This window comes from Oncorhynchus mykiss, chromosome 27 (assembly GCF_057628025.1).
Source record: "Oncorhynchus mykiss isolate SJ-2025 chromosome 27, ASM5762802v1, whole genome shotgun sequence".
NCBI classification, from domain to species: domain Eukaryota; kingdom Metazoa; phylum Chordata; class Actinopteri; order Salmoniformes; family Salmonidae; genus Oncorhynchus; species Oncorhynchus mykiss.
The window spans coordinates 6,481,121-6,624,725 of NC_143048.1; the positions used below are offsets into that span (position 1 = coordinate 6,481,121).

The 143,605-nt window shown below is 45.2% G+C and overlaps 4 protein-coding genes across 14 annotated transcripts; all 4 read right to left on the reverse strand.

Moving 5' to 3' along the window:
- Positions 1-8,902: 8,902 nt before the first annotated feature.
- Positions 8,903-13,278, reverse strand: c1qtnf5 (C1q and TNF related 5). Of its 5 annotated transcripts, none has more exons than XM_021587349.3 (4): positions 12,501-12,846; positions 11,740-11,926; positions 10,220-10,458; positions 8,903-10,064 (listed from the first exon to the last, which is right to left on the reverse strand). In XM_021587349.3, exons 3-4 carry the CDS (start codon positions 10,446-10,448, stop codon positions 9,529-9,531), a joined length of 765 nt encoding a protein of 254 aa, XP_021443024.1. In that variant the 5' UTR covers positions 10,449-10,458; positions 11,740-11,926; positions 12,501-12,846; the 3' UTR covers positions 8,903-9,528. The 5 variants fall into 5 exon arrangements, with proteins under 5 accessions (XP_021443024.1, XP_021443025.1, XP_021443021.1 ...); XM_021587350.3 differs by having other exon boundaries at positions 10,220-10,455; positions 12,501-12,761; XM_021587346.3 differs by lacking the exon at positions 11,740-11,926 and having other exon boundaries at positions 10,220-10,455; positions 12,501-13,278.
- A 4,637-nt stretch (positions 13,279-17,915) lies between these two features.
- Positions 17,916-72,410, reverse strand: kmt2a (lysine (K)-specific methyltransferase 2A). Of its 7 annotated transcripts, none has more exons than XM_021587356.3 (34): positions 71,350-72,410; positions 60,063-60,135; positions 54,887-58,251; positions 53,880-54,057; positions 53,400-53,634; positions 53,206-53,270; positions 52,558-53,121; positions 52,255-52,334; positions 50,099-50,338; positions 49,170-49,316; positions 48,359-48,454; positions 48,009-48,129; positions 46,747-46,860; positions 46,221-46,405; positions 44,382-44,555; positions 43,922-44,032; positions 42,198-42,271; positions 34,988-35,190; positions 34,715-34,815; positions 34,483-34,620; positions 31,837-31,995; positions 31,414-31,531; positions 30,865-30,943; positions 30,614-30,774; positions 30,216-30,383; positions 25,508-30,104; positions 25,307-25,375; positions 25,052-25,218; positions 24,776-24,850; positions 24,454-24,628; positions 23,643-23,747; positions 23,336-23,419; positions 23,010-23,139; positions 17,916-22,671 (listed from the first exon to the last, which is right to left on the reverse strand). In XM_021587356.3, the coding sequence occupies exons 1-34, from the start codon at positions 71,593-71,595 to the stop codon at positions 22,396-22,398; spliced, it is 12,873 nt and encodes a 4,290-aa protein (XP_021443031.3). In that variant the 5' UTR covers positions 71,596-72,410; the 3' UTR covers positions 17,916-22,395. The 7 variants fall into 7 exon arrangements, with proteins under 7 accessions (XP_021443031.3, XP_090080415.1, XP_021443028.3 ...); XM_090224289.1 differs by having other exon boundaries at positions 34,988-35,187; positions 48,359-48,457; XM_021587353.3 differs by having other exon boundaries at positions 48,359-48,457.
- A 3,090-nt stretch (positions 72,411-75,500) lies between these two features.
- LOC110507388 (ubiquitin conjugation factor E4 A) lies at positions 75,501-98,580 on the reverse strand. The gene is made up of 20 exons (XM_021587357.3): positions 98,446-98,580; positions 96,348-96,519; positions 95,856-96,026; positions 94,890-95,002; positions 94,412-94,564; positions 93,422-93,581; positions 92,663-92,865; positions 92,263-92,454; positions 85,627-85,960; positions 85,356-85,482; positions 84,515-84,822; positions 83,103-83,235; positions 81,111-81,301; positions 80,894-80,994; positions 80,629-80,742; positions 79,826-80,000; positions 78,351-78,531; positions 77,910-78,057; positions 77,658-77,815; positions 75,501-77,425 (listed from the first exon to the last, which is right to left on the reverse strand). Exons 2-20 carry the CDS (start codon positions 96,475-96,477, stop codon positions 77,290-77,292), a joined length of 3,228 nt encoding a protein of 1,075 aa, XP_021443032.3. The 5' UTR covers positions 96,478-96,519; positions 98,446-98,580; the 3' UTR covers positions 75,501-77,289.
- Positions 98,581-104,351: 5,771 nt separating this feature from the next.
- On the reverse strand, positions 104,352-121,220 carry nherf4a (NHERF family PDZ scaffold protein 4a). Its single transcript, XM_036964873.2, has 11 exons — positions 120,999-121,220; positions 119,671-119,853; positions 119,454-119,515; positions 119,065-119,276; positions 114,500-114,704; positions 107,252-107,388; positions 106,889-107,096; positions 106,367-106,563; positions 105,876-106,094; positions 105,367-105,591; positions 104,352-105,269 (listed from the first exon to the last, which is right to left on the reverse strand). The coding sequence occupies exons 2-11, from the start codon at positions 119,682-119,684 to the stop codon at positions 105,237-105,239; spliced, it is 1,512 nt and encodes a 503-aa protein (XP_036820768.2). The 5' UTR covers positions 119,685-119,853; positions 120,999-121,220; the 3' UTR covers positions 104,352-105,236.
- Between the last annotated feature and the right edge of the window lie 22,385 nt (positions 121,221-143,605).

Here is a 143,605-nt window from a genome sequence, read left to right on the forward strand (position 1 = left end):
TGTATAATAGATTCCGGTCCTCTTGACCAATGAATCCCCAAATAAGTGTTTGACATTACATGCACCAGACATTGGTAATGTCTTGAGTCAAACTCCGAAATGATAGGGCAATGTTTCCGACATACATTTTGAACTTGGATTAGTTAAAAATTCCTATTTCTTATCATTGCTATGCCACCATTGCCAAGATTTATATTTTGATCCACCACTCAAGTTCACTAAAACTGCTAGATTGTCTTGAAAACCAAGTAGGATGGGGATGTTGAAGACTCCATATAAATGTAGCCATTATGCTAACCCTGGTGATAGTATCTCTGAATGTGAGAAAGTAGCCATCCCCTGCACCAGACTTCCCCATCTGTGAGGAGAAGGAACCAGTGAAGAGCAGCAGCTGGGGGTGATGGGTGTAGGAAGGGGTCAGGAAAGGGGGCTCTACTGGACATCGGGGACCACTTCCTCCAGGAACTAGTTATTCACTAGAGTTTTGTGGTTTATAACTTCTGGGACTTAATTCCCAAAGTCTTTTCTAAATATATCCCATCTGTGACATGTAAAGTGTTGGTTCCATGTTTCATGAGCTGAAATAAAGATCCCAGAAAAATAAGCACAAAAATCGTATTTAAAAAAAAATGTGTATGCGCACATTTGTTTACATCCCTGTTAGTGAGCATTCCCCCTTTGCCAAGATAATCCATCCGCCTAAATGGTGTGACATATCAAGAAGGTGATTAAACAGCATGATCATTATACACGTGCACCTTGTGCTTTTCACCTTAATTTAACCAATAAGGCCAGTTGAAAACAAGCTCTCATTTACAACTGCGACCTGGCCAAGATAAAGCAAAGCAGTATGGCAAAACCAATAACACAGTTACACTTAAACAAATGTACAGTCAATAACACAAAATAAAATAAAAATAGAAAAATCTATCTACAGTGTGAGCAAATGTAGAAGAGTAGGGAGGTAGGCAATATAGAGGTGGAAATAATTACACATTAGCATTAATACTGGAGTGATAAATGTGCAGATGATGATGTGGAAGTAGAGATGTGTAAAGGAGAGGGAGGGTAAGTAATACTATGGGGATGAGGTAGTCGGGTGTGCTATTTACAGATTGGCTGTGTACAGGTGCAGTGATCGGTAAGCTGCTCTGACAGCTGATGCTTAAAGTTAGAGAGAGATATGACTCCAGCTTCAGAGATTTTTGCAATTCGTTCCAGTCATTGGCAGCAGAGAACTGGAAGGAAAGGCGGCCAAAGCAAGTGTTGGCTTTGGGGGTGACCAGTGAAATATACCAGCTGGAGCGCGTGCTACGGGTGGGTGTTGCTATTGTGACCAGTGAGCTGAGATAAGGCGGGGATTTACCTAGCAAAGACTTATAGATGACCTGGAGCCAATGTAGTGAGGGCCAGCCAACGAGAGCGTACAGGTCGCAGTGGTGGGTAGTATATGGGGCTTTGGTGGTAAAAACGGATGGCACTGTGATAGACTACATCCAGTTTGCTGAGTAGAGTGTTGGATGCTATTTTGTAAATGAAATCGCCGAAGTCAAGGATCGATAGGATAGTCAGTTTGATTGGCAGCATGAGTGAAAGAGGCTTTGTTGCGAAATAGGAAGCCGATTATAGATTTAATTTTGTATTTGAGATGCTTGATGTGAGTCTGGAAGGAGAGTTTACAGTCTAACCAAACACCTAGGTATTTGTAGTTGCCCACATATTCTAAGTCAGAACCATCCAGAGTAGTGATGCTAGTCGGGCGGGAGGGTGCGGGCAGCGATCAGTTGAAGAGCATGCACTTAGTTTTACTAGCATTAAAAACAGTTGGAGGCCACGGAAGGAATGTTGTCTGGCATTGAAGCTTGTTTGGAGGTTTCTTAGCACAGTGTCCAAAGAAGGGCCAGATGTATACAGAATGATGTCGTCTGCGTAGAGGTGGATCAGAGAATCACCAGCAGCAAGAGCGACATCATTGATGTATACAGAGAAAAGAGTTGGCACGAGAATAAAACCCTGTGGCACCCCCATAGAGACTGCCAGAGGTCCGGACAACAGGCCCTCCGATTTGACACACTGAACTCTCTCTGAGAAGTAGTTGGTGAACCAGGCAAGGCAATCATTTGAGAAGACAAGGCCATTGAGTCTGCCGATAAGAATGCGGTGATTGACAGTCGAAAGCCTTGGCCAGGTCGATGAAGACGGCTGCACAGTACTGTCTTTTATTGGCGGTTATGATATTGTTTAGGACCTTGAGCTTGGCTGAAGTGCACCCATGACCAGCTCAGAAACCAGACTGCCTAGTGGAGAAGGTACGGTGGGATCCGAAATGGTTGGTGATCTGTTTATTAACTTGGCTTTCGAAGATTTTAGGCAGGGCAGGATGGACATACAGTGGGGAGAACAAGTATTTGATACACTGCCGATTTAGCAGGTTTTCCTACTTACAAAGCATGTAGAGGTGTGTAATTTTTATCATAGGTACACTTCAACTGTGAGAGATGGAATCTAAAACAAAAATCAAGAAAATCACATTGTATGATTTTAAAGTAATTAATTTGCATTTTATTGCATGACATAAGTATTTGATACATCAGAAAATCTGAACTTAATATTTGGTAGAGAACCTTTGTTTGCAATTACAGAAATCATACATTTCCTGTAGTTCTTGACCAGGTTTGCACACACTGCAGCAGGGATTTTGGCCCACTCCTACATACAGAACTTCTCCAGATCCTTCAGGTTTCGGGGCTGTCGCTGGGCAATACGGACTTTCAGCTCCCTCCAAAGATTTTCTATTGGGTTCAGGTCTGGAGACTGGCTAGGCCACTCCAAGACCTTGAGATGCTTCTTACGGAGCCACTCCTTAGTTGCCCTGGCTGTGTGTTTCGGGTCGTTGTCATGCTGGAAGACCCAATGCTCTTACTGAGGGAAGGAGGTTGTTGGCCAAGATCTCGCGATACATGGCCCCATCCATCCTCCCCTCAATACGGTGCAGTCGTCCTGTCCCCTTTGTAGAAAAGCATCCCCAAAGAATGATGTTTCCACCTCCATGCTTCACTGTTGGGATGGTGTTCTTGGGGTTGTATTCATCCTTCTTCTTCCTCCAAACACGGTGAGTGGAGTTTAGACCAAAAAGCTCTATTTTTGTCTCATCAGACCACATGACCTTCTCCCATTCCTCCTCTGGATCATCCAGATGGTCATTGGCAAACTTCAGACGGGCCTGGACATGTACTGGCTTGAGCAGGGGGACCTTGCGTGCGCTGCAGGATTTTAATCCATGACGGCGTAGTGTGTTACTAATGGTTTTCTTTGAGACTGTGGTCCCAGCTCTCTTCAGGTCGTTGACCAGGTCCTGCCGTGTAGTTCTGGGCTGATCCCTCACTTTCCTCATGATCATTGATGCCCCACGAGGGCCATGTATCGCAAGATCTTGCATGGAGCCCCAGACCGAGGGTGATTGACCGTCATCTTGAACTTCTTCCATTTTCTAATAATTGCGCCAACAGTTGTTGCCTTCTCACCAAGCTGCTTGCCTATTGTCCTGTAGCCCAAATGTAGCCCAAATACTTGTTCTCCCCACTGTACATAACATTCTATTAGTTGCAAGAATTTTGTATAGTAATTTAAATGGAAAAATTTGAAGTTTTGAATCCGGCGTTGTTTTGCGTATCAATTCATAAACCATGTGCCATGGAATGGGTACATCGAAAATCTCTTCCCAACTATAGCTTAATTTATATGGCACAGCTGTCAGTTTTTTGGTCCTTAAATGAAATTGGTATATGTTTTTATTCATCACACTTTTCTTTAACCATTTATGTTCTTTAATACAGGGCCGACATACAATTTCCTTCATTTTTTGCCCTTCTACTTGCCTCTTCCATTTTTGTGGTAATGCTGCAATTAATTGGTTGTAATTTTGGGTAGAGCAGACATTTCCATATGTCTGTGTTAGCTGCATGTGTGACATAACTCCACCAGTCCTATTTATGACATCATTCACAAGAAATATACATTTTTTTTAAATTTCTTCGAAAAATACCATTTTTTTATCAATTAGTATATTTGAATTTAACCACAATATTTGTTGTATAATTTGTTCTGTCTTTTCAGGTGGATTAAACTGAAATTGCAACCAACTTTCTAAGTATTGTTTAAAAAATAAAGATATTTTGGAGATTATTTCCTTTTCAAACAACCGAAAGTGGGCCGGTGTAATCTGAATAAAGGGAAAAAGGCCCTTCCTGAATATAGGATGAGACATTCGTACCAATTTACTAGAGAACCAGTTTGGATTTAAGTATAACTTCTGTATGACTGAAGCCTTTAGTGATAGATCTAATGCTTTAATATTTAATCATTTCTGCCCTCCGAATTCATATTCGTTATATAAATAGGCCCTTTTAATTTTATCTGGCTTGTCGTTCCAAATAAAATGGAATATTTTATGTTCATATCATTTCAAAAGCAGGTCACCGAGTGTAGGAAAAACCATAAGCAAATAGGTAAACTGGGATATGACTAAAGAGTTAATCAGGGTGATTTTTCCACAAATAGACAGGTATTTTCCTTTCCATGGTAGCAAGATCTTAATTATTTTTGCTTTCTATAAAAATCTATTGGAGTGAGATCATTTCTTTCTTTTGGAATTTGTATGTTAAGTTTCAGAGAGTTGGTTCTTTTTTTTTTTTATAATCCACCATGACTTTGAGAGAGGATCTGGGGCTCCTGTTCCTTGGAGCTTGAGAGGCCGTGTACATCCTAGACCTATTGGACATCTGGAAAAAGGCTGTGGTAAGAAACGTAGTCTAATAAAGCTCAGGTAACTGCCAAAATGAAGGAGTGGTCTCCTCCAGGATGACAGTGCCCCAATCCACAGGGCACGAGCGGTCACTGAATGGTTTGATGAGCATGAAAAGGATGTTAGCCATATGCTATGGCCGTCTATGTCATCAGATTCCAACCCAATTGAGAACTTACGGGAGATTCTGGAGCGGCGCCTGAGATAGAGTTTTCCACCACCATCAACAAAACACCAAATGATGGTGTCGCATCCCTCCAATAGAGTTCCAGACATTTGTTGAATTTATGCCAAGGCGTATTGAAGCTGTTCTGGCGGCTCGTGCAGTCCCAACGCCCTATTAAGACTCTTTATGTTGGTGTTTCTTTTATTTTTGGCAGTTACCTGTGCGTGGTATTTTCTGCTCTCCAGAGCGCTCCTGTAGATGTGAAGCTCTCTGTTGTTGCAGGTCTACTGGCAGGTCTCAGAGCAGCAGTAAAAGGAATGCAAGACCAAGGGGGGAAAAATCAGAAGCAAGTGGATTCTATGATGCAGCATCTCTCAATATACTGATAGATGTTTTAGAAACAAACCACATAATTATACAAACCTTATCCTATTCCAGTTGGAATGCTGAGACTGTATCAAGACCCTTAAGACTCTGGACAATTTGGATGTTTGTTTGCGGGACCCACGCCTACAATATCACATACAGTGCCTTGCGAAAGTATTCGGCCCCCTTGAACTTTGCGACCTTTTGCCACATTTCAGGCTTCAAACATAAAGATATAAAACTGTATTTTTTTGTGAAGAATCAACAACAAGTGGGACACAATCATGAAGTGGAACGACATTTATTGGATATTTCAAACTTTTTTAACAAATCAAAAACTGAAAAATTGGGCGTGCAAAATTATTCAGCCCCCTTAAGTTAATACTTTGTAGCGCCACCTTTTGCTGCGATTACAGCTGTAAGTCACTTGGGGTATGTCTCTATCAGTTTTGCACATCGAGAGACTGAAATTTTTTCCCATTCCTCCTTGCAAAACAGCTCGAGCTCAGTGAGGTTGGATGGAGAGCATTTGTGAACAGCAGTTTTCAGTTCTTTCCACAGATTCTCGATTGGATTCAGGTCTGGACTGTGACTTGGCCATTCTAACACCTGGATATGTTTATTTTTGAACCATTCCATTGTAGATTTTGCTTTATGTTTTGGATCATTGTCTTGTTGGAAGACAAATCTCCGTCCCAGTCTCAGGTCTTTTGCAGACTCCATCGGGTTTTCTTCCAGAATGGTCCTGTATTTGGCTCCATCCATCTTCCCATCAATTTTAACCATCTTCCCTGTCCCTGCTGAAGAAAAGCAGGCCCAAACCATGATGCTGCCACCACCATGTTTGTCCTTGAGAAAACTGAACTGTATCTTATTTCAGAACCCTCCTTGGTACACTTGGACGTTGTCCCCGAGAGCATTAACAGCCTTAGCGGGGATGACAATGAAGTCTGTTATTTAGTGAAGAGGCCATGGAGTTTGACCTGCCAAACCAGCTCAAGGTTTCTCGAGTGGCACAGGTCTGCAAGGTACAGTTGTATAATATGCTCTAATGTCATCATCTGATATAAATGTGTTGGCTCCACTGACACCACGCATGTGTCCCTACAGAGGAAGTGGACATCCTACCTGAAGGCTCGGTGCCCTTGGAACTTTTAGCCTGCCAGCTAACATTCTAGACATCTTCCTCCTCAATGACCAGGACTGGAAGAAGAGCGTGTTTTATGCAGATTTTTACGCCTCAGACGTGAGTTCTGCTATACCTTTAATGGTACATACTAGTAGAAGTGCTATACTGTCAATTCTGTAAAACAAAATATCATCAAAGATGAGCACATTACGAGATAGATTTGAATGTGTGTGGAATAATCAATGATGTTTTGATGATTGTAGGACCACGTTGGACCAGTGTTCAGTGTTGATGACATCGGCCAAGCATTTTGGGGAGGGTAGGTTTTTGACTCCAGTGACAATCTGTAGAAGGCACCATCACTTCACCAAAGGAAACATACTAATTATACTGTTTCTTGACAGAGGGATATGCATAGATACTGTCAGCAAAGAGCAAAGGCACATCTGAGAACAAGAGTTGTCAATCCTAATGTATCCTTCGTCAATCCGAATCCTAATGTAGTTATCATCAATGGGATGGCGCTATTTGGCAATGACATACAATGTCCAGAGTTCAGTGACAGACTAAGTGACACAGAATTTTAAGGAGGGCGCACACAATTGTATATTTAAATAGTTCAATCTCATGGAATAGTTCCCTTCTCATTCCCGTTTCTGAGTGCAGCACGTGACCTGTCCTAAGTGTTCATCTTACTCACACCGGAGACAGGCGTTCACAGTTGGCTCGGGGCCTCGTTCTAAAAGGAAGTGTAGGCCTATCTCTGCTTCAGTTCCTCTTACCGTTATGCAGCACACACATTCCATAGTTCCTGAGCCAATGGGAACTATTTAAAAAGCTCTCTCAATGCCCATGCCCCCACACAGTAGGGCCATGGACTGCTTCAAACTCCAAGATCCCCCTTCACTTTGTGATGGATTCGAAGTAGAATAGGAATCTAGGAAAGGATGCATTGCATAAACATTTGTCCATGAATAAGGCGACGAGAGGAGAGTTTATGGGCTGGAGCCGGGCTGGATGAGGAAAATGGAAGTGGGCCATAAGTTCATGTCTTTGTAAATGTAATTTAAACATTTAGCTACTGTTGTTATAACCAGCAAGGCACTTCAACCCCTAAAGACTGTTATCTTACATATTCTACCAAGATAAATTGGCTCACAAATAACTTGTGAATTCTTATATTTGAGGCACTTGGTAACAGATGTTCCCTCCAGTTCCCTCCATGTTGCCTCCAGTAACCAATGGGCACAAATCGTTTTGAATGAGGCACTGCTGTGCTGTGGTGATACAACTCTGCCATCATGTGGACAAAGGGACTCTCCTTCTCACCATAGGATCAATGAGAAAGTTACTCTTACCATTCTATATCAGTAACCCCAGGCAGGCAATAGATTCAGCTTCATAAAGGTTTTTAAGACACAAGATCTGAATGTGTTGTGATACAGTATTTTTGTATTTTTTTTAATCTTTTTCTTTGACTTTCCTCCTCTTAGACACTCACCCATGCTTGCTATGTCAATGAATGACATCACTGTCTCATTCATCACTGTTTGGCATTCTTGCTGTCAGAGGGAGAGGGGGAGAGATTTACAGGGCCTGAACTAATGGAAAAGAGTGACGTGAATAGTGAGAGGAAGATTGTTTAACTCTCCGTTCCCTCATTTCTTCAGGGCAAAAACTATTGAAGTGTATTTTGGGAACATCCTTTTGCCCAAGAGTTTGAGGCAAATGGGGGAAAATATGAGTTCATTGTCTCAAAGTGAGAATATTTAACAGTTAGAGAAGCATTCCACTGGTTTTGGAAGCGCAAGGTAAAGAGTGTCTGCCTGTAGCTAAGAGTCTGTCAATGTACTTTGAAGTTTAGATCCCCAATGGTGAAACAGCCACCTCCATGTGCAATATTACAACAACAAAGAAGTCACTGAAATCAAAGCACACTGTTTTTCCCCCTCAGACATCATAGCACGCACAATAGAAGAGCACAATATATGACGCAATTTTTTTCATCATGCTGCGCGACTTCTCCTCACCTTGAAAACAATAACAATGCTGGTGGGGCGGCTGTGGCACTAGTTCCACCTACTGTGAGTTCTGCTTTAATAAGAGAGGAGCCCATGTGTTTGGTGATGCCATTAGACTGAAGTAAACAGGGGCCTCGGTGGAAAATAAATCCACGCTGATAGTCTCTTTTCACTTTTTTGGGGGGTCTTCTTGGATAATAAACATTATAATCTTAGAAGTAATACAGCACCATTATACTGGCAGACAAGCTGTCGGCTTGTCATTGAATCATAATCATTCATATGTAACGTGGAACCAGGCATATTGTCCTTGTTGAGCACATCGTGCCTGATGTCCACTCTCTTGTGGGTCCTTGTTTGTTGTGATGCCATAGATGTACTTACCTGGCCACAGTATTAGGTATTAAAGCCAGTCATGAGAGTTGACATTTTTATTGGTGACATAACTGAGGGCTGCACAGACAGATACGTTAAAAGATTGTGAAAAGCCTATTTTAGGGCTTACGTTTGAATACTTTACAACTCTTTTTTTTTTCTTCCACAAAAAACTGTCTAAGTACCATGACATCAGTCAGTGATGTCACAGTTGGAAGTCCTAAACAGCTCACATACCTGTATGATGCCTTCTTGAATCCTCTTTACCTCTCCACCACTAAACTGAATATATAACCTTCTTATGTTGCTAATTCCTACCAACTGCAGGAGCCAACATGTCTCATTTAAACCCCTGTCCTTGTTTGTAAAGGCAAAAAAACAATGATGCATGTAGATCAAAAACTGTGTATTCACCATCGCACAGCAGCAGTCAAATAGCTAACCCGAAGCACAGCTGAAAGCACGACAGTTCACCTGATTCATCATCACAACTCATCAGTATGGTATGTGCCATAGTCTACTGCTTAATGTGTTTATGCAAAGACCAGAGTTTCCTTCTAAAGAAGCCACGAATCATGTAGAATGGCAGTAAATTTGTTTAAAATGTTGAAATATTTTCTGAGGCAGGACCCCCAGCCCCCATACTAAACTTGGTCCCCCCCAATGTCTATACCCCTTCGCCCTTGGCGAAGACAGCAGAGTTTTTCCAGTCTGAGTACACCAAGAAGCCAGTGAAGGTGCTGTCAGTCTTAGAGCTGGAGTAGAAACCACTGTACTCTCCCAATGCCATCTGTACCCACACCTGGTCGCCCGGGATGAGGTGCAGCAGCGAGCCCCCGGACAAAGACGCTGGCTTGGGCCAGTTCCCATAGAACTGGAAATACGACGCCATCGTGTGACCGTTTTTCATCAGGTCAAACTGCAGGCTGGCCCGGTAGACGGTGGCGTGGACCGCAAAGTAGTAGACGCCGGGCACTTTGCAGGTGAAGCGTCCTGTTTCCATGTCGTAGTCGCCCTGCTCGTTGAGTATTACCTTGTCAAAGTGCACAGCGTCTTCCGCCGCCACGGGCTTGGTGCGGCCCTCGGACAACTTGGCGCTGAAGGCTGATTTGGGAGCAATGGCGCACTCCCCCGACTGCCCCCTGTCTCCTTTATCTCCAGGGTTCCCCTGGTCTCCAGTGAGGCCCCTAAAGCCTGTGTCACCTTTAGGGAGAATAGGGCAAAGACACAGTCCTGTTACTACTGTTCATTCAATAACACTTGAACCAACAGTAAACCAATTGAACCAAGGAAAGACTCATGGATCATTATAGTCCACAGTATGTTGTAGAAAGTATGGTGCCCTGATGTGACTGTACCTGGCTCTCCCCCGACTCCCTTCTCTCCCTTCTCCCCAGGGGCAGAATCACGCCCGTCCCTCCCATCTCTTCCTGGTTGGCCAGCACCTCCGTGCAACCCAGGGGTGCCTGGGATACCTGGGTGTCCCGTACACAGACTGGGCGGTATCTTGTTGTCTTCTAATTGGTTGGAGAAGTTGACCAGTAGAACGGGGAGGAGGAGGAGGGGCCATAGCTGGAGTGATTTCATTTCAATGCTACTATGTAGAGGAGAAACATTCTCTGTCAACATAAAGGAATAGAAAATACATTTTCTACTTGATACTCTTTTCTCTAGAACTGACTTTTCAAGGGGATCCACGTAGTGTTCCATCCGTGAGTTTATAAATAGATATGGAGTTCATTGATTTGTTCTGCAGATGATAGGAAAAGCACCATACCGCAAAGGTTACATAAATGACAAGGAAATCTAGTAACACAAACACTTGAACCCATAAATGCTATGTGCTGAAATGAGTGGAAATATCCTTCAAAGAATGATGATATGAAATGAGAGCAGAAAGAGAACATGTAATATAGTGTAACGTATCATATAGTAGAGATTGAATCAGCTTTTCTTATGGACACATTCATGTGTTGTGAATACAGACTTGGACTCTCACTCAACTGGACACATCTAAGAGGAGGGGTCAGATGACCGGGAGAAAGCATGCAACTGGAGAGAGGGAGTAACCATCTAAAAAAAATAACAGAAGACTCCTCATACCACGGACACAAAGCATTGGGAGTATAGGCCCCCAGTACATTTAATGAGAGCGTATACCTATGGCCGACAGGCATTACACCTTTTTAAAAGGCTATAAGAGCAATCAGATTATGACCATACCCTATATCTGCTTGTAGCTGTTGGCATCAGTAACCTGCACTTCAGGAAACTTGTTTTCTCCGTTTTTAAAACAGCTGTTTCACATTAAATGTTAAAGAGAGCAGCAGTGCCAGAATGGAAGCAATCATTATTTACACAGTTCAAAACAAAAGCTCAGTGTTAATCCCTGCTTTCCTTTGGCGTGAGTTCAGGATCATCTTGTCCGTCCCGTGCGTGCGTGCGTGCGTAAGCCTGAGCGTGTTGAATTGAGGGAGAGTGTCTCCGCCCCCTCCTTTAGCAGTGCTGGGAAAGAGAGGAGCCAGCTGTGAGAGAGTATGTCTCCAGACTAACACTGTTGGCTACCATGGGACTGCAGCACAAGGACAAGCCTCACAAGGCCTGAACATACAGACACTGGGAACGACAGGGCATGTCTCCAGAGAACCTCACAATCAATTTGCCGATAGCAAGAGCGGACCCTGTGGTAGAGAGCTGTGCAACTTGATCACACAACATTATGCTCACATTGAACATTTGAAATCACTGCCACAGCATATACTCATATTCAAACATCCGTTTTAGCCATACCATAGAACAATCGTCGAATAAGGAGTGTGCTCTACTACGTGTAGTGTGCTCTACTATGAGCAAATATTACTTTAAGGCCAGAAAAGACCTTTGATAAAAGATGAAATCCTCAATGCACTGTCTTCCAGGTTATTTTCATCTCACTGCCACCTTCGTGAGTCAGTGGTATATATTTCGGCCTCAGCTGCTGTATTCTTTATGGCAGCATTTAAAGACCCGTGCAGAGCAGAGAGGGCTGGCCTGTGGAGAAACTAGCCAAAAGCTGTGTCAGCATTCTGAGGAAGAACAGACAGACAGGATAAACACTGGATTCTGAGACGCTGCAGACCTCTGTATCCCAATCCCCTATAATGACCACCAACTCCCATTTTGTTTGCGTGGGAGTACGATATGCAAAGTACAGTAATACATTGGTATGTATTGTTGCAACTTTCTGAGCAACTAACCATCCAATAACATACAGGGGATGTTAGCAGTATCACAAAGAATCCCAGTATAAAACGTTTCTGATAAGGATAGCAGCAGTGTTATCACTGGTTCGAAAAAATGTATGCTATTTGAATATGATAGCAAGTGTGACGAATAGGCTACATTATTTGTTACTTCAATAAGACATTTATATTCCAATTATATAGGAATTCATCAACACATTTACAAAACAAAATGAGTTGCCTATGAAACATGCACTCCTCCATTCCTTTACTGACTGTTTGTGTGGCAGCAAAATATTCTCAATGTAAAATAGATGATTTTCCTTATTGTAGATCACGTTGAGCCACCCCTACTCACAGCAGACAGCAAACATATACAACTATTTTCAATCAGGTATTATTTGAAGAAAAAGTTTACCAGTCAACGTCCAAAAGTCCTTAGGAGCAGCCGTCTTTGCCTTGTGCTGAAGTGAAAACAGTCAAAGTTATCTTTGCTGCTTTCAGCCAAAGAGCCTGGGAAAAGAGGAGAACTCTCAGCCTGGGAAGGAAACGGCAATGAAAGCAAATTAGAAAGAGGGAGGGTGGGAGACAGAGAGGAAAATATAGTGAGAGTAGGAGGGAAATATTTGAAGTCTCCCCAGCACAAATAATGAAGAGGAAAATAAGTCTTCAATAAGTCAAACAATAAGATCAGGATCAGAACAAGAGAGATGTTGAGAAATCAGGAAAGCGAGGGAGTGGGGAAAAGGAGGTGCAGCGAGGATAACAAAGGTTGGCAGATTACATACGATTTAAAGATTTGAGACTGGAGGAATTTCTTTCCCAAACATAAACAGTGGGAGAAGATCAAGGGGTTGTGGTCACTGGTCAGGGACATGTATCCACTATACACTGAGTCAAAGTCCTGGAAAACTTGAGCAATGCTGTTAACTGCTGTTACAGCCTACTGTTACAGCCTATATTGTGAACTCCTCAAAAAGCAGTAAGGCCTTCGAATCAGAGGATTCTTAATTATTAGCCTTAACGCCGAGACAGTTGATCAGTTTTGTGAGAGTTAAGAGACAGGGAGAGACTTGAAGTTATGCTATGTTATCTTAGAGTGAAGCAACATTTTTCTTTCTTCCGATTTTCTCCCGAAATTGAAACAATAGAGACTTTGGCTGGAATCCTCTCCTCTTGTCAGTTTTGAGCTGATTGAGGAATGTGAAATAAACATCCCACATCTCACTTAACCATTTGCAGCCATTCTTAAAGAGGATGTGACCTATTTTACTGAACTATCACTCACTTTGATTGCTGTCTCTCCATGCACACCAGCATGTACAGTGGGGAGAACAAGTATTTGAAACACTGCCGATTTTGCAGGTTTTCCTACTTACAAAGCATGTAGAGGTCTGTCATTTTTATCATAGGTACACGGAATCTAAAACAAAAATCCAGAAAATGACATTGTATGATTTTTAAGTAATGAATTTGCATTTTATTGCATGACATAAGTATTTGATCACCTACCAACCAGTAAGAATTCCGGCTCTCACAAACCTGTTAGTTTTTCTTTAAGAATCCCTCCTGTTCTCCACTCATTACCTGTATTAACTGCACCTGTTTGAACTATATAAAAAACTACTGTCCACAAACTCAATCAAACAGACTCCAACCTCTCCACAATGGCCAAGACCAGAGAGTTGTGTAAGGACATCGGGGTTAAAATTGTAGACCTGCACAAGGCTGGGATGGGCTACAGGACAATAAGCAAGCAGCTTGGTGAGAAGGCAACAGTTATTAGAAAATGAAAGTTCAAGATGACGGTCAATCACCCTCGGTCTGGGGCTCCATGCAAGATCTCACCTCGTGGGGCATCAGTGATCATGAGGAAGGTGAGGGATCCGCCCAGAACTACACGGCAGGACCTGGTCTATGACCTGATTATACATTATACATGAAAATCTCTGTCTGTAAACAATTGTTGGAAAAATTACTTTTGTCATGCACAAAGCAGATGTCCTAACCGACTTACAGAAACTATAGTTTAACAAGAAATTTGTGGAGTGGTTAAAAAAATTGTTTTAATGACTCCAACCTAGTGTATGTAAACTTCCGACTTCAACTGTACATGTGATATGAGTAATGTAAGATATGTAAACATTATTAAAGTGGCCTTCTGGATGGTAGCGGTGTGAACAGGCAGTGGCCCGGGTGGTTGATGTTGTTGATTATCTCCCGGTGATGCGTTGTGCAGACCGCACCACCTTCTGGAGAGCCTTGCGTCTGTAAAAGTTTGTCAGGGTTTTGGGTGACAAGCCAAATTTCTTCAGCCTCCTGAGTTTGAAGAGGCGCTGTTGTGCCATCTTCACCACACTGTCTGTGTAGGTGAACCATTTCAGTTTGTCTGTGATGTGTACGCCGAGGAACTTAAAACTTTCCACCTTCTCCACTGCTGTCCCTTCGATGTGGTTAGGGTGGTGCTCCCTCTGCTGTTTTCTGAAGTCCACGATCATCTCCTTTGTTTTGTTGATGTTGAGTGAGATGTTGTTTTCCTGACACCACACTCCGAGTGCCCTCACCTCCTCCCTGTAGGCTGTCTCGTCGTTGTTGGTAATCAAGCCCACTATTGTTGTGTCGTCTGCAAACTTGATGATTAAGTTGGAGGCATGCATGGCCACGCAGACATGGGTGAACAGGGAGTACAGGAGGGGACTGAGCACGCACCCTTTTGGGGCCCCAGTGTTGAGGGTCAGCAAAGTGGAGATGTTGTTTCCTACCTTCACCACCTGGGGGTGGCCCGTCAGAAAGTCCAGGACCCAATTGCCTAGGGCAGGGTCGAGACACAGGGCCTCCAGCTTGATGATGAGCTTGGAGGGTACTATGGTGTTGAATGCGGAGCTGTAGTCAATGAACAGCATTATTACATAGGTATTCCTTTTGTCCAGATGGGATAGGGCAGTGTGCAGTGTGATGGCGATTGCTTCGTCTGTGGACCTGTTGGGGTGGTATGCAAACTGAAGTGGGTCTAGGATGGCCGGTAAGGTGGAGGTGATATGATCCTTGACTAGTCTCTCGAAGCACTTCATGTTGACAGATAGTCACTTAGTTCAGTTCATCTTTTCCTTCTTGGGTACAGGAACAATGGTAGCCACCTTGAAGCATGTGGGCACAACAGACTGGGATATGACTGTAAACACACCAGCCAGCTGGTCTGTGCATGCTTTGAGGACGCAACTAGGGATGCCGTCTGGGTCAGTAGCCTTGCAAGGGTTAACACGTTTAAATGTTTTTCTCACGTCAACCACGGAGAAGGAGGAGGGGGCAGTCCATGTTAGCGGGCCGTGATGGTGGTACTGTATTATCCTCAAAGCGGACAAAGAAGGTGTTTAGTTTGTCTGGAAGCGTGACGTCGGTGTTCGTGACGTGGCTGGATTTATTTTTGTAGTCCGTGTTTTCCTGTAGACCCTGCCGCATACGTCTCGTGCCTGAGCCCTTGAATTGCGAATCCACCTTGTCCCTGTACTTGCAGTCGCTTGATGATTGCCTTGCGGAGGGAATAGCTGCACTGTTTATATTCAGACACATTCCCAGACCTCTTTCCATGGTTTAATGCGGTGGATCGCGCTTTCAGTTTTGCGCGAATGCCACCATCCATCCACAGTTTCTGGTTTTAATAGTCACAGTCGGTACAACATCTCAAATGCACTTCTTTATAAACGCACTCACCGAGTCGGCGAATAGGTCAATGTTGTTCTCTGAGGCTGAGCGGAACATATTCCAGTCCGCGTGTTCAAAACTATCTTAAAGCGTGGCTTCCAATTGGTCGGACTAGCGTTGAATGGTTCTCGTCACTGGTACATTCTGTTTTAGATTCTGCCAATAAGACGGAAGGAGCAAGATGGCGTCGTGGTCGGATTTGCTAAAGGGAGGGCGGGGGAGGGCTTTGTATGCATCACAGAAGTAGTAGTGGTCGAGAGTGTTGCGCATGCGCGTAGCGCAACCAATATGCTGGAAGAATTTAGGTAGACTTGTTCTCAAATTTGCTTTGTTTGAAAATCCCCAGCTACAATAAATGTAGCCGCAGGATGTATGGTTTCCAGTATGCATATAGTCCAGTGAAGTTCCTTGATGGCCGTCCTGTTGTCTGCCTGAGGGGGAAGGCACACAGCTGTGAGTGACGAGAATTCTCTTGGTTGGTAAAATGGCCGGCACTTGATTGTAAGGAATTCTAGATCGGGTGAGCAGAAGGACTTGAGTTTCTGTATGTCTTTCTCTTTCTTGTCCTCACCCTCTCTACTTACATCTTCTCCTCCATATCCAGCTTCACACACTCCACCTCATCATTCCATTTCTCAAATATCTCCACTTTCTCTTTTCTCCCTCTCTTTTGCCTCATCTTCTTCAATCCCTCCAACTTCTTTCTTCACCTCCACCTTTGCCTTCTCTTCCACATCAGTTTTCATTCTGACCATCTCCTTTCATTTTCTTCCATCTCTTATCCAGTCAACCTTTCCACTATTTTATTCCTCTTCAACTTCTCTTTCTCCGACTCCAACTTTTCTCCAGTTTCTCTGTCTATCCAGACCCTTGTCTTTCATAACGACCTCCTCCCGCTTCTTCTCCTCCTTCCTCACCCTCTGTCCTTCTCTGCTACATTTCTCTGCATTGCCTCCTCTTTCCTCTCAACCTCTTCCCTCCTATAATTTCCTCCTTTGTGCTCTCCTATCCCTAATCCAACACCTCTTATTTCGATTTTCTCTCCCACCTGGATTTTCTCCAGCAGTCCATAGAGAATTCAGTCTTTCTTCATCTCTGCATCCACTCTCCTTAACGCTATCTCTCAATTTCTTTCCTCCAGCTCTCTCGTTCCATCTGAGGCGCTGGCTGGAAAAGCAATGAGCATGTGAATAAAGCTTTAAAAGGTAGAGGCACGCTAGTATCAGTGGGGTGATCTGGTTAGCTGATCTGAGGAATCCCAGGTCTGGGAGAAGAATATATAGTGAAATGTGATCTGCTCAATCAGAGGGCTGCTAGCAGGATTATATCTGAGGTGCCACCTGTTGTGTCCTGGAGCACTAAACCCAAAACACTGCCTATTATTTCTAACACACAAACTGCTTCTCAGTTGACCAAAGATGGTTATCTGCTACTACACGTTTGGAACGTTAGTCAACATGGGCCAGCATCCCTGTAGAACGATGGAGTTTGTAATCTATGCCCTGACAGATTGAGGCTCTTCTGAAGGCAAAAGGGGGTGGTGAAACTCAATATTAGGACGGTGTTCTTAATGTTTTGTACAGTGCATTTCAAAGATATTGAAATCAACTTCACGTTCAGTCAATTTAGTAATTTGTAGGGTACTGTCTGTTTTGTTTTGCCTGAATATTTTTCATCATATGTGAAGTGTGCAATGTGTCAAATGAATGCGATTTAGTGCATCAGAGTAAGCATTAGAATAAGCCGCCTCAATATTTGTAGTCATAAGGGGATGTCGCTCTCTAGGTGCCGATCCATCATCAGGATTGTGAAATAATTACAACGTTAGCATTAAGATTTGAATGGAGAAATCTGATCAGAGAGCAGCACTGCCTTTCTTTGGATCCTATCAGTATCTACATGCTCCAAACGACACTTGGCGAACGCTCTTTCTGCGTGGCGTTTTGGAAAACGCATGTTACATCGTCGGCCGTTGTAGGAACAATGCACAGTTAAAAACATTTGTAAGCCTACGTTGCGTCGCTAAAATCGGGGAAATCTAACCCAGCATGTTCTCACTAACACATACCAATATGTGGACTATATTCTAGGTTGACGGAACAAGGTACAGAAACAGAGACAGAGCCTTAAGAAAGAGTAAACGAGACATGTTTATTATTTAAACTATCACTTAAATAAAAAAAGTGCATAGAAAATAAACATGATTAGAAACTTTTCTTTTTACAGTTATGTACAATTGTGTTTCCTAATTATACATTCAACCTTAAGTAATTTGTGGTTCACTATTGTGGTTCAACTTTCCTTCATTTCTGTGACAGATGAGAGAACACTGATGTACAACTAATAGGGAAAAAAATAGTATCATAATCATCATTATTCTCATGGAGTTCAGGAGGAAGTGTTAACAAGACAAAAAGGTATATTCAAGGCGTAAGAAGAGCCGTTTAACCGTTCCCAAGTCCTACCGCCAACTCCCCTTGATGCCACGTCCCTTCTCAGGCTGATAAGTTCTATACACAAGGAACAATTATAAAATTACAAATACAGTTAAGTATTTTTTTTTCAAACTTCTTTCAAGCAGGTTCCCGGCAACTACCTTGACCTGTTAAATTCATGGATGTTCCAATACACAAAATAAATAAATTAAAACGTATCATCATTATCACTTTCTATAAAACAAGACATAAGTACAACCAAAGCTTCCAAAGAGAGGGGGGGGGGGGTGGTAAGGGAGACATGGAAGACTGTAAAATAACATTTTGGTGGGATTAGTTTGTTTTTTTCCTGTTCTCCACAAACTCAACTCAATTATACCACCATCAAGTAAGCAGTCTAAAATCCCTGTTAAGAATTTACAAAGAATTAAAAAAAAAAAAAACATTCACTACAACAATCAAACACAAAAACAAAATGGCTGACTTCAAGAAGTTCACAACCACGTTATACATCTTATCACATAAATACTGTTTCTTTTCGCAAAAAAAAAAAAGAAAAAAAAAAGAAGTGAAAGAAACTGCAATGCTCCTGCCAATGGAACATACACAGGCACAGGAAAACTGGTACTGGACATCAATATACAAAGATGATGTACGTTAGTTATTTTAAACTGATACTGTAACATAAAACCATTATAGAGTACATTGAACATTGCTATTAACCATTACAAACCTGCTGTTTGCTACTGTAACTAAGTTTGTCTGTTCATTCCGTATATTGTATAGATACTGAAGTACATGTTACTATTTCTGTTTCGGTATATGTTTTTATGTATATATAGCATAATTACAAGTGAAGGAAAAAGGGCCACTGGTGTGGCATGGTATTATGAAGTCCAAGAAACAACGGAATCTATCTGCCATTTAAAAACACTTGACTAATGGGTTGTTGTTCACCAAGTACTGAAACGTCACACTTTACTGCTATGGATCTGTAGAGGAGTCAGAGACGGAGCCTTTGGGATTAGTAAAAGGATTACCAAAGCTATCTTTGAAGTCTTAGTTTATTCAGTGTGACCTTTTGACGTTAAACTAGAAAGCCGTCCCTCAATCTTTTTCCCTCTGCAATGAAACAAACAAACTGTCCTGTGAGGTCATCTTCCCCAGTCTTTTTGTGGGTTCTATTTAACTCAAAAACAAAAACGTGGTTGATAGCAGAAATCACCACAATTTAGTTTTTGTATATACATTCATTAAAGCAGAATTCAGCATGACCCTGTGCCTCACCCTAAGGCTAGCCAGGATGGGAGGACAGCGAGAGCTGAACCAAAACTGTATCCCTGAATTAGCTGGCAAAACCCAGGCTGCAAGGAAGTTGAGGAGTGTTCACTGTTGGCCTCCAGAGTGGTCCCTGCACTCTGAACGTCCCTTACACACTTGGGAGAAGGTCGAGTAGAAGTGCACTTTCCTGGGGGCCACAATTCCTAAGGGAGCTTAAACAGCATCTGTGCTTGTGGTTTTTAAAACATAGGAACCCATTGTGTTTACAATGGGTAGAACGTCATTTCCCATGTTAAGTCAGTGCCTGTCACAAGTGCAATGTGTTGGCAAAGTTATGGTTTCACTTCACAGCCTGGGCAGGGTAAGGGTTGGAGAGATTCTGCGACGGCCTTACAAGATATAAAGTCAACAGACTACGAGGAAAAAACTCATTTTACAAACCAAAAACATAACAAAAAAAGTCACTGGCCTGAAGTGGCTCGCTATAGGACAACTGGAGCCAGAGTTGCACAAAGCAGCAATTTGGTGAGCTTCGTTCGAGGAAATATATGCCGGTCATCAACCTATCCACTTTTTGTACCCAATGTCCCCATTCTCACCAAAACCGGGACTACTTCTGTCAATCTACTACTGTTACAAGTCAGAGTTCTCTAAGCAAGGCGTGCTCAGTTACAACAAATGCAAAGCGAAGAGATCAAGTGAGTTGATGAACTCTTAACAGGGGTTGCATTGTGGTCAATGGTAAAGGGTGAGCCTCGTCCAACCTTTCCTAACTTAATCAGCTTCTACGGAGCTTCTAAAAAGCTTTCCACGTGTAGCCTGTCTCATGTAAATGCCACAAACCAAATGCTGGACTTTACGAGGGAGTCGATTAGAAACATAAAACATTGACAGGTATTAATATGAAGGCAACACTACCATGGGGAATCTTGGAGCACTGATGTGGCTATAGGCATTAAACCGGGTTATGTCCTTACAGTTTGCGGATTATCACGGAGCGTGTTTGATCCCAAAAGGGAGATGTTGGAATTTGTAGAGACTTTTTTTTTTTTAAAGCATGAATGAATTGCGCACGGTGAAACGCCCAGGTCTGAATGGCCTGGCTGGAGCCTCCGCGTGACGCGTGGAATTAAGGCTGGAAAAAGGTGATATCAGACAGCTATTCCAAAAGATGAGCACTAACAGACTCCATCAAGGGCATATAATAATGCCATGCTGCTAACATGCAGTCAATGGAAATGTCCTTGATTGACAAATAGAGCTACTGGTGGACTGGGCTCAGCGGGGAGCGACAGCTTCAGTCTTTGGAATCCAAAAAGAAACATTCAGGCTATGAAATTAACAGCAACGAAAAAACAGCTTTGAAAAAAGGCAGCTCAATAAAAATAAAAAAAATGTAGAGACCAAGCATTAGTGTTTGTAAACCTCTATTTCCTACAAAAATGGCAATAAAATAAATAGGATTTCTTAAAAAATATAAATACTATTTATAACATTAAGTGCTATTCACTAGTGAGTGCTTTTTAGTCGTTTGTATAGAAAAATATATATTATTTACATTCTCAAAGCAAGCATGATATTTTTTCTGCCCATAACAAAAAAGAGCCAGAAGAGACAAGACTTCAAAATGACCCGATTTGAAAAAAATAAGAACAAAAAAAACAATTCCTTTGCAACAGTAATTCATGAAATAGGCCATAATTTCAAACGGGCTTAAGGGGAAATCAGATTTAGGGGGATGACGTTTGGTTCTCATCGCTGTAATTCCGGACTCTGTTCTAACCAAATTTCGAATAAGACGACATAACGAGTGCATACCTGCGACACAAATAGATGGCTCAGTCTATCATTTTTCCTATACAAAACCAACAATAACATTTACTACAGCAAAAAAAAAAAAAAGAAATAAAAAAAGTTAGTCCCTCAACTGTCAGTCCACCAGAATCTCCGCCTAGCTTGCTAGTCACGGCCACGACAATCTTATGACCGCCGCACGACTACGTGTCTGACAATGACGCTGTACAAGTACAGTCGCGCTTAACGATAACATACAACTAGAAAATAAATAATCTACAGGCTTCTTTCTTTCCTTCTGTCGTTTCGACCCCAGCTCCCTCTAGTGTTTCTCTTCCTAACACATCTTGCGACTTGTTGCTCTGGACAGGCATAGGAACTATTTACAGTGTCTTTGAATACACAGCGAAGCAGCCCAAGCAAAGCTTTATGTTATTGCGGCTACTCCGAAGGCTGCACAGGATGCACATTCCGACAGGCAGATGTGTATAAACAGATGAGGCCAAGAGAAAAGCGTCCTCTGATCGGTTCTAATACGTCCTCATTCTATTTCTAAAATGCAGAGAAAATTCCCTTCCACAAATTGCACTTTGGTGTGTAAAATGGAACTCTTACAAGGTGGAATTCTTATTTTTGTGTGTGCACATAATCAATGGATTCTATGCTCACACAGAATTGAGATATCATCTCTAGAAAAATAATGTGAGGTGATGTTAAAATTCTGAACAAAAAGGGAATTTAAAAAAAATTAAATATTTTTGAATCATTCAGAGACAGAAAACGTTGAAAATTGCTAATCTTACAGTTACCATTTCCTTTGACTTCTCAGAGTCTGAAAAGTAAACAAAAACAACCAGAGGCACAATAATAATTTCTCTTTCAAAAACATAGCTTGTATCGAACTTAACCCGGTCTGTAACGCGCCTCTTTCTGCACAAGCCGTACAGCAAAAAGAGAGGTCAGTACTGGAAGCATCACTTTGCACTCTAAGACCTGGCATTGCATGGATGGCGCCACGCTAGTCGAGGCGACTGCTTCGGCAGAGTGGGAGAAGGACCGCTAACGCCACTACCATCACACAGCAGCGTGGGGAGGGGGGGGCTAGTTGAGGAATTTGCGGCACTTCTTGGTTCCGCAGTTGCATGGAAGCTTATTGCCCGGCTCCTCGATGGGGAATTTGTAGTCGTAGGTGAGCTCCTCGCCGCGGTAGATCTTACGCGTGGCGAATATGACGATGTGCTTCTGCCCGTCCACGTTGATGACTCGCGAGTAGCAATTGGGCTCGCACGAGTGGTTGATGAAGCGGGCGGCGTTGCCGTGCACGGTGGCGTCCACCACTTCGTAGTCATCAATGCGGAACATGTAACAGCCAACGCCCTGTAGAGGGAGGGACGGGAGGAGAAGAGAGTGAGACGCCTGAGGCTGAGGATTGCATTATAAAATGACTAAAAGATCCTGAATGGTTTAATGATGTTGACACATGAAAACCACATTCAGCAGGGCCCAACATTATAGAACATTCAGACAGAAAATACCGTCATTATGCAGAACGTCCCTCTCGGACAAGCAGAATAAGGACTCGCGCAAGTTCTTTTCATGACATTTCTATCTGCAACGTTCCACAACGTTTGCCCATCGAAAGGGACCCCGTTCAGACTCGAAGCGAATGAGCACAGAGGACTGTGTTCCATTGACGCCTGGTTTCTCTCCCTCACCTTGCCGTCGTAGTACTTCTCCCGCTTGTCGGTGAGGACAGAGCGGATGACGTTGCCCGAGTACTCGATCACCATCTCCCCCACGTCGATGCTCCTCTTGCAGAACAGACCTCGGCCGTGTATGGCTGACCTGTGAGGGGGAGCACACACAGGGGCTAAGTGACAACTGGTTCAACAAAAGGTTTCCCGCTTTTAAACCCCACTCTCTGGAACAAGGACGTAGCTACAGCAAAGCTACGGTAGTAGTTCCTCTTCTTGTTAAAAACCATCCCACTGCATTTGGATTTGTATCAGGCGAAACGTCACGGAGCCAGCGTTTTCCTAACCTGAACACCCCCACCGCCTCCTTGGACGTTCTCTTCAGGTGTCGGAACCTCATGGGCATGGGGAGGTCCATGCTGGTGGCCCGGCTGAAAAACAACAGTAGCACAGTGTGTTACAATGAAGGAAGGATGGTCTACTACCACCGTGAAGCTCCAACCGGTGGATACGGGTATGTGAACAGAACACCAAGACGACAGACTACAAGTCCATTGTATTGATGATACGGAGAATAAAGAAATAGTCCTCCTGATTTTCTGAAGTAAAAATAAACTAAAAACAGGAATTGTGTAACGGGGCGGCGTGACTCACCGAGCAGACTTGAGCTGCACCTCCTCGTCCTCCTCGTGGGGGTTGTACTCGGGAGGCTGGCGGTGCTTGGAGGCCAGGAAGTTGAACATGTCAAACACAGACCTCCTGCGGCAAAGGCAGATGGAGCAGACACACAACTCAATGACTCTCTTAACCCTAGGAAGGACCTCTCCCAAATAGGGACTTGATATTGGTTAATGACAATGCACAGTTATCAGCTCCAAAACATCAGTTAAGAGAGCCTGTGTACAAACGTCTCACTACAGTTTAATTGCTGAAGTAGAATGCATAGATCTGAATTTCTTCAACAATCAAAAGAAAACTAATAGACTCAGGTCCAGCTAAATAAAATAAAACTTTAGAAGTGCTTCCTGAACTAATCAATAATTAGACATGATTCATCAGGGTCAAGGTCTCCGCCACATGGTCTTCACCTGTCCAGTCATGACTCAGTGATGACTAACTTCTTGGTGACAGGGGGGCAGTATTGAGCAGCTTGGATGAATACGGTGCCCAGAGTAAACTGCCTGCTACTCTGTCCCAGATGCTAATATTATTAGTAGTATTGGATAGAAAACACTGAAGTTTCTAAAAAGGTTTGAATGATGTCTGTGAGTATAACAGAACTCATATGGCAGGCAAAAACCTGAGAAAAAAATCCAACCAGGAAGTGGGAAATCTGAGGTTTGTAGTTTTTCAACTCTTTGCCATTCCAATATACAGTGTCTATGGGGTCATATTGCACTTCCTACAGCAAATTCTGTGCATTTGTCTGCATCCTATGTCTTTATGTGTTGGAAGAGAGCTGTACCTCTGGTGGAGCTCAGCGCGGGCCGAGCCATGGGGGTTGATCGGGGGCTTGTCGGCCTCCTCGGGCTTGTGGAAGCGGAAGCGGTAGCTGCGACAGTGCCTGGAACCATACAGCTGCTCCAGCAGGAACACCACGGCATCGTGGAGGACCCCCAGCATCCGCAGACCGTTCACTCCTGAGAGAGAAAGAGAGAGAAAGAATGAGAGAGAGAGAACAAAGGAAGGAGTCGAGGGGTACAGAGGATACAAAGTTTGATGAGTGACCATTTCATTCTTCAAAAGAAATGAACCGGCATAAACAAAATACAAATCTGAAATGGTACCTTCAAAGGAGAGCTCTTTGAGTCTGGCGTTGGAGCGGGCCTCCTGGACTTTATCTGTCAGGGACTTCCAGGCCTCTGTGGGTGAGAGGGAGAAGACACGACAGGTCATTGAAGTACACATGTAGTTTTCTTAATCTGTGCGAGGATTTGGAAATGAGAGATCTTGACTGTTACACATTCACTTCAATAAATGTAGAGCTATTTTCTACCATTGGGCGTCACAACCATGCTGCATGGAAACAAGGAGCAAGAGGATAAGGTCAGGACTTCGGATACCTTCGATACTCTCGCAGCGGATCTGGAAGCCATCATCGCTGCAGATCTCAAAGATGAGTCCCTTCTTGGGCTTGTGGTCCATGCGGCTGCCCTCCTGGTCAGGGGTGGCCACCAGTAGAGAGCCAGCAGTTGTCTCGCCTTTCTCCTCAGGGAACTCACTGGTTTTACTGGTTAGAGCAGGATAAACATTACCCATTGACATATTAATAGTATAGGAAAAAAAATGAAAATGGATGACAAGCTTGCATGACTTACCTTTTGCAGGTGCCCCTGTCTCTGGGCTTGCCTGTGTCCATGGACTCGGGAGAGACTGGCTCTCTAGAGCTGCAGTGGTAGAGGGAATTCAAATATGGATATGTAGCGGATGCCAACCATAGTATCATAACACACTTGTCGTGAAATCAGTATAGTACTAGTTGATTATTTCATGAGTTATCTTTTATGTGAGAATCTTACCCAGGAGTGGAGGGTGCTGCCCGGTCTCCTTTCGTCTCCCGAGGAGGCTCTGTCTGCCAACCCTTGTGCTTCTTCCCGTTGGCCTTGTCGGGACTCTGCCTCGTCCGCTTGGCTTTCTGCTTCCCTTTCCCAGAGCCCGTAAATGCCGTTGCTGCAGCGCTACACCTCAGCTCTTGTTTCTGCTCTGATGAGGACCTGGATATAGGCATGGCGCTTGAGCTTTGAGAGCGGGAACTCTGGGAGAACACCCCAACCGGATGTCCCTTGCCGGAGTCTTGTGAGACCGGGCTGGGTGCCAGAGCCACAGGTTGTCCACTAGCATTTGCCGGGTGTTGCTGCCGCTGGAAAGCGCTGCTTTCCGGGTCCACCTGCTGGCTTAAGGACATGCTGATGGTCTGATGGGAGGGAATCACACAGATGCTGCTGGCGATGGAGGTCTGGGCAGGGCTGCACAGCTGAGACATCAGAGGTGCTCCAGACTGGAGGAGCATCTGTTGCTCCGGAAGGCCCAGGTTGTGCGGGGTGGCTTTGAAGAGGAGGCTGCTGATGGGTCCCGTGATTTCAGCGGAGCTGAGCACCGGGGTGCTGAGAGAGACAGAGCCTGGCGCAATGAGGCCTCCGGGCCCGCTGGGCTGAGCCATGGACACCATGTTCAGCACTGCTGACTGGTTGGGGTTGAGCCCCGAGACAGTGCAGGGCAGCAGGTGGGTGGAGGAGTCGTGGCCCAGGATGCCAGGCTGCCCACTGGGAAGAGGCCTCCTCTGCTGGATGGGCTCAAAGTACATGACTCCTGATTTGGGTCTCTTGATAATGTTGGGGACATTGCGGTGAGAAGTGGTGGCGGCCGTGGTCAGGGTGCCCAGCTCGACCAGTCCGGACTGGGCTATCTGTGGCGAGGACAGGTTGATCAGAGTCATGTTGGGTCTCACCTCAGACGGGGCCAGGGTGGGCTGGCTCCTGGAGCGGGCTAGTTTCTTGGTCTTCCGCGGCTGGAGACGGGAAATGGGTCGCTTCTTGCCGTGTCCAGACACGAGCACGGCCGAGGACGTGGAGATGGAGGCGGCGCTGGACACGATGGTCACGTTGGGGGCCAAGTCGTGCCTCCGTCCGGCCTCGGTCACCAGGATCTGGGGCTCGTGGGAAGGCACCCCGATCAGGAGGCCGGAGGTGGTGCTGGGAATGCCAGGCTGGAAGCCCGTCTGGGTGGTGCCGGTGAAAGTATGGATCTGAGGGTGATGGGACATGGTGCCCAACACTTTACCCCCAGCAGGAAAGATGGGCTGGGAGGTGGTTATCCCGGTGGTGAGCCCTGTGGTTAGAGTCATGGTATCCATCACTCCTGTTGCGCTGACCGATGGGGTGATCTGGATCTTCTGAGTGACACCATTTGGGAGCGTCTGTAGGACGTAGAGGGGCTGCAGATGCTGGTTGACCACTATGAGTTTTTCCGAGCCTTGTTTTAAATGAGAGGTGGTCTGCACAGCCATACTGGCCACCTGGGAGGGTCCGGGGCTGACTGAAGATGGAGCAGAGATGTACTTCTGTCCCTGAAGAGGCGGGGTGGGGGAGCTGGGTAGGACGGGGGTCCCAGAGCTCCTGGTCAGATCCTGGTTATCTGCTTCGACCACCTGGCCCAGGGAGGGACTAGTGATATGCTCAAACTGCTCCGGGGTCATGTGGCCTTCTCTTACCTGAGATTCTCGGCTACCTCCACTTCCTTCCTGCTGGCTCTCAGGGGACACACCGGCCCCTCCTCTCTGCTGCTTGTCCTCGCCTCCTTTCTCTGCGATGGTCTCGTCAGAGGCTGCCAGGGACAGTATGGTGCGTTCTGAGCCCTCTGAGATGAGGCCGCCATGGTTCTGGTTGTTGACCGTGGGGCTGCGAGTGGTCAGGACAGAGAGGTCAGAGGGCAGCTCCAGAGGCAGACCATATGGCTCTTCGACCGAGATGGAAGTGCTCACCCCACTCTCCGCGGGCTCAGCACTGGCCAGCGGCTGAGGGAAGTCCTCGAAGAGGATGTCTTTGCGGCGGTTGACACCCACCCCATAGCCCTCATCCAGGGAGAGGAGCTCGGAGGAGGAGGCCTCAGGCTGCTGCCCGAGGGCCTGCATGGAGGGCGTGTTGAGGACAAACTCCATGATGTCCGACGGCAGGATGTTGCCGCAGTCGTCACTGTTGTTGTTGTCCGAGTCTGACTTGAGCAGATCAGTGCTAAGTGAGAGCTGGGCCTCCAGGGGGTCCTGTCTCTGGGACGACTTCACCCCTCCCAGAGGGAGAGAGCTGTCCTTCTGGCTCTTCCTGCCTTCTCGGCTGTTGTTGCTACTGCTACCGCTGCTCCCACCCCCTCCGCTGCTGTTGTCCACCTCCTTCCCAGAGTCGTGCTCCAGCTTCTCCATGTGCCTCTCTCTGCCCTTCCTCTTTCCTGTGCTCTTGTGAGAAGAGGACGCTGCAGTGGCCGTGGTGGTGGTGTTGGTGGTGCTCGCGCTGGCGTCACTCTCTGAGCTGTCATCAATGCCGTCCAGCTGGCCAATCTGCTGGTGGCCCAGGAGGCTCCGGGTGGGAACTCCATCCACAGCAGCAACAACCCTCTCCTCCTTCTCATCCTTCAGGAAGCGCTGCAGCTGAGAGCCCCTCCCCAGGCACTGGTCAATCCCCTCGATTGAGGGCATCACAGGGCCGGGGTTGATGATGGTGCGGGTGAAGTTGTAATAGTATGGATCCTTGTTGGAACACTGGCTGAATCCCCCTTCCTCTTCTTCTCCGCTGTCCCCTGAGGAGGAGTTACTCCTATCGTCTGCCCCGTCCACTTGGCCTTCGGCCGAGCGCCTGCCGCCCCCGGCCTTCCTCTTCCCAGGCCCGTCCCCACTGCTGCTGTAGAAAGGGATATCCTCCTCTCCATAGGAGCGCACCCCGTAGAAAGGAGTCAGGCCGAAGAACATGTTGGAGCGGGCCCTGGCGCTGCGCCTTGGGTAACGCCGCTTGGCCGAGCCCGAGCAGTCACTGTCGTCCTCGTGGCGTTTGTCCCCGTCTTCCTCCTCCAGCAAGGCGTGGTCATCCCTATCGCTGGTCCCCTCGTCCTCAGTGCAGTGAGCCAGGAGGCGCTTCTCCTCACGGTCCTCGGGGTGCAGTGGCGGGCTGTTCGACACTGAGCAGGCCGACGGGGAGAAGAGCATGGAGCAGGAAGACCTGCGGTGGGGGGGTCCCTCCAGGCCTACTGGACAGATGGAAGTGGTAGTGCAGGAGTCAGAGGAAGTGCTCACGGTGTTAGTCCCGTTCGGGTCGGTCTTCAGCGGCGTCAGGGACGCCTTGACTATAGCCCGCTTTTTGTCTCTAGCAGCCGCGACTTCATTGGCTGTTACTCTTGCTTGAACCTGTGAAGCCCTCATGCTTCTCTCCGAGGCTATCCTGGGCTGCTTGATGGCCTCTAGGCTGGAGCTGTTCTCAGGACTGGAGAATCTCTCCCTGCTCTTTGAAGATCGTCCTCTTCCCTGATTCTCCAGCTTTTCCACCTCCTGCTTGCCAATGGCTTTGGTGTTGTTACTGAGGTTTGCAGCCTTGCTGTTGCAGTTCTGTGAGGTCGGGGTTGGAGCGTTAGTGGTTCCACCAGTCTCTTTAGCATTGTTGTTGTTGAGCGTGGGGTTCTTGTTGGTGTTCTGAGGGGTCTTCTCCCTCTCTTTAGATGTCTCTCGGCTGTCGATTGTTCGGACTTTGGAGTGCTTGTCTTTGGTGGTGGCGGCCGAGTGGCTGGAGGGAACAGCCGGAGTGGCTTGGGAGCTCCGTTTGATGACGTCATCATCGGCCCCCGAAAACCACAGGGGCTTTGTGGCGGCGGCAGGGGCTGGCCCCGACAGATAGTCCTGGGACTGCCTCCCAATGCTTTTGTGGAACAGGGGCTGGGGAGACCCCAATTTCACAGAATCTTTAGAGGCTTGCGCCAAGGTCACGCTTCCCTCCTTAGCGGGGTTGCTACTACTACCACCACCTCTGTCCTTGGACAGGGTCGTGCTGACACAATGGCGGGAGAGGAGCGTGACGCCAGTCGACAGGTCTGGGACCTTCCCGCCCTGCTTCCCCTTCTCCGCCTGGGATTTGCAGTTGCTGGCCCTTTGGTGCCCTGTCAGGACACCTGTACCTGGTGGTGGGGAGGTCTGGCTCGCTCCTGCCATCCCTGGGGCCATTGGGGAAAGTTTGGGGTTCTCTCCCACAGCCTGCTTGCAAGGCACACTTTCTTTCCCACTGTCTGTCTTAATCTCAGAGATGCTGTGGTGGTGTCTGTGTTGACCTCCAGGGCTGGGTGAGCTAGTCTCGCGGCTCTGCGTTCGGACTCCGCCGGCGGGCGGCTTCCCTGTATCCCTTAGACCCAGGTCTCTGGAAGCAGAGGAAGAGGAGAGCACAGGGGGTGGGGTGGAAGAAGAGAGCAGGGCCAATTGGTTCATGGCGGCAGCCACCCCGGCCTGTGGAGGGGAGACTACCTTCTGTCTGGGCTGGGGAGAGAGGGAAGAGGTGCTGTGGCGCCGGGAGCCGATGCTCCTTAGGCTGGAACTCAGAAGTGGGTCCCCTACCGTCACAATCTCATGGGCCGACTGAGAGGATCCGCCTGCAAAACAACATGGACATAAACACATTTTACCATACTGCATGTCTCCACGTGTGAATGGGAGTTTACAATGACAGTTTGAGGTAATTGGGGTAAAGAGTTTGAAGATACCTGGGGATGGAAGTGGTCTGGAGCCAGGGGAGCGCTGGCACGGGGGGTAGCTGGGGTGCCTGTTTCGTGTGTAAACTTTAGGAGGATTGGGGCTGGAGGGCAGCAGGGACAGGCGGTTGGAGGGCTTCAGAGAGTCAAAAGGATCGGGCACCGGAGACAGGGCTTTGTCTGTCAATGAAAAGTTTAATGCAATCAATTCTTCAGAATACTGCATTTTGGAGGAAGAGCTTGCAAGTAAGCATTTCACTGTACAGTTTTCTGCCTGCTGTACCCTGTGCACGTGTCAAATAAACGTATTGAATGCGTTTACACGCCGGCAACAAACTAGACCAAATGCAGTGCCGCATAAATTTGAATAATTAATAATGTAGTGATGCAGCATTCTGGCTCACACACACCTAAAATGGGCATAAAAGGGCTGTGGGAGATGGTGCGGTTCTCCTCTGGAAGAGCACTCTTCAGGTCAGGCTCCACCACAGTGGGACGACACACCAGGATCCTGCAGGTGTAGACACAACGCTTCCGGGCGTCTAGAGTGCTCCAGTACACCCTGGAACACCTGTGTTGACAGAAACCAGCTGACTGATCAGTCTTCTGTTGCACTGACTGCTTCACATAAAAAGACAGGCGCAGCACTGTGTGTACTTACTGGTAGCCGATGGGGAAGAGTTTGCGCTCGCAATCCGAGAGCTCGGTCAGTATTCCAAGGCAATCGATGGTCATGGAGCCTGCGATGGAAAAAAAGAAAAAAAAAGTTAAGAGCCCCTAATCCAAGGAGGCCAGTCAGAAACATGTTTGTTGGGCCAGCTAGTGTCTGAAAACACCACGGACGTCCCCTGGCTGTTTCACTACTTTGGGAAAGCCCTGAACTAGCACTGCTCATTCACCTAATTCAAGGACTTGATGATCAGTCGACCATTTGAAAAATCAGGTGTGCTGCATAGCTCTGGAATAGATCAAATATGATCAGATAACGGCTGGGGGTCCCAGAGAGAGGTTACAGACAGAGTAAGCAGAGCCATATGTAGTGAACGTCGCAAACGGCACCCTATTCTCTATACAAGTACACTACTTTTGACCAGAGCCCTATGATTCCTGGTCAAAAGTAATGCCATAAATAGGAAATAGGGTGCTGTTTGGGACTAGTCCATAGAGATCTCTATATATGGCTATGAAGTGGGATAATAAACATACACACCTATCATCATGTGGATGTTCTCCGGCTGAAGGCCGGTCAGGAATTTCCTCCGCATGCTGATCCCCTCCAGGTCCACTAGGATCCTCCGCGTGACCTCGAAGCCAGACTCAGACACCACCTGGGCAAGGAAGTCATGCATTTCAAACAAAGTACCTACAAGTACACCCTTCTCCTCACCATGACCACAATTTGACCCATGCTGCAGTATGATTTCGATCGATACGGGCTAATTGCATGCATGTTGTTTTTACCTTTTACCGGTCAGCCAGAGCTTAAAAAAATAACAAATAAAACTGACATTGAATCAACATTTGTATCTGTAAAGTGTTGGTATCTTCTAGATGTTTGTTTGTGTGTGATGCTGCAGGTGGGTAAGGGAGGTGGGTGGGGAAGATAAGGAAGGAGTTCAGCTTTGCGTCTCACCTCTCCTTTGATGAGGTCCCGGTGGCGCTGGCAGTAGACCTTCTTGTCCTCCAGGAAGACGCACTGGCGCTGCCGGGCGCACATGAAGTGGTAGTTTCTGGTGCAGGAGGTCAGACAGCAGCCCACTGTTGCGCCGGGACGTTGGCAGTTCTCGCAGCGCTGCCGAAAGGAAAACAAACATCACAGGACACTGCCATTAGACATAGATAATCAACAACAACTCGAGGTCATTTGAGTAATAATAAGTGTTTTTTTTTTTTAAAGACACTTTTGCATATTTAGTATCAAGAGCATGCATAATTGAAGACACAATGTAAATTATGCACAGAACCAAGTAATGCAACATGCGTTTTCAAGTGAAACATGCACTACATGACCAAAGGTATGTGGACACCTGCTTGTTAAACCTCTCATCCCAAAATCATAGGCATTAATATGGATTTGGTCCCCCCGTCGCTGCTATACCAGCCTCCACTCTTCTGGGAAGGTTTTCCACTAAATGTTGGAACATTGCTGCAGGGACTTGCTTCCATTTAGTCACAAGAGTAATAGTGAGGTCAGGCACTGATGTTGGGCGATTAGGCCTGGCTCGCAGCCGGTGTTCCAATTCATCCCAAAAGGTTCTTGATGGGGTTGAGTTCAGGGCTCTGTGGAGCCCAGTCATGTTCTCCCAGACCAATCTCAACAAACTATTTCTGTATGGACCTCGCTTTGTGCACAGGGGCATTGTCATGTTGAAACAGGAAAAGGGCCTTGCCAAAAGTTGGAAGAACAGAATCGTCTACAATATCATTGTATGCTGTAGCGTTAAGATCGCCCTTCACTGGTCCTAAGGGGCCTAACCATGAACCATTCCTCCACCACACCTTACAGTTGGCACTATGCATTTGGAAGGTAGTGTTGTCCTGGCATTCGCCAAACCCAGATTTGTCCGTTGGACTGTCAGATGGTGAAGCACGATTTATCGCTCCAACTGACGAACTGATGAAAGGAGGCATCCTATGACGGTGCCACATTGAAAGTCACTGAGCTCTTCAATAAGGCCATTCTACAGCCAGTGTTTGTCTATGGAGATTGCATGGCTGTACGTTCAATTTTACACACCTGTCAGAAACGCGTGGCTGAAACACCTAAATCCACAAATTTTAAGGGGTGTCCACATACTAAATGAATACACACACACAAAATATGGAATATCCATTTACTAAAAATAAGAGCTTTCGCAAAGTATTCAGACCCCTGGACTTAAATTTACGATAAAGCGTTATTCTAATGTATTAAAAAAAATAAAAAAATAAATCCCCTCAATCTACACACAATACCCCATTATGACAAAGCAAAAATAGGTTGAGAATGAAAAAAATACTTTTGTAAATGTGATATTTCAGTTTAAGACCCTTACTCAGTACTTTGTTGAAGCACCTTTGGCAGCGATTCCAGCCTCGAGTCTTCTTGAGTATGACGCTACAAGCTTGGCACACCTGTACTTGGGGAGTTACTCCCATTCTTCTCTGCAGATCCTCTCAAGCTCTGTCAGGTTGGATGGGGAGCAATGAAGCACAGCTATTTTCAAGTCTTACCAGAGATGTTTGATCGGGTTCAAGTCTGGGCTCCGGCTGGGCCACGAGGACATTCAGAGACTTGTCCAGAAGCTACTCCTGCGTTGTCTTGGCTGTGTGCTTAAGGTCATTGTCGTGTTGGAAGGTGAACCTTTGCCTCAGTCTGAGGTCCTGAGCACCCTGGTGCAGGTTTTCATTAAACATTTTTTAAATGTTTTATTTTATTTAACCTTTAGTAAATAAACTAGGCAAATCAGTTAAGAAAAAAAATATTATTTACAATGACTGCCTACTCCATCCAAACCCGGACGACACTGGGCCAATTGTGTGCTGCCCTATGGGACTCCCAATCACGGTCGGATGTGATACAGCCTGGATTCGAACCAGGTACTATAGTGACGCCTCTTGCACCGAGTTGCAGTTTTTTAGACCGCTGCGCTACTCGGGAGCCCAAAATCATTCAAGGATCTCGACATTGCTCCGTTCATCTTCGCTGTGATCCTGACTAGCAGCCCCTGCTGCTGAAAAACATCCCCACAGCATGATACTGCACCACCACGCTTCACCCTTAGGGATGGTGCCAGGTTTCCTCCAGACGTGACACTTGGCATTCAGGCCAAAGAGCTCAATCTTGGTTTCATCAGACCAGATAATCTTGTTTCTCATGGTCTGAGATTCCTTTAGGTGCTTTTTTGCAAACTCCAAATGGCTTTGCCTTTCACTGAGGACTGGCTTTCGCTGGTTGGGTTGTGTATCGGAGGACGTCTCTCCCGAGCCCGTACGGGAGTTGTAGCGATGAGACAAGATAGCTACTACAACAATTGGATACCATGAAATTGGGGAGAAAAGGGGGTAAAAATTCAACAAAAAAAAAGAAAAAAAAGAAAAAAAAGAAAAAGTTTCTAATAACCCGTTTTTGCTTTGTCATTATGGGGTATTGTGTGTAGATTGCAGAGGACTTTTTGTTGTTTTAATCAATTTTATACTAAGGCCGTAAAGTAAAAGAATGTGGAAAAAGCCCAGGGGTCTGAATATTTTCCAAAAGCACTCATACATACAAATAGGTATTTTGGTTTATTAGTCTTACCAACTGTTTCCCTCGGATCACGGCCATGTGGACGTTTTTCAGAGAGCCATCATCATCCTCGAACACCTCGGCTGACCACAGGGCACAGTTCACATGGGTCCACTCGTTCTGCCCGATGTACAGCAGCCTGCCGCCCTCCTGAAACCAGACACAAGCACAAAGAACACGATCAAGAGCTGTACCACGACAAATCACGACTGCTAAGGTGGTGTTTAGCCCAACTTTGACTTACGTTGGTGTTATCATCTCCGTACTTGAGACACAGCACACACTGGCGGTTGTCACTGACGCCAGGGGGTGGGAGCAGCTCAGGACTGTCTTCACAGGTCAGGTCTGAGAGAGAGACAAGAAAGCAAGCCACAAACACATCATTTCCTGCAACTGAAACAGTATCAAAAAGTGTATCCATTAAATACTTAGTGTAGGTGTGTAACCCAAATGGCACCCTATTCCCTATATAGGGAACGGTGCACTACTTTTGTATAGTTGTGTTGAGCAGACTCACCGTGGAGCATAGGGGGTGTTTGAGGAAGTAGAGGCCGGGTCGGAGGGGGGGAGTAGGGCTCTCCGGGGGTCTTTGGGCAAGGGGCCGGAATGATCTTCTTCCTGAGGGGCTGCCCGGCGCGGGCGATCTCCTCGCGCTCTTGCCACTGGGCATAGTTGTGGTCCAGGGAGGGGGGCAACACAGCGTTGGGGAGGAGGCCACTGCTGCAAGAAAAACAGACAGGTATAGACTCAGACCCGCTTTGAATCGTATATAAACGCATCCTTCCGGCCTTCCACTCTTGAAGGGTCAACATTGAATTAGTGAAAGCCAGTTCACACTGCATTGATTTCACCAATTATTGCATTTTAGATCAGTGAATACAGTACTTCAAGAAAGTACAGCAAGAACATATGAACAGGGTCTAACACAGATTGGCAATGACTCTCAAACACAACCGTTATACCCCAGAGCAGTGCATTTGGTACATTTTCAAGAGCTCAGACAATCCAAAATGTAAATTATAATCTTCTGAACGACTCACTAAAAATTGGGTTTACAACTTGAATTAGCCAAAACACAAAAAAGGCCAAGGTAGCAGATAATGGACCCTAATCAGATATTTATGTAGTTGGTTCTGTTTAGTAACTAATATATACAGTGCCGTGCGAAAGTATTCGGCCACCTTGAACTTAGCGACCTTTTGCCACATATAAGGCTTCGAACATAAAGATATAAAACTGTATTTTTTGTGAAGAATCAACAACAAGTGGGACACAATCATGAAGTGGAACGACATTTATTGGATATTTCAAACTTTTTTAACAAATCGAAAACTGAAAAATTGGGCGTGCAAAATTATTCAGCCCCTTTACTTTCAGTGCAGCAAACTCTCCAGAAGTTCAGTGAGGATCTCTGAATGATCCAATGTTGACCTAAATGACTAATGATGATAAATACAATCCACCTGTGTGTAATCAAGTCTCCGTATAAATGCACATGCACTGTGATAGTCTCAGAGGTCCGTTAAAAGCGCAGAGAGCATCATGAAGAACAAGGAACACACCAGGCAGGTCCGAGATACTGTTGTGAAGAAGTTTAAAGCCGGATTTGGATACAAAAAGATTTCCCAAGCTTTAAACATCCCAAGGAGCACTGTGCAAGCGATAATATTGAAATGGTAGGAGTATCAGACCACTGCAAATCTACCAAGACCTGGCCGTCCCTCTAAACTTTCAGCTCATACAAGGAGAAGACCGATCAGAGATGCAGCCAAGAGGCCCATGATCACTCTGGATGAACTGCAGAGATCTACAGCTGAGGTGGGAGACTCTGTCCATAGGACAACAATCAGTCGTATATTGCACAAATCTGGCCTTTATGGAAGAGTGGCAAGAAGAAAGCCATTTCTTAAAGATATCCATAAAAAGTGTCGTTTAAAGTTTGCCACAAGCCACCTGGGAGACACACCAAACATGTGGAAGAAGGTGCTCTGGTCAGATGAAACCAAAATTGAACTTTTTGGCAACAATGCAAAACATTATGTTTGGCGTAAAAGCAACACAGCTGAACACACCATCCCCACTGTCAAACATGGTGGTGGCAGCATCATGGTTTGGGCCTGCTTTTCTTCAGCAGGGACAGGGAAGATGGTTCAAATTGATGGGAAGATGGATGGAGCCAAATACAGGACCATTCTGGAAGAAAACCTGATGGAGTCTGCAAAAGACCTGAGACTGGGACGGAGATTTGTCTTCCAACAAGACAATGATCCAAAACATAAAGCAAAATCTACAATGGAATGGTTCAAAAATAAACATATCCAGGTGTTAGAATGGCCAAGTCAAAGTCCAGACCTGAATCCAATCGAGAATCTGTGGAAAGAACTGAAAACTGCTGTTCACAAATGCTCTCCATCCAACCTCACTGAGCTCGAGCTGTTTTGCAAGGAGGAATGGGAAAACATTTCAGTCTCTCGATGTGCAAAACTCATAGACATACCCCAAGCGACTTACAGCTGTAATCGCAGCAAAAGGTGGCGCTACAAAGTATTAACTTAGGGGGGCTGAATATTTTTCACGCCCAATTTTTCAGTTTTTGATTTGTTAAAAAAGTTTGAAATATCCAATAAACGTCGTTCCACTTCATGATTGTGTCCCACTTGTTGTCGATTCTTCACAAAAAAATACAGTTTTATATCTTTATGTTTGAAGCCTGAAATGTGGCAAAAGGTCGCAAAGTTCAAGGGGGCCGAATACTTTCGCAAGGCACTGTACATTGCATTCAGAAAGTATTCAGTTGTAGCCTTACTCTAAAACTGATTAAAATGGTTTTCCCCCTTCAATCTACACACAACAACCCATAAAAAAACGTAAATATTACAGAAAAATTCAGGCCCTTCCCTCAGTACTTTGTTGAAGCACCTTTAGTTGCAGCACCTTTAGTTGCGCTCCACACTGCCCTTTCCCACCTGGACAAAAGGAACACCTACGTGAGAATGCTATTTATTGACAACAGCTCAGCGTTCAACACCGTAGTGCCTTCAAAGCTCATCACTAAGCTAAGGACCCTGGGACTAAACACCTTCCTCTGCAACTGGATCCTGGACTTCCTGACGGGCCGCCCCCAGGTGGTAAGGGTAGGCAACAACATCCGCCACGCTAATCCTCAACGTGGGGGCCCCTCCGGGGTTCGTGCTCAGTCCTCCTATACTCCATTAAGCCATGACAGCATGGCCAGGTATGACTCCAACACCATCATTAAGTTTGCCGACGACAAACCAGTGGTAGGCTGATGCCCGAGAACGATGAAACAGCCTATAGGGAAGAGGTCAGAGACCTGGTCTTGTGGTGCCAGGATAGCAACATCTACCTCCAAGTGTTCAAGACAAAGAAGATGATGTGGACTACAGAAGAAGGAGGACCGAGCTCGCCCCCCATTCTCATTGACGGGGCTGTAGTGGAGCTGGTTGAGAGCTTCAAGTTCCTTGGTGTCCACATCAACAACAAACTATCCTGGTACAAACACACCAAGACAGTCGTGAAGAGGACACGACAAAGCCCATTCCCCCTCAGGAGACTGAAAGGATTGGCATGGGTCCTCAGAGCCTCAAAAAGGTTATACAGCTGCACCATCGAGAGCATCCTGGCTGGTTGCATCACCACCTGGTATGGCAACTGCTCGGATTCTGACCGCAAAGCACTAGAGGGTAGTACATACGGCTCAGTACATCACTGGGGCGAAGCTTCCTGCCATCCAGGACCTCTATACCAGGTTGTGTCAGAGGAAGGCCGTAAAAAATGGTCAAAAAGACTCCAGCCACCTTAGTCAAAGACTGTTCTCTCTGCTACTGCACGGCAAGCTGTACCGGAGCGCATAGACTTAACAACTTCTACCCGCAAGCCATAAGACTCCTGAACAGCTACCCAGACTATTTGCATTGTCCCCCCGCCCCCCCATTCCCTCTTTTACCACTGCTGCTACTCTCTGCGTACATATTACTAGAGGTTGACCGATTATGATTTTTCAACGCCGATACCGATTATTGGAAGACCCCCCCCCCCAAAAAAAGCCGATACCGATTAGTCGGACGATTTTTTAAATGTATTTGTGATAATGACAATTACAACAATACTGAATGAACACTTATTTTAATTTAATACTTCAATAAAATCAATTTAGCCTCAAATAAATAATGAAACATGTCCAATTTGGTTTAAATAATGCAAAAACAAAGTGTTGGAGAAGAAAGTAAAAGTGCAATATGTGCCATGTAAGAAAGCTAACATTTAAGTTCGTTGCTCAGAACACGAGAACATATGAAAGCTGGTGGTTCCTTTTAACATGAGTCTTCAATATTCCCAGGTAAGAAGTTTTAGGTTGCAGTTATTATAGGAATTATAGGACTATTTCTCTCTATACCATTTGAATTTCATTAACCTTTGACTATTGGATGTTCTTATAGGCACTTTAGTATTGCCAGTGTAAAAGTATAGCTTCCGTCCCTCTCCTCGCTCCTACCTGGGCTCGAACCAGGAACACATCGACAACAGCCACCCTCGAAGCAGCGTTACCCATGCAGAGCAAGGGAAATAAGTACTCCAAGCCTCAGAGCGATTGTCGTTTGAAACTCTATTAGCCCACACCCCGCTAACTAGCTAGCCATTTCACATCGGTTACACAAGCCTAATCTCGGGAGTTGATAGGCTTGAAGTCAAACAGCTCAATGCTTGATGCACAACGAAGAGCTGTTGGCAAAACGCACGAAAGTGCTGTTTGAATGAATGCTGCCTACCACCGCTCAGTCAGACTGCTCTATCAAATCATAGACTTAATTATAACATAACAACACACAGAAATACGAGCCTTAGGTCATTAATATGGTCAAATCCGAAAACTATCATCTCGAAAAAAAAATGTTTATTCTTTCAGTGAAATACAGAACCGTTCCGAAATTTTTCATCCATTAGTCTAAATATTCCTGTTACATTGCACAACCTTCAATGTTGTCATAATTACGTAAAATTCTGGCAAATTAGTTCGCAATGAGCCAGGCAGCCCAAACTGTTGCATAGACTCTGCGTGCAATGAACACAAGAGAAGTGACACAATTTCACCTGGTTAATATTGCCTGCTAACCTGGATTTATTTGAGCTAAATTTGCAGGTTTAAAAATATATACTTCTGTGTATTGATTTTAAGAAAGGCATTGATGTTCATGGTTAGGTACACATTGGAGCAACGATACGCACTGCATCGATTATATGCAACGCAGGACACGGTTGATATTACTAGTTTATCTAGCAATATCAACCATGTGTAGTTAACTAGTGATTATGATTGATTGATTGTTTTTTTTTTTTTATAAGATAAGTTTAATGCTAGCTAGCAACTTACCTTCGGTTACTGCGTTCACGTAACAGGCAGTCTCCTCGTGGAGTGCAATGAGAGGCAGATGGTTAGAGCGTTGGACTAGTTAACTGTAAGGTTGCAAGATTGAATCCCCCGAGCTGACAAGGTGAAAATCTGTCCTTCTGCCCCTGAACGAGGCAGTTAACCCACCTTTCCTAGGCCGTCATTCAAAATAATGTGTTCTTAACTGACTTGTCGAGTTAAATAAAGATTAAATAAAAAGGTGTAAAACATTTCTAAAAAAACTTGGCCAAATCGGTGTCCAAAAATGCCGATTTCCGATTGTTATGAAAACTTGAAATCGGCCCTAATAATTCCGGTTAAATTGGTCGACCTCTACATATTACCTCAAATTACCTCGACTAACGTGAGCCCCCGCACATTGACTCTGTACCGGTACCCCCTGTATATAACCTCACTACTGTTATTTTACTCAAGTGTTTAATTAAAAAGTATAATTTTTCTTAAAACTGCATTGTTGGTTAAGGGCTTGTACGTAAGCATTTCATTCAAAGGTCTACCTACACCTGTTGTATTCGGGGCATGTGAAATACCATTTGATTAGATTTGATCCCTCCCCTAATTGGAGTAAACTAATGGACAACTACTAAGGCTTCTACATATTATATACATTTTACAGATGCAGTACAGTTTACAATAGTTATGTTTGTTTGTTTTTAGTCCCATCCTTTTTTCAACTGTGCTGTTTCACAAAAAGTTCTGAACCTTTCTATTCTCATAGATTGTTTCTTGAATTTACAAAATGTACAATCTTTGATAAGAGTACTTTCCATCGATTGGCTGACTTTAAAAAAAATTGCCAGCAGGGCTATTTGCAGTTAGTTCCAGGTAAACATTGCAATTCTTCTTCCTGGACCTGCGACCAAGAAGAAGCTGCATACAGGCAGTACCAAAACAAAATACCTAATGATTCTGATCTGGGAAGGCTATATCCCATATATCATTACTGCAATAATTTTGTATAATAATTTAAATTGAAAAATGAAGTTTTGAATCCAGCATTGTGTATCAGTTCATAAACCATATGCCATGGAATCGGTACATCAAAAATCTCTTCAACTCTTTTGCAACCTGTATGGCGCAGCTGTCAATTTTTGGGCCCTTAAATTAAACTAGTATACTTCATTTATCACCAGTTTCTTTAGCCAATTTTGTTCTTTAATGCAGGGCTGACAGACAAGTTCCTTACTTTCTCCCCCCTTCCACTTGCTGGAATTAGTTGGTTGTAATAAGCTAGCTCTTTCACTTACACGGTGAAGCCTTGAATAATGCGCTGGCTGTTTTTAATACTTTATAAGCCACGTTGTTGGTAGGGACAGCATCCACTTTGAAAAGAAATGCTTCGCTGAAGCCCCCCCTTCCATCGGTGTGACCCGCAGATTGACGAGTAGACACCCAATTTGTCCGCCTCATTCTTACAAATGTATCGCACTTTTCCCAAAGTGTTTAATTTGCGTTGCTATAGAGGCACACACTGGCACTTGTTCATTCAAGCTGGCCAAGCTTTGTGTGGTAGGGTGCAGCAACACTTCCTATGCGATTGCTAGCTAGCTCCATACTACTATGCCACAACTTGTTTCTTAAAATTGTTTTTACCCCTGAGTTTATGAAGGGTGAGCATGGCTTTTTAATTCCTCACTGTGCGATGCTGACCGCGAGGCTTTGTCAGGTTGTTTCCGTAGTTAGAGCCGATTTGGAAAAAAACCTCAAACCAAACTTATAGAATAAAAGTAAAAAAAGTATTTAAAAAAAAAATCAAGATGAGTTTTTGATTTGGGAATGTTTTCTTGGGGTGTTCGAAGTTCCTATATGCGTATCTGGCATTGAGAAATAGCTGCTACACGCACTTTAAATATTTAAAAATCAACAAAAATGGGGTTGAAGGCAGGACTAAAACCGGTGCTGCTGAAACCGCAGGGCGACCACAGAGGAGTGTTCAAAGCTCATTATGACAAAAGGGACACGGGCTGGCCCCCTTCACACAATGGAAGTGGGAGCATGCACAATTCATGATCTATGGCAAGAAGAGAGCTAAACATTCAGATGGACTTGGCTCCTCGAGCGGGTCAGTCAGTGTTTACACAGTTACATAGGGGCCTACAACGCATGGGAGTATCAGACAGTACATTGAAAAGTTAAGTTCACTTAGGATATAAGCTGTATATTAAGTCATAATCTACTGTAACAATAATTCAGTGTGTCATTTCAATATGAATCATTAATGCGACAGGCAGCATGTGTACCGATCTATTAGACTCTTGTGTAATCTCATTGATATGTTGCTGTTATAAACACTCACTTGGTGGAGAATTTGTGCGTTTCCCAGAATCTGGACTCCTTGACTTTGAACCAAGGGAATACGCGCTCCATTTGCTGCAACAGAGACGGGGAAAATAGAGGTTAAAGGCCCACTGCAGTCAAAAACCTGAGTTGCATGTTTTCTATACATTTCTCCACTATGAGGTTGTAGTAATACTGTGAAAATTATGAAAATGTCCTTTTAGTGTAAGAGCAGTTTGAAAAGACCAGCTGAAATGTCAGCCTGTTTTGGTGGGATGGAGTTTTGGCCTTCCATGGTGACGTCGCCATGCGGTAAATTAGTTCATAGACCAATAAGCGTTCCAAACCTCTATGCCAATAACAGCTCATTTTCAGTTTCCCTTCCCCACTCAGACCACTGACATTCCTAGCCAAATTCTTGCTTGACAAATTGCCCTTTGCTAAGAGGCTATTTTGGTTTCTTTTTTTTTAACCATTTTAAATTGAAAAACACAGTAAGGAACTTAAATTGTTAAACAGAAATGATTTAATATGGAGATAAAACCATACATTGGGCCCTTTAAAAAAAAAATAAGGTACAGTCTCAGACCTGGGCATTTTTTAAATAGTTTAAGAATATAAACTTAAACTGTGTCAAGAGCTTAGCACCACTGTCTTAACATAACCCAACATGACTCAAATAGAAACAAAAGCAAACAGCTATAGCTTCATCCCAAATGACACCTTACGCCCTACATAGTGCACTACTTTTGAAATCAGGGCGAATACTAGTATACTGAACAAAAATATAAATGCAACATGTAACGTGTTGGTCCCATATTTCATGAGCTGAAATAAAAGATCCCTGAAATATTCCATATGCACAAAAAGCTTATTTCTCTCAAATTTGTTTATATCCCTGTTAATGAGCATCTCATTTTCGAAGATAATCCATCTACCTGACAGGTGTGGCATATCAAGAAGCTGATTAAAGAGCCATTATCGTTTCACAGGTGCACCTTGTGCTGGGGACAATAAAAGGCCATTCTAAAATGAGCAATTGTGTCACACAACGCCACAGATGTCTCATGTTGAGGGAGTGCACAATCGGCATGCCGACTGCCAGAGAATGGAATGTTTCCCTACTGACTCAAACTTCGTTTCGAAAATTTGGCAGTACGTCCGGCCGGCCTCACAACCACAGAGCAGGTGTATGGCGTCATGTGGTCGAGCGGTTTGCTGATGTCAGCGTTGTGAACAGGAGTGCACCATGTTGGCGGTGCGGTTATGGTACGGGCAGGCAAAAGCTACGGACAACGAACACAATTACATTTTATCGATGGCAATTTGAATGCACAGAGATACCGTGGCGATATCCTATGGCCCATTGTCGTGCCACAATCAACAGCCTGATCAACTCTATGTGAAGGAGATGTGTCACACTGCATGAGGCAAATGGTGGTCACACCATATACTGACTGGTTTTCTGATCCAACCCCCTAACTTAAAAATAAAAAAGGTATCGCTGACCAACAGATGCATATCTGTATTCCCAGTTATGTGAAAAGTATAGATTAGGGCCTGATGAATTTATTTCAATTGAATGATTTCCTTGGGAGTTAAATAAAAGGTTAAATAAAAATAAAAATGAACTCAGTAAAATCTTAAATTGTTGCATGTTGCATTTATATATTTCCTCAGCATACTACTGAAGCGGAGGTTGAGCAAGCTCTCTGTAGGCCAATTCCTGTTGGCTCTCCTCACCCGGATAAAGAAGGACTTGACCATGCTATTGGCTTTCCTGTTCTCTGGCTGCCCGCCGTCTGAGTTGATGGCCATCTGGATGATCTTCACTACGTCGTCACTGAACTCAAGCTGAAAGAAAGGAGAAAACACCGCACTGAGTGAGTGACACACTGCCCTCCATATCATCCCTCTCTCTGACAGTGAACTGCGTTTGAACTGAGCAAAGAGAGCTCCCCGGGGGATGAGCATTCATGCCACTACTCAGGTGTCTGTGGATAATGTGGCTCTGCACTCATACAAACATAGCTCCTGTTCTCACACAATGCTGGGTGGATGCGGATGGGATGAAAGGATTGAAATGGACTGAGACAACACAGTCTGCAAATATAAAAACCACTTTTGCGGGGCAGTTGATTGATTGTGTTTTCAAAGTGCCAGGTTGTGAGATCACATGAGTGGGATGTGATTTTAGACTCACCACAGACTTGTAGCGCCCGGTGGCCAACTTCTTCTCCACCGACTCCAGGTCGAGGGGGGAGTCGTTGGGGGGCTTGACCTCGGTCAGGACCGGGGGGTCGGGCCCCTCGGGGGAGCGACGTGTGGGTAAACTCTCCTCCGTCTCGGGGTTCAACTCAGGCGGCTTCATCACAGCCTAAAGAGAGCGAGAGATGGGGTGGGGGGTGGGGGGGGTGGGGGGGACAGTCAAATGACAAAATACATCTGATCTATTTGTCCATTTGCTCTCCTAACACGTCAGACATAGAAAGAAAATATGTACAGTGGCAAGAAAAAAGTATGTGAACCCTTTAGAATGATCTGGATTTCTGCATAAATTGGGTCATCAAATTTAATCTGATCATCATCTAAGTCACAACAATAGTCTGCTTAAATTAAAAACAAACATTTTATATTGATTCTACATCATTTAAACATTCAGTGTAGGTTGGGGAAAGTATGTGAACCCCTTGGGCTAATGACCTCTCCAAAAGCTAATTGGAGTCAGGAGTCCGCTAACCTGGAGTCCAATCATTGAGCCGAGATTGGACATGTTGGTTAGAGCTGCCCTGCCATATAAAAAAATACAAAAAAATAAACATTTGAGTTTGCTAATTAATAAGAAGCATTGCTTGATGTGAACCATGCCACAAACAAAAGAGATCTCAGAAGACCTCTAAGATTAAGAATTGTTGACTTGCATAAAGCTGGAAAGGGTTACAAAATCTCTAAAGATTACTGCAAGAGTACAGCACAAAATGCTCAATGAGATTAAGAAGAATCCTAGAGTGTCAGCTGAAGATTTACAGAAATCTGTGGAACATGCCAACATCTCTGTTAACGAATCTGTTATGTAAAACACTATACAATAATGGTGTTCATGGGAGGAGTGTGTGGAGAAAAAGGCACAGCACACCAACATCAAAACCTCATCCCAACTGTAAACTATGGTGGAGGGTGCATCATGGTTTGGGACTGCTTTGCTGCCTCAGCTTGCCATCATCAACAAAAAATGAATTCCCAAGTTTATCAAGACATTTTGCAGGAGAATGTAAGGCTGTATTCCAATTGAAGCTCAACAGAAGTTGGGTGATGCAACAGGACAATGACCCAAAACACAGAAGTAAATCAAACACAGAATAAAATACGACTTCTGGAGTGGCCCAGTCAGAGTCCTGACCTCAACCCGATTGAGATGCTGTGGCATGACCTCAAGAGAGAGGTTCACACCAGACACCCCAAGAATATTTCTGAACTGAAGCAGTTTTGTAAAGAGGAATGGTCAAAAATACCTCCTGACTGTTGTGCAGGTCTGATCTGCAACTATAGAAAACGTTTGTTTGAGGTTATTGCTGCCAAAGGAGGGTCAACCAGTTATTAAATCCAAGGGTTCACATACTTTTTCCAACCTGCACTGTGAATGTTAACACGGTGTGTTCAATAAAGACATGAAAACTTAGAAATGTTTGTGTTAATAGTTTAAGCAGACTATTTGTCTATTGTGGTGACTGAAATGTTATGACCAATTTATGCAGAAGTCCAGGTAATTCCAAAGGGTTGACATACTTTTTGCCACTGTTTAATCTGTTGGGCCAGGTGTTTTTCCCTGGTCATGCGACCAAACCAGGACAAACTCTAGGCCCTAGTTATAGCCGACATTCCAGTGCCCAGAGTTTTTCCTGACCCCTGTCACACGAGCAGGAAAAACTCTGCCAGGTTACACCCCATAACCAGAGCTTTATGTCTTTCCCTGGTGAAGTTACACGGTCAGGAAAAACTCCTGGCCCTAAACATGCAACCCGATATCCCCTTCTCTCCTCACCTGTCTGTAGCGGAGCAGGTGCATGGATGTGCGGGAGTTGAGCAGCGCGGTGAGGACCCGGCGCACCAGGCCCTGCAGCTCCTTCTCCAGGGCCGTCCTCCACTCGGCCGGCTGGCGCTTCGTACAGCTGGTGCAGGTGTAGGCCACGCTCTCTGGCAGATTGGACAGCAGCTCGTACATCTCATCTGGTCGTGGGAGGCAAGGGAGCAGAGAGGGAGGTTTACTTTTTACACTCATTTATCAGGTCAATTCTCAGTATAAAAAAAGTGTTAACAGATCCATGCAGAGTATATGACTGCAGAAAGGCATTTTACAGGTGTTTTTGGGTATATCAACAGAAGTTGAAATTGATATCAACACATTTAAGTATAATGCCCCTAAGTAGTGAACATATAGCAGCCAAATGAGAGAACAGTGCCGAGTTCAAATCTGTATCACATAATAGGAGAGGTGATGAAAAACAGACAGACTGAAAGATGGCATTGTTTCCAGTGAGTCGAGTTGTGAAACAAGAGTGCCCGCTAACCTGTGAGGTTCTCACACTTGGAGTGGACCCAGTGGTCGCACCTCCCACACTGCATCATCTTGCTGTCGTAGTCGTCGTCGTCATAGCACTTATCGCAAAGGGGGCAGAAGTTACCTGGAAAACACAAGTCGTTGGGTCATAGAAAAAATAATCTCTCTCCCCAAACCCTACTCAACCCTTCTCATAGTACTGAAGAGACAGATGCCAGGGTCGTGTTCTTTAGGGACAAAACTGACGGAAACCAGAAGGGACTACCTGTAGCAAAACATTATATATTGGTGTGCCTCCTAATGAATGCTTTTGACATTTTCCTTGGTCAATTACAGATGTAGACAGTGAGACAGTAGCCCGAGTACTGTAGAGCTACATCCTTCTACATTACTTGAGACCAGAGGTCTCAATTTGGTCGCATTTGTGACAAAATATTTTGCTGTGCGACCATGAGTTTTATTTTGGGAGCACTGTGTGACTTATCATCCCCTAGAAAAATAGCTGTTGTAATGACAGGGCTTCGATGTATCGTTGTTTCCAAGTGCCCTAGAGAAACTAGCAAGTGCACATTCGTTAGCGTCCTGGTTGCACCACTACTACAGTGAAAACGGCTTGCCTCTAAGCCCAACCAGGTCAAGAGCTGACCCATATTAAATGGTGCAACATTTTTACGTTCCTGTCGCAGCTCGCCGAGACCGCATTACACATTCATAAACTATGTCTTGGGCAGTTCTAAAAGTAGTCACGGGTGGACGTGGTTAACCATTTGTTTACACTTTGCTCAGTCATGTTACCTCATTGACTGGCTAACAACCTGGTTGGGGGGGGGGGGGGCACAGAAAGGAAAAGGGATAACTTCTTCAGGACGACAATGATTGACAGATCTCTTGCATGTTGTCATCACAAACCTGAAGTTTTAAAGAGACAGTGTACCATTTTCTACGTTAATGCGTCACAATAGGAAGAGTTATTTTACACAATGTAGAAACCTAATATTCCACAAAAGACTACTTTCAATGACAGGTATTCGTATCAACGTTTAAGCTTTTATAATAAACAAAATATGTATTTACAGTGTTACATATTCATTTCTAGGGCAAAAAAAAAAGTGCTTCAAAAGTATCTCAAAAGCAGCCCAATACAGGCTCTATCAATTGTGTAAAAAAAGGTTCTGGGTGTTCCTAAATTCCATGTGGTGCTCCTAACTTTAAGTTGGGAGCACCAGTGTAACCAATGCAAAATTATTATTTATGGTCCTGCTTGTGACTCACCTTTAGCGAAAAGTTTGGCACAGTCATGACATAGGGAGAAGTCATGTGACCACTGGGCGTCCCAGGCCTTCCCGGGTTTTGTGGCCCCGCAACTCTTACAGCGAACACACTTGGTGCAGATCTGAACACAACGAGGACACAGAGGGAGAATTCATGACAAATTCATTCAATGACAATTAATCGTTAAACAAAAAGGCAGGCAGTTAACCCGTCTAAACCTTACCCTAAACTTCACCAATTTCAATCTATATGCCTAGCCCTAACCTTGTGGGTCTGCTGGCCAGTTATACACAGAAACCGAATTTTACTGATGGATGAGGGAGCAGGAGAAGAATGCCGTGATTGCATACCCAGACTCGTTTCTTCTTGGTGGGTCTGGTGGGATGGTTAGGTCCCAGGCACTCGGGGTGATAGCTGTTTCGGCACGTCTCACACTCCAGAAGTTGCTGCTTGGGGAAGAAGAGGTGGAGAGAAGCAAGTTAGCAACCTAACTGCCAATCTTGCCTCACTTTATAATTAGACAAACATTGAAGCTCTCAGTACCCTTGAAATGTAAATATCTCTCTACCTCTTTGTGGAAGACATTGAATAGAGCCAGACGTTACAGGGATAATGATATAGCAAGGCTAGACATGGGGTGGGAAGTTTTCCTCCCAATAGTGCATTCCGAAAGGCCTTCATCATGATATTGTTAAGGTACGTGTCCCAAATGACATCTTATTCAACATTTAGAGCACTCCATTTTGACCTGGTCTGGTCAAAAGTAGTGCACTAAAAAGGGAACAATTTGGGACACATACTTTATTTGTCTGGATCAAAACCCTGATTAGAATGACAAAGAGGAGTAAACAGCATGATTAAGTAACTGGTTCTGTAATGAATATTTTCTGAAAAGTCCCCGTGGCATATTGGAAAATCCCCATCCCAATCTAATAACTCAGGAAGATGAGGGCGTGTCATTATGAGATTTCAAAAGAATTTGTTGTTTCGCTTTAGCTTCGTGAATTAACATTCATGCGTTTCTTTCCACAAGCAGGAGAAGACACGTCGACTGACGCTACTGATCTACTTCCTAGGAAATGACCACAAACAAATACGCAATCTCAAACCGCTAAATAGCCTTTGTTACTCACTCAAATCATTCGAAAGGGAGAGCCTTACTTTAGTCTTCTGGTGCTGGAGGCCACAGGTGTGGCAGAAGCGGCAGCGGCGGCAACACCAGTTCTCCCACTGCTCCTCCAGAGGGCGCTCAGTCTCCCCCAAGCAGAAGAGATGGAAGGGCTCACAGCACACCTGGCAGAAGACAAACTGGAGGAGAAGGAGAGAGGCGTGTCGGTACAGTACAGTCAGTGGGGAGTTTTCAGTCGGTTCCAAATGAATAAAAATGGGGACTAAAGTGGGATGTGTGGATATAAAAAGGCTGTGTGAGAGAGAGGCATTATTCAGACACTTTGAACTGCTTGAAGAACATCACTATGGGTCTATACCATGTGGCCTGTGTGCCATCTGAGTGTTTGTTGCTGTATACTATACAGTATACTAGGGTATTTAGATATTCCAACGGTATGATTATCAATACCCTCACCGGGGTGTTCTACACCACTGCTTATAACTAACTATTAGTTAACTAAGATGTGCCAAATAGATTCTATCCAGCTCAGGGCTCCAGCTATGCATTTGGTTTGCCAACTTGCTAGCCAAGTGGTTAGATGGCAAGATCAAGCTTCTTGGTTACAGCAGAGACAATCAATCCCCTCCTGGATCAAGAATCCCCTCCTACCTAAATTGTTTTGGTAATACCGTATACTATACAGAATCTGTATGTACATCTGAATACCTTCCAAACCCATTCGTAGCCTTTGATATGTCATAGTGGGCCCGCTGGTGCTGTCCGGTACAACCCTGTGATAGACTAGCAGCCTGTCCAGGGGGTGTACCACCATGTTATGTTAGAGGAGTAGCTCACTTTATTAAATTGTTCTTTTGAAATACAAAGCTCTCCTTTTCCCTCATTTTGAGAGTGAGGCCAGCCGGTCCTCACCTTGGTAGAGAGAACGAGAGAGAGATTGCAAGTGGCGCCCGTGACTCACCTCGACGTTGCCACTGCTGGCACAGAGGAAGCAGACGACCCGCGGGGTGATTGGCACGGAGGTGAGGAGGCCGAGGCCGCCCGTGGCCCACACGTTTTCCACGTCATGGTCCTTCTTAAAATCCACTCTGATTCTGTGCACTCCGTCGCAGGGCACTTTCTGCTTGGCGGTGCCCCCAGTCGAGGGAGTGCTCAGCAAGTTTAAAGTACTGCTCTCAGGTTTGGTGGCCAACGGCTTCTGCTGCTGGGAAGGTAGAGGAGAGGGGTCAGGGATGAAGGCCAAGTGGCATTCATGGGACTTAGGGAATATAATTGTATATCACTTAATTGCCCATCCAAAGATGGACATTTATTTGCCTTTGGCACCGCATTACAAAAACGTCATGTCGTAAAAGGGAACTGCAGAATAGGGCTGTGGCGGTCATGGAATTTGGTCAGCCGGTTCTTGTCATGCAAAAGACTGCCGGTCTCACGGTAACTGACCGTTAACAGAAACACATCTAACATTTCCAGGCCTCCACGCCACATACAAGCAGCTGATGCACATTTTTGGAACATCAACATTGAAGAAAGTCTAATAAATGTATTTAAAAAATGTACACCATGGCAATAAATCCATATTTCTTTTTTAGGCAGGTCTAAAGAACCATTATGATATGAAGGAAATGCATTTCAGAAGATGAGTTGGCCTACTGTATGTTTTCTGGCTACGCACCATACCATAGGATGTAGGCTTGTTCATTTAGCAGACAAGATATGCTTATAAGTCCCGTGCCATTATTTTAATCGCATAGTAAGAAGAATATAACTGAATAAATAAGACATTTTTCCCATTCCAGGGCAAGTGTGCATATGAAGTGGCTATGTTGAGCGTAAAAGTGATCACTTAAAAACCAGGTCCTATATGCTAGATTTATCTGGCACCTTTAGTTGTGAAGGATAGGTCGCAGGCGCTGTTCTCTCGTCAAGTGATCACGTCATTCGTATATGCACTCGAATAGCAATTGGAGGCCGCTTTTCTGCCGGTTCTCATCCCTACCTACCTGGTCAAAAGTTTTAGAACACCCACTCATTCAAGGGTTTCTTTATTTTTACTATGTTCTACATTGTAGAATAATAGTGAAGACATCAAAAACTATGAAACACATGGAATCATGTAGTAACCAAAAAAGTAAAGTTACCAGAAATTGCGGCCCAAATAAATGCTTCACAGAGTTCAAGTAACAGACACATCTCAGCATGAACTGTTCAGAGGAGGCTATGTGAAGCAGGCCTTCGTGGTCGAATTGCTGCAAAGAAACCACTACTAAAGGACACCAATAAGAAGAGACTTGCTTGGGCCAAGAAACACGAGCAATGGACATTAGACCGGTGGAATATGTCCTTTGGTCTGGAGTCCAAATTTGAGATTTTTGCTTCCAACCGCTGTGTCTTTGTGAGATGCAGAGTAGGGGAACGAATGATCTCTGCATGTGTGGTTCCCACCGTGAAGCATGGAGGTGGTGGTATGATGGTGTGGGGGGGGGCTTTGCTGATGACACCGTCAGCGATTTATTTAGAATTCAAGGCACACTTAACCAGCATGGCTACCACAACATTCTGCAGCTAGTAACCCCCCCCAAAAAAAGTTAAACAAATCAAAATATATTTAACACTTTTTTGGTTACTACATGATTCCATATGTGCTATTTCATAGTTTTGAAATCTTCAATCTTATTCTTCTACAACGTAGAAAATAGTAAAAATAAAGAAGAATGAGCAGTTGTGTCCAAACTTTTGACTGGTACTGTGTGTGTGTGTGTGTGTGTGTGTGTTTTTTCACTCAGTTTCAATCGGCTGTTGAACTTCATCCTTCAAATGAATCATCCCCAGCGAGATGAGTTTTAAAAGCATGATACTGTTTTGATGATAAGTGTTTGTGATTTTTGATTGCATTTGCATTGATGTCAGAGTGGTTAGATGGACAATAGAGCCCTGAGTATCAGGCCATTAGCGACCTGATGGTTGTTAGCGAGTTAGGTACTACCAACACAAGTCCTGAGTGCACAAGAGGAGATTACTGTGACTCAGCGGTCACATGGAATTTTACTGAGGTCATGACTCATGACTGCCGGTGTGGCGGTAAGACAGTCACCGCAACAGCCCTAGTGCACATACCTTCTCTTTTGGTTTGGTGGGTTTAGGTGGTGGTGGGACAGAGCGAGATGCCTGTTTCTTCATTTGTTTCCCTTCGGGTGCTGAGGGGACACAGGTTATAAGAGTACCAACGTTATCTACTATCCCATTTAGAGCAAATCAGTGCTTTAGACCGCATCAAGAGAGAAACTTAATTATTGTATTTAATAGCGTTAACAGTTGGATAAACTAACGTGCAAGGGAAAACAGCTATATTCTAGACATTTCAGAAAGGGGTCATCATAACCATTACAATTGGAGATGTCATGCTATGGCTCCTCCTACCCGTGTCTGTGATGGGCGTGGCTAAGCTCTGCTGCTGGGGCTTCCTCTTGGTTTCTGTGGGCGGAGACTTGGAAGCCCCTGCGCCCTCCTTTTTTGCAGTCCCCTGGGTGGGCTGTGGTCTCTGATGCTGCTGTGGTGGCTGCTGGGGCTGGGGTGTTGGTGGGGAGGGGGAGCTCTGGAGTGAGGAGGACGATGAGGAAGAGAAGGAGGAAGGGGAGGAGGGAGGGGTGGGCTGCTGGGGCTTACGTTCCTTCCTACTAGCAGCACCCGTGGGTGCCGGTGCAGGATGTTTCTGGTCTTGCCCAGGGGCGGTGGTGCAGCTGGGGGCCTGGTCGTTTGGGGGGGTAGGGTTGTCGGCTGGGGGAGACTGCAACTGTGGCGGTGACTGTTTTTGCTTCTCCTCACCTGGCTTCGGGGGAGGGGTTACACTCTTTTTGCGAGGGGGCTCCTCCTTCAAAGGGGGCGGGACCTGTTTGAGACTGGGCTCAGTGCTTGTTGGGCCCTTGACGGGGTGTAATGCCTCCTTTTTTTCAGACAGTTTGTTCTTCTTCTTGCATTTTTTGCCTAAAAATAAAAATGATACAATCCCATCAATTACACTGAGAACTGTGAATGACAAAGACAATGTGGCTTTATGCAGACACAGACCTTTCACTTGCTTCTTGAGAAAAATCTTGGAAGGCATCCACTGCAAGTTCTGACACTTTCGGACCCTGCGACAGACAACATACAAGCATTACAGTCAGTCACATCAGTCAAACATTGTGGCGTGAAATGAGTGAGACTGGGATAATCGCTCAACTCAATTCAACATAACAGGATTCTCAATTTCTCATACTCACTTGCAACACTGCTTCTTGATATTGCGGCCCCCGAACTTGGGCTTGTCCAGGCAGTTGGTGCAGACTCCGCAGTCGTCGGGGACCTGGCAGCCGGGACACTGCCTGCAGCGCCGCGACCGCCGCCCTTTCCTGGGCGCCGCCCCTCCCTCCTGGATGATCTTGGTGTGCCTCATCACCGGCTTGATGGGAGGGGACTGGGGCTCCGCCTCCTCCGAGCCCGCCACTGAAGATTTGTCTGGGGGGAGGGGGGGGCATTCACAGCATAATATGGCGACGGATCAAAAAAGGTCCCAAGTGGAAACAGGTAATCACTCTTGTAATGGGGTGCCAGGCCAGGAACATATGAAACAGAATGAGATACGGCCCTTATCAAACGCCACGACTTCATTGATTTGTCGGAGGAGCATTTGATTATGCGAACGGGTCATACTTCACTACAAATATTCAAAAGGGGGCGTGCCCATTTAACACGGATCTCACCATCATTCCCCATGGAAGACAGGATCTTCTCCCTCTCCTCCCACGGCAAGGCACTGAGAGTGGGCATGTCGTCGGGGAACACGGCCCGGTTGCGGCCCAGGGCCACAGCGGCGCGCCGACACACGTGCTTGATGCGCGGCCCTCGCACCGACGTCTCCGAAGAGTCGCTCTCATGACTCTGGTGGAGTAAAGCCAAAAACAAATCTGCAGTTAAAACTCACTTCACTGGCTCGAGATAAAGTGGCCGAATTCTGGGTCTGTGTTTCATTTTATTATTATTTTTTAAAAAAAATTAAAAAAAATCTATGTTAACTCTAAATCAGTCTCTGAAAGGGGCTACTCTGTAATAGGGTTATCCCAATACCAGTATTGAGAAGCTATGCAGGTTCGTGGAAAGGAAACAAGGCATGAGGCAGACTTACATTTCTTGAGGAAAATAGTTATGTTGCAGACACACAGCCTGTTATCGCAGTCACATTTTGTTTATTTTTCCAAGCTATAGACTACCATACAATCATTTACATACAGCAAAGTCTTGAAGCAGAGTTCAGTCTGCTTCAAGTTCTTTTTTGGTGGAAAATCAAGTATCACCATACTGGTATCGTGACAGCCCTAATCTGTAAACCATCATTCTCAAGGCTCTCTTACCAGTTGACGACAGTCCTCTTAAATACATACACATCTTTCGGGGGTGGTTTTTCTAAAGGAGAATATATTTGTGCACGTCTGTCTGCATAATGCATAATGTACAACGTGGTTTGGCAGAAGTCCCCTTGAATAAACCCCTTTCAGGGACATTCCTGCTATCAAGTTTCAGTCTGTGTTCTAAACACTCACAGTGCTATTGATGGCAGCAAACATTCTCAGAATCATGTCAAATGATTTCATTGTGGTTGTGAGGAGATGGCAATGAAACGTACCAAAACCCTTTCCGTGTTAAAGTAAACCAACAGAAATAGCCCTAGTCAGCGGAGAAGAGGCTGCGGGGGAGGAAGAGGGGAACTAACCTGAACTTTAGGATGGTCTGGGGATTTCAGCGACTTGCTCTTCTCGATTTTGAACAACTGCGCTTTGGCCTTCTTCAGCAGGCCTGCCACCCGCTTGTCGGCCACAGGCTGCTTCTCGGCGTGCGCCAGCATGGAGCCCAAGGATGGGACCGCCGGCTTCTTGCTGCCGGTCTGCCCCGGGGGAAGGCCTGCCTGCTGGGCAGGGACACATGTTTTCTCCTTCTCCCCAGGCTCAGCCTCTGGCCCCCTCTCCGAAGGCCGGGTCTTTTTGGAGGCGCGGCCCTTGGTCAAGATAAGGGGGATAGAGGAGTGGACTGCAGCCCTTTCTACAGGTGCTGCCTCTGTACCCGAGTCTACGGACACAGACTTCTTCCTCCCAGGTGTCTTTTTAGGAGCGAGGGAGGTCAGAGACTCCTCCCCTTCCCGCCCCTCCCCGGAAAACAGGCTGGGTGTCCTATTGGGAGAGGCGTCTGGAGTGGACGCCTTGCCTCTCCTCTCCCAATCTTTTCTGCCCTCCCTTTTGTTCTCTTTCTCACGCTCTCTGCTTTTCTCGGTCTCCCTTTCCTTCTCCTTGACAGGAGCCGAGTCCCGGGAAGCCGAGGCGCTCCTCTCTCTCCCCCCTTTCCCAGCACCACGGCCCGTCTCCTGGGGGCTGGAAGTGAAGAGAGAGAAGAGTTGGGAAGAGGAGCAAGAAGCGGAGTTGCCACCCGCACCACCAAGGTTCCCGGCTGCTCTATGTCCGTCGGAGGAGGAAGGTCCGTGTGTGGAGTGGCCCAGGGGGCCAGGTGAGAAGGTGCTGAAAGCGGCAGGCGTTAAGGCACTAGTGGGCAGAGAGCTGAGGGAATTACTGGTGCTGCTGGCACCAGTGGAGATGGAGCCTGTCAGCACAGACAGTTCAGAGGGACCTTTTCCAGGCGGGGCCCCTGGCTGGCTGCTCCTCGTGGTCATGGAGTGTGAGGGGGACCGGGGTTGACCTCGCAGGGGTCCCGGGGTCGTCCTCTTCTTGCGTCTCACCGACCGGCCCGACTTGGGGGAGGACTGGAGGGGAGACAGCGATCCCGGGCTGCTCCCCGATGACGACTGCAGGGTGACCGACTCAAAGATGCGCGAGTGTGCCTCGCTGGGCGTGAAGCGCGGGGCGCGCAGCAGGGGGCTGCGCTTCTGGAGTGGCGACTCGAAGCGGGACGAGGGGTGCTGCTGGTGGTGGTGGTGATGTAGTGGAGAGAACAGGCGGGTGCCCACCCCGGTCCCACCACCCGGCGCCGGGTAACCCGCTGAAGCAACCGCCCCGGTACCAGCGCCATGGGGCATTAGACCCACGTCTTGAGCCGTGAGAGGTGGAGGGCGGAAGTTGTCGAAGATAGGCTTGCGGATAAGGCCCTCCTTCGCATACTTAGCAGAGGAGAAGTACTGCTGATCAGTGCGAGACCGAGATGTCCAGCGGAAGGTGGGCTCTCTCAGGATGGACCTGCGCTTGTCCTGCAGGCTGGAGAGCACCAATGACTGGCCCTGGAGAAACGGGTGGGGCAGGATCCAAGGGGAGTGGGTGTGATGCTCCGCTGTGTTGGAGCCTGACTGGGCCTGCTGCGGGGAGCTAAGGAGAGGGGGGGGCGGGGGGGACGAAGACGAGGAGGCGGCGGAGGCGGCCTGTTGAGAGTTGGACATCAAAACTCCCGTGGCCGGGCTGATGATAGCCTTCTTCCCTCCGGTGACCAGGCTGCCTCTTCCCCTCGCCCCAAGGCTGCCCCTGCCCACACCCTGCCCTCTGCGGCCCCTCCGGCCCCGCTCAATCAGAACACGCTGCTCCGGCTCGGGCTCTGACGGATGCCTGGAGGAGTGCAGCATGTCCCCCTCCCTCTCTCCCTGGGAGGATGGGGAGTGGTCTCGCTCGTCGTCATGCTCATCATCAGGCTCGGACAGGGCCTGAGTGCCCTCCGAAGCCTGGGAGTCGCACGACGAGTCGTCCAGACTGGGGCTGCTGGATCGGGACGACTCACCCGACGAGAGCTGGGAGGAGTGCAGGGACACCGCGCTGGAGCCACATGAGGCGACGCTGCTGCTGAAGCGCCCATTGCTGGTGCTGTTGTTGCAGCTGTTATTGAGCAGGCTGGCCGCCACGGCCGTGGCCCTGCTGGGTGTGACAGTGGGAGGCGGGGGAGGGATGGTGTCGACCGGAGCTGCGGTCACAGCTTTAGCAGCGGCGGCGACTGCAGCTGTAGACGCCCGCATGGGGGAGGCCGCCAAAGCGGGATGGGGGGCAGCGACGGGGGGCGGAACAGCATCTAACCGTGCCATCTTCATGTGGGGGTGAGAGGCGCCGAAGCTGCCTTCGTCCTCGATGAAGCGCTTTGGGGTTTTAATGATGCGCAGCGAGACAGTGCTCACCACGGGCATGATGAACTGCCTGATGTTCTTCAGCTGCGTTCTTCTCCTCCTCCGGATGCCTGCCTCCATGGCTGCTGCCCCTTGGCCTCCTATGGCAACCACCTCCTTCTCTAACAGTTTTTTTTTCTGTGCACCTTTCTTGGCGCGCTGCAGCAGCTGCTTGGCGATTGCGGCGTCAGTGCGTTTGGAGGGGGGAACGATGCGCACAGGCTTGATGTGGCGAGGGCTGGTTCTCAGGTTCAGTGGCCTGCCCAGCTTGGAGGGAGAGGATGAGGGGAGCGGGCTTGAGGAGCTGTGGACGTCAGGGCTGTCGTCCTCCTCAGCAAAGTGGGACGCCCTGAGCTTAGACTGCTGTTGAGGAGTGTGGGGGTCCGTATCTCTGTCCCGGCGGACGCTGAAGGACTTTTGTTTGGTTTCCTCTGAACAAGAGGCCTGGGCAGCAGCAGCTTCGGCTTTGAGGCGCTCGGCAGATGGAGGCCGTCCTCGTCTGCGCCGGGGCACGCCGGGCACCGGCACACACTTCCTGGCAATGGCCTTGAGTGGGCTCAGTTTGACCTCCCGCAACCGCTTCAGTTTGGTCACCTTGGACTCGCGGTTCGCTTTGGGAGGCTTGGCCTCTGTGTCATGCTGCTGCACGGAGCCCAGGGGCGTTCTCTTTGTGGCTTTCCTCTCCTCGTCCCGGTCCCTGCGGTGTGTAGTTGTGGAGCTGTGCTCCTGCCCCACCTGCCTGCTGTCATTGTCTGTATGGCTGCTGGCCTGCAAACTTCTCTGGGTGCCAGAGGCTGGAGGACGGCCTCTCCTCTTCTCTCCAGAGCCAGGCGGCCTCCCGGGCAGCCGCTTGGCCTTCTCCACAGGCCACTCCTGGCCCTCGGGTTTCCCCGAGGAAGGCGAGGGGGAAGGGCCGGCGCCTGCGGACCCTTTCTGTGCAGTCAGGGCCCGCGGGGGTCGGCCTCTGGGCTTCTTCTCCTGCGTGGGAGTAACTGGTACAAAACATACAAAAATAATGGGTTTCAAATAAGTGGGGCTACTTCTACTACTTTTGAGAGAGACACACACACAACTAAAAGTATGTGGACACCTACTTGTCAAACATCTCATTCCAATATCTTGGGCATTAAAAGGAGGTTCTGCTCAGCGACTTTCTCTATTCAACCTGACAGAGCTTAAGAGGATCTGCAGAGAAGAATGGGAGAAACTCCCAAAATACAGGTGTGCCAAACTTGTAGTGTCATACCCAAGAAGACTCGAGGCTGTAATCGCTGCCAAAAGGAGCTTCAAAGTACAGAGTCTGAATGCATGTGTAAATGTGGTATTTCAGTAAAAAAAAAATATAAAATGTGCAAAAATGTCTAAAAACCTGTTTCGCTTCATCATTATGGGGTATTGTGTAAATTCCCAAGGATTTAAAAAATACATACATTTTAGAATAAGGCTGTAACGTAAGAAAATGTTGAAAAAGTAAAAGGGGTCTTTATACTATCCGAATGCACTGTATATACACACACAAAAGTATGTGGACACCGCTTCAAATTAGTGGATTCGGCAACAATGGCTCAGCCACAAAATGGTAGGCCACACAAGCTCACAGAATGGGACTGCCAAGTGCTGAAGCGTGCAAAAATCAACTGTCTACGGTCGCAACACTCACTACCAAGTCGCAAACTGCTTCTGGAAGCAGCATCAGCACAAGAACTGTTCGTCGAAAGCTTCACGAAATGGTTTTCCATGGCCGAGCAGCCACACACAAGCCTAAGATCACCATGTGCAATGCAAAGCGTCGGCTGGAGTGGTGTAAAGCATCGCCGCCATTGCACTCTGGAGCAGTGGAAATGCGTTCTCTGGAGTGATGAGTCACACTTCACCATCTGGTAGTCCGATGGACAAATCTGGGTATGACGGATGCGAGGAGACCGCTACCCCCCCGAATGTATAGACACTGACAGTTGTGGGTGCATTGCATGATATATTGTGGTCTCTACCTTCTTGCCCTTTGTGCTATTGTCCGTGCCCAATAATGTTTGTACCATGTGCTGCTACCATGTTGTCATGTGTTGCTGCCATGCTGTGTTGTCATCTTAGGTATCTTTATGTAGTGTTGTCTCTTGTCGTGATGCGTGTTTTGTCCTATATTTTTTATTCTAAACCCAGCCCTCGCCCAGGCGAAAAGCCTTTTGGTAGGTCGTCATTGTAAATAATAATTTGTTCTTACCTGACTTTAAAAGGTTAAAGGTTAAATAAAATAGAAATAGTGCCAAACGTACAGTTTAGAGGAGGAGGAATTTGGTCTGGAGCTGTTTTTCCATGGTTTGGGCTAGGCCCCTAAACAGCACAGCATACAAAGACATTCTAGACGATTCTGTGCTTCAAACTTTGTGGCAACAGTTTTGGGAAGGCCCTTTCCTGATTCAGCATGACAACGCCACCGAGAACAAAGCGAGGTCCATACAGAATTTGTTTGTCAAGAACAGTGCGGAAGAACTTGACTGACCTGCACAGAGCCCTGACCTCAACTCCATCACCTTTGGGATGAATTGGAATGTCAACTGTGAGTCAGGCCTAATCGCACAACATCAGTGCCCGACTTCACCAATGCTCTCGTGACTGAATGGAAGCAAGTCCTTGCAGCAAAGTTCCAGCATCTAGCGGAAAGCCTTCCCAGAGGAGTGGCGCAGCAAAGGGGGACCAACTCCATATTAATGCCCATGATTTTGGAATGAGATGTTGGACGAGCAGACTTTTGGACGAGCAGACTTTTGGTCATGTAGAGTACATAAATAAAAAAACACCTCACCTGCAAACGTCCTCGACTGACTCTGCATTCTTCGGTGTTCACTGACTGTACCAAAGCCTCCAAACGCTCCTTCCTATGGCGGGAAAAGACAAGAAACATGAATTCTGACCAAAACGTTAACACGTTTGCCGAAATACTTCAATAGAATAACAGCATGATTAAAGTGTTGTTTTTTTAAGGTCAAAGTGATGAATGAATAAACTGATTCAGAATTCAAAGCATCCAAACACACAATATTCAGGCCTAGCCGTGCACTTCAGTCATCCCTGTACTGATAGTTTAGTCCCCTTAAAAATGACGGTAGTCCCATCTCACTTTCACCAGGCTGCTGACTCACTCCAGTCAGGTTCCAGTCATTCCATTTCCCTATGTTTTCCAGATTAGGTGCCTAAACCCGCTGGAGAAGGTTGTCAGAACGTTAGACATTCTCAATTTGAAAATGTCCAACTCGAAGCTGAGTAACACAGTAAAGCCAAAACCACAAGTCAGTCGAGCATTTTCCTGTCTTAGGTAAATGCTAAGCTGATTAGGCACGCTCAGGAAAAAAAGTCTCACCGTCTAAAATATCTGAATAAGAGGCCAGGTGGCAAAACGCCAAGAAGAGCAATTGAAGCAGGGGTCGGCGTTAGAGTTCAGAAATCAACCTTTTCAAACGCAGAGCATAAGAAATAAAAATAATCTGCGTTTTAAACCATTTCACTTGAGTTTTATACTGAAAGCCAAGTTGTTGTTTTTTCTTCAATAGGAGTGATCAGGGGCATGCAAATATACTATTCCCTTCACAGAAAATACATTAGCGCAAAACATAATTCAGCAGAAAATATCTTAATGTTCATCAGAAGCGCAACACTATTTGGCTAGGAGCCACACAAGTAAATGAGCTTACAATGAAAAAGCAAGGTACTTGTGCAAAAATGATTCGTGGCCATGATGTTTCAATGATAAACATTAGAACTAATGTATCCAGCTACATTTTCTGTTTGGCTTGAAGTTAATCTGGCATTTTACCTGAGAAAAGTAGGCTACAGCGAGAAAAGTAGCTACACAGTCAGAGCGCAGTCTGCTGATATAATGCCTGTTAGTGAATTCCCATCCTGGGGAAGAGCAACTGAAACACAAAATGTGTCTGATGTCAGGCAGTAGTGATGCACCGATATGATATTTTTGGCCGATATCCTATATTGTCAGTCAATTTTATAATTTTTTTTATACCGATATTTACAATTTTTGCAGCCTTTTAAGCATTCTAGTACAGTTAAATAGCTGACACACACACTCACACACACACGGACGCAGCGGTCTAAGGCACTGCATCTCAGTGCAAGAGGCATCAACTACAGTCCCTGGTTCGAAACCAGACTATCACATCCGGCAGTGACTGGGAGTCCTATAGGGCGGCACAAATTGGCCCAGCGTCAGCCGGACCGTCACTGTAAATAAGAATGTGTTTTTAACTGACTTGCCTAATTAAAGAAAAGGTCACACACACACTAACCAAAAGATATTTTGTCGAAATTTACATAAATCCCCATTACCAGTAAAACATAACCAAACGTATTTCTTTCACTCACTTGCTGTGATGTTTCGTTGTTCATTTGTTTCATTCTCAACCAGGATTTCTATGGAATGCCATTTGGATCTTTGTGTGTCAAATAACACAACAAACTGTTTCAGTAGCTATAGTTAGCTAGCTAACTACATAGCTAGGCGTCATCTAAAATAATCCTAATTTATAAGACAGTTCTTATTTGGTTAATGGTGGTCGGACACATCTATGCGAAGCTAGCCACAATAAGGATTAGGTACAATAGTGGAATTTGCAGTTAGCCTTCAAAATAAAAAGGTATGGCATAATTCTACTATTTGTATTCATTTGCATCACTGTCAGTTACATACTTTTATTTTGAAGTTAAACCACAAATTCCACTATTGTACCTAATCCTTATTGTGGCTAGCTTCACAACACATAACCCGGTCCGGTCAAGCATCACTAGCCAGATGAAGCTAGCTGGCTGCTTATGTTTGCTTGGGAAACAGGGTGAAGTAGCTGACTAGCTATTTATTTTCATGAACTGAAGTTCAATTTCAATAGACGAACAACAAGTGGCAACCTAGCTAATACTTACTCACAAGGATCCCTAAATCATTGCTAAGAATAATGAAAATGACTGCAGGTTCTACTGGTGATTGTTTTCAGGTTGGTTACATTGGTGCTAGCTAGCTACCCCAGCAGTTGTGGTCAAACAAATTATGCTTTATTACAAATGCGTTAATGCAAACACCGGCCACGAACAAACTTTTTTTGTACAGCTTTGACAGTGCTACTATCTTTGACACGCAAAGACCCAAACGGCATTCCATAGTATGTATGTCGTGAAGCTAATAGCAGTGACGCTATTACTGTGTAACTCCGGTAAGGCAAAATCTGAAAAAAAATAGCTCACTTGGTGGTGTGTACCGGGTGCTCGACCAGTCGGCCAAAGTCAACATCACCCACGACAGAGAACGGTTGATTGTCAAGGTTAATTAATTCCATTATCTTGGCTTTAATGAATTTCGGCTGAGTTGCCTCGCTGAAAAATGTCTTACTCTTTCAAATAACTGCTCGATCTACACAGCAGACATTGTGGGCTAGGTTAGGAGTCCTGTGTTGCACGTGTAGCGCAACATTTCACGTGCAGTTATTACGTTATTTAGGTATGCACGGTAGCCTTCACATCGGTTTTTAAAACCTGTTTTGGAGACCGGTTTTTGTTCGGAATTTCAGATGACTGACGTGACCCGTTACTCAGGCCCAGAAACTAGGATATGCATATACTTGGTAGCATTGGATAGAAAACACTGACGTTTGTAAAACTGTTAAAATAATGTCTGTGAGTATAACAGAACTAATATGGCAAGAGAAAACCCAAGGAAAATCCATCCAGTTCTTTTTTTTTTGAGGTAACAGGTCATTTCAGTGGTAGCCTATGGGAAATACAAATAGATAGGACCCATATTGCAGATTCCATGGCTTCCACTTGATGTCAACAGTCTTTAGAAAGGGTTTCAGGCTCTTTTTTGTTTTTTAAATGAGCAAGTAGTTGGAAGAACTACAAGGTGTCTCATTAGAAAAGTAGCCTTGTTGGTGCGTGAATGAGGTGCTCGCTCTTCGTTATTTATCTTCCCTATTGAACATACTATTCTACTATAAATGTACTATAAAACGCCCATTCATTGTGTAGCTGGGACCATTGGGATTGCAAACAGAGGAAGATCTTCAAAAAGGTAAGTGATTTATTTAAAATCGCTTTGTGATTTTGTGACGCCTGTGCTGGTTGAAAAAGTATTTGTGTGGGGCGCTGTCCTCAGATAATTGCATGGTATGCTTTCGGCGTAAAGCCTTTTTGAAATCTGACAACACAGTTGGATTAACAAGAAGTTACGTTTTTAAAATGATGTTTGACACTTGTATTTTCATGAATGTTTAAGATTCCGATTTTTGTATTTTGAATTTCCCGCTCTGCAATTTTACTGGATGTTGTCGTAGGTGTCACGCTAGTGGTTCACGCGCCAAAAGAGGTTATCGTCGGAGTTAAAACTAGACATATGGCCGATACTGATGTGGCCTTTTTAACTAATATCGGCCAATTATGATATCTTTCATCCCTAATAAGAAGCATTTAAGATACGTTAACAAAAGCAGCAAGATATTTCTTAGGCATTCTCTTTTTTGCTGTGTGAAAAACACAGAATTCTACGTTAACAGTGCACAGGGGCCCTAAGGGATTTTTCGTAGCCTATACCACAAAAGGAAAATTGCTGAATAAGCCTATTAGCATAGCTAGATAGAGAAGCTTCAGATAGATATTTCATCAGATGTATAAAATGTGAAGCATCCGGATGGCGTTTATGGTATGGTAGTAAATATGGTAGTGAGAGGAAGCCCAGTGGCCGGCAGTGGGAGAAGATGGATTTGGGCCAACATTCTGCAAATGTACTTCTCGATGAAACATTTGATCTCAATACAGTTCTGTTCCCAAAACTAGAAATCGGTTACCAACCGAGTGGACTAGGTTTTGTAGATATTAGCCTTTGACAAAGTTGCAAAAAAATGGCATTGTTTAAAAGGAATGCAAAGGCAAATTGAGTTATTGCACACGCACACTTCAGAGCAGACGTTCCCCAACAGAAATATGCTAATGTATGCTAGAACGCACCATCGGATCTAGCTCGTGCTTGGCCTTGCCCACTATGGCTCATTTGTTCCCATTTGAAACGACAAGCTGTGGCCTACCTTGGTTTAGTTCTAAAATCTTTGGGGAAACATTTCATATAGCATTTGATGGCCACAGGCAGTCATAAGGCTACACAGATGTATTTAATGATATCTATTGCACCGTTGAGAATTATATTTGTTTCTCTTCACTTCCAGGAAGTACCATCAAAGTACACAGGTATCCATAGCAGCAGTGGTTGCTAGGCTGCCTAACATCTGCTGTGATGTCACCCACTCAGTCAGGTCATCTTTGAGAGGGCCTGATTGGATGACTCATCTCCTGACATAACACACACATTCACTTATTGAGGTACTTATTTTACTTTCCTCTTAAATGTTTCTCTCTTCTAAATTTTGAGGTAAGGCACAGTGAATGAGGCCATCTGTAGGAGTTACCGGAATTCAAAAATTCCAAAGCAACCCAAACAGCATGTTACACATGACTAATAGTGATCTCTCAGTTGACTAGGCTGCGCCTCAAATGCCTGTTTAAAACACTACTTGTGTCAAAAGTAGCACACTAGACAGGGAATAGGGTGTCATATGGGACACAACGCTCGTCTACAACTGTACATGATGATGGTGAACCTAATCAGTGCAGTCTCTACGGTGGGGTGTGGGATACTTTATATCAGGATATAAACGAGTCACAATCACAGCACCAGGAAGTGTGTCCTTGGATTGATTCAATTAAAGATCCGCTACGCTCACTTGGAGTTGGACAGAAATGGAATATTACTCAGTCTCCAGGACCCTCCATTTGTAATTATGTCTGGGCCACAGGATGAGTGTGTAACAGTAATTATAGAGAAAGCAGATAAAACAGGAGGCAGACGGACTCAATGTCCTCCAACACCAAGGTGGGACTCTGCTCATGAACTGCAAAATGCCTGTACATTTAACAGCAAACTTATATTATATTGTCAGCTTAACTATCACAAGTATTGTTATTTATGACAGTCAGCAGTACTGACCATTAGACTTGGACAACTGGGCAAGTTAAGAGGCCAAAGACAACTCATATATGCATGTCAGAAAACACAAAAGTCCTTAGATGCCCGTCTTTGCTAGGCCTTACCCCCACAGATCATCCACAGCCACCCAACCCTAGGGCTGGTGAGATGAATATCTCAACGTTCCCGTGGAAGTCTTTTGTGTCACTCCGTGTCGGAGGAGTGGGGGTGTGTCATTTCATAATCTTTATTTAGAGCAGCATGTGGGGCTGCAGTTTAAGTCCCTTCGGCCCAGTTTGTAGAGCAGCTGCTGTCTAGGAGTCCACACTACAGTTTTAACTCCAACCTGAATAGCACAGCCAACTTGTTAACATCACATTTACTATTAATATAGTGATTAGGACACATTCGGTCCACTGCAATTTAAATTTGGCATATAGCCTAGATTTTTGTTTGTGACGACAAGTGTTGATCATTTGCAATTTAATAGCAGCCTCAAATGACCAGCTTTGCCCTTTTAAAATCATTCATTTTCAAATCATGTTGCCCACCGATACCTGAATTTTTAGATTGATCCATCTCTCACTTCAACTCTGACACTGATTGACTCTGTGCAGCAGTTCATACAGGCAGTGTTTCTCAGCATCTTCTCAGGCAGGCTGCTAAAGCTGTTGGTTGGTTGCAGGGAACTAAGGGGGGCGGAAAGTGACAAACGCGAGTAGCTCGATGACATCACAGCTCTGCCTCTCTGGCACTCACACAAACACTCGTCCTCCCTTCTCGTGAACCACACCGCAAGATGTAAACAACAGAGCCAAAACACGAGGTGAGGAAGAGGAAAGGGGGATGGGCAGAAAAGGAGGATGTGCGTGTGTGTGTGTGTGTGTAAAAGGGGGAGGTGGGGGGGGCAGCATCTTGACCACCTGGTCCAGCAACTGAGCCTGTGCATGTCTCCAGGGGGACTGCGAGGATGAAAAGGGGTTGGGGTTGAACACGCTCGCACAGAAGCAAGCTAAATCCCAATCTAAACAAGCCTCCCACACACTAAAAGCCTCCCACTCCCCGTGCAGCCAGCCATGCGCTACAGAGGCACACACTCACTCCGCGCCCACAGGCAACCCGGGGAGAGCAGCATGCTGCGAAACCAAAAAGGCTTATGGGCTCGCTTGCAGGACAGGGAGCCACCTGCTACGGCTAGGACAGGGGAAGGCAGGTAGCCTTGCGGTTAAGAACATTGTGCCAGTAACCGAAAGGTCACTGGTTCAAATCCCCGAGCTGACTAGGTGAAGAAAAAAAAGTGTGGGGGGGAAAACTGTCTGTGCTCTTGAGCAAGGCCGTAATTGATTTAGAATGTAGGTTCAAAACGAATACAAATGTAGAATGTACAGTCAGGGAGAAAGGGGATGAAAGGCAGCATGCATAGCCTAGTCGGAAGGCTCTTGTTAGAAGAGGGTGACAAAAGCTTTTGTCGTCTACTCAGACTCCACATTTTCTTACTCCTGCTTGTGTGTTTCCCATCCACAACATGCTAATTTGAACCTACATTTCCACATCATGAATTGCCTCGTCTTTCCTGATAGATTAGCTAAAACAGAGCAACAAGTCCAATTCAATGCAGAGATGTTCATGTTCCGGTCTGCTAGTTGGGCCTGTCCCTTGCAAGCACAAAACTATCAGAGCGGATGTAAAAGTGGTTTAAGGTATTCGGTTTTGCGTCACTAGCAAGTGGGTGTATGTGGGCAAGGTGAGAAGCCCAATGTGACTGTTCTTTAATCAGAAGAAAACTCTATTCAGCTAACGCTTTATAAAATGTATTCACCTACTTTCAACATCTGTCATTTTAAAACACCAGGCAGAGAAGTCCCAGCAGTAGCTCCCTTTAAAACGCAGAGTAAATGAGAGTCTCTGAGGGCTGCTCCGCTCTGCTCTTCAGGACTGCTGATGCGCCACACACACACATGGCTGCCTGCCATCCCTGTAACCTCATATATCCACATCATGTAGTGCAACTGATCATTAACTCTCAGCCCTGGCATATTTGAAAGCTGTAGAATTCAACTTGGAAGTTTGGAGCTATCTAAATGCCTAGAGAACCTTAAGTTCCCCTTTAATTACTAGCATTGTTAAAAGTTTAAAACTTTGACGCTTCCCCCAGAATTCTAAATAATTTCATACTGTATCTGTTGAGACATCTGCCTTTTGAAGTTTCAGAGAGTCCTTGTACATCACTGCGCTAAACCCCGAGTGAATATCGAGAGGTGTCAGGGGGAAAAAAAGTATGCCAAGAGACTTGCTTTGCAGTTTGAAAATTCTGAACGTGGTCAGGGAATAAGATTACGAGCACAGGGAGAACTCAATCTGTGTTTATTTAACAATTGCGATTGATGCAATGAATGGAGGGCAGGATAAAACAGCATGATATTTTGTACTACGCAACTGTATTATTCAAATGTGGGCTACAAGAATTAAAACAAAACAAAAAAACGGAAAAGGTCTGGGGCTGGGTACAGACAAATGGGCCTCCTGATCGTATTCTCATGATCGTAATTTGGAGCAGCCTTCCCTCAAAATCCACTGATACCTCTGAGCAGCCGAATGAAGAGCTAGAGGCTTCACTCCGATTTACTATGGATACTTCTCCCCTCCTTTGAATTTCAATTGAGGAGGAGATCATACTGCCCTTCCGGTGGCACATTCCTAATAAAAGGCCACTGGGGAATTCTGGTCAAATTGCTCTGGGCAATGACTGATTTTTAAAAATGTTATTTAGGCAAGTCAGTTAAGAACAAATTCTTATTTACAATGACTTCCTACACCAGCCAAACCCAGACTATGCTGGTCCAATTGCGGGTTGTGATACAGCCTGGATTCGAACCAGGGTGCCTCTAGCATCACCGAGATGCAGTGCCTTAGACCGCTATGCCAATCGGGAGTCTCAGAAGAATTCAAGAAAAAAAAAAATAAGGGAATTCTGAGTGTCCCACTAAAGATTGATATTCGTCTCTCTCGGGTGCCAAAATACTGGGTAAAAAAAAACAGATACTGCTAGAATTGATGGCTCATGTTCCCAACACCTCACACCCACAGTGGCAGAGAGAGGCAGCTCCGACCAGCACCCTAATCAAAACAAAGCTGAAGACGCCTCCTGCGAGGTGTAATAAGGGGCATAAAGTATGGGGGACCAACCCCACACACAATTGATGGCTTTCTCACAGCCCTGAAAGCAGAGGTGAAAACCCTTTGGCCGCCTGCTAGAGCAGAATAAAGCAGTGGATGGGAGGGTCTGTGACTAATTCTCCTCCCAGCGTAGTCCCTAGGGGAGGAGGCTTCGCTCTTCACCCTTTGATATCAGTGCCTGTGCTCTTTCAGCCGTCTGCACTTCATGAAAGCTGGAATAAAAGCAGACAAAGCTTCCTGCTTGGATCCACACACTGTCTCGGGGACGGGAGCTCTGCCATATAAATAGGGCAAACACCTGCTGGACCCCTTCCGCCCAAACAACATTTAGCAAAAACCAGTGAGGCAAAGCATTCAGTTTGCTAACATCTATTCAGCTGCACTTGTGTGAGGGATTGACATCGGTCTTAAATCGGAGTCAAGCGAGAGGGGTTTGATTCTAAAGACAAAACAAAAGTGAGTCTGATTTTTGTTAAAGGCCAAACAAATGTCCCCAAAAAGACACCTTTGGCAGATGGGCGCTTAAATAGACAACCATCATTTGGCTGGATCAATAAACATTTAAATACCCAATTCAATAGCCTACAAATGCTGCAATTTGAACAACAATGGTCTACAAGCCCTCTTTTGAGGGATCCCAAAAGGCTTGGCTAATCTATTCCAAAGTGGCAGCTGTCAGAAGAAAAGTTGAGCTCAGACGGCCCCTGTGTGGCTGAAGTGGATTTGGGTCTGCTTGGAAGGCGGGGCTCAATGTCCGGCTGCTCCATGAGCTCAGCAGGCTGCGATGAGCCAGAACAATCCTGCCCAGGCGCAACAGCCACTGAATGAAATCACAATGCTGTGTCTGCAACATCCATGAGTGGCAAGTTACACTGGGATTTTGGCCGTATGTCCCCACTGCATCCCAGCGTGTTTCCCCCGCTCTTTGTGTGTCTTGGGATAGAGGGGGACATGTTGATCTGCCTTCCTATAAAAAAAAAAGTGTTAGCCCAGACAGAGGGGCTCATTTCTATAGCACTGGCCAACATCAAAGTAGATTATATTAACCTTTCGGCTAATCTACTAGTGATGGTAGGAAACGTGTAAACACACACAGGACAGAATCAGTGTTTCCAGATACCGCAATAGTTCTTATGATAAGGGGCTTATTGAAAAATCACATGAGGGAGTGAGGGACTGGAGAAACCTCAAAATATATTTTCTTAACATCAAACCTGAATTACCCCAATAAGTACTCTAATATAACAGTACATCTTACAACGTTGATAAAGTGTTGAGTTACCCTCCATGTCCGATTCTACTACAACACTAGGGTCTACTCCCACTGCATTGAACGCGTGCTCATCATGAAAAAATAAAGATGGTAGTTCGCTAAACCCGAACACACCCCCACATCACAAGGTCCGACAACAAAAAAAAGGCTCGTTATTGTAGCTCGCTAGCCTACCGTCAGTACTTAGAAAGATGGAATTTGGAGGAGCACACATCAAACACACATGACACTGGCGAACCATTCTCAGCCCACCAAAAAAAATGTAGTTCGCTAGCACTTCATCAGATGTCCACAATGCCGACATTATTTTGATACTACGCACTGTGTGAAGACGGGGAAAAACATGTCCACCTCCCATTTTCCTATGGATCAGCAATAGCTAGCTACCGTGGCGTAGTGCGTAGCATGGTAACGTTAGGTTCATGAGCTAAACACTTAGCCAAATGTGCGAGTCTTACTACAAAAGCTCAAATCCATCACTTAGCGAGCTACCCCGACCATTAGCCATACCCAAATATCTAAATCGACAATGTTGTTTCTAACTATTGTAGCGTCTACCTAGCAACTTTAGAAGCGTGGATCAAGGCAGAAAGACGAATAGTAGCTAGCTGATCATTTAGGCAAGGTAAATAGCCTCGTTCGATGGTTAGCATTGAACTGACACCTCGCAGCAAGCTATGGATAACGACAGCTTCTTTAACTCTTCGATATACTATAGGTGTTTAATGCTAAGCTAGTCAATGTTTGCAAAATAAAGTGTCTAACGTTCCTAGGTTATTGCAATTCAAATGAGTTGAGTATAATTAACGTTAGGTAGCTAGATGCCTTTACAAGAATCAAAAACATGAAGTTCAGGTTAACTTGTTCTCCCTAAATTGACATGTTTTGTTTTCAAACAGGAACCTCGCTCGCTAACCGGGAGGTTCCATGCTACAGTGTTAATCAATGTAACACTAGCATCACAGAAATGTACCAAAGACTGAGCCAACGTTAGCTAAAGTTAGCATGTTACTGTATCACACTAGCTGGTAGGACCTAATCCTGAACTCTGAAGAGGAGTTGATGGTGAGATATGATGAGGCTCTATCCCCACAAGTCACCACTCCACAACTAAGCCAACAATGGCCGCTAACCAGATACTGTAGCTTTATATCACATCCCTCTATTTTCGCCTCTGTTGCAATGTTAGACAACTAGACAGACAATAATGAATTCACTTTGGCCAAATTTTGTCTAGAAAGTCACCAGGCTACTTTTAACTATACACAACATCAGCACCGTTGGTGCTACTCAGAGAGCTACTGATCCTAAACGGGCTTCCTTGTTGTGACTTGTGTGGTGAATCACTGTGAAAGGGATAACGTAACGTTAGTAACAGCACATGGACTGAAGCATGTTGATTGGCTTGATACCCAGTGTGGGGATCAAGGCCAAACAAAAAGTTAACTACTCTGCGATGACAAGTTGAGTCACACTCCTAACACCGAATACGGAGGCAGCAACAGAACTCCTTGGTACTATACCATTGCTAGTGCGTGTTCGACACTTCATGTTACACTTCTCATTGCAGCTATTTCACGTTAGCAAGCTAATAACCAACCACAATCAAGTTGGTCTTTCACTTACCTCCCCGCTGCTTGAACCACTCGACTCTCCCAAAACATCCCGAAATTTCTGCAGGTTACAACCGATAGCAGATGAGACCTGTAACGCAGCATCAAAGCCGGGTCCGAGCCCAGCCGTGTTCGGGTGGGTCCCTGTGCTACTTCGAAGGGAGGCAGTGACCCGGATTCGGCCCGCTCTCCTCCCGGTGCCTAAGTTGCTGCTCCCTCCGGGCCGAGCGGGGAACCGCCACCGACAGCTGTGCGCCATTTTACACTCTGCCTGTCTGCCCTAAGATCAGAGAGCTCAGTGGGCGTAGCCCTAAACCAGCGTTTCACATAACCCCCGCACCCTTCACCACGGTGAAAAATATCCGTATCCATGTTGCGGGGTGGAAATAAAGTGGCCCCGAATATGCATTTATTCAATGTTCCTAGTCAAAAAGAGTATAGCCATAGCATAGCTAAACAGGTTCCAGGGCCGTGTCCGGAAAAACACCTAACAGTCCTTAGCTACTGATGCTTGATCCATCTCAGAGAAGCGATTAAATTCCTAATTATATGATCCATCCAACGCTAGCCCACACGAAAGATGTGTAGCTGCCAGCCAACTAGAAAGCCACGAACTCGCAGTCAAACAGAGCAGAGAAGTCGTAGCCAGCTAACGAACAGCTAATAGCTAGCTAACGCTGATCTTCACAACTATGCCAATAGATACATATATTACATTTAGTTGACAAATCCCAAATGGCAGACTGGAAATTAAAGTATCTAACGTTAGCTAGCTAGACAGTGTCTTACAACGTGACGTGGTAGACCAACTGGCTAGCTAGCCACATTTTAACGCTAGTTCGAAAGTGTAGACTGACAAAAAAATAGATACGTTTTCTTAATTAAACAGTGATTGAAACAACTAGCTAGGTATTTGACCAAATAAAAAATTGAACTGCGACTACACATACAAGTGGTTGAATTTCTATCAGGAAGTAGCTAGGCTTAAGTTTGTATTTATTTAATTGCGCCATAAACAACCTGATATAAGCAGAAGGAACGTGGTCATATATGGGTCAGACATCGATCGGGATTGGTGCCAAAATTATGAAAACGCAAAGCATAAATTGCTTACTTTCATAAATCCTACAAGACAGTCACTAACACTGTTTTTGGTCTGTTATTAAACTTTTAATTACAATTGGAAGTGTTAAAATTGCAATGCACCTGCAATTGTACCTGAAACACCTAATTTACACTAATTTACAGTCTTTAATGATAGTTAATTTATCATTTATTTGTATAACAGTTACTTCAACTATATTTACACTATAACTTAATCACCTGTTTAACACAATATTATGTAATATATGATTTCTTATTTCAGATGTCAGAAACACAAACACTGCAGTTGAAAATAAATCTAATAAAAAATATTTTAACTATTTGTCAGAAACAAATTGCACTTTCATCTCAGCTACTTAAATCAATTAGAAGCCATACCCTTCCAGATTTTTTGAAAACAACAGGTTCACTAACAGTGAAATGCTTACTATGGGCCCTTCCCAACAATGCAGAGGGGAACATTTAAAGAGAAATATTAGAATAATAGACAAATAATAGCACAATGAATAAATACACAATGAGTAACAATAACTTGGCAATATACACAGGGTACCCGAACCGAGTCGATGTACAGGGTATGAAGTAATTGAGGTAGAAATGTACATCATGCTGTGTGGATGTTTTTCAGTGGCAGGCACTGGGAGACTAGTCAGGATCGAAGGAAAGATGAACGAAGCGAAGTCAAATCAATTCAAATTCAATTTTATTTGTCACATGCGCTGAATAAAACAGGTGTAGACCTTACAGTGAAATGCCCTTAACCAACAATGCAGTTTTAAGAAAATATTTTTTTTAGCTGAGATGAGAATAACAAATGATTAAAGAGCAGCAGTAAATAACAATAACAATACAGGGGGAACCGGTACAGAGTCAATGTGCAGGGGCACCAGTGTCTTGGTAATTGAGGTAATATTGTTGGTATATTATAGTGACTATGCATAGATAATAACAGAGAGTAGCAGCAGTGTTCCCGGAGGGGGGGGGGGGGGGGGGGGGGGGGGGACTAATACGAATAGTCTGGGTAGCCATTTGATTAGCTGTTCAGGAGTCTTATGGCTTGGGGGTAGAAGCTATTTAGGAACCTCTTGGACCTAGACTTGGCACTTGCCGTGCGGTAGCAGAGAGGACAGTCTATGACTAGGGTGGCTGGAGTCTTTGACACAGCCTGGTATAGAGGTCCTGGGTGGCAGGAAGCTTGGCCCCAGTGATGTACTGGGCTGTATGCACTACCCTCTGGAGGCCGAGCATTTGCCATACCAGGCAGTGATGCAACCAGTCAGGATGATCTCGATGGTGCAGCTGTAAAACATTTTGAGAATCTGAGGACCCATGCCAAATCTTTTCAGTCTCCTGAGGGGGAATAGGTTTTGTTGTGCAGGAGTGGCTTCAGTGTGTGCTGATTTATAAAAAAGAATCACATCTACATAAATATTCAGACTCTTTGCTCAGTACTTTGTTGAAGCACCTTTGGCAGTGATTACAGCATCGAGTCTTCTTCGGTATGACGCTACAAGCTTGGCACACCTGTATTTGGGGAGTTTCTCCCATTCTTCTCTGCAGATCCTCTAAAGCTCTGTCAGTTTAGATTGGGAGCGTTTCTGCACATCTATTTTCAGGTCTCTCCAGAGCTGTTCGATTGGGTTCAAGTCCGGGCTCTGGCTGGGCAAATCAAGGACATTCAGAGACCTGTCCCAAAGCCACTCCTGCATCGTCTTTGCTGTGTGCTTAGGGTCATTATCCTGTTGTAAGGTGAACCTTCGCCCCAGTTTGAGGTCCTGAGCGCTCTGGAGCAAGTTTTCATTAAGGATCTTTCAGTACTTTGCTCCGTTCATCTTTGCCTCGATCCTCTCTAGTCTCCCAGTCCCTGAAAAACATTCCCACAGCATGATGCTGCCACCACCATAGGGATGATGCCAGGTTTCCTCCAGACATGACACTTGGCATTCAGGCCAAGGAGTTACATTTTGGTTACATCAGACCAGATAATCTTGTTTGTCATGGTCTGAGAGTCTTTAGGTGCCTTTTGGAAAACTCCAAGCGGGCTGTCATGTGCCTTTTACTGAGGAATGTCTTCCTGCTGCAGAGATGTATGTCCTTCTGGAAGGTTCTCCCATCTCCACAGGGGAACTCTGGAGCTCTGTAAGAGTGACCATAGGGTTCTTGGTCACCTCCCTGACCAAGGCCCTTCTCCCGATTGCTCAGTTTGGCTGGGCGGCCAGCTCTGGGAAGAGTCTTGGTGGTTCCAAACTTCCTTTAAGAATGATGGAGGCCACTGTGTTCTTGGGGACCTTCAATACTGCAGAAATATTTTGGTACCCTTCCCCAGATCTGTGCCTCAACAGAATCCTGTCTCAGAGCGCTACGGACTATTCCTACGAACCCATGTCTTGGTTTTTGCTCTGACATGCACTGTCAATTGTGGGACCTTGTATAGACAGGTATGTGCCTTTCCAAATAATGACTAATCAATTGACTTTATCACAGGTGGACTCCAATCAAGTTGTAGAAACATCTCAAGGAGCATCAATGGAAACAGGATAAACCTGAGCTCAATTTCAAGTCTCATAGGCAAGGGTCTGAAGACAAGGGGTCTGAATACTTTCCAAAGGCACTGTACTTGAATAAAAGGAAGGGGCATGGATCAGTAAAACAGTCACAATCTGGTGTGACCACCATTTGCCTCATGCAGCGTGACAAATCTAATTTGCATAGAATTGATCAAGCTGATTGATTGTGGCCTGTTTAATGTTGTCCCACTCCTCTTCAATGGCTGTGCGATGTTGCTGGATATTGAACATTCAAAAGGAGAAATGCTCACTAACAGGGATGTAAAACAAATTTGTGCTCATTGAACATGGGACGAACACTTTGCATGTTGTGTTTATATTTCTGTTCAGCGTAATTGGATAGTGTTGGTTGGTAAAAACTTTGTTCAGTTCCTAATACACCATACAATTATCATTGTGTTATGTTAACTTTAGTACTTAATGAATGAGTATTGGAAATAAATGAGTTATTGCCTGTTATTAGGCTACTGGAAGAAGTAATGCAAAAGATTGATACTGTAACACATCAAAGCTTTTTATTTATTAGTCATACTGTACATTCAAAATACATTGACAGTTAAAATATTGCATTATAATTTCACTCTGGTAATCATCAAGTTAGTAGATACACCACATACAAATGCATGCTATCAAATGGGCATTCTCTCACACGTGTTCTACTAATTTCTTCGGCAAATCACACTATACTTTGCATTAAGTCTAAAATTCCAAACAAGAGCAACTCGCACAAGTTACAAACTGCTTTGTAAATAACCAATAGCAAGTGACACCCAAACTCCTACATTGTCTATACCATCTCTTGTTTAGGATTTAAGACATATCCGTTGACAGCACATTTGATACCATAAATGCAACAAAGACAATATAATAACTTGAAAAATGTCTGGTCGATGAAATTAAAGCAAGGCTGGTAGTTTTAGGCACCGATTCTTTAAATTAAGATTGGTTAGCCCACATTTTATTACATGGGTATTACAGTGCCTTGCGAAAGTATTCGGCCCCCTTGAACTTTGCGACCTTTTGCCACATTTCAGGCTTCAAACATAAAGATATAAAACTGTATTTTTTTGTGAAGAATCAACAACAAGTGGGACACAATCATGAAGTGGAACGACATTTATTGGATATTTCAAACTTTTTTAACAAATCAAAAGCTGAAAAATTGGGCGTGCAAAATTATTCAGCCCCTTTACTTTCAGTGCAGCAAACTCTCTCCAGAAGTTCAGTGAGGATCTCTGAATGATCCAATGTTGACCTAAATGACTAATGATGATAAATACAATCCACCTGTGTGTAATCAAGTCTCTGTATAAATGCACCTGCACTGTGATAGTCTCAGAGGTCCGTTAAAAGCGCAGAGAGCATCATGAAGAACAAGGAACACACCAGGCAGGTCCGAGATACTGTTGTGAAGAAGTTTAAAGCCGGATTTGGATACAAAAAGATTTCCCAAGCTTTAAACATCCCAAGGAGCACTGTGCAAGCGATAATATTGAAATGGAAGGAGTATCAGACCACTGCAAATCTACCAAGACCTGGCCGTCCCTCTAAACTTTCAGCTCAGTGTCCCACTTGTTGTTGATTCTTCAAAAAAATACAGTTTTATATCTTTATGTTTGAAGCCTGAAATGTGGCAAAAGGTCGCAAAGTTCAAGGGGGCCGAATACTTTCGCAAGGCACTGTATATGCTTGCATAAGACATTATTTCAATTGTAAATGCTAAATAACGTTAGATAATGTTGTTTAGGTTCGTAGTGCATATTGACCTTAGGGTTACTATAGAGACACGGGGCAATTAATAAGACATATGACATTTTCTTGTTCTGAAGTCCATGTTCAGTATGCTTTGCCTACTTTTAAAATATAAAACATTTGGCAGAGCTGATATTCATTTAGGAATTCCTAAACGACTATTGTCCAGTTAGACCAGTGGTTCTGACCAGACTGCAACCACTAATGGTAAATAGCATATTCTCTGAAGCAGGGGGCAACATTCTAAAACCACCATAGGGCACATGAATGTAGCAGTGCAACTCGGTTTTCAATTGCACCACTACCTGCTCTCTTGACAGTTTTTGAGACATGGGATCTTCCATTGACCAGTGAGGGTATTTGAGTGATGTGCGCTGCATGAGAGGGAGAAACCAATGTCTCACGTGGTTTGAAGTCCGAAGCTTGAAGGCAAGCACACATGGATGAGTCAAAGTGGAGCATACTACTGCCGGTAAAGGAGGTGAGGGAAGGTATGGTACAATCATAGTTTGTTTGAGAAGATCCCAGGGCTAGCCACTAGGGCCCATCTGCAGCCGCTCCTGCTTATGCTGGGCCAGCCACTGTAAGATCTGTTGCTTCAGCTCCTCGTTGGGCCGGATCTGATCCATTGTGAGTGGACTGCGGTTGAACGGGTCTGTCTGATCACTGTAGGGAAATGAAAATTGATACTCAATATTGTACAAATAAACGTGATCTCGGGCCGTATGTTTCAAGACTGCTGATTTAGGACCAGTTTTGCCTTTTAGATAACAATGAATAAGACTACACAGACAGGGGGGATCCTAGATCAGCACTCCTATTCTGAGATGCTTGATGCATGCAGTCCCTGGAATAAACCAGCAGCACGTAGACATGCTACTCCTAAGGGATCACTCACCTGAGTAAATGCCGTGCTATGGTCGAGCGATCAACCGTGACATTGGAGGAGGGGAGCAGCACAGGGTCGAGCATCAGTGTGGACATAATGGGGTCCAGGAAGTCGTCTGGGGCGTCCGCGTACGTTTCCTCATCCTGCAGCTGTCGGTCTGCATGAGACTAAGACAGGAGACAGGCAGAAGTTATTCATTTAGGGTCATGGTATGGAGAGGGCATAGTGGTACAGTGTAAGGTGATTTTATACAGATCTAACCTTTATTTTGTCAGCAAGGAGACCGAAACCAACAATAACTTCTCCGGGCTTGTTGATCTTCTTCAGGACTCGGACAGTCTGAGAGAAGAGCGTGGGAGAGTAGGAGCGCCCGTCTTTTGGGACAGTGGCACAGAAATTCTCTTCATCACTGCCGAAGAGAAAACAGACATTGTTAGAGTCACTAGAAACCAAATAGCCCCCTTATATGCCACACATGGATTCAAATTGTACTTAAAAAAAGGTTGAACTAATTTAGCTATGCTTGCCTGGCACAATTGAACCATCCAAAACATGCAAACACCCCCCACCTGGCACTCCAGGCAAACGCTCAAAATATTTGATCGGCTGAAGAAGTACAGATGGAAAAAGCAAGGGAATTTCAACCCAGAACAACTTCTGAGCCTTGTATTAGCCTTGAAATACTGCCTTTTTGAAACGTACCCCAGGTTAAGGTAGATGGTGCAGATATCGGAGACCAGTTGTTGAGGCTTGAAGTCAAACTCGCTGAAGTCTTTCACCTTCAGGGCGCCCATCTTGGGGCCAACCAGGTGCTGCAGGAAGTGGTTGAGCATGGAGATGATCCTCTCGGCCATGAAAGGGTGCACAAAAATACACTTGATCTCTGGGATATCATGAGAGGGAGAAGCGAGTAGGAGTTTCAATATATTCATATATACAGAGTGTACAAAACACCTGCTCTTTCCATGACAGATCGACCAGGTGAATCCAGGTGAAAGCTATGATCCCTTATTGATGTCACTTGTTAAATCCACTTCAATCAGTGTAGAAGAAGGGGAGGAGATCGGTTAAATAAGTATTTTTAACCCTTGAGACAAGGATTGTGAATGTGTGCCATTCAGAGGGTGAATGGGCAAGACAAAATATTTACGTGCCTTTGAACGGGGTATGGTAGTAGGTGCCAGGCACACCAATTTGAGTGTCAAGAACTGCAACGCTGAGCCTCCCAGGTGGCGCAGTGGTCTAAGGCACTGCATCGCAGTGCTAGCTGTGCCACCAGAGATTCTGGGTTCGAGCCCAGGCTCTGTCACAGCCCATGGGGCGGCACACAATTCGCCCAGCATCATCTGGGTTAGGGAGGGTTTGGCCGGCAGGGAAATCCTTGTCTCATCGCGCACTAGCCACTCCTGTGGCGGGCCGGGCGCAGTGCACGCTGACCAGGTGTACGGTGTTTCCTCCGACACATGGGTGCGGCTGGCTTCCGGGTTGGATGGGCATTGTGTCAAGAAGCAGTGTGGCTTGGTTGGGTTGTGTTTCGGAGGACACATGTAGTAGAGGCTGGTGAGGTGAGAACGACTCTTAGTAATGGTCGGAATGGAATGGTATAAAACGTATAGAAACCATGTGCTTGATATCATTCGTTGATTCCATTCCAGGCATTACAATGAAATTGGGGAGAAAAAAGTGGTAAAAAATATAAATAAATTAAAAAGAACTGCAACTCTGCTGGGTTTTTCATGCTCAACAGTTTCCCATATGTATCAAGAATGGTCCACCACCCAAAGGACATCAAACCAACTTGACACAACTGTGGGAAGAATTGGCGTCAACATGGTCCAGCATCCCTGTGGAATGCGTTAGACACGTTGTAGAGTCCATGCCCCGACAAATTAAGGCTGTTCTGAGGGCAAAAGGGGGGGGTGTAACTCAATATGAGAAAGGTGTTCCTAATGTTTTGTATCCTCAGTGTACAACACAGTGCCATCAAATATAAAGTATTGTTACCTTAAACAGGGCAAACTCTTAATTCTGCTCAATGAATTGGACAATGATGTCTAAAATATATATCTTTTTTTTAAATACACAAACACCCATAGTTTGTGTAGCTCTAGGTCGAGACGCATGTCCAAGACATTATCCACTCATTGTTTTCCATTCATCCTCCCTCTCCAACTAACCCGATGTGAGGAAAGCCAGTGTGCCGATGGTCTCGTTGGACATGATGTTATGGAAGCGTGCCAGCTGTCCCAACATATGCAGACTGGACTCCTTCTCCCTGAGGGCATCAGGAGCCAGGCCCTCCCACTCGCCATGGTCCTTCTCCAGCTGCAGAAGCTTAATCTTGCTCAGGTACTACCACAGAAAAATAACCAGATCAGAGGGAAGTAGTGAGAAAATCGGACCGAGTTTAAAACGTAGGATCTTCGGATAAACCAGGGAATACACAACTAGATTCAGCCGAGGGACAATTTCTTCTTCAGCGGATGGTCAGGCGGCCGGAACATAATAATAAATCATTTGTAGACTGCAAATTGACTGCAAGAAGCTCAAACAGACATATTTTATTTAAACATAATCATTTCAAACCTTGCTTACATTTGTACACGATCACATATACATTAACTCTCTTTTGTGTGTGGGAATACTTTGGAACAGATTTCTAAAAATCAAAACCAATTGGAGCTGATTTGCGGATGTTTTTACAGTCTTTTAGGTCCCCCCAAAAATGAATAAAAAGATAGATCAGTAGAGGCTGGTGAGGTGAGGACGACTCATAGTAATGGTCGGAATGGAATGGTATAAAACGTATAGAAACTATGTGCTTAGTACCATTCGTTGATTCCATTCCAGGCATTACAATGAGCCCGTCCGCCGATTTAAAGTGTCATCAGCCACTACTGAGATGGATATAAGTCAACATAAGTCAACGCTAGGAATGTCCTTTTTATAAAACGAGCAAGAAACGCTGACAGTTTCTCACCTGTATAGCTTCGTCGAGTAGGAAGATGGCGTCGTTCATCAGGAGATTCAGATACCGCAGGAAGAGTGGAGGATTCATGGCCTCGAGGTTCTCGGATGCATAAACAGCAAGACTCTGAAGTGAACAACATTCCACATAAGAATTTCGGGGCATTATGGTGCAGAACTGAAAAGCAATAGCCATGTGTTTTCTGCGGTCTTCAATAAGGACTACTCTAAATGTGGTACCATCTAAATAACTGAGAAAAAAAGGGAAACAAGCTTGCCTTAATGCTCTCTCTGTAGCTCTCCTTCCCCCACATGAACTTGAGGATGGGATACATAGGTCTCCTGTAGTTGAACTTCTGTTCAAACTGGTGAGGGTCACCTGAGGAGAAAAGTCAATAACATACAAGTCACATGCATGCACTTGAGCTTCATTACAAAGGTTTAGATTCTAACACACACAAAAACATGTGCGCAAGACACACACACTAAACCCACCAGTGAACTCAATGTCCACAAACACAGCAATGAGTGCCTCAGCCAGGTGAGGTGCATGGTGGTAGGAGCAGAAGACCCTTTGACGCTGGAACATGATTGGCTGGGCTGTGCCAGCCGACGCCGGTTCCATGTGGGGCATCACCGCCTCCAGCACCTCTGCCAGCTTCGCCCGCAAATGAGGGTTCTTCATCCTGGGTACATGGGTAAAGAGTAACACAATAGGAACATCGATGAGTCCGAATGGTAGACGCATTTACCCCTTAGGAATATCACATCCAGAAGAGTGACTTATAACAGCCAATGGCGATCCACAATTGAGATGTACAATACCCTGAGGACTGTTTACTACCGTTCAAATGTTTTGGGTCACTTAGAAATGTCCTTGCAAAATTAATAGGAAATATAGTCAAGATGTTGACAAGGTTATAAATAATTATTTTTTATTTAAATAATAATATTGTCCTTCAAACATTGCTTTCATCAAAGAATCCTCCATTTGCAGCAATTACAGCCTTGTAGACCTTTGGCATTCTAGTTGTCAATTTGTTGAGGTAATCTGAAGAGATTTCAGCCCCATGCTTCCTGAAGCACCAAGATTGGATTGGCTTCTTACGTACTATACGGTCAAGCTGCTCCCACAACAGCTCAATAGGGTTGAGATGTTACTGTGCTGGCCACTCCATTATAGACAGAATACCAGCTGCGTCTTCCCTAAATAATTAATGCATAGTTTGGAGCTGTGCTTTGGGTCATTGTCCTGTTGTACGTGGAAATTGGCTCCAATTAAGCGCCGTCCACAGGGTATGGCATGGCGTTGCAAAATGGAGTGATAGCCTTCCTTCAAGATCCCTTTTACCCTGTACAAATCTCCCACTTTACCACCACCAAAGCACCCCAGACCATCAAATAGCCTCCACCATGCTTGACAGATGACGTCAAGCACTGCTCTAGAATCTTTTAATTTCTTCTGCATCTCATAAATGTTCTTCTTTGTGATTCATACACCTCAAACTTAGATTTGTCTGTCCATAACCCTTTTTTCCAATCTTCCTCTGTCCAGTGTCTGTGTTCTTTTGCCCATCTTAATATTTTCTTTTTATTGGCCAGTCTGAGATATGGCTTTTTCTTTGCAACTCTTCCTAGAAGGCCAGCATCCCGGAGTCGCCACTTCACTGTTGACGTTTAGACTGGTGTTTTGCGGGTACTATTTAATTAAGCTGCCAGTTGAGGACTTGAGGCATCCGTTTCTCAAACTAGACACTCTAATGTACTTGTCCTCTTGCTCAGTTGTGCACCGGGGCCACCCACTCTTTCTATTCTGGTTAGGGCCAGTTTGCGCTGTTCTGTGAAAGGAGTAGTACACAGCGTTGTACGAGTTCTTCAGTTTCTTAGCAATTTCTCGCATGGAATAGCCTTCATTTCTCAGAACAAGAACAGACTGACGAGTTCCAGAAGAAAGTTCTTTGTTTCTGGCCATTTTGAGCCTGTAATCGAACCCACAAATGCTGATGCTCCAGACACTCAACTAGTCTAAAGATGGACAGTTTTAATGCTTCTTTAATCAGAACAACAGTTTTCAGTTGTGCTAACATAATTGCAAAAGGATTTTCTAATGATCAGTCAGCCTTTTAAAATTATAAACTTGGATTAGCTAACACAACGTGCCATTTGGAACACAGGAGTGATGGTTGCTGATAATGGGCCTCTGTACGCCTATGTAGATATTCCATGAAAAATCTGCCATTTCCAGCTACAATCATTTACAACATTAACAATGTCTACACTGTATTTCTAATCAATTTGATGTTATTTTAAACGGACCAAAAAATGAGCTTTTCTTTCAACAAAAAAAACAAGGAAATGTATAAATGACCCCAAAGTTTTGAAAAGTAGTGTATGTACCAGGATACATGAATATTATGCACAAACATTTGGCCTGGTACTGTGTGTGCGCACGGGTGAACTCAATGCCTCCCCCTCTCTTCCCCCTACCTCTCCACGTTTCCCATGAACACAGTGATGAAGTTGAGGACCTGCTCCAAGCTGTCGGCAGAAGACTCCAGGACCTCGTCGGCGAAGCGGCGGAGGAAGACAAAGAAATCTCCCAAGTTCTCCGCAAAGAACTCTGCAGACGTACAAGAATCCTTGTGATAACCAACCCCTCTTAGTAGTCGTACTAAACTCTCTCCCAGAGGAGGCTGGTGGGAGGGGCTACATGAGGACGGGCACTTTTTAAATGGCTGGAATGGAGTCAAACACGTTGTTTCCGTGTGTTTGGTGTTTCCATTCATTCCATTCCAGCAATAACAATGAGCCCGTCCTCCTATAGCTACTCCCGCCAGCCTCCTCTGCTCTCTACTTGTGTTATTCTCTCACAATTCTTCTATAGCCCTGTCATTGGGCAAATGATTATTATTTTTGCTGTTATTTAGCACAGTGGTTCCCAACCTTTAATGAACCGTGGCACATCTTGATGGGATAAAACAATTCTGTGGCACACCTAAAATGGCCCTATTAATTAATTTAGTGGTAACGACCGCCATCTTATCTGATCCTTAATCATCGATTTTCCATGACAAACATTATTTTATAGATTAAATGGGGATTATTTGAACTAGGTTTTTTATAGTACCTTACTCATGATGACTCATTTGTGTGTACCCCTTTAAGAGGGTCCCGCAATCTGCGCAGCGAAAAAAAAAAAAAATACTGTAGGTCTTAAGTTTTGAAAGGTTTGAGCTAGAGACGAGCGTTTTTCTGCATTGTAAAGGTGCAACCACAGCCACAAAGCCATGTTCCGTTTGTTTCTATGGCAGAGGCTGTGGTACAGCTAAGACTTGCCTGTGCTAATGGTTCTCACAGGCGAAGTTAAATGATACAAAATGACTTTGCTCGTGATGCCGGCCCCTCAAAAAAGATACAAATGTAACAGCTTGAGCGAACTGGACTTGAAACAACGATACAGATTAAACCATGTGCCATTCAATGTATTATCTGAGCGGCACTGGTGCTCCCACTCCACAGGTCATGTTTATAAGTGAGTGTTCCAACACAATGATCAAGATTAGGAAGCCATTTACGGCACACCTGGTTGAAAACCACTGATTTAGCACCTCCATTGTACGCACTGACTGCAGGTCAGCATAAGAGCATCTGTCAAATGACTGAAAACGTGATGTCAAGGTTGATGGCGCAACATTGAAAAGAAAGTTGGAGTTGTTGATGGCCTTTTCTGCTCATGGGGCGATTGGTCTAAAGAAGTAAGTAAACAAGCCAGGTTGACGGAAAGCTTCACCTGCAATGACTGTGATACTTGGTTGTCTTTCCTACCTTAGTTAAATACTCTGACTAAGTCGCAAAAAAAAAAAAGTCTAAATGACGAAGCGGTAGAGAGGGGTAGCTACCTGGCATGTGACAGAGCAGGCTGTTGTGTAGCGGCGGCAGGGGGAAGGAGAGCTGGGCGTGCTCGGGCCCCTGGTTGCTGAGGCCCAGTTGAACCAGGAGTGTGGCGCTGGATGCCTGCAGGTTGAGGCAGCACTGCAGCATGCCCGGCTGGGTGGCTGCTGCCTTGGTCGACAGGTAGACCGTCATGAGGCGCTCAAACTGCTCGCGGAGCTGCTCGGCCGCCGGGCCACCCGTGAGCTGGGCCTCCCGCCACGTACCCTGCAGCCGGTGGAGCGACTGGTTCATCTTCACCATCTGCTCGTGGAGTCTAGGGAGAAGCAAGAAGACACAATACAACTTTCTTAACCATATGTCACAGGGAACAATTGAAATTTGTCAAGGTCCAGTTCACAACGTTAGATACAGTACATATTGCTCAGCTGTTATGAAGGAGAACACTGAGATGTTATCACAAGTCTAGTCCAAGGGCCCAGATCGAGCCTTCTCCTGGACTTAAACCCATGCTCAATGGAGAACCACCACTGAGAGGTTTTTTGTGTGTCAAGGAACAAGGCTCAATCTAGGTCAGACAAACAGCACCAAAGGCATTGTGTACTAACATGGTAAATAGAACTGTCTTCATGCACAAACCCAAAACCAAGTAATATACTAATGTTCATCATATGGATACAGCATTGCTAGTTCTGGGGTGTATTCAGTGAGGCGATATGTTCACAAATTTGCAGATAGAAATGCACAGAATTGACCGGACATGATTCCCTATTCTACTTGGAAGACAATCCTATCGAGCCTATCATTTTAATTATATCTAAATGTTCTGTAACGTTGCCAGTTAGTTACCTGTGGAAGCCCAGGTGAAGGGTCATCTGGGTGAGGATGAGGTTCTCAGTGAGGAGGCTGTACGACTGGGCGTACTCCACCGACTGCTGGGGGGGAAGTGGGACGAGACACGTCTCTTTGTCCAGACCTAATGATAAATGAGAAAATGAGGACAGGTTCATATACACTAACATAAAATAGAGAATCAGCTATGTAAAAAGGACATCCAATGATCCATACCCACGTGCACGCATATGCAAGAGCGCACATACAAACGTGCACACACACAGACCTCTGGCATGCACGTTGCGGTTGCGCCGCTCCTCCTCGCTGAGCTCCTTGAGGGCGCAGTAGGTGGGGTTGAAGGTGAGCAGCTTGGGCGAGCGCGGCCGGCAAAAGGGCTGGCACAGCTTGAGCAGCGCGGCGCCCAGGTTGAGGAAGAAGGCGTCTGAGGCGTACATCTGGAAGAAGATCTCGGGCATCTGGTTGGCCCAGATCTTGGTGCGCCCGGTGTTGGCCTGCAGGCAGCCGCCCAGCCAGGAGAGCAGCAGGTGGCGCGTCTCACCTGACTGCTGCAGCAGGTTCTTCAGGAGCTGGTGCAGCTTGTCATGGAACTGGCCCATGAACTGGGACGAAAGGAGGACAGGATATGTCAATAAGTAGACGGGAGCAGAGTATGTGAGCGGAGTAGAGCGGTCTGAAATCCCGCTCGTCACTCGCCGGCACTCCAAGTCTTTTCCAACCGCTCCGCTAAAAACGTCTGAGCTCACAGAAAAAAAACTGCGGATCCAGATTCTCTACATTTATTAAAATCCCTATATTATTTCAAGGCTACAGCCTACAAATAAATAAATTGTGAAGCACTTGCGAGTGCGACACAAATGCTGATTGGGACATAAAGCACTCAGCATTTTAAAAACATGTTGTTGTATTAAACCATAAGTCTATAAATTGCATATATAGGCTGTGACTTACTTATAATTAAATACAAATTAAACTAAAAAAAATGCCTTCTATACACACAGTGCCAGTCAAAAGTTTGTACACACCTACTCATTCAAGGGTTTCTCTTTATTTGGACTATTTTCTAGGTGTGCCTTGTTAAAAAGTTCATTTGTGGAATTTCTTTCCTTCTTAATGCGTTTCAGCCAATCAGTTGTGTTGTGACAAGGAAGGGGGGGGGGGTAATACAGAAGATAGCCCTATTTGGTAAAAGACCAAGTCCATATTATGGCAAGAACAGCTCAAATAAGCAAAGAGAAAGGACAGTCCACCATTACTTTAAGACATGAAGGTCAGTCAATCTGGAAAATTGTGCAGTCGCAAAAATCATCAAGCGCTATAATAAAACTGTCTCATGAGGACCGCCACAGGAAAGGAAGACTCAGTTACCGCTGCGGCAGAGTAAAAGTTCATTAGAGTTAATAGCCTCAGAAATTGCAGCCCAAATAAATGCTTCACGGAGTTCAAGTAACAGACACATCAACATCAACTGTTCAGAGGAGACTGCGTGAATCAGGCCTTCATGGTCGAGGTGCTGTAAAGAAACCACTATTAAAAAGTACACCAATAAGAAAAATAAACTAGCTTGGGCAAAGAAACACGAGCAATGGACATCAGACCGTTGGAAATCTGTGCTTTGGTCCGATGAGTCCAAATTCGAGATGTTTGGTTGCAACAACCATGTCTTTGTGAGACGCAGAGTAAGTGAACAGATTATCTCTGCATGTGTAGTTCACCCCGTGAAGCATGGAGGTGGTGGTGTGATGGTGCTTTGCTGGTGACACTGTCTGATTTAATTAGAATTCAAGGCACACTTAACCAGCATGACTACCACAGCATTCTGCAGCAACACACCATCCCATCTGGTTTGCGCTTAGTGGGACTATCATTTGTTTTTCAACAGGACAACGACCCAAAACACACCTCCAGGCTGTGTAAGGGCTATTTGACCAGGAAGGAGAGTGATGGAGTGTTGCATCAGATGACCTGGCCTTCACAATCACCTGACCTCAACCCAATTGAGATGTTTTGGGATGAGTTGGACTGTGGAGTGAAGGAAAAGCTGCCAAAAAGTGCTCAGCATATGTGGGAACTCCTTCAAGACAGTTGGAAAAGCATTCCTCATGAAGCTGGTTGAGAGAATGCTAAGAGTGTGCAAAGCTGTCAAGGCAAAGGGTGGCTACTTAGAAGAATCTCAAATATCTTTTGATTTGTTTAACACTTTTTTGGTTACCAACTGGCAGGTGTCTTCACTGACATTTTCAACATGTCCCTGATTGAGTCTGTAATACCAACATGTTTCAAGCAGAAAACCATAGTCCCTGTGCCCAAGAACACAAAGGCAACCTGCCTAAATGACTAAATACCCGTAGCACTCACATCTGTAGCCATGAAGTGCTTTGAAAGGTTGGTAATGGCTCACATCAACAGCATTATCCCAGAAACCCTAGACCCACTCCAATTTGCATACCACCCAAACAGATCCACAGATGATGCAATCTCTATTGCACTCCACACTGCACTTTCCCACCTGGACAAAAGGAACACTTATGTGAGAATGCTATTAATTGACAACAGCTCAGCGTTCAACACCATAGTACCCTCAAAGCTCATCACTAAGCTAAGGATCCTGGGACTAAACACCTCCCTCTGCAACTGGATAATGGACTTCCTGACGGGCCGCCTCCAGGTGGTGAGGGCAGGTAGCAACACATATGCCACGCTGATCCTCAACACTGGAGCTCCCCAGGGGTGCATGCTCAGTCCCCTCTTGTACTCTCTGTTCACCCACGACTGCATGGCCAGGCACGAGTCTAACACCATCATTAAGTTTGCAGACGACACAACAGTGGTAGGCCTGATCACCGACAACGACGAGACATCCTATAGGGTGGGAGGTCAGAGACCTGGCCGGGTGGTGCCAGAACAACAACCTATCCTGCAACGTAACCAAGACTAAGGAGATGATTGTCGACTACAGGAAAAGGAGGACCGAGCATGCCCCAATTCTCATCGGAGGGGCTGTAGTGGAGCAGGTTGAGAACTTCAAGTTCCTTGGTGTCCACATCACCAACAACCTAACATGGTCCAAGCACACCAAGACAGTCGTGAAGAGTGCACGACAAAGCCTATTCCCCCTCAGGAAACTAAAATGATTTGGCATGGGTCCTGAGATCCTCAAAAGTTTCCTGACCGGTTGCATCACTGCCTGGTACGGCAATTGCTCGGCCTCTGACCGCAAGGCACTACAGAGGGTAGTGCGTACGGTCCAGTACATCACTGGGGCTAAGCTGCATGCCATCCAGGACCTCTACACCAGGCGGTGTCAGAGGAAGGCCCTACAAATTGTCAAAGACCCCAGCCACCCCAGTCATAGACTGTTCTCTCAACTACTGCATGGCAAGCGGTACCGGAGTGCCAAGTCTAGAACAAAAAGGCTTCTCAACAGTTTTTACCCCCAAGCCATAAGACTCCTGAACAGGTAATCAAATGGCTACCCGGACTATTTGCATTGTGTGCCCCCCCAACCCCTCTTTCACGCTGCTGCTACTCTCTGTTTATCATATATGCATAGTCACTTTAACTACACATTCATGTACATACTACCTCAATTGGGCCGACCAACCAGTGCTCCCACACATTGGCTAACCGGGCTATCTGCATTGTGTCCCACCACCCGCCAACCCCTCTTTTAAGCTTCTGCTACGCTCTGTTCATCATATACGCATAGTCACTTTAACGATATCTACATGTACTTACTACTTCAATCAGCCTGACTAACCGGTGTCTATATGTAGATTCTGTCTCTCACAGTTGAAGTGTTCCTATGATAACAATTACAGACCTCTACATGCTTTATAAGTAGGAAAACCTGCAAAATCGGCAGTGTATCAAATAATTGTTCTCTCCACTGTATCACCAGTTGTAGATTTACCGTTAATTCCTATAATTTCTAATCTACAATGTGTTACTTTGGTTAGTAATTTATTTTATTGCATTCAATATTATTCTAGTCTTCCTGTTCTTATTGTGGACACATTGTGGACACATTGTTTGCAGAGTGCACAACCTATGCTACACTTGTGAGAAACAAGTTTTGGTTTATTTAATTCCATTTACGAGGCTCCCTGGCCTGCACGCAAATGTAAGCATATAAATGTGCACATTTGGGGATCTGATAATATTTCTGATTGGCTTAACGCACCACCACTAATGACCCGTGGAGCTTCTCAAAGTAATGTTTTCTTCACCTCAAACGGCGTTCCCACAAAGTATGTTTTTACATTCGAGAGTTCTAATAGTTCCTCAATGTATTTGAAAAATCTTTCCTGCTCTCTCCCTTTCAATGACCACTTAGCATGAAAAGGAAAATTGAATGCTCTGATCCAATGGAAACGTCATAAAATAGGCTTCATTTTGGGTGCGTGTACTGTTTAAATTTAGGTGCAGGAGCTCCACAATACTTTGAAGCTAATATTCTGTAAGACTAACAGGGTATGAGGTGCCGGTACTCAGCTCCAGTGAGCTCCTGCCCAAGTCAAGCATGGCTTCTTATCCCTTGTGCAAATAGCCTACAGCTGTGTATTCGCTAGCACAGTCTGAGCCGGACCTAATGTTCAGGTTCCTTGCAGACAGGCCATGTGTAGCCAATGTGATTTATAGGATATTTATTTTTAATCTGGATATTTTCTACCTGCAGGCTGTTGGCTTTATGTAGGTTATTTTTTTACATAGATGGAAATGGCTATAGAAGTTACTTTTTAGGTTTGCATCATTTTCATTTCAATTGAGATCATTTTGATTACCCACATGACAATGAATTTTAGATATGAAGACGTTATAAATTACATTTGACTGTTTCATGAACATTTGCATATGAAAACCATACCTGGCACGCAGATCGGTAGAAATTGTAAGCTAAATTGGCATTCCACATGAGAAAGGTTGCCGACTCCTTGTGTAGCCCATTACTGGCAAAGCCAGCAGGAGCGGGAGGAGAATAGTTGGGTCAGGTTAAGTTATCTCTAGCGCCCTCGAGGCATCAAACTGTAAGCTTAAAGCATTAGACAAGCTCAATGCACATATTTGATTTGATTAAAACACATAGGATGTGCTCAATTGATTGGTCGGAAGAACAGACGACTTTCGGTCGATCAACATTTGTCAGGGACAGCCTTAAAAAGGTAGGCCTAAAGGTTTTTAAGCAAAATAGCCCAATAAAAACGGAAAGCTCCTTGAAAGTAGGAATATGCTAGGCCTATTGGACCAAAATAAATGGCCTATTGTATAGATAATAGAACACAAAATAAGAAAATTTCAGAGATCAGACTTTTACTTTATAAATACTTCGCTACAATGACACACTTAGTTACCTATTTTATTTTAGCATGTGCACGTAGTAAGTACACCATCGTGATTCTTTAGTTGTGGACACTACATTACCGCACTCCCTCTCTTGCTCTTCGTCCTCATCTTTGTAAGTCACCTTGATTTAGCACCTGTGTGTTTTATCAGTTCCTTCATGAAAATATTTAGCAAACTCCATGACAGTAGCTTAAGCAAGGGGCTATAGCAGCACCCAATAAGACTACAAATGCATGCTGGGTCGGGGATGCCCCGAGCTCGTGAAGTGAGTGCTACTGAAGCGCTCTCTACTGGAACGAAATTGGAGTGGGTAAGACGGCCGATGCTCCAGCCTTTGGGAATCTCGCTCCGTTCTCCAGTGAAATTAGGCACACTCCGCTCCTCGCTCTGCTCCTCGCTCAGCTCCACTCACAAACTCTGGCACGGGAGGTGATCACTTAACAACACTGTAACCTACACTTGTTGTTCTACTGGTGTGTTTATATAGATCTTGTGGTGAACTCTCTGGACAAAGCCCCATGTTATGTTGTCAGTGGATCATTTCAGCACGACAGTTCTTGTTTCATTCAGATTTTAAAAAATACCCCTGAATGCTATGATACCCTGTTATTGTCTGAAACCTATTGAAGCGATATTTAAAACAGGGGTGCTCAAACTTTTGGGCTTGATGGGCTATGTTCATAAGGTTAATAACTTGAATGTGTTTCAAACGACTTAAAGATGCACTATGCAGAAATCCCTCCACCAGTTCGCCTAATTTCAGTTTATGTGACAAAACAAGCAAGTATAGTGTAGCGAATCATTGTACCATCTAAACCGCTGCGGAATATATTTTCCAGAACCAAAAATACTGTATTTTCAGCTGGTGTACAAAACCAAAAGACGCAAAAATGAAATTTAAGACTGGAAGCATAGAAATAGAGCACATAGAACAAACATACTGCTTCTTACTCGCTTTCAACGAGAAAGAAATGTAAGTTATAGATATGTCAATGTGAATTTTGTTGGCTACCCCAAAAAGTTACATATTGCAGCTTTAAATATGGTGACGGTATTGGAAAGTTCAGGAAAACCTCAGGGAAACTCATCAGGCATTAGTGCCTCTAGCCTTTTGGGGTGGAACAAAACATTTTAGTGCCTGCCTTCTTGGCAGTGGATAATTGCATAATTATTATGCATTGTTAAAGTAAAATCTTCAGCAATTCTTTACATTTTGGCATGCGGTGTAGAGAAAATGTTGCTGTTTTAAAACTAATTACATGCAATTCTACAAATTCTGCCATGGGGTAGAGAGAAAATGTTATAATATCCTGCAATTCTACACATTTTGCTATAAGGTGAATAATTGTTTTTGCAGTTTTAAAGCAAATGTCCTGCTATTCTACACATTGTGTAGCTTAGACTAAGCTAGTGTCTGACCATTAGCAGTAAGCTAGATGTAGGCCTAAGTGGGGTTTTGGAGACACAGAAGAAGACGATAAGGTTAGGGGTCCGTCCCAAATAACATTCAATGCCCTATATATAGTGCACTACTTTTGACCAAAGACTCTAGTGCCCTTACCTGGTGTATGTTGGACTCCTGCACCTTCATTTCTTGTGGACTGGAGCGTGAGGGGTTGAGGAAGAAGCCGTGACCTTCCACCACCCCCGGGGTCTTCAGCAGACAAGAGATACTCAACACAGTGCCAAGGAGGGTCTTCTGATACTGAAGCCCATTGTTGGGATCTTTGGGTTGGATGTGCTCCACCAATACCTGGAGGAAGACAATTTGAAGTATATTATATTAGCAAAGAGTAAACTACTTTTGAGATCAAGGTTGTCCATCTCAGACATATGAATGCAGTTGTTGTACAAATAATAATAATAATCTTGTTATGAATAGTAAAGAATATAATCAAGTAATAATCATGGTTGTAGAAAACAGTCCAGAGGAGTGATGACGATGCATTACGGCCCCTGACCGTAGCGATGTCTTTTTGGCGGCTGAAGTAGAGGAGCAGGTCCAGGTAGGAGAAGAGTAGCAGCTGGCAGAGATCCAAGTCTTTCACACGGCCTTGGAAGATATCGAGCACGGGCCCGATCACCTCGCTGAAGGTGCGCACCTCCTGGTCAGCCAACAGGCCAGCGATCACCTCCTCCACGAACTCCACCACCTCGTCCAGCTCTGCGACGCACAACAGAAAGCACACTTAATGTCAGGGTTTTTCTTGGCTCAAAAAGGGGCTTGCTTAGGTATAGAAGAAAAAAAACTGTTTCATAGCCCTGTATAGTGCAGAAAAGATGCTGTACTTTACAGAACCAAACGTGTACAGGATTTTTCCTGGCTCAAAAAAGGGCTTAGGTATATAGCAGAAAAAAATAACCTGTATATATAGCCTACACAGTTCAGTAAAGTATATTCTCTGTATTGTACAGGCATCTTTCCCAACCTTTTCTGGACACAAACCACACACAACATCATCAGGACCTTATATGACAACACACAGCAAAGTGAGGCTATTATGCACTAATAAATACAGATAGACAAGTTCAAACCAGTCTAAACCAGTTCTTTCATCAGTGGGTGCAGACTAGACTAAGTTACAGCACATCCTGTCTTGGGAGGCCTCAACAGTTGATACCTGAGCAGCAAACACCACTTTCTTTGGCTACTGAGATGGAACAGAACCGGAATCCTCAGACAGTCAGGGGGTGGGGCTTTAATAATTGAATGGACTCACGGGCTCCGCCGACTCCCTCTAGCAGCAAATCCAGTAGCTGCTCGTACACGTTCTGTCTGATGTAGATCTCGGGGGTGAGCAGGACCGTGCGCGTGTTGGACACCGTCAGGTTCTTACAGCGCACTGCGTACGACAGCAGCTTCTCCGGTACCTTGGTGACCTGAGGGTGTGTAATGTCAGGAGGGAGCAGGGAGGTTAAGAATTTGTCACATCATTGTCAGCAATGGAGCACAAACTAAACATGCTTTATTTAGCCTTTATGCAGATTGAAATGATCTAGACATAAACAGCAGATTTAACCTTTAGACAGGTCATTCATTATGTTCAGTAAGACTATTTACCATGTCACACTATTTCGCTTTACATTGTCCCATGCAGCACGGTTTAGACAGTGTACAAAACATTAGGAACACTTTTCTCATATTGAGTTGCACCCCCCCCTTTTGCCCTCAGAACAGCCTTAATTTGTCGGGGCATGGACTCTACAAGGTGTCGAAAGCGTTCCACAGGGATGATGGTCCATGTTGACTCCAATGCTTCCCACAGTTGTGTCAAGTTAGTTTGATGTCCTTTGGGTGACGGAGCATTCTTGATACACATGGGAAACTGTTGAGCGTGAAAACCCCAGCAGCGTTGCAGTTCTTGACACACAACCGGTGCGCCTGGCACCTACTACCATTCACCCTCTGAATGACACGCATACACAATCAATTGTCTCAAGGCTTAAAAATCTTTCTTTAACCTGTCTCCCCTTCATCTACACTGACTGAAGTGGATTTAACAAGTGGCATCAATAAGGGATCACAGCTTTCACCTGGATTCACCTGGCAAGTCACGGAAAGAGAGAGGTGTTCCTAATGTTTTGTACAGTCCGTGTTTGCCTTTTAAAATTGTCCTACACAGCACACTTTTCCTGACTGAATTATGGCTGGGAATTCGTGGAGAAAAAAATTAGGAATGAGAGTGAGTGCTGTGGTATGTGACCCCCACCTCTTCTTTGGCTCTCTGGTAGCAGGCGTAGAGGAACGGTATGGCGCACTTGTCCCCGGCGTCTCGGTCGGCAGAGAGATTCACAGCATTACACGAGGTCATGTAGATGAGGTGGTTTCCTGGCTCCAGCATCAATAATCTGTTGAAGAGTGCCTGATATAAAAAATAAAAAATATATAAAAAAACTTAGCCAACATTCTGTACTATGAACTTCATGTACTTACTGATCTCTGCTCCATGTGGAGCATATGGTCTCGATGAACTTTGTTCACTATGCATTTTTCACTATTCCATCTTCTTAGAGTAGACAATGCACTGTATACTTAATAGGCCTAGTCCCCTGACACTTACAAGCCAGTGAGGAAATCGGTATGGGAAGACACAGTACTGTACATGTGGATCTTATGGCATCGAGGTCAACTGAGCTGACCAGCGAACAGTTCGCCACCACCATTACCAATGTCCAGTCCTATTGTACCTGCTCGATGTTGTCCATGTCCAGCCAGTCTTGACCGTCCATCTCAGCGGCCATTTCCTCCAGGAACACACAGCGTGGAGGAATCCCATTGCCTCCTCTCAGACTGGGGTCACCTGAGGTCAAACAATAGTTCATGTTTTACTTTTCACTTAGAGCAAACAGGGTCATTCATGACTCATTCCAGCATCTAGTTTATGAGTATTGAGCTGGGGTGAGTCATTTACTGTTTACTGGATGGCCCTGAAATGGAATCCTAAAAGAGGCCAGCGGTCCAGCAGCACCAAAGAGCACGAACAGATTAGATTAGATTTAGACTAGAAATGGACAGACAGGGGCTCCGTCATCGGGGCACTTTCATGCCAGTCAGTGAGGGATGATGAGCGGGAAAAGGGGAAGCGGCGGACGGTAATCTGGGACCTGTAGACCCCCTTGATGACACAGCCTCTGAGTCAGCCAGTTGGCTGATGCCAAGCCGATCACTCTCTGTCTAATCTAGTACACACAGTGACAGCGTGAAGAAAAGACAGCCAGGAAGGATGGTTGTACTGAATTCCCATGAGTTGAAGAAGGAGTTGAAGAAAGATGTAAGTCACACATTGACCATGCCCCCAATACAGCACCTCAGATCAATCAACAGAAAACAGAGGGAAATAAAGAAGGCAGTCGGAATGGGTGCCTGGTTATTAAAACAAGGGGATGTTGATGGGTGATTAATCAAGCCATCGCTTGTGAATGGGCACACAAAGGGTTGCCTGGGAAACAGACTGATTTGCTTTAGTTCCTACCACTACAGTACATCATATAGACCCAGCCAGGCAACATTAAGGGTTGTTTACATGACAACAAGATTCAGTAAACTAGAAGGGACAAGTGGCATCACGCTGCCACTCCAATGGAAAAAGGTGTCCTAAATGAAGAAACAGTGTAAACGCACTAATACGCTCCAATCTAACTTCCTGCACTCACTGTTGTCCAAGGTGATGAGGAAGATCCTCTGGATCATGTGGTTGATGTTGAGCTGTTCGCACAGCTCCTGCCGCGACAGGAAGGAGCGGCTGATCTCGGCCACCGAGTCGTCATTGTCCTCGATGCTGTCTGAGTTCTCCGACTCGGACTGACTTCCCTCCGAGTCCTCCACTGCAATACAAGATAAGCCAGGAAATATAAGAAACCGTATGAGGTTATTGTCAAATGTCAAGCCAGTGAGCGTGCTGCACCATATCAGTGATGTTTAAGTTATACAGACAGGCTATAGCCTATACAAGTAGCACAGTGAACCATTAGAGCAGGAGTGGCCACGTGGTTTGCAGGCCTTCATTCCAACCCAGCACTAAAACACCACCAATTCAGCTAATCAAGGTCCTGCCATGCAGCCGATTAGTCAGGTCATGTGTGCTAGAGCTGGGATGGAGCAAAAGCCTGCGTGCCCTGTAACTCCTCCTTGGGAGGGTAACTCACATGGTGGTTCACCATGGTGCAAAGGTGGTTTCTGGCCCGATGCAAACTGCTTGGCGTCGGCGAGGGAGCTGAAAAGGGCAGCGAAGGGGTTGCGGGAGATGTTTTGGTTGTTGTTGCCCTGGTCAGTCATCTCACTGGACCATAGACTCCATCAACAGGTGCTGGCACCAGCCTGGACAGAGAGGTACACTGTGGTATGGAACACTGGACTAGGTGAGTTCAAACAAATCTATAGAAGTTGTTTCAAGTGTGTCAGACTCAGCAAACAGGTTCGTGATTTCAAACGATCCACTCCTTATATGCTACTCTGTGTCAAGTAGTGCCAAGGAGTGGAATGATAACTCAAACAGACTGGTACCTCTAGGCTAAACCCAGACGGTATGCATTTTTATTCAGGCCAGAGGAATAACAGAAACCCAATGTTCATTTGTGAACCACAGACTGACTGGTTAGCTTATTGACAGGGCTCCACAGTGCTACCGTTTTTGGGGGCATAAGATGCCAAATATTTTGCTGTGCTACCTGGAATTTTGGTAGCACCAGTGCCCCAAGAAAAAAAGAAAAAAATCCCCCAGGTAATAAGTGTTGTATTGAATTCTTTGCTGTCCCTCGGCCCACAGCCTCAGTAGCATGCAAACGTGGTGGCACGGAAAGAAAGGAAAAGGGAGAACTTCTTTAGGAGATGAGCTTCAAAAGCAGCTAGGAATCATATAGGCTATATCTCAATCTTAAAAATGTTTATTTTTTAATTCTGCTCCTAAACCCTGTATTTTAACATATTAAATGTATTATATAAACCCATTGATTCTTGAAAAGTATAACATAATGCCCCATGAGCTTAGTTCAACTGTCTTACCCCATCTGAAGCCAAAATATAGCTTGTTTTTCCAATGTCTGTAAACAGAGTAAATGTAAACAATCTCTGTATAGCCTCGCAGGGTAGCCTAGTGGTTAGAGTGTTGGACTAGTAACCGGAAGGTTGCGAGTTCAAACCCCCGAGCTGACAAGGTACAAATCTGTCGTTCTGCCCCTGAACAGGCAGTTAACCCACTGTTCCCAGGCCGTCATTGAAAATAAGAATTTGTTCTTAACTGACTTGCCTGGTTAAATAAAGGTAAAATAAAAAAATAAATAAAAAAAAAACATGGTTAAAACTAGAAGGCTGATATCTAGTCTGTCCTTGCAGCCATAGCTCTGTCTCTACATTTGAGTGTGGTTATATTTCTCCAGCCCCATCCCTCAACCTTTGATGGAAACTGTGGCGGGGACCATTCTTTGTTATTGTTTCAACTGCTGATTACTGCTGTAATACCTCAAATATTTTTCATTCTGCTCCTAGATATCGTTGTGTGCTCCTACATTTTTCAAAATGTAGAGCACGTGTCACAGTAGAGTCCTGATTGAATGCCGATGTTTACTGTTTGACTGAAATAAGGCAGAAGAGCACTTGTGTTACAGTACAGTCCTGAATCAATGCGGATGTTTACTGTTTGCCTGAAATAAGGCAGCATAGACAGACTGACAACAGATGGACGTCTTCCATCTTACACTTTGATTTTGCATAATGTAAGTGCATTATTATCATCATCGTCATTATGATGATGCGTAGGAAAGGGTCTGTCAACGTCAAGTGGTGGTAGCCTGGACACCTGTAACATGCTAGTTAGTCACATAGCAGGTTAGATTGCAAACTAGCTAGCTAGTACCTGGCTAGCTAATTAACGAGCTGTCAAGTGATGTAACTATATCACAACAAACGATTAAAGTGATGTGTTATTTGAAGGAAGGGCACATAGCTAGCTAGCCACTTGTCTTTCGATAACTCGAATCAATTGCACAATGACTCAATAAGCAAGCTGATAATGTAGCTCGCTAGTCGTCAGTGAATCACCGGTTCCGCTCAAGTAGCTCGCTAGCTAGCAGTCGCCGTATTTAGCTGGCAAGCTAGTTAACTTTAGGCTAGCAGATGGACTGCACATGATCCAGGTAAGTTGTCAAGCCCGCTGTACTTTGTCAGTTACGGGGCAAAACTTGACTCTTTTGACAGATGTCAAACAAAAAAAAAAGCAGATATTCAAATATCGGAATATTGTCATACCTGAAACAACAGCAGATAACGTGTATTTCAATTAGCTAGAAAAGCTTTCTTTCCTCTGCTTTGGTTCTCGCACCGCTGTGAAGCAGGCAAGAATAACTAAGTACGTCCGGGTCACGGATCGCTTTAATTCTTCACAATAAATGTCCCGTCCTGTATAATTTGTCAATTCATGATAAGAACGAAAATGATGGAAAATGTGCACAACTATCGATATATTATATACTAGTTATCATACAAAGAATAATATAAAGTATTTCTATAAGATATGTAATTTATTTGTTCAAGCCTAAATGGTCAACAATGTTTTTTGTGTGTGTACTCCTATCATTCATTGCACCACACAAATGTATCTGTAAATTGTGTCACAGTAACAATCTACTCATGAACACTTCTAGTTTCCAAATCCAGAGTTAACTCCCAGAGGAGTGTTGCTGCTCATTTGGTGGCCCTTACAGAGTGGCCCATCAACTTAAATCCAATCATTTTTTTGTGCTTTTGTACTTGTCTTTTGTATCAGATTCTACTAATCAGTTTATAAGTAGAAACATGTTTGGTAGAACTGGGATTAAACAAAGGCTTGCACACTTTGTGGTTCCTTAAGAGCAGGTTGGAAAGGTTGGAAAACAGACTGAACCAGATTTTCCTCTATGTTTTTGCCTGTGCTTAATTCAGTTTTCTTTTTTTATCCTGAAAAACTCCTTAGTCCTTAACGATTACAAGCCTACCCATAAGACCATGCAGCCACCCCTATGCTTTAAAAATATGAAGAGTGGTACTCAGTAATGTGTTGTATTGGATTTGCCCTAAACATAATTGCTTTGCCACATTTTTTTTTTTTCAGAATTACTTTAGTACCTTGTTGCAAACAGGATGCATCTTTTGGAATATATTTATTCTATATAGGCTTCCTTCTTTTTACTCTGTCGATTAGTTTAGTATTGTGGAGTAACTACAATGTTGTTGATCCATCTTCAGATTTCTTCTATCACAGCCATTAAAGTCTGTAACTGTTTAAAAGTCATCATTGGCCTCTTGGTGAAATCTCTGAGCGGTTTCCTTCTTCTCCGGCAACTGTGTTAGGAAGAACGATATTGGTATTTTATTAGGATCTCCATTAGCTGTTGTGAAAGCAGCAACTACTCTTCCTGGGGTCTACACAAAACATGAAACATGACATAATATAGAACATTAATAGATGTTAAAGAACAAGTCAAGGACAGAACCACATAAATTATATTTGTAGTGACTGGGTTTATTGATACACCATCCAAAGTGTAATTAATAACTTCACCATGCTCAAAGGGATATTTAATGTCTGCATCAGTAGGTCCCCTTCTTTGCGAGGTATTGAAAAACCTCCCTGGTCTTTGTGGTTGAATCTGTGTTTGAAATTCACTGCTCGACTGGGGGACCTTACAGATAATTGTATGTGTGGGTTACAGAGATGAGGTAGTCATTCAAAAATCATGTTTAACACTTTTATTGCACACAGAATGAATCCATGCAATATGTGTCTTGTTAAGCACATTTTTACTCCTGAACTTATTTCGGCTTGCCATAACAAAGGGATGGAATACTTATTGACTGATGACATTTCAGCTCTTAATTTTTAATTAATATGTAAAAAATAAACATCATTCCACTTTGACATAATGGGGTATTGTGTGTAGGACAGTGATCAAAAATCAAAATGTAATCCACTTTAAATTCAGGCTGTAACACAACAAAATGTGAAAAAAGTCAAAGGGTGTCAATACTTTATGAAGGCACTGATTGTTCGCTAGGAAATATGGCCGCAAAATTAGCAGCGTCACTACTGGGGGTGTAAAGTCTGGATTTGGAAACTAAAAGTGCATCTGATTAGAGCGCACCATTATTGCTTAATTTAATACCTTTTTTGGCAGAGCTGAGAATTTTTTTTTTTGCTCGCGCAACAGGCATCTATATCGGTCAACTAATACTAGTAATGGCCCAGAGCACTACTTTTGTGAAAACATTATTATAATTTTGTATATATATTTGTTTTATTATTCTGATTTTCAAGGGGTACTGCAGCTGATGACCTACACACAATACCCCATAATGTCAAGGTGGAATTATTATTATTATAATCAATATAGATTTTTACAAATGAATAAAAAATGAAGAGCTGAAATGTCTTGAGTCAATAAGTATGCAGTCCCTTTGTTATAACAAGCCTAAATAAGTTCAGGAGTAAAAGTTTGCTTAATAAGTCGCATATTAATTTGTAGGGGCACACTCTGTGCAATAATATTGTTTAACATTATTTTTGAATGACCACCCCACACATACCATTTTCTGTAAGTTCCCTCAGTCGAGCAGTGAATTCCCAACACAGATTCAACAAGGGAGGTTTTCCAATGCCTCGAACAGAAGGGCACCTATTGGTAGAATGGTAAAAAATAAAGCAGACATTGAATATCCCTTTGAGCATGCTGAGGTTATTAATTACACTTCGGACAGTGTTTCAATACACCAAGTCACTAAAAATATAATTGATGTAGTTCTGTCCTTGATCTGTTGTCTATTAATGTTCTATATTATGTCATGTTTCATGTTTTGTGTGGATCTCAGGAAGAGTAGCTGCTGCTTTCACAACAGCTAATGGAGATCCTAATAAAATACCAATACCATTCTACCTAACACAGTTGCCGGAGAGGAAAGAAACCACTCAGGGATTTCACCAAGAGGCCAATGGTGACTTTAAAACAGTTACAGAGTTGAATGGCTGTGATAGGAGAAATCTGAAGATGGATCAACAACATTGTAGTTACTCCACAATACTAAACTAATCGACAGAGTAAAAAGAAGGAAGCCTATACAAAACAAATATATTCCAAAATATGCATCTGGTTTGCAACAAGGTACTAAATTAATACTGACAAAAAAAATGGCAAAGCAATTCACTTCTTGTCCTGAAATGTGATGTGTTGTATTGTATTTGCCCTAAACATATTACTAAGTACCAGTCTCCATATTTTCAAGCATAGTGGTGGCTGCATCATGTTATGGGTATGCTTGTAATCATTAAGAACTGGGGAGTTTTTCAGGATAAAAAAAATAAACGGAATGGAGCTAAGCACAGGCATAAACCTAGAGGAAAACCTGGTTCAATCCACTTTCCTGTAAGGCATCTAGGTGTATCAGGAAAGGATGAGTCAGGCACAGAACACAGAAATGAGTAATTCACGTAACTTGACTCAAAACAACAAATGTTCCAAGAAGGAAAATAATCAAGCTCACAAATACAGACCAACTTACAACAAACAAACACGCACAAAACCATGGGGGAACCAGAGGGTTAAATAAGGAACATATAATTATGGGAATGGAAACCAGGTATGTACAATGAAGACAAAACAAAGGGAAAATGAAAAGTGGATCGGTGGCGGCTAGAAAACCGGTGACGTCGACCGCCGAACGCCGCCCGAACAAGGAGAGGGACCAACTTCGGCAGAAGTCGTGACATTTCCACTAGACACCAGGAGATGAATTCACCCTTCAGCAGGACAATAACCTAAAACACAAGGCCAAATCTACACGGGAGTTGCTTACCGAGAAGACATTGAATGATCCTGAGTAGCAGAGTTACAGTTTTGACTTAAATCTACTTATGGCAAGACCTGAAAATGGTTGTCTAGCAATGATCAAAAAGCCTCTTTGACAGAGCTTGAATAATTTTGAAAAGAATAATGGGCAAATGTTGCACAATAAAGGTGTGGAAAGCCCTTAAGAGACTTAACTGCAAAGACTCACAGCTGTAATCGTTGCCAAAGATGCATCCACTAAACATTGACTGAGGGGTGTGAAAACTGGGTCATTATGGGGTATTGTGTGTAAATGGTTGAGAAGAAAAAAAGTCAGCCTGTAACATATCAAAATGTGGAATAAGTCAAGGGGTATGAATACTTTCTGAAGGCGGTGTATGTCCAATATGGAAAAATCAATTGATGGGCCACTATAAGTGCTGCAAAATGAGCAGCAACACTTCTCTGGGTGTAAAGTGGGTTCGGCACAAAAGCTCTAACAGGTTAACTGATATTTCCTAACATGACTTTGTTGGGTAAAGACTCAAAACTCACTGACTCAACTGCACCCAACTCCTTTCCCACCCCACCCTAAAACCACAAATGAATCCGCTAAAAGGCAAGGATCCACGTTCTCCCAAAATGTACTACCAATTCAATCTTCTGGGATCTTCTTTCCATCTGTGCGGTACAATTAATGACCATAGCAATAAATGCCAAGCAGCCAACCTTACTAAAGCACAAACTGTTTGGGTCACTCTGTATTGGCCTACTACTCACAGGGATCCTCTCAGGCTCCCTCACCCTTTGCCCACCATCCTACATCTACTTTCCTCACTGCCTCAGCATATGACACATTCTGCACTGCTTTGAAACTTAAATATGTCTCACTCGCACAGGACATTTCTGATCCCTAGCAACATGGCCATCCCCACAATTTTTCTTTTTTTTTGTTGTTGAATTTTACCCCTTTTTTTCTACCCAATTGTTGTAGTAGCTACTGTCTTGTCTCATTGCTACAACTCCCGTACACCGTGCACCTGGCAACCTTGGCTAGCGCGTACTGCGCCCGACCCACCACAGAAGTCGCTGGTGCGCGATGAGACAAGGAGATCCCTACCGACCAATCCCTCCCTAACCCGGACGACGCTAGGCCAATTGTGCGTCGCCCCACGGACCTCCCGGTCGCGGCCGGTTACGACAGAGCCGGGGCGCGAACCCAGGGACTCTGATGGCACAGCTGGCGCTGCAGTACAGCGCCCTTAACCACTGCGCCACCCGGGAGGCCTCATCCCCACAATTGAAACACCCCACTTTTTACCCTGAAACTACACAGTCTTTTGTCCTATGGCCCCCGGCACATATCTCACACATTGGAATCTCCCTCCTACATACTGCTACAACATTACCATAAACCTGGCACCTGAAACAACATAGTGGATTTGGAACAAAAGCTCTCGCGGGATAACTTATATAGCGCAGCATGACTTTATCCAACACTCGGCATCAGAAGTCAGGACTGACAGGGTTTCCTCAGTCGCACCAAACGGCGTGCATCACAACACTAGGGATCCCCAACTTCAATTGATCCACCTTAACACTCAAACCCCATCCCAGTCATCACTTCTTTCAATGGCGCTGGAGAGCAAAGCAGGACACCACTTTCGTCCCTCTGAGCAGCAGACAGACAAAAAATCAACACATGTCCACCTCTGGATACTTTGACCTAATTGACAAAAGCCAACTCCTTCTTCATGACTTTTTAAGGCATGGATCCACTTTCTCCACTAATCGTACTCCCACCTGTGCTAGAGTCAACTTGGGAATTTGCTCGGAAGCCTTCACCTCACCTGATGACCTGTTCTTGACCCAAAGGAGAGAGTACTCTGTATTTTTCAGTCGGTTTCTGGTTTGTACTTTGCGCCCTTCTTTCTGTCTCGATTAATCTCCGCCATCCACCCTCTTCCTCGCCCGGTCCTCCGACATGTCTCCATCTCCTTGTGAGACTTCAGGAAACTCACTATCAAGCTTCCTGCTGCTGTCATGCTCCCTTAAGAAACCCGCCCACGTTCGCATACGCTGAGCTATTGCACTATCCAGGGGGTTATTTCAACAGTCTAAAGAGGTTTCCTCTCCGCATATCCTTGTCTGGACTGATAAAGTAGGCCTCAACTAAATCTAGGGTGAACTAAACCTATACTAAACATCAGATCATTGCAGCAGAAATAGTAACGATGAGGAAATGGCAGGCTGGTGAGCTTGAATTGCGCTCAATGCATGAGTGCGACCTTAGCGATTGCATGACCTCGTCAAGAGGTTAAGACCTCTCTTGGTGTAATGGTAAAGATGTCGAAAGAATCCATGTTAGGTATTTGCTTTAATATGAAATTCTGCAAAGGCTGAAGTAGGTCTTGTGTGTGCACTGTAGATACTCACTGAATCTCCCTCCACCTTTACCTATCAGGATTCGGCTTGTAATGGACGTTTTATAATATTGTGTTGTTTGATGACACAAACAAGGATCAACACAGTACAAGCAGAAAAATGTAAATACTCAAAATAAACAACACATCATTTTGTCTATACTTGCATAGCTATATACTGTAGATTGAACTGGTTTTATGCAATTGTATGGCTCGTCAAGTGCTTAGTGATAGATCTTTAAACTTTGTGCACCTCCTTGAATCATCGCATACAATAACGATCATAGATTCTCAACTGAGCCTGACTGATGTTTTTCCCATTTTATTTTGTTTATCCTGATTTCACCTTAGAATAAACCTGAACTTCAGTATCCCATCATATACACATGAGATATTAATCATTGAAACAGTGTGCAATCTACTCTGCAAATCCTCCATTGCAAGAAGCAGGTCATAGCATATCTCTAGTCCTGACAAAGAGGACATGTGAGATTGGGAGATGTGGAGCGAAGGGTGCCCCCAATGGCACCCTTTCCTCCCCCCATAGGGCCCTGGTCAAAAGTAGTGCACTATATAGGGAATAGGATGGTATTTAGGACACAGCGCAGGCCAATCTTCTATTTCAGTCCTTCTCTTTCAGGTTGCATTTAGAAGTAGAGGGAATAGCTTCACTGATTTCATCCTGCACTGTGTTATCATTGGGACATGACTGAGTGACTGCAGCTGTTTGTTGTTGATGCTGTGCCAGTGCCAGATCCTCTGTTAGGTGAGATGCCTAATGTTGTCTTCATAACGACTTGGGTCACTTCTCAGCATTCCATCACAAGAAAGCATCATTTGTTTTCTCTAAAACCTGCAACGTATTAGATTAATAAATATTATTTATCTCAATCTGTAGTATTAATATTTGTATCTGTGTGTGTGTGTGTGTGTGTGTGAGTGTTCCTCACCTGAGTGCTGTGGAGTATGACCCCAGGAGTGATTGGAAGCCCATTATGTTTGAGTCTCTCATACCCTGACCTCTCCACAACCAGTAATTTCAAAGACGACTCGCACTTCTTTATCAGCATCACGACGTCCTCAAAGTACTCATTCTCTACATTCTGGCCATTTACCTCCACAACGACATCCCCTTCCCACAGCCCAGCCCTATGTCCTGAGCCCTTTACCATCACCTGCAGGACAAAAGAAAACTGTAGCCATAACCGTGCCACTCATTTCTCATACAAACCATCTTAACACCTGCCTTCCTCATTATAGCAATGCATGTGGAAAACAACACAGCAGATCAACATTGGGAACTTTTGATTGATGATAGCTGTTACTCATTAGCACAACTTTGATTGGGGATGTTTCAAATTGCCTATTTATGTCAGGAAACAATAATAGAGATTACAACAAATAAATGAGCGAGAGATCGATGATAAGGGTGTTATGTTGTTGATGTTCAAAGGAATACCTGGCCTATGAAAGTTCCTGGCTCATGTTGAACACAGCCCAGATTAAACCCAAAGCCTGATTCTTCTCTCTCGAGGACACAGAGTCTTGGACAAGGAAGTGAGCCATGCTCGTTTTTACTCAGCCCATCCTGAATCTCAGTGCAAGGGGACTGTGTCTTCCTCATCCCTTCCCCTTCTGGCAGACTGTCCTCATGGAATAGCAGGGGAGATAGACCCAACTGCGGTAGGGAACAGAATAGACTGTTTTTGACTGGGAAGGTATTTTTAGTTGACATAATTCTTAGACAATCTTGTATTTGGTGTCAGCATTGATCTAAGCAACATCTTAACATAGTCATCATCTTACTGTAATTTCCTCGTGAGGTTCAATAAAAAACAAAATTCAGGAAAACTCAGAGGATCCTACTGACTACAGTATCAATATTCTAACACCAGAACTCGCATGACTCCTAATTTCCAAACTGCACATGACCTCCGTCCACTTACACACCTGCGTGTAAAAGTCTCTTCCGTGTATGGGCATGGTGGTGAGGCTAACCCGGTTGCCACTCTTCCTCACTGTCCTGACAATATCCTCATGCTCCATGGACTCCGAAGACTGCCCATTGACCGCCAGCAGCAAGTCTCCATCCTGCATGCCAGCCTCTTCTGCTGGACTCCCCACATCCACCTCACGGAGTAAGTGAGCTGGAATCGACAACAAGCAATTCAGCTCAGCCAGCAGGTATAACGTCCATAACTTGTTATAAGTCCTTCTAATGTCCTATTACAAGGTTTGTAATGTCCACAGTATGTGTTCTATGCAGCATGTTTTCTACGGACTTAAAATTACTGTCATTTAGTTAGGATCATTAAGAGATGACAATAGGATATTAGAAGGTGGTCATAGTAGGTGCTTGTAACATGGTCGTGCATACTTACAACAAATGGAAGTTTCTAGCAAAAAAAGGTGTATTGTTAGATGATGTGTGTGTGTGTGTGTGTGTGTGCTGTATGTGTGCATCATTCTCACCAATAGGCCCCCCTGATGTCAACCTCTCTTGTCGTAATAAGAAGCCATATCCATCTGACCCCTGGACCAGATGCATCGTTGTGGGTCTGTGTGGCAGGTTGTGAGAGCCGGCCATGATCGGCAAGATGGGAAGTTTCCGTCGGACGTAGCTCGCTTCACTTTCTCTGTCGATGACGAGGACGGTCACATGGACGCTACATTTCTTCACCTGAGCAGTACACAGAGATAAACTTGAGGGAGAAGTGAGGAGCATGCTAGCACGTGCACACACACACTCACAGACATACTAAGACACACACACACATCTGCCATGTGGGTTTGTTTACCAAGAGCAGTTCCGAGAAGGAGGGTCTGTATGCTTACCATTTTACTGATAGCTGAATGGGTGAGCGTTGATACCATGGCACCGTTGATCCACACCAGTCTATCTCCGCTACGCACCCCTGCCCTCTTTGCAGGACCCTCACTTACTGTGCTCAACATGTATTGACCCTTCTGACCTGGAGAGATAAAAAAAACAGACACAAACAAACATGTCCACAGAGATCCTCTCTTCGGTAATCAAATCTTATTTGTCACATACGCCAAATACAATAGGTGTAGACTCAACCGTGAAATGCTTACTTATGAGCTCTTTACCAACAAAGCAGAGTTAAAAAAAGTATGTAAAATAACAGTAAAATAATAATAAAGAGGCTATGTACAAGGTACCGAGTCAATGTGCAGGGGTACGAGGTAGTTGAGTTAATTATGTCCGTGTAGGTAGGGGTAAAAGTGACTGGGCAATCAGGATAGATAATAAATAAAGTAGAAGCAGGGTATGTGAAAAGTGTGTCTATGTGTGAGTGTACAGTATGTGTGTGGCGTCAATATGCATGTGTGTGTTCTGTGTGTGTTAGCGTATGTACGGTGCCTTCGGAAAGTATTCAGGCCCCTTGACATTTTCCACATTTTGTTAGGTTCCAGCCCTATTCTAAAATGGATTAAATATTTTTTTCTTCCCTCATCAATCTACACATAATACCCTATAATGACAGAGCAAAAACAGGTTTAGACATTTTTTCTAATTTAATACAAATAAAAAACAGAAATATTACCTTTACATAAGTATTAAAATACTTTACTCAGTATTTAGTTGAAGTACCTTTGGCAGCTATTACAGCCTCAAGTCTTCTTGGGTATGATGCTACATGCTTGGCACACCTGTTTATGTAAAGTTTCTCCCATTCTTCTCTGCAGATCATCTCAAACTATGTCAAGTTGGTTGGGGAGTGTTGCTGCACAGCTATTTTCAGGTCTCTCCAGAGATGTTCGATAGGGTTCAAGTCCGGGCTCTGGCTGGGCCACTCAAGGACATTCAGAGACTTGACCCGAAGCCACTCCTGCGTTGTCTTGGCTGTGTGCTTAGGGTCGTTGAATTGTTGGAAGGTGAACCTTCGCACAGTCTGAGATCCTGAGTGCTCTGGAGCAGGTTTTCATCAAGGATCTCTCTGTACTTTGCTCCGTTCATCCATGCCTCGATCCTGACTAGTTTCCCAGTCCCTGCCGCTGAAAAACATCCCCACAGGATGTTCTGCCACCACCATGCTTCACTGTAGGAATGGTCCAAGGTTTCCTCCAGACATGACGCTAGGCATTCAGGCCAAAGAGTTTAATCTATTTTCATCAGACCAGAGAATCTTGTTTCTCATGGTCTGTGAGTCTTTAGGTGCCTTTTAGTAAATTCCACGCGGGCTGTCTGAGGAGTGGCTTCCGTCTGGCCCCTCTACCATAAAGGCCTGATTGGTGGAGTGCTGCAGAGATGGTTGTCCTTCTGGAAGATTCTCCCATCTCCACAGAGGAAAAGCCGTGCTACGATCCAAAGATTCATAGAAGCCCTTCCAGACTCTCTCCATGTCAGAGTACAAAAATTGGTTAACCACCTAACTGAGGAACTACATTTAACCTTGCTTAATATCCTAGATATAGTCGCACCCCTAAAATAAATTTGCCATAAGAAACTAGCTCCCTGATATACAGAAAATACCCGAGCCCTGAAGCAAGCTTCCAGAAAATTGGAATGAAATGGTGCTCCACCGAACTTGAAGTCTTCCGACTAGCTTGGAAAGACAGTGCTGTGCGATATCGAAGAGCCCTCACTGCTGCTCGATCATCCTATTTTTCCAACTTAATTGAGGAGAATAAGAACAATCGAACATTTATTTTTGATACTGTCGCAAAGCGAACTAAAAAGCAGCATTCCCCAAGAGAGGATGGCTTTCACTTCAGCAGTGAAGAATTCATGAACTTCTTCCATGAAAAGATCATGATCATTAGAAAGCAAATTACAGACTCCTCTTTAAATCTGCATATTTCTCCAAAGCTCAGTTGTCCTCAGTCTCCACAACACTGCCAAGACCTAGGATCAAGGGAGACACTCAAGTTTTTTAATCCTATATCTCTTGAAACATTCATGAAAATAGTAATGGTCTCTAAACCTTCAAGCTGTTGCGTAGCAACTCACTGCCTTCCTGATGACAAACAATGTATACGAAACGCTTCAGTCTGGTTTTAGACCCCATCATAGCACTGAGACTGCACTCGAAAGTGGTAAATTACCTTTTAATGGCGTCAGACCAAGGCTCTGCATCTGTCCTCGTGCTCCTAGACCTTAGTGCTGCTTTTGACACCATCGATCACCACATTCTTTTGGAGAGATTGGAAACCCAAATTGGTCTACATGGACAAGTTCAGGCCTGGTTTAGATCTTATCCGTCGGAAAGATATTTGTTTGTGTCTGTGGATGTTTTTTCCTCTGACAAATCAACTGGTAAGTTTCGGTGTTCCTCAAGGTTCCGTTTTAGGACCACTATTGTTTTCACTATATATTTTACCTCTTGGGGATATCATTCGAAAACATAATGTTAACTTTCACTGCTATACGGATGATACACAGCTGTATATTTCAATGAAACATGGTGAAGCCCCAAAATTGCCCTCCCTGGAAGCCTGTGTTTCAGACATAAGGAAGTGGATGGCGGCAAATGTTCTCCTTTTAAACTCGGACAAAACATAGATGCTAGTTCTAGGTCCCAAGAAGCAAAGAGATCTTCTGTTTGATCTGACAATTAATATGATGGTTGTACAGTCATCTCAAATAAAACTGTGTAGAACCTCAGCGTTACTCTGGACCCTGATCTCTCTTTTGATTAACATATCAAGACTACTTAAAGGACAGCTTTTTTCCATCTATGTAACATTGCAAAAAATCTGAAACATTTTGTACAAAAATGATGCAGAAATGTTCATCCATGCTTTTGTCACTTCTATATTAGACTACTGCAATGCTCTACTTTCCGGCTACCCGGATAAAGCACTAAATAAACTTCAGTTAGTGCTAAACACAGCTGCTAGAATCTTGACTAGAACCAAAAAATATGATCATATTACTCCAGTGCTAGCCTCTCTACACTGGCTTCCTGTTAAGACTAGGGCTGATTTCAAGGTTTTACTGCTAACCTACAAAGCATTACATGGGCTTGCGCCTACCTATCTCTCCAATTTGGTCCTGCCTTGCATACCTACACGTAGGCTATGGTCACAAGACACAGGCCTTGTCCCTAGAATTTCTAAGCAAACACCTTTAGAGCTCCATTTTTATGAAATGGTCTGCCTACCCATGTGAGAGACGCAAACTCGGTCTCAACCTTTAAGTCTTTATTGAAGGCTCATCTCTTCAGTAGGTCCTATGATTGAGTGTAGTCTGGGCCAGGGGTGTGAAGGTGAACGGAAAGGCACTGGAGCGACGAACCGCCCTTGCTGTCTCTGCCTGGCCGGTTCCCCTCTCTCCACCGGGATTCTCTGGCTCTAACCCTATTACGTGGGCTGAGTCACTGTCTTACTGGTGCTCTTCCATGCCGTCCCTAGGGGGGGTGCGTCACTTGAGTGGGTTGAGTCACTGACGTGTCTTCCTGTCCGGGTTGGCACCCCCCCGGGTTCGTGCTGTGGGAGAGATCATTATGGGCTATACTCAGCCTTGTTTCAGGGTAGTAAGTTGGTGGTTGAAGATATCCCTCTGGTGGTGTGGGGGCTGTGCCTTGGCAAAGTGGGTGGGGTTATATCCTGCCTGGTTAGCCCTGTCCAGGGGTACCGTCGGACGGGGCCACAGTGTCTCCTGACCCCTCCTGTCTCAGCCTCCAGTATTTATGCTGCAATAGTTTGTGTCGGCAGGCTAGGGTCAGTCTGTTATATTTGGAATATTTCTCCTATCTTATCCGATGTAAATTTAAGCATGCTCCCTCTAATTCTCTCCCTCTGTACACTCCTTGCAGTGAGGATTTAACCCAGGAAGGAGATGTGGAGCGATGGAATTTTCACTTCTCTGCTTTCACAAAAAGCTGGTTCTCCAGGAGGCGTTGGAGAACCTGTCAGATGTGGAGCACGTGTCCTTGGCCGGAGCGGGGAAGACGAGGAAGTCGTCGAGGTAGACGAAGACAAACCGGTTCAACGTGTTGCGAAGAACATCATTAACCAGAGCCTGGAACACAGCTGGGGTGTTGGTAAGGCCAAAATGCATGTCCAGATACTCATAGTGACCACTGGTTGTGTTGAAGGCAGTCTTCCACTCATCCCCTTCCCGTATCCACACCAGGTGGTAGATGTTCCATAGGTCCAGCTTGGAGAACATGGCCCCCTGGAGACGCATTGAAAGCTGAGGAGATGAGTGGTAGCAGGTAGCGGTTCTTCACCGTGATGTTGTTGAGGCCCCGGTAGTCGATGCACGTGCGCAGGGTTTGTCCTTCTTCTCCACAAAGAAGAACCCTGTGACGGCAGGGGAGGGAAAAGGACAGATGAACCCTGCAGCTAGGGAATCCTCAATGTATGTCTCTATAGCCTTGGTCTCCGTCCCAGGCGCGGAGTGGTGCCTGGGAGAAGGTCAATCCTGCATTTATAGGGTCGGTGCAGCGGAAGAAAAATGGCCGGGCCTTACTGAACACCTCCCTGAGGTCCAGGTACTCCGCGGGAATGGCGGAGAGGTAAGGAACAACTTCCGAGCCCCTAGGAAGACGTCCCGGGGCAGACTGCGCTTCAGGCATTGAGCATGGCAGAACGGGTTCCAGCCCATGATGTCACCAGCAGTCCAGTCTATGATGGGATTGTGTCACTGGAGCCAAGAGAATCCCAACACCACAGGAACCTGAGGAGACTTAATGAGCAGGAATTGGATCGTCTCGCTGTGGTTCCCTGACACACATAGGTTGATGGGGGTGGCATTGTGGGTAACCTGACCTATAGAGTGCCCGTCCACTGCTCTAACTTCCATGGGAATGGAGAGGGGCTGAGTGGGGATTTCCAGCTCCGATTCCAAGGTAGCGTCCATAAAGCACTCATCGGTCCTTGATGAGCACCCGGAGAGATTTCGATTTCGATCCCCCACAGTAAAATGTCATGAAAATGTGATGCGAGTACGAGGAGAGGAAAAGTTATCCGTATGGCCCACCAGAGTACTCGCTCCTACCGGTGAGCTTGGTCTTTTAGTGGACAGGTGGAGACAAAATTACCAGTAGTCCCACAATACAGGCAACTCTTAGTGTGAAGCCTTTTTGCCGTTCGGCTGGAGACAGCCTAGCTCTGCCTAGTTGCATTGGCTCGGAAAGAGGTGAATCGGCAGACTTCGGAGACTCTCGGGGGAACTCGGGTAACCTTAGCTTCTCTCGGTAACAGAGCCATCGGGAACTTCCGGGATGCCTCGGAGGTGAGGTGGAATCGAATCTCCTCTCCTTCCTTCATTCCCATAGTCACCATCAATCCGAATGGTCAAGGCCATGAGCGAGTCAAGCTCCGTCGGTAGTTCCCAGGCTGCAAGCTCGTCCTTTACTTCCTCCAAAACTGTGCAGGAACATGTCGAACAATGCTTCCGGGTTTCAGGCACTCTCAGCTGCCAACGTGCAGAAATCCACCGCGTAGTCTGCTACCACACTGCGGAAGTCCGAAGCTAGAGTAACTTCTGGGCAGCCTCTCTCCCGGACAATGGAGCATCGAAAACTTTCTTTACCTCCGCCACGAACTCCTCCAGACTGTTGTTCCCATACTACCATTGCCCAGGCGAGAGCCCTCGCAGACATTAGCGTGACGAGGTACGCTATCTTAGAGGGGTCCGAGGGGAAGGAGGAGGGTTGCAGCTCGATGATGAGGGAACACTGAGCAAGAAATGCCTGACAAGTGCTCGACTCTCAATCATTCCGGGGGAGTTAAGCAGATTTCCCAGTAAACTGGGGTGGCCGGGGAGGCATTGCTGCTAACAGCCAGGTTACTGAAGTGCTGGGAGGTTACAGTCGTGGTAGGCTGCCTAACAAACAACCCCACAGAATTGCTCCAGCAATGCGTTCAACACTTGGTCATGGCGTTCGGCCAAGGTCTGAAACCCTTCCATAAGACCACAAAGCAACTCCTCGTGCCTTCCAATGGTGGCTCCTTGGGAGGAGATGGTGTTGCTGAACTGGTCCGAGTCTGCTGGGTCAGTCATGGCCAGTTCTTGCTATCACGTTTTATGGAAGACCCAGATGCAGACAGTGTCGAAGTAACATTATTTATTACTAGATCAGGGGGCAGGAAAAATGACAGGTCAAAGGCAGGCAAAGGTCGGTAATCCAAAAAGGTACAGAACGGCAAGCAGTCTCAGGGTTAGGGCAGGCAGAGGTCAATAATCCAGTGTGATGTGACAAGGTACAGAACGGCAGGCAGGCTTAGGATCAGGGCAGGCAGAATGGTCAAAACTGGGAAAACTAGAAAACAGGAACTAGAAACAGACAGGAGCAAGGGGGAAAACACTGATAGGCTTGACGAACAGGCAACAGAAAAACAGAGAACACAGGTATAGGGATAATGGGGGGATGGGAGACACCTGGAGGGAGGTGGAGACAAGCACAAAGACAGGTGAAATAGATCAGGGTGTGGCAGCCTCAGAGCTCTACGGACAATTCCGACCTCATGGTTTCGTTTTTGCTGTGGGACCTTATATAGACAGGTGTGTGCCTTTCCAAACGATGTCCAATCAATAGAATTTACCACAGGTGGACTCCAATCTAGTTGTAGAATAGGAGAACCCTTTTTGGTTCCAGGTAGAAAGAACCCTTTTGGTTCCAGGTATAACCCTTTACACAGAGGGTTTTACATGGAACCCAAAATAGTTCTACCTGGAACAGAAAAGGGTTCTACCTGGAACCAAAAAGGGTTCTCCTATGGGGATAGCCAAAGAACCCTTTTGGAACCCTATTTTCTAAGAGCGAAGTCAAGATGCTCTCAATGGTGCAGCTCAGGGCCCATGCCAAATATTTTCAGTCTCATAATCATACTATGCAGGCCTTAACATTTACGTTAACTCTGCACAAGATTTTGATATTGAAAAGATAAGAAAGATGCCAGAGTTTGATTGAGTGGCAAACATCTCTTGACCGTCTCTCGACTAACCCTAAATCAACCTAGGTTGATAACCTGAGTTCAATTCCACAGTCCGCCGTTTCTCAAATTTGACTCGACCCTTATCTGCCTTCCCGTCTCCCCCGCTCTCCTTCCTACTGTTTAGCAAATCATCTGCCAAAAAAGATTACGGAATGAATAACTCATAGCTACCTTCAATGGGGATGATGCTGATTCCCAGACCTAAGACAGGGTCTCTGGTGATGTGACACAGCCTGGGCCGGGAACATGTCTCCCCTCGGTAAGCCCTGGTCAGAGCCTGGATGTCCAGTCCCTGGGCCAGCGCCTCCTTATACTCCTCCCCCTTCAGAACCAGCAGGAACAGATGCAGCCCACATGCCTGGATTCTCTGCACCACCTGTCAATCAGAGCAGAACATGCTGCAGCTACGAAACAAAGACTCTGTTTAGACCAAGTAGGTAAGCCTTGTCCCAGCCAGAATGGTGTGTGACAGCTTTATGTGCAGAGGACACTGTCGGATGTAGCGTGTGGCAGCTTTATGTGCAGAGGACACTGTCGGATGTAACGTGTGGCAGCTTTATGTGCAGAGGACACTGTCGGATGTAACGTGTGGCAGCTTTATGTGCAGAGGACACTGTCGGATGTAACGTGTGGCAGCTTTATGTGCAGAGGACACTGTCGGATGTAGCGTGTGGCAGCTTTATGTGCAGAGGACACTGTCGAATGTAGCGTGTGGCAGCTTTATGTAGCGTGTGGCAGCTTTATGTGCAGAGGACACTGTCGGATGTAGCGTGTGGCAGCTTTATGTGCAGAGGACACTGTCGGATGTAGCGTGTGGCAGCTTTATGTGCAGAGGACACTGTCGGATGTAACGTGTGGCAGCTTTATGTGCAGAGGACACTGTCGGATGTAACGTGTGGCAGCTTTATGTGCAGAGGACACTGTCGGATGTAGCGTGTGGCAGCTTTATGTGCAGAGGACACTGTCGAATGTAGCGTGTGGCAGCTTTATGTAGCATGTGGCAGCTTTATGTGCAGAGGACACTGTCGGATGTAGCGTGTGGCAGCTTTATGTAGCGTGTGGCAGCTTTGTGTAGCGTGTGGCAGCTTTATTTGCAGAGGACACTGTCAGATGTAGCGTGTGGCAGCTTTATGTAGCGTGTGGCAGCTTTGTGTAGCGTGTGGCAGCTTTATGTAGCGTGTGGCAGCTTTATGTAGCGTGTGGCAGCTTTATTTGCAGAGGACACTGTCGGATGTAGCGTGTGGCAGCTTTATGTAGTGTGTGGCAGCTTTGTGTAGCGTGTGGCAGCTTTATGTAGCGTGTGGCAGCTTTATTTGCAGAGGACACTGTCGGATGTAACGTGTGGCAACTTTATGTGCAGAGGACACTGTCGGATGTAGCGTGTGGCAGCTTTATGTGCAGAGGACACTGTCGGATGTAGCGTGTGGCAGCTTTATGTAGCGTGTGGCAGCTTTATGTAGCGTGTGGCAGCTTTGTGTAGCGTGTGGCAGCTTTATGTGCAGAGGACACTGTCGGATGTAGCGTGTGGCAGCTTTATGTGCAGAGGACACTGTCGGATGTAACGTGTGGCAACTTTATGTGCAGAGGACACTGTCGGATGTAGCGTGTGGCAGCTTTATGTGCAGAGGACACTGTCGAATGTAGCGAGTGGCAGCTTTATGTAGCATGTGGCAGCTTTATGTGCAGAGGACACTGTCGGATGTAGCGTGTGGCAGCTTTATGTAGCGTGTGGCAGCTTTGTGTAGCGTGTGGCAGCTTTATGTAGCGTGTGGCAGCTTTATTTGCAGAGGACACTGTCGGATGTAGCGTGTGGCAGCTTTATGTAGCGTGTGGCAGCTTTATGTAGCGTGTGGCAGCTTTGTGTAGCGTGTGGCAGCTTTATGTGCAGAGGACACTGTCGGATGTAGCGTGTGGCAGCTTTATGTGCAGAGGACACTGTCGGATGTAACGTGTGGCAGCTTTATGTGCAGAGGACACTGTCGGATGTAACGTGTGGCAGCTTTATGTGCAGAGGACACTGTCGGATGTAGCGTGTGGCAGCTTTATGTGCAGAGGACACTGTCGAATGTAGCGAGTGGCAGCTTTATGTAGCATGTGGCAGCTTTATGTGCAGAGGACACTGTCGGATGTAGCCTGTGGCAGCTTTATGTAGCGTGTAGCAGCTTTGTGTAGCGTGTGGCAGCTTTGTGTAGTGTGTGGCAGCTTTATGTAGCGTGTGGCAGCTTTATTTGCAGAGGACACTGTCAGATGTAGCGTGTGGCAGCTTTATGTAGCGTGTGGCAGCTTTGTGTAGCGTGTGGCAGCTTTATGTAGCGTGTGGCAGCTTTATTTGCAGAGGACACTGTCGGATGTAGCGTGTGGCAGCTTTATGTAGCGTGTGGCAGCTTTATGTAGCGTGTGGCAGCTTTGTGTAGCGTGTGGCAGCTTTATGTAGCGTGTGGCAGCTTTGTGTAGCGTGTGGCAGCTTTATGTAGCGTGTGGTAGCTTTATTTACAGAGGACACTGTCGGATGTAGCGTGTGGCAGCTTTATGTAGCGTGTGGCAGCTTTATGTAGCGTGTGGCAGCTTTGTGTAGCATGTGGCAGCTTTGTGTAGCGTGTGGCAGCTTTATGTAGCGTGTGGCAGCTTTATGTAGCATGTGGCAGCTTTGTGTAGCGTGTGGCAGCTTTATGTAGCGTGTGGCAGCTTTATGTAGCTTGTGGCAGCTTTGTGTAGCGTGTGGCAGCTTTATGTAGCGTGTGGCAGCTTTGTGTAGCGTGTGGCAGCTTTATGTGCAGAGGACACTGTCGGATGTAGCGTGTGGCAGCTTTATGTGCAGAGGACACTGTCGGATGTAACGTGTGGCAACTTTATGTGCAGAGGACACTGTCGGATGTAGCGTGTGGCAGCTTTATGTGCAGAGGACACTGTCGAATGTAGCGAGTGGCAGCTTTATGTAGCATGTGGCAGCTTTATGTGCAGAGGACACTGTCGGATGTAGCGTGTGGCAGCTTTATGTAGCGTGTGGCAGCTTTGTGTAGCATGTGGCAGCTTTGTGTAGCGTGTGGCAGCTTTATGTAGCGTGTGGCAGCTTTATGTAGCATGTGGCAGCTTTGTGTAGCGTGTGGCAGCTTTATGTAGCGTGTGGCAGCTTTATGTAGCTTGTGGCAGCTTTGTGTAGCGTGTGGCAGCTTTATGTAGCGTGTGGCAGCTTTGTGTAGCGTGTGGCAGCTTTATGTGCAGAGGACACTGTCGGATGTAGCGTGTGGCAGCTTTATGTGCAGAGGACACTGTCGGATGTAACGTGTGGCAACTTTATGTGCAGAGGACACTGTCGGATGTAGCGTGTGGCAGCTTTATGTGCAGAGGACACTGTCGAATGTAGCGAGTGGCAGCTTTATGTAGCATGTGGCAGCTTTATGTGCAGAGGACACTGTCGGATGTAGCGTGTGGCAGCTTTATGTAGCGTGTGGCAGCTTTGTGTAGCGTGTGGCAGCTTTATGTAGCGTGTGGCAGCTTTATTTGCAGAGGACACTGTCGGATGTAGCGTGTGGCAGCTTTATGTAGCGTGTGGCAGCTTTATGTAGCGTGTGGCAGCTTTGTGTAGCGTGTGGCAGCTTTATGTGCAGAGGACACTGTCGGATGTAGCGTGTGGCAGCTTTATGTGCAGAGGACACTGTCGGATGTAACGTGTGGCAGCTTTATGTGCAGAGGACACTGTCGGATGTAACGTGTGGCAGCTTTATGTGCAGAGGACACTGTCGGATGTAGCGTGTGGCAGCTTTATGTGCAGAGGACACTGTCGAATGTAGCGAGTGGCAGCTTTATGTAGCATGTGGCAGCTTTATGTGCAGAGGACACTGTCGGATGTAGCCTGTGGCAGCTTTATGTAGCGTGTAGCAGCTTTGTGTAGCGTGTGGCAGCTTTGTGTAGTGTGTGGCAGCTTTATGTAGCGTGTGGCAGCTTTATTTGCAGAGGACACTGTCAGATGTAGCGTGTGGCAGCTTTATGTAGCGTGTGGCAGCTTTGTGTAGCGTGTGGCAGCTTTATGTAGCGTGTGGCAGCTTTATTTGCAGAGGACACTGTCGGATGTAGCGTGTGGCAGCTTTATGTAGCGTGTGGCAGCTTTATGTAGCGTGTGGCAGCTTTGTGTAGCGTGTGGCAGCTTTATGTAGCGTGTGGCAGCTTTGTGTAGCGTGTGGCAGCTTTATGTAGCGTGTGGTAGCTTTATTTACAGAGGACACTGTCGGATGTAGCGTGTGGCAGCTTTATGTAGCGTGTGGCAGCTTTATGTAGCGTGTGGCAGCTTTGTGTAGCATGTGGCAGCTTTGTGTAGCGTGTGGCAGCTTTATGTAGCGTGTGGCAGCTTTATGTAGCATGTGGCAGCTTTGTGTAGCGTGTGGCAGCTTTATGTAGCGTGTGGCAGCTTTATGTAGCTTGTGGCAGCTTTGTGTAGCGTGTGGCAGCTTTATGTAGCGTGTGGCAGCTTTATGTAGCGTGTGGCAACTTTGTGTAGCGTTTGGCAGCTTTATGTAGCGTGTGGCAGCTTTATGTAGCGTGTGGCAGCTTTATTTGCAGAGGACACTGTCGGAGACATTGTAAGAGAAGAGGTTCTCTCAGATCTCTTAAAGTCTGGTTCTGACCCACATGCGATGAAGCAGACGCACATTACATACAGAACTCACATCTGTGTGCCAAAGCTTTAAGAAATGTGTGCACAGTGATTCCACTGACATAACGGTACGTCTGGTTCTCACCCTCGGGAACTCCATGTTGTCGACAAATTCCTCATTGACCTCCAGCACACGGTCCCCGTCCCTGAGCCCACTGAGCGCTGCAGGACTCCACGGATCCACCTGGCGGACAACATAGCCCCGGCAGCTCCTCTCCATTCGCAGATGGAAGCCAAAACTCTGGCCCTCTTTGCACTTTATCTGGCACAGGCGGGGTACCGGACTGGGGTCTGGCTCTGGAGGGCAAGACAAAACACTGCCATTGACATAGCATGGGCATTGTGTGTGGATACCTAAAGAAGTCAGGTTTATCTTGATTACTATGATTGATGAACTATTGTTCGTCAGACCATCTTCCATGCGTTGGGGGGAAATGATGGATGATTTTGGATGTGTTCGTTCTCAAACCTTACCCGGGTCGTCTGAGATGATCAAGGCTGGATTGTCGATCCCCTCTTTCGGATTGAAGGTGAATCTTTTGAGTAAGGAAAATAAAAAAGTCAATGTTTAAACATGAATTGGCTTTAAGGATGTGTGTTAAGGACATATTCGATAATGTCTTATTTTGTATTATGACAATTGTCTCTAGTCCAATTAGTAGCCATCAAAACAAAAACTAAAAAAACTTACCTTGGAAATTCCATTGCATCCTCAAGACCTAGACTGACAGAAAAAAGAAAAATCCCTCAAGTTTGTTTTCTCTGCAGTAATGATTCCAGGAATGACCTTCTCCCTGTGGCTGTGTGTCCTTGGTCCAAACATCCAGGTTACTCATCTCCAAATGAAATCCGGTGCCTTCAGAAAGTAATTAGGCTGTAACACAACAAAATGTGGAATAAGTCAAGGGGTGTGAATACTTTCTGTGTGTTCCCCATGCCCTGTCCGGACACAATCAAAGGTGATCATTAGCTCAAATATTTAACGTCTCTCCAGCATCCAGCCCTTCCATTTTTCTATGTTTAGCTGTACAGTAAATGTCCTTACGGTTTACTTTGATGAATTAATCGTAGTGAGAGAAAAAAACTTGCGACCCATGTCACAGCATAGCATTTGATAGGCACAGTCAAGTCATTCATGACTTATTACTGTAATGTCATTCTAAGGTTTGGCTTAGTCTTTCCTCATGAATATCCTAACCTGGCCTAATGACTAACATTAGGATGAGGAGGATACTCACACTCACACGCCCCAGCATGCCAGTCCTTATACAAGCATTTCCATTTCTTATTTGCATACAGAATTCATCCCTTCCCTTCCTGCTCGATTGTTACACACACACACACACCCACATTCAACCTCTTGGCAAGGAGAGGTCTGTGCAGGCTGTCAGGTTGTTAGTGGTGATATCTGCAGTGTCATGTTCCCAGCTATCTGCTGACTGTCATTATTCTAGCTGTGGAGGGACCGGACAGCTTTTATTACAGGGCTTTTATTAAAGGAAGGCTGCCTTTTTTCTATTATAGGTAGACCTAGAAAGGACTGGCGATGTTGTATGTTGACTATCAACATGTTTATTTTGGGTTCAGCAGTCAATGTAGGCTAGCATATTCATGTATGCTGAGGGGGTAGCAGTTAACAATTCATTATTCATCCCCAAAAAAACACAAAAATGTACAGTACTGTCTTCATTTTCATTTTAGAATCAAACAAGTTACTTCGTAGCACTGTCACACAAGACAGAAGGCTACCTTTAATCACCAATGATTAAACACACTTTAGAACACACTCACAAGGCTATTGTAATGCAAAATGCTATTTGAATATACAAATCTCATATTGTGCACTCGTTCGAGTTCTGAAGCAAGACCATGCCTTGTGAAACGTAGAAGCATGTCTGTGTCTTGACATAGACAACAATGGAGACTGGTCTTGGGAAAGGCCTTGCGCCAAAACGTATACATTGAACATTATATCCTCTTGTCCTTGTTGTGTGTAGATGTAGAAAAACAGACTCTTACCCGCGGTGCACCTCGTGGCTGCTGTCTGTCCTTGTGTCTGGACGTCCTCCTGGCTGCCTGAGGTTGTGTGGAGGTGCAAGGTACACAGCAGATTGTGACGTTAAGATTCCTCTGTATGTCAGCATTTGAGACGGTAACTCTTTCTTCCTCCACCACAACACTAGGCCTCCTAGGGCTTAATGTTTAGCTAACCTGTGACCAGACCTGGTAACCCATCACAACACTGAACACTCCCCAGGTTTCTTAGATAAGTGCTGTCATAAAATGGTTTACGAGCTTAAACAACTTTAAGCTGATACCAACAATTTGACAATATTGACTACACTGTTAAGGCCACTGGGGGTCATGGGTGCTACACTGCAGGTGAAAGAATGGTTCAAAACGTTGGTGGTTGATTAGTGGCACAATGAGACGAAAACAGCAATGAGCCTATCTGGAAATTCTATGAGGATCTAGGTTAGCCCTCTGGTTTCAATGTGTTGGTGCGGGTACCTTGAGTAGATCATTGTCCATTCTAAACCTGATGTAATTCATTTCAAAATAGACATACTGTAATGACATTGATTTGGACTTTGAAGTTCATGGGTGATCTTCAATTCATTGAATCAAAGTGCACATTACTTCTCTATATTGTGGCAAGAGCAAAAAAGTAATCCTATTGGTCAATAAACTATGATTATTTTTGTTTTGTAAGCAAAGGAGGTTTGATGATGCAGCACAGCACAGCCTGCACTGAATACATTACATGCAACACTTAATGTATTTTCAAGTATCAATCCATGTTGCTCCATTTTATCAAGTGATTGTTCCTAATTAAAACAGCGAAACGCTCATTAATGAGCACAAACACAACACATTTCAACACGTTGTAACCTACTTGAATATCTCTTAAACACCAACAGACATACTCAAGCAAAAAAACAGGGAGAAAATACAAAATACTACAAATTTGGAACACAGAGTACACAAGGAGGCCCAAAACAAATATATCTACTTGCATAATAGGGTATGCGACACCTTCCTACGTAGGCTTGAAAAGGACTCTTTCAGTTTCACACCATTATATGTTATTCAATCAATTTTGCATAGATTTGGCTGTCCCACTTCTCACATGCTAAAATTCTTCAAGGCTATGGATACGTGGGTTTATGCTATGGTTGAAAGTGGAAGACTTTGTACATACTGAATACCGCACATTGAACATAACGGCCTCTTCTATGTCGGGTCACCTGCACCACCACATCAGTCAGTCTTCAGGACACCATCACCACCACCATCACCAGGCTTACGGAGGCACCGGCCTGGCCTTCAATGGCTCAGACTGCTTGGATTATAAAGAGCAGACACTCGTGGAAACTCAACTTTAATGCCTGTGACTGCTTGGACTACAAAGACCAGGCCTCCTGGAGGTTCCAAGTCTTGTGAGGAGTACAAAGACCAGGGGACTCATGTCTTGTGATTGGTTTACTTTTTTTTCTCCCTTCTGTATTTTCCCTCCTTCCCTATTTGGTTTCCTCACTCATATTTTTTTTATTTTTAAAGAGAAAAAAGTATATGAACTTTAAAAAGTAACAGCAATTATAGTTTGGATGGACAGAAGCTCATTGATTTGAATCATTTTTATTATTTTCAAAATGAAATGCAGCCATCATGGTAATTAAATCAACACAACCCACAAATATCCCAAAACAACTTAAATCCCAAAATACTTATATCACCACTATATTTTTGCAAGTTGTAGGCAGGCGTATGCAACATGCATACAAAATAGTTCACACACACACAACGTTCTCAAAGGTACTCAGAATTGTAATCAACAGATACAGTCAAACAAAATGAAGGATCATGGCTCATGTTAAAATCCCCAAACATGGCTTTTCCATTATTTGGCACTCTCGTCAGTCCTTGTCGGGATCTTCTTCAGTAGTAATCGCAGGGTCTGCCTGACGCCGTTCTCCACCCTGCGGAAGTGCATCGTTTCCCAGAAGCTTGGCGCCTGCTGCCTGCCCCCACTCCAGGTCTCGGTGGAAGATCTGCAGCTGTTCCCAGACGAGTTCCCGCTCCCAGGATGAGGCGTTCTTACTGATGATGCTCAGGATGGGGTGCCAGTCCTCCGAGATGTCTGAGCATTCGGTGACCGAGGCCAGCACCTTCACGTGCCGCCTCGTGCCTCCCTGCTCCAGGGAGACTTCTCGCACGTACAGGGACTGCTTCCCCAAGTTGCTGAGAGGATTCAGGTACAAGCTGTGGAACACAATGGAATGAATGTATACACATAACCTAGATATAGACACATTCATGTGGTTATTGTTATTCTTAGTGTTACTTTGGATTATTACTTTTTATTTTAGCCTACTTGGTAAATATTTTCTTCTTGAACTGCACGGTTGGTTAAGGTCTTGTAAGTAAGCATTTCACGTTAAAGTCTACACTTGTTGTATTCAGCGCATGTGGCAAATAAAGTTTGATTTTATTCAAACGCCACTTCATACAGAGACGATACATAAGTGCATGATGAAAAGAAAATAGCTCAAATAAAATACTAAAGAAACCATAGTGGTCGAGTCACGTAAGTTATTTTTTTTAAATAGGGGTCTGCAGCTGTTGGCCCATGAGCAAAATCTGGCCCCCACAGAATCATTTTATGCCCCACCTAATCCCATTTACTGTAATTCCAGGACATGTTGATACGGTGATGATTAGCTTACTGCACAGTGTGGATGCTCAGGTGCTCACTGCAGGCGTACACCAGGGTCAGAGCAGCGATGTCCCCGATGTTGTTGTAGGCCACGTTGAGCTCCTGCAGGCCAGTGTGCTTGTTGAGCCTCTCGGCAAGCTCGCGGGCCCCTGTATCGCCCATGCCCATGTGCATCAGGGACAGCTGTCTGAGAGACTGGTTCCCTGGCAGGGTGTCCAGCAGACAGCGAGCCCTGGACTTCAACAGGGGGTTATAACACAGGCTACAGAGGGACAGTCACAGGGCACTGTATCAGCATTCAGACTGGACAAGTGAAGACTGGTTGAAACAGCATATCTGTTAGTTAGACATTAGACCAACACTCGTTTGGACAAGTTGTCTATCTTCATACATTAAACCTTATTTGAAGTGTAATGTGTGCAAGTTCTTACATTAGAGAAATTGCCCCTTTCTGACCAAAGCAAATGAATAAATAAGGCAATATTTATTTAAAGCTTTAATTATACTGAAGTTGTAAATTCCATTGATGAGTCAATATTATTATTACCATTGTCTACCTTTTGAGCCATAGAAAAGGCAATAAGGCCATAAACCTGGTAAAGAGTCAGCGTCTTACTGTAGAGAACTAATAGTACTGCTGGGGTTAAGTAGTATATCTTTCAGGAGAATGCAGGACTCAGGACCCAGGCTATTAAACTGGAGACAACAGAGAGAAAAAAAGCATACACAGCTATCACAAACACATGCCCACACACATGCCCACACCTGCAAACCACGAACCTCCAGGTACTGTCAATAGAACAATAAAATATAATAAAAAAACACAGATTACACTCCTTTTAAACTTGTGAACTCCAGATTAAAAGCTTGAACACAGATTAAACTCCATGTTGCAGGTCTTGATGAAGTAACACCATGCTTTTTTTTTTTACAACCACAACCAAAGAGCAGGCCAGGCTCAATAACCTGATAACACTAAAATAGAAAGCTCACACCCTGATCTGTTTCACCTGTCTTTGTGCTTGTCTCCACCCCCCTCCAGGTGTTTCCCATCTTCCCCATTATCCCCAGTGTATTTATACCTGTGTTCTCTGTTTGTCTGTTGCCAGTTTGTTTTGTTTCGTGAAACCTACCAGCAGCTGTTCCCCTGCGTCTGTCTGTTCTTGCGCCTGTTTTCTAGTCCTTCCTGGTTTTGACCTTTCTGCCTGCCCTGAGCCCGCCTGCAGTTCTAAACCTTGTCCCATCTCACTGGATTGTTGACCCCTGCCTGCCCTGACCCTGAGACTGCCTGCTGTTCTGGACCTTTTGCATCCTGTCTGGATTACTGACCTCTGCCTGACTTTGACCTGTCGTTTGCCTGCACCTGTACTAGAAAATCGACACCGTCTGCATCTGGGTCATACCTGAAACCTGATAGATATCAAAGGTTATATTTTGGCTAGTAAAGTCTCCCATTACTTCCAATGCGCCTTCCTTTCGATGCTCAGCAATATCATCAGAATATGTTTTCGGGGAGCACGTGATGCCGCGGAGCTGAGCAGACGTTGACAAACCGAGCTCTTCAAAGTTATTCTATTTTTACCTAAATAACAACGTTGAAACAATATTCTAACATCGGCTGATAAATTGTCAAGTACTTACCTTCCCAAAGAGCCATGGACCTCCGACCGAGAGGCAAGAAGGACGACCAAAATGTTGTTGATTCCCAAAATAACGCTACAGCTAGCAAGATTAGCATTAGCCCTCATAACTCAGACGACAGTTCCAGACTGTTGCTCTCAGCAGCCTCTTGCGAGCCTGCCGACATGCTGGCTACTCTCCTCCGGGAAATTCAGGATGGTAACAGAGGTCGTTCTCTGAAAATTGATAAGAAATCGGATGAACTCCATTCTTCCATTGACGACCTGAAATCCTCCATGAATGATCTCCTTTTGAGAACGACTGAGGCAGAGGGCCGTGACCCGGTCCATTTCTTCACTCCCTGAGGTCCTCGGCATAATCAACTTCACCAAGCCGCTGGAAATCGAACGCGCCCACAGAACATCAGCGCCGAAACCCCGGCCAGATGAGCCCCCACGAGCCGTCCTGATCAGGTTCCTCCGTTTCCAAGACAAAGAGAAGATACTGCAACTCGCAAGAGCCAAAGGGGACATCACCATCGATGGAAAGACGGTCAGCCTTTTCCCAGATATGAGCACGGATCTCGCCAGACGTCGCAAGCAGTTCAGACCTGCCGCCAAAGCACTGAAGGAGAAGAACATCACCGGCTACCTCATCCACCCTGCGCGGATGAAAGTTCAGTACAAAGGCTGAAGCCATCTCTTCAACACACCGGGAGAAGTGCACACTTTTCTCAAAGAACTGAGCAACGCCTGAGCCAGGACTGTCATGTACTGTCATGTTGTGTCTTGTCTCTGTCCTTTCCCTTCACCCTGTCTCCCTCTGCTGGTCGTTGTTAGGTTACCTTTTCTCCCCCTCTTTCCCCCAGCTGTGCCTTGTCTCCTCCTAACCACCTCGTCACCCCTTTTCCCACCTGTTCCCTTTTTCCCTCTGATTAGTCCCCTATATCTCTCTCTGTTTTTGTTCCTGTCCTTGTCGGATTCTTGTTTGTTGTGTTTCATGCCTGAACCAGACTGTCGTCATGTTTGCTGTAACCTTGTCTTGTCCTGTCGGAATCTGCCGGTCCGTCTGAGCCTACCTATGTTTGGTAATTAAAGAAGCTCTGTTTAAGTTAATTCGCTTTTGGGTCCTCATTCACGCACCGTAACAGAAGAATCCGACCAAGAATGGACCCAGCGACTTCGGATCCTCTCCACTCAGCCGTCGGGATCCAGGGAGCAATGCTAGGCAGACACGAGCAGGAAGTGTCTGCTGCTCGACATGCCGTTGAGACCCTGGCCACCCAAGTCTCCAACCTCACAGAACAGGTTCACCATCTCCGCCTCGATCCACCGGCCACTTCCAGGGCTTTCGAATCTCCGGAGCCCAGAATCAATAACCCGCCGTGTTACTCTGGGGAGCCCACTGAATGCCGCTCGTTCCTCACCCAGTGTGATATTGTGTTTTCTCTCCAGCCCAACACTTACTCCAGGAGCACTGCTCGTGTCGCCTATGTCATATCTCTCCTTATTGGACGGGCTCGTGAGTGGGGCACGGCAATCTGGGAGGCAAGGGCTGAGTGTACTAACCAGTATCAGGACTTTAAGGAGGAGATGATACGGGTTTTTGATCGATCTGTTTTTGGGGAGGAGGCTTCCAGGGCCCTGTCTTCCCTATGTCAAGGCAATCGATCCATAACAGACTACTCTATTGAGTTTCGCACTCTTGCTGTCTCCAGTGGCTGGAACGAGCCGGCCTTGCTCGCTCGTCTTCTGGAGGGTCTCCGCGCAGAGGTAAAGGATGAGATTCTCTCCCGGGAGGTTCCTTCCAGCGTGGATTCCTTGATTGAACTCGCTATTCGCATTGAGCGACGGGTTGATCTTCGTCACCGAGCTCGTGGAAAGGAGCTCGCGCTCTCCGTCGCCCCCCTCTCCGCATCACTACCATCTTCCTCTGCCGGCTCGGGTGCTGAGCCCATGCAGCTGGGAGGTATCCGCATCTCGACTAAGGAGAGGGAACGGAGAATCACCAACCGCCTCTGTCTCTATTGCGGTTCCGCTGGTCATTTTGTCACTTCATGTCCAGTAAAAGGCCAGAGCTCGTCAGTAAGCGGAGGGCTACTGGTGAGCGCTACTACTCCTGTCTCTCCTTCAAGATCCTGCACTACCTTGTCGGTCCATCTACGCTGGACCGGTTCATCAGCTTCCTGCAGTGCCTTAATAGACTCTGGGGCGGAGGGCTGTTTTATGGACGAGACCTGGGCTCGGGAACATGACATTCCTCTCAGACAGTTAAAGGAGCCCACGGCCTTGTTCGCCCTGGATGGTAGTCCTCTCCCCAGGATTCAGCGTGAGACGCTACCTTTAACCCTCACTGTTTCTGGTAATCATAGTGAAACCATTTCTTTTTTAATTTTTCGTTCACCTTTTACACCTGTTGTTTTGGGCCATCCCTGGCTAGTTTGTCATAATCCTTCCATTAATTGGTCTAGTAATTCTATCCTCTCCTGGAACGTCTCTTGTCATGTGAAATGTTTAATGTCTGCTATCCCTCCTGTTTCCTCTGTCTCTTCTTCACAGGAGGAGCCTGGTGATTTGACAGGGGTGCCGGAGGAATATCACGATCTGCGCACGGTGTTCAGTCGGTCCAGGGCCACCTCTCTTCCTCCACACCGGTCGTATGATTGTAGTATTGATCTCCTTCCGGGAACCACCCCCCCCCCCGGGGTAGACTATACTCTCTGTCGGCTCCCGAACGTAAGGCTCTCGAAGATTATTTGTCTGTAGCTCTTGACGCCGGTACCATAGTCCCCTCCTCCTCTCCCGCCGGAGCGGGGGTTTTTTTTGTCAAGAAGAAGGACGGGTCTCTGCGCCCCTGCATAGATTATCGAGGGCTGAATGACATAACAGTGAAGAATCGTTATCCGCTTCCTCTTATGTCTTCAGCCTTCGAGATCCTGCAGGGAGCCAGGTTTTTTACTAAGTTGGACCTTCGTAACGCTTACCATCTCGTGCGCATCAGGGAGGGGGACGAGTGGAAGACGGCGTTTAACACTCCGTTAGGGCACTTTGAATACCGGGTTCTTCCTTTCGGCCTCGCTAACGCTCCAGCTGTCTTTCAGGCATTAGTCAATGATGTCCTGAGAGACATGCTGAACATCTTTGTTTTCGTTTACCTTGACGATATCCTGATTTTTTCACCGTCACTCCAGATTCATGTTCAGCACGTTCGACGTGTCCTCCAGCGCCTTTTAGAGAATTGTCTTTTTGTGAAGGCTGAGAAGTGCACTTTTCATGCCTCCTCCGTCACATTTCTCGGTTCTGTTATTTCCGCTGAAGGCATTAAGATGGATCCCGCTAAGGTCCAAGCTGTCATTGATTGGCCCGTCCCTAAGTCACGCGTCGAGCTGCAGCGCTTTCTCGGCTTCGCGAACTTCTATCGTCGTTTCATCCGTAATTTCGGTCAGGTGGCAGCTCCTCTCACAGCCCTTACTTCTGTCAAGACGTGCTTTAAGTGGTCCGTTTCCGCCCAGGGAGCTTTTGATCTCCTCAAGAATCGTTTTACATCCGCTCCTATCCTTGTTACACCTGACGTCTCTAGACAGTTCGTTGTCGAGGTTGACGCGTCAGAGGTGGGCGTGGGAGCCATTCTTTCTCAGCGCTCCCTCTCTGACGACAAGGTCCACCCATGCGCGTATTTTTCTCATCGCCTGTCGCCGTCGGAACGTAACTATGATGTGGGTAACCGCGAACTGCTCGCCATCCGGTTAGCCCTAGGCGAATGGCGACAGTGGTTGGAGGGGGCGACCGTTCCTTTTGTCGTTTGGACTGACCATAGGAACCTTGAGTACATCCGTTCTGCCAAACGACTTAATGCGCGTCAGGCGCGTTGGGCGCTGTTTTTCGCTCGTTTCGAGTTCGTGATTTCTTATCGTCCGGGCTCTAAGAACACCAAGCCTGATGCTTTGTCTCGTCTCTTCAGTTCTTCAGTAGCCTCCACTGACCCCGAGGGGATTCTCCCTGAGGGGCGTGTTGTCGGGTTGACTGTCTGGGGAATTGAGAGGCAGGTAAAACAAGCGCTCACTCACACTCCGTCGCCGCGCGCTTTCCCTAGGAACCTTCTTTTCGTTCCCGTTCCTACTCGTCTGGCCGTTCTTCAGTGGGCTCACTCTGCCAAGTTAGCCGGCCACCCTGGCGTTCGGGGTACGCTTGCTTCCATTCGCCAGCGTTTTTGGTGGCCCACCCGGGAGCATGACACGCGTCGTTTCGTGGCTGCTTGTTCGGTCTGCGCGCAGACTAAGTCCGGTAACTCTCCTCCTGCCGGCCGTCTCAGGCCGCTTCCTATTCCCTCTCGACCGTGGTCTCACATCGCCTTAGATTTTGTCACCGGACTGCCTTCGTCAGCGGGGAAGACTGTTATTCTTACGGTTGTCGATAGGTTCTCTAAGGCGGCTCATTTCATTCCCCTTGCTAAGCTTCCTTCTGCTAAAGAGACGGCACAAATCATCATCGAGAATGTTTTCAGAATTCATGGCCTTCCGTCAGACGTCGTTTCGGACAGAGGTCCGCAATTCACGTCTCAATTTTGGAGGGAGTTTTGCCGTTTGATTGGGGCTTCCGTCAGTCTCTCTTCCGGCTTTCACCCCCAGTCTAACGGTCAAGCAGAACGGGCCAATCAGACTATTGGTCGCATCTTACGCAGTCTTTCTTTTCGTGACCCTGCGTCTTGGTCAGAACAGCTCCCCTGGGCAGAATACGCCCACAACTCGCTTCCTTCGTCTGCGACCGGGCTATCTCCTTTTCAGAGTAGCCTCGGGTACCAGCCTCCGCTGTTCTCATCTCAGTTCGCCGAGTCCAGCGTCCCCTCCGCTCAGGCTTTTGTCCAACGTTGCGAGCGCACCTGGAAGAGGGTCAGGTCTGCACTTTGCCGTTATAGGACGCAGACTGTGAGGGCTGCTAATAAGCGTAGAACTAAGAGTCCTAGATATTGTCGCGGTCAGAGAGTTTGGCTCTCCACTCAGAACCTTCCCCTTAAGACGGCTTCTCGCAAGTTGACCCCGCGGTTCATTGGTCCGTTCCGTATTTCTCGGGTCATTAATCCTGTCGCAGTTCGACTTCTTCTTCCGCGATACCTTCGTCGCGTCCACCCGGTCTTCCATGTCTCCTGCATCAAGCCCGTCCTTCGCGCCCCCGCTCGTCTTCCCCCCCCCCCCCATCCTTGTCGAGGGCGCACCCATCTACAGGGTCCGTAGAATTTTGGACATGCGTCCTCGGGGCCGTGGTCACCAGTACCTCGTAGATTGGGAGGGGTACGGTCCTGAGGAGAGGAGTTGGGTTCCCTCTCGGGACGTGCTGGACCGTGCGCTGATCGAGGATTTCCTCCGTTGCCGCCAGGTTTCCTCCTCGAGTGCGCCAGGAGGCGCTCGGTGAGTGGGGGGGTACTGTCATGTACTGTCATGTTGTGTCTTGTCTCTGTCCTTTCCCTTCACCCTGTCTCCCTCTGCTGGTCGTTGTTAGGTTACCTTTTCTCCCCCTCTTTCCCCCAGCTGTGCCTTGTCTCCTCCTAACCACCTCGTCACCCCTTTTCCCACCTGTTCCCTTTTTCCCTCTGATTAGTCCCCTATATCTCTCTCTGTTTTTGTTCCTGTCCTTGTCGGATTCTTGTTTGTTGTGTTTCATGCCTGAACCAGACTGTCGTCATGTTTGCTGTAACCTTGTCTTGTCCTGTCGGAATCTGCCGGTCCGTCTGAGCCTACCTATGTTTGGTAATTAAAGAAGCTCTGTTTAAGTTAATTCGCTTTTGGGTCCTCATTCACGCACCGTAACAAGGACGGTCTCTCTGGGGGATAAAATGCAGTTTGTTTGTTTTCTCTTATCCGGATTGAACTGCTCGTATCTCCCGGTCACTATAATTGATTTGTACATTTTCAACTAACCGTATCTTTCCGTGGTGGGTTCAGAATGTCTTCCTTCAGGTTGCTTAAGCACCACCAGGATGGCTACTGGTTGGAGGAGATTTACATTTTTGCTTAGATACAGTTATTGATAGGTCTTCTGATAAACCCTCACTTCTTACCAAAGCCAGCAAGCTCACCATGTCATTCATGAAATATCTCAATTTACTAGACATCTGGAGACAGTTGCACCCACAGGATAGGGACTACTCTTTTTATTCACACCCACACAAGACACACACATGCATAGATAACTTTTTACTTTCGACACAACTGTTTCATAGAGTGTTAGATGTCGAGTATCTCCCCAGATTGCTTAGTGACCATTCTCCTCTGGTATTATCAATCTCCATTCCTACCAAGGTAAATGGAGCATATAGATGGAGACTAAATTCTACACTCCTAAAGCAACCTGAATTTTGTGCATTCATCAAAGAGCAGATCAATATTTTTACTTTGACAAACAAACCCTCTGTTCCTGACAGCTTCATTCTTTGGGACACATTGAAGGCCTATCTGTGGGGACAGATTATTTCCTATACTAAAGGGCTGAAGAGAAAACACGGTGCGGAACTGAGTGCCCTTGAATCTGAAATCTCTGAGCTGGAGAGAACCTACCAAAGAGGCCCGACTAAAGATCTATACAGGCTTTTGGTAAATAAAAAACGTATAATATAATATAATACTCTGAACACATATCAAGCTGAGAGGGCCATCACTAAATCAAAACAGCGTTATTACGAGCTTGGAGAGAAAGCTCACAAAGTATTGGCATGGCAACTGAAAGCAGAGGAAAGTAAGAGGACAATTAATGCCATAGAAACTCTTACTAATGAGAGAGATATATTTCGACCCTATTGAAATTAATAATACTTTTAAGAAATACTATGAAGACCTCTACACTTCCCAATCGATCTATCAGAGATCGACTCCTTTCTCTCCTCTCTCAACCTCCCATGCCTGTCAGGGGAAGACAGGGAGCGCCTGAGTGAACACTTCTCAGTTCCTGAATTGTTGAAGGCCATTAAATCCTTACCTTCTAATAAATCTCCTGGGGAGGATGGCTTCCCTCCAGAGTTCTACAAAGAATTTAGGGAGCTGTTGGTCCCCTACCTTATGGAGGTACTTAAAAAAGCCAGAGAAGACAACTGCTTTCCAGAGTCCTTCTCTCAAGCAGTGATTACTGTAATCCACAAGAAAGGGAAAACCCCGCTAAAGTGCGCCTCCTATAGACCAATCTCTCTCCTTAACACAGATTGTAAACTGGTCACCAAGATGCTATCTAAGAGACTGGAGTCATGTCTTGGTCAACCCAGATCAGACTGGCTTAATAATTAATAGATTGTCCTCCAATAATCTCAGAAAGTTCTTTGATATAATTCACCTTGCTAACAAAAACAAAATACCTAGTGTCGCAGTCTCCCTCGACGCTTAAAAGTCCTTTGATATGGTCTAATGGCCATACCTCTTTCGCGTCTTGGAAAAGTTTGGTTTAGGTACCGTGTTTGTAAATTTGATAAAATCACTCTACAAATCTCTTAAAACTAGGATTGCTACCAATGGGATTATTTCCTCCTCTTTCCCTCTTTATAGGGGGAACAGACAAGGTTGCCCAATTAGCCCCCACCTCTTTGCCCTCGCCATCGAACCGTTGGCTGAGGCTATTAGAACGTGCCCTGACATACATGGCTTTGAGGTGGGCCCCCATACCCATAAATTATCACTCTTTGCGGATGACCTTATCTTATTTCTAACAAACCCAGAACACTCCCTCTCTCACTTGCAGATCCTACTACAGTGTTATAGTTCTTTCTCTGGATATAAGGTCAATTTTGATAAAAGCAAAATCTTACCGTTGTCTGTCTTTGACCATCATACCATCAAGCACAAGTTTCCTTTTAGATGGTCGCCTATGGGCTTCACATATTTGGGCATAATGGTGGATGGTAATCTGAACAACCTCTATAAACTCAATCTGGCCAGTTTGTTGCAAAAGGTGGAGGTTGACCTTTGTAAATGGATGGATTTACCTCTCACTCTACTGGGTAGAATCAATGTAATTAAAATGAATGTCCTGCCCAGATTTCTATATCTGTTTCAATCTCTCCCTATCCCTGTTCCCGCAGCATTTCTTTCCTCACTCGACAAGCTGACCAGACGGTTTATCTGGCACGGCAAAACCCCTAGGGTTGGCCTGGATAAACTGACCCTTGATTACAGTCAAGGGGGCTTAAACCTCCCCAATTTTAGAATGTACTACTGGGCTGCACAGTCTAGGTTTCTGTCTCAGAGGTTTGACAATGGTCCCTCTCCCTCATGGTTGAACATTGAAAAGCTTGAGGTAAATGATGACACTGGGGCAGAATTGTTTTACGAATGGGACAGAAAATCTATAAAAACCATCACAGACAACCCTTTAATCATACATTCTGTCCTGGCATGGTGCAAACTGCATGAGCTGTTCGGACGAGGGGGATTCCTTTCCCCTAAAACCCCTTTATGGAACAATAGATTGATCCCTATGTTTTTCCAGAATAGTAACTTTAGACCATGGTCTGATAAGGGGATCACTCTTCTGGAACATTGTTACGAGGAGGGAGTTCTTATGTCTTTTGATCAGCTGAAACAGAAATACCACTTGCCTAACAGGGACTTCTTTAGCTACCTACAACTACGAAACTTTATTAGGGTGACTCTCAAGGGACAATGGAACCTACCTAAGATGTCACCTATTGAACAACGCAGACCAACCACTGTTCAAGACCATTTCCTGTGTATACGATGCTCTTATGTCAGGACTAACACGATGCTCTTATGTCAGGACTAACACTGCCTGGGCTAGATAAACCCCGACTTAGATGGGAAAAAGATCTGGGTATTGATCTTGATGAGGATCTATGGAGTGACCTATGCAGGGATGGCGTTACATCCACATTGAACTCCAGATACAGACTGATCCAGTTTAATTTCCTCCATCAGCTCTATATCACCCCATCTAGACTGCACAAGTTCAACCCAGATATCTCCTCCCTATGTTTTAGATGTGGCTCAGATGAAAGAACATTCCTCCATTCCACTTGGTAGTGTTCAAAACTACACGGTTTCTGGCAGGGGGTATGCGATACCATATCCTCAATTTACGGGGTTGCATTCCCTTTAGACCCGGAGGTCTGTCTACTGGGTAACTTTACTAACACCAATCTTAGGCAAAGCCATACTATAAAGCTAACAGAAATATTGCTAGCGATTGCCAAGAAATGTATTGCCTTGAAATGGAAATTGGATTCCTCCCTGCCAGTTGCAATGTGGCTATTGGAAGTTAATAGTTGTATCCCTTTGGAGAAAATCACTTACTGCTTGAGGAATAAGTTAAAGACATTTTACAGAATTTGGCAACCTTTTATTGACTATATTGAGAATCTCCCCCCACATCTCATTGATTGAATCTATATATAATCCTCACATAATGTTTCACACGTAATGTATAATATGTAGCCTACGGCAGGTGATCCAATGTCTCGTTATCATTATTTTTTTCTTATTGTATGTTTGTTTATATAATTATTATTATTATTATTTTTTTGTTACGCTCGTCTGTTACTGTCACTTTGTCCTATCGTTGTCTAATATCTTTTCACTTTTGTTTTGAATGTTCTTAATTGGAAAATGCAAAAATAAAATATTCAAAAAAGAATATCATGTTTTCAATGCCCACAGGGAGTACACTTTTTACGCAGCAAGTCAAACACATTTAGGCTACAATGTCAAACCTACCATGAATGAATCCGTGAATGCTACTGGATGGATCAAGTCAGGACCTGATATGTCACAGTGGCAGTTAATGATTTTAAGGCCTCCTTTGCAAACAGTAATTAGCAATACAAGCCAAAAGCAGCAAATATTGCTGCATGTTTGTACACCTCTCAGTAAATTGAGGATTTGGAGTGTTACTGATAAGGCTTTGGGCCACCTTAGATTTACCATCTGTATTCTGAAAATTATAACATAACTCAATGAGGTGAATAGTGGGTATGTGTAACTTAGTAGGTAGAAATAGACTAGTAATGTGACGTTTTTACTGTGGTAAGTAGTGACTGTTACCATGGACAGATACAAGAGGTCAATCTTATGAGAATCCTATTTCCCAAGCTCCTAACAAAAAAGGTTGAATTGACTAAAGCACCACACATCGAGACTTCTCTTACTTGAGGTTGTGGCAGAAGGTGGGTCACAGAATGGTCAGCAGGTCGTTGGTCGTTGGTCAGATGACAGGAAGAAAGGTCCAGCTCCTCCAGGTGGTACCTCAAGATTATACAGGCCAGCACAGAGCTCAGGACGAAGCACTTGAGGGGCATCAATGCACAAGGGGGGCAGCTTGATGGAGAGCAGGACCTCCGCCGTGAGCCTGGGATTCTGGTACTCGTAGAGGAGCACCAGCAGGACCATGAGCTCCTCAGAGGGCTGCCACTTAACATGCCGAGGCTCACTCAACAACAGTGATTATTTCTCTACTTACATGTCACAACAGGTAGCATGTCTCCAGGTCACACAAAATACGGATCGAGCACTAAGACTCGTACATTATGGGGTGGTTTCCTGGACACAAATTAAGCCTAGTCCTGGAATAAAAAGCAAGCTCAATGGCAAATCGCCATTAAAAAAAAGAAGCTTTTTAGTCCGGTATTATGCTTAATCTGTGTCCAGGAAACAGCCCCTATGTGTTGTCTGTTTACACTGTATGTAAGGGTGGAACTGTAAAATGTCAATGTCTGGGTGATGAGCAGTTGGTTTGGTGTTTGTGTCAAATGTGCACGTCTGTGGAAGAGAATGTTGACTCACCTGTGACATGAGCTCATCTTCCTAGGAGTGACTCTGCTTGCCAGTGGGTTGAGGTTCACATATAAAGGCAAACACAGTCACCACATCATATCATTCTCAGTGGTTATAAGGAATACATAATACATACAGTAGAGTAAATGATTATAATGGCGATTCTGATCCAACTATTAATGTAATTGTGTCCCTGGCCTGGGATGATGGAAGTTCAACATGTAGCTAGATGTAGTAGTTCATTACTTGTTGCTTTTATCTCTTATTCTTATCCGTATATTTTTTGAAACTGCATTGTTGGTTAGGGGCTCGTAAGTAAGCATTTCTCCTGTTCACTTGATTTGAGTAGGCTTGACACATTGTTGCCCATGAAAGGAAGTTAGTCTAGCGAGTGAGTATTTTAGCCACGTATCCTAGGATAACAAAAACTAAAAGATTGTACTGTACGACACAGTCATAGACACCCCCCCATCATATTTAATTTACGTTGATTTGGACTAAATTGTTTTTTTGGTATCTTTTAGTTGTCACTGTATTAGACTAAGCAGAGGTGATTATGTTCAAGTTGAAATGGTCCTGGAATAGTGGAGGCAGAGCCTGTTTTCTTTGCGACTTGCTGTAACTTTCCGAGGTTCTAAATCAATAATTGTTTAGTAGTCCCAAAATGTTTGAAAAATGTACTTGCTTGACCATGCTGTAGGTCATGTACCTGTTTGTAACATTCAATATGCTTTGTGGACTTCACTTGGACAGAGTTTTCTCTCCGGTTTTGTGATGAAATAAAGTGTGGTTGAATTTATTCTGCCACTGTCTTCTCATTGTCTTGGCCTTAGGCCTATATATCATGGTGTCAAGGCATATGAACTAACTGGTTATAGAGCGAACAACAATTATCACAACAGGTTGTAATTTGTCTTTTTCCCCCTGGCTTGGCATCCCCGGTACCCACGCACAGCTACTGGAGGCAGCTCCTGCTTTCTTTGCGACATGTGTTAACTCTCTGTGGTTCTAAATCAATAGTTGTTTAGTAGTCCGAAAATGTCAGAAACATTAACTTGATTGACCATGCTGTAGGTCATGCAACTGTTTGTTACATGCATGCTTTATGGACCGGACAGAGGTTGTTCTCAGGTTATGTGATGAAGAAAATGTGTGGCTGAATTTATTCTGCCACTAGCTAGGTTTCCATCCAATTGGCGACATATTTATATGCGAATACTCTAGAATCTGCATTAAAGAAAATATGCGCATTCTCACACCAGCGGTGTGTTTCCACCAAAATGACTTTTTGCAGATACAAATCAGTGCGTGATGACCTAATGCACACAAAAATGTATTTTCAACTCTACAGACAGTTTTGTCACAAAAACTGTTGCGTTAAATAGCAAATGTGCCTGCTTTGGTCTGGCACGTGCGCTCTAGCCAAAAGCTCGCAGAAACAGTGCGGGTAGGCTGTGCGGATATAGTCTACAATAGGAGATTATAATGGATAATATAGCAATAATATGTTTATTTGTCAAATGGCTGTCAAGCCTCGATCATCATGTCACCAGAATAAGACCCTCAATATTTATCTGAGGTAAAGACAGTTTCAAGTTGGATATTATCTCCCTCACTAGCTTTAAGCACCAGCTGTCAGAGCTGAGCTTATTTATTTATCTTGCTCCCTTGCACCCCAGTATCTCTACTTGCACATTCATCTTCTGCACATTCTACCATTCCAGTGTTTAATTGCTATATTGTAATTACTTCGCCACCATGGCCTATTTATTGCCTTACCTCTCTTATCCTACCTCATTTGCACATGCTGTATATAGACTTTTTCTACTGTATTATTGATTGTATGTTTGTTTTACTCCATGTGTAACTCTGTGTTGTTGTATGTGTCGAACTGCTTTGCTTTATCCTGGCCAGGTCGCAGTTGCAAATGAGAACTTGTTCTCAACTAGCCTAGCTGGTTAAATAAAGGTGAAATAAAAAATACAAATAAATAAATAAATATTTGACGGATATTTGCGCTTTCAAACCACTTGAGCCACAAACTCCAAATAAGTGTCACGATGTTGGAAAAATTGCGCACAACATTGCACAGATCTTATTTTCACGATGTTGACATTAATTCACTTTCCAAAGTTAAGAAACATGTGGAAATGTGAGCAGCATTTTGTATTCCTAGTTGAATTAGTTAGGGAGTGTAAACAAAACCTTTTTTTACATTCGAATTTCAATAGCTCCTTGGTCATGTGACCTACAGTACTTGACTCAGACAAGGTTCAGAATGTCCACTAACTACCCTTCTATATTGCACACCCTTTAGTTGGTCCATTTTCATCTCACAAGATTTTACATGAATTCTTCAAAATAAAAAAATTCAATAGCTCCTTGGTCATGTGACCTACTGACTTCAAACAAGGTTCAGAATGTCCACTCAGTGGGCCTACACATTGCATATCCTTTAGTTGGTCAATTTTCATCTCACAAGATTCTACATGAATTTTTCAAAATGTTCAATTTCAATAGCTCCTTGGTCATGTCACCTAATGACTTCAAACAAGGTTCAGAAATGTCATGTAGTGACGCCTTTAGCACTGAGACGCAGTGCCTTAGACCGCTGCGCCACTCGGGAGTGGTCATTCAGACAAGGAGGTGAGTGAAAATGTTGTTGTGTTGTTTGATGCAAGAAACCACTTTACAAAATACAATGCATTATTATTCCTATAAAATTATGACAGAGAATCAGACAAATTATGGTATCCTCTGCATATTGGCTACTTAGCTTATTCAAGCCTGTCTCAAAATACAACACTGCCCATTAAGACAAAAAAAGCTCTTTACCTGACTCACTTTTCAAAGAGCTCTTGTAGGAAGCAATCACTCCCCTATTGCTGACTACAAATTATCTAGAACTGGGCTAATAACTCACTAACTAGCAAAGGATATGAACTAAATGTGCACACGTATGCAGCTCTCGCTTTGATCTCAAAATAGGCCACATCTACTCACTACTGCTCATGCTGTAAACACAGTCCAGTTCAGTTCAAGTAAATGGCATAGATCTATATATGGTCAATGGTCTATTTGCATATAGCCCTGCTGCAGCTCTGATTGTTTATGCCACACTGGTCTGTGCAGAGTACGGGTCAATGAGTAATATGTCAATGCAATAGAATCCTACTCTGATGCGTTCTGCCTACAACCAAATCTATTGCATAGTTAGTTTGGTTTTGGTATGGTGCATTGAAAGTGGCTAATATTGCATTGATTTGATCATAATGCCACAATAATGGGAAACGTTGATAGTGTTAACAGTGAAAACTCTAGAACAGTGATCACCAACCTTTGAGTCAAGATCACTTTGAGTCAAAATGCAAGCCGAGATCTACCGCTAATTTTTTTTAACATGATTTAAAAAAAAACTGAAGTTTATGCAACAGTAACCAATTCAAAACAGTACTGTAGCAATTATGTCTGTGCAGTAAGCTATAGGCCCAATACATTATTGTTGCATATTGGTTTTGCTTGAATTGCCCTACCAATGCATTGTTGTTCGGGCCAAAAATGATATTTCAAAATTTGAGGTAGGTTATATGATCACACCGGTAATAGATCTGTATTACTTGTGAAGCAAGTCTGAGGGTCTGCCTCAACATCCCTCTGCTCTCCCTTTCTTCCAGTGACACTGACCAAAAAGGGACACCGTCTTCCAGCTGAAACTTGAGTGGCACCGCATTATTATGCACAAATTCATGTTGGTACTCCTATGAACAGAAATATTGAAATATTCATGGACATTAAAAAAATACACAATCCGCTAATAATAACAACAACACAAGCCTATAGATACACTTTCCTACACATTCATTACTGCTGCAGTGCTTGTTGTAGCGCTAGTGGAAATAGGAAAAACATGCATTTTATGGCTCATAAAAGCGTTGAATGCAAAGTGTTGACAGTGCTGAGTAAGAACTTAAGGATGAACTCAATCAAAAAAACAGCATCTCTTTGCTGTGTTCATTGGCAGTCTCTCTAGTCATGGTTTTGAACATTTTGAAATATCACAGCATCAACTTTGCTGTAGCTTTCTTTTATGCCTGCAACATTACAGCAGACACAGTCATCTGAGCCATCCGATTGGCCAGCGGTAGGCCTATAGTGCAATGCATAAACCAAATGCCCCCTTTTGTTGTAGGTGGGTACAGTATTTGGTAGCTCTTAAACTCTAGGCAGCTTTCTTTCTCCTCCCTACAGTTTTCAGCGGTTAGCTTCGCCCATGGCTGGCTCATGTGAACTACAATCCCGACACTGTGTTTTAAAGTTTAGAAAACATCAATAATCATTGCTTACGATAATGCTTTCGGGAACATACGGCCCTTATCTTTCATCAGCGAGAAAGAATCCTTCAAATAAAAAAAGATACATTTACTATAGCAGTTTTGCACAGATCCATACATGGGTGCCTCCATCCGACACAACTACACTTTCGCCACATTTCCCGAGTTATGCTAGATGCTCCGAACACCGGAACATCCTGCAATAATTGGATGTTGAGACTTTTTATAAATTCATGGTCATTCACAACTGAGCTGTATTCTTGCACAGGTGGTCTCCTCCGTCTTCAGTGGGTTTTTCCACAAACAAGCGCTGTAGCATGGACACATGGCTGTGTGGGAACCCCTAAACTATAGGTGTGTATCAAATCAATGTTTATTTGTCACGTGCACCGAATACCTTACAGTGAAATGCTTACTTACAGGCTCTAACCAACAGTGCAATTTATAAGTTCAAAAAAAGGTATTAGGTGAACAATAGATAAGTAAAGAAATAAAAAACAATAGTAAAAAAGACAGTGAAAAATAACAGTAGCGAGGCTATATACAGTAGAGAGGTAATAACAGTAGAGAGGCTACAGTAGAGAGGCTATATACAGGCACCGGTTAGTCGGGCTGATTGAGGTAGTATGTACATGTAGGTATGGTTAAAGTGACTAAGCATATGATAAACAGAGAGTAGCAGCAGCATAAAGGAGGGGTTGGGGTGGCACCCAATGCAAATAGTCCGGGTAGCCATTTGATTACCTGTTCAGGAGTCTTATGGCCTGGGGGTAAAAACTGTTGAGAAGCCTTTTGGTCCTAGACTTGGCACTCTGGTACCATTTGCCATACGGTAGTGGAGAGAACAGTCTATGACTGGGGTGGCTGGGGTCTTTGACTATTTTTAGGGCCTTCCTCTGACACCACCTGGTATAGAGGTCCTGGATGGCAGGCAGCTTAGCCCCAGTGATATACTGGGCCATACGCACTACCCTCTGTACCGCCTTACGGTCAGATGCAGAGCAATTTTCATACCAGGCGGTGATGTAACTCTCGATGGTGCAGCTGTAGAACTTTTTGAGGATCTGAGGATCACTTCAGTCCAGTCGATGTTAATGGGGGCCCTCCTTTTTCTATTGTCCACGATCAGCTCCTTTGTCTTGCTCCCATTGAGAGAGAGGTTGTTGTCTCTGACCTCCTCCCTCCTCTCATTGTTGTCAGTGATCAGGCCTACCACTGTTGTGTCATCAGCAAACTTTTTTTTGTTGTTGTTGAATTTTACCCCTTTTTCTCCCCAATTTCGTGGTATCCAATTGTTTTTAGTAGCTGCTATCTTGTCTCATCGCTACAACTCCTGTATGGACTCGGGAGAGACGAAGGTTGAAAGTCATGCGTCCTCCGATACGCAACCCAACCAAGCCGCACTGCTTCTTAACACAGCGCGCATCCAACCTGGAAGCCAGCCGCACCAATGCGTCGGAGGAAACACTGTGCACCTGGCAACCTTGGTTAGCGTGCACTGCGCCCGGCCCACCACAGGAGTCGCTGGTGCGTGATGAGACAAGGATATCCCTACCGGCCAAGCCCTCCCTAACCTGGACGACGCTAGGCCAATTGTGCGTCGCCCCACGGACCTCCCGGTCGCGGCCGGTTACGACAGAGCCTTTAAGCGAACCCAGGGTCTCTGGTGGCACAGCTGGCGCTGCAGTACAGCGCCCTTAACCACTGCGCCACCCGGGAGGCCGTCATCAGCAAACTTAATGATTGTCTTGGAGTCTGAGAGAATTAGAAAAGCCTCTGAGTATTTGTTACGTAAATTGTTTTCTGGCTACCAGGACCACGGACAGCAATGTGAAGTATTCCCCAGAGGCAGGACCATGGACAGCTCAGGGGGAACCTTCTAGACAGCAGCAGAACAGCCACACCTGTCTCCAGTTGTAATCAGAGCCAATCAGAAACAATCAGGGCCAGTGAGTGAGTGAGTGAGTGAGTGAGTGAGTGAGTGAGTGAGTGAGTGAGTGAGTGAGAAGAAAGGAACTTATCATTTACAACACGGACCCCCAAAGACCAAGATTGGAGGACCTTCCACTGGTGATGAAGTGTTTACTTTGTTTGTTTTGAGTTTGGTATAACAGGAATGCTGCCGAAACCTGAGAATTAAACCGGTTGAACCCTTCACTTGGACTGGTGGTGTGTGTTTGTATGTGTAAACCATGCATTACAAATATCTTGGCGCCGAAACTGCCACAATATACACCAAAAGAAAGATGCCCAGGGTCCCTGCTCATCTGCGTGAACGTGCCTTAGGCATGCTGCAAGGAGGCATGAGGACTGCAGATGTGACCAGGGCAATAAATTGCAATGTCCGTACTGTGAGGCGCATAAGACAGCGCTACAGGGAGACAGGACGGACAGCTGATCGTCCTCGCAGTGGCAGACCACGTGTAACAACACTTGCACAGGATTGGTACATCCAAACATCACACCTGTGGGACAGGTACAGGATGGCAACAACAACTGCCCAGCATTACACCAGGAACGCACAATCCCTCCATCAGTGCTCAGACTGTCCGCAATAGGCTGAGAGAGGCTGGACTGAGGGCTTGTAGGCCTGTTGTAAGGCAGGTCCTCACCAGACATCACCGGCAACAACGTTGTCAATGGGCACAAACCCACCATCGCTGGACCTGACAGGACTGGCAAAAAGTGCTCTTCACTGACGATTCGCGTTTATCGTCGAAGGAATGAGCGTTACACCGAGGCCTGTACTCTGGAGCGGGATCGATTTGGAGGTGGAGGGTCCGTCATGGTCTGGGGTGGTGTGTCACAGCATCATAGAACTGAGCTTGTTGTCATTGCAGGCAATCTCAACGCTGTGTGTTACAGGGAAGACATCCTCCTCCCTCATATGGTACCCTTCCTGCAGGCTCATGCTGACATGACTCTCCAGCATGACAATGCCACCAGCCATACTGCTCGTTCTGTGCGTGATTTCCTGCAAGACAGGAATGTCAGTGTTCTGCCATGGCCAGCGAAGAGCCCGGATCTCAATCCCAATGAGCCCGTCAGGGACCTGTTGGATCGGAAGTAGAGGACTAGGGCCATTCCCCCCAGAAATGTCAGGGAACTTGCAGGTGCCTTGGTGGAAGAGTGGGGTAACATCTCACAGCAAGAACTGGCAAATCTGGCGCAGTCCATGATGAGGAGATGCACTGCA

Excerpts from the sequence above, each read along its gene's own strand:
- nherf4a (XM_036964873.2), bottom strand. Across the intron at positions 114,705-119,064 it reads ACAACATGGAGTTCCCGAGG|GTGGTGCAGAGAATCCAGGC; the intron begins GTGAGAACCAGA and ends TCTGATTGACAG. Across the intron at positions 105,270-105,366 it reads TCATACTCCACAGCACTCAG|GTTTTAGAGAAAACAAATGA; the intron begins GTGAGGAACACT and ends AATACGTTGCAG.
- c1qtnf5 (XM_021587346.3), bottom strand. The coding sequence starts at position 10,448 with ATGAAATCACTCCAGCTATGGCCCCTCCTCCTCCTCCCCGTTCTACTG. Across the intron at positions 10,065-10,219 it reads GGGAGTCGGGGGAGAGCCAG|GTGACACAGGCTTTAGGGGC; the intron begins GTACAGTCACAT and ends TTCTCCCTAAAG.
- LOC110507388 (XM_021587357.3), bottom strand. The coding sequence starts at position 96,477 with ATGACTGACCAGGGCAACAACAACCAAAACATCTCCCGCAACCCCTTC. Across the intron at positions 93,582-94,411 it reads ACCAGAGAGCCAAAGAAGAG|GTCACCAAGGTACCGGAGAA; the intron begins GTGGGGGTCACA and ends ACACACCCTCAG. Across the intron at positions 80,995-81,110 it reads TGTGGACATTGAGTTCACTG|GTGACCCTCACCAGTTTGAA; the intron begins GTGGGTTTAGTG and ends TTTTCTCCTCAG.
- kmt2a (XM_021587352.3), bottom strand. The coding sequence starts at position 71,595 with ATGGCGCACAGCTGTCGGTGGCGGTTCCCCGCTCGGCCCGGAGGGAGC. Across the intron at positions 50,342-52,254 it reads CCACCAAACCAAAAGAGAAG|CAGCAGAAGCCGTTGGCCAC; the intron begins GTATGTGCACTA and ends CTACCTTCCCAG. Across the intron at positions 25,376-25,507 it reads GCAGCACCCTCCACTCCTGG|CTCTAGAGAGCCAGTCTCTC; the intron begins GTAAGATTCTCA and ends CTACCACTGCAG.